A 107,478-nucleotide genomic window follows, 5' to 3' on the forward strand; every position below is an offset into this window, starting at 1 on the left:
GGGGGGAGGGCCCGTGAGACTGCCTGCCCCACCCACAGAGGCCAGGCCAAGCCACACAGATTGGCAGCAATCATGCAGGGGTCTTCCCAGAGTATGTTCATACCCTTATCCCAAAGATTTGAAATTTTATAGACTCCTCAGTAACTTAGAGGTAGGAGGAAACCAAGATGACTGTACATATCCAACTTCAAATAGAAGTCTTGGACAACTGCTTTCATCATCTCCCCAACCAGCTCCTCACAAGTCTTATCATGGTGTCCTCCAAAACATATTCTTGAAAAAATAAGCCGGGCATGGTGGCTCACGGCCACCCTGAGAATACATAGTGAATGCCAGGTCAGCCTGGGCTAGAGTGAGACCCTACCTTGAAAAACCAAATATATATGTGTGTGTGTATAAAATTTATATACTTATTACACACACAGATAGACAATTGATACACCAGGGCCTCGAGTCACTGCAAATAAACTCCAGATGCATGCATCATCATGTGCATCTGACTTAATTGGGTTCTGGGGAATCAAACTGAGGTCCTTAGGCTTTGCAGGCAAGTTCCTTAACTGCTGAGCCATTTCTCCAGCCCCTCCAAAGCATATTTCTGATTTGTTCTTGTCACTGGTATTGTTTCTTATCTGCATTGCCACAAAACAGCCTCAGGAGACCTGCTTCCTAGAAGCTTGGGCTTGTTCTTGCTCTGCCTTTTGCAGCAGCATGGATCTCTGTAGCCTGTTCCCTCTGGCAGTTGGTCACCGTAGGGGACCACTGGATGGTTTCTGCTGTGCTTACTCTCCTCTGGTTTAAGGAGCTCTTTAGCTTTGTAGATATGGTTCCAGTTCATCCTCATCCTTTAGCTGTAGTTACCCTCCGTGGTCCTCAGGGCGGAACATGGCCAGCCTGCCTGTGGTTTGTAGAACCATGTCTTCCTTGTCTTTAGTAGCTTAGCCAAAATACTTGTTACTTTCTCTCCCCTCCCAGGTAAAAGAGGAGGTTTGGTTTTGAGTCTCTTTTTGGAAGGCAGCCAACCCACAGGGGTCTAGGTCTGTGTCCAGACATACCAGCTCCAGAGAGGAGCCCCTGTGAGATCTAGAAACAAAGTAGTAAAACTGAGGTGGAAGTATGGAGGTCATTAAGAATGCAAGAAGGGAAAGATTCTTGGGGTATTTACTGATGAAGATAAGGGCACTTCAGAGATCATAAAGAGAAATTTGGAGGCAGCTGGGTGTGGTGGCACATGCCTTTAATCCCAGCACTCAGGAGGCAGAGGTAGGAGGATCACCGTGAGTTTCAGGCCAGCCTGAGACTCCATAGTGAATTTCTGGTCAGCCCCTGAGTTAGAGAGAGACCCTACCTCAAAGAAACCAAAAAGACAGAGAGAAAGTGAGACTTGGAGACTATAAACATAAACAGTGGTGGATTGAGCTCTAAGCTCAGAATCTGCAGATGAGGTGCATCATGCTCCTCAAACTCTTGGGCAGGCTTTGGCAGGAGGATGGATTTTTATCTTCTCTGACTGCTCTGCTAACAGGTTATGGTGGGCCTGGGTTAGGTCAGTTGAGTTCAGATTTTAAGGGAACCACCCATTTCTGCTTCCTGTTTCTTGAGACGGGTAGCCTTGGATCCCAGACCCACAGTGAGGCTGTGTCTGGCAGGTGCTCCAGCCAACATCCAGTGTTGGCTCCAGACCTGACCCAGACAGGAATTACATGATTCCAGCCCCTGAGTTTTTAATTTCCCCAGCTAAGACCCAGGCACCAGGGAAATGAGACAAGCCATCTTTTTTTTGTGTGTGCACATTTTCAAAATACTTGAGCATAATAAGATGGTGATTTACATTACCGAGTCTAGAGGGTTTTGTTGTGTTGCCATGGTACCTGGAACATACCCTGAAAGGCACATGAGTCCAGAAATTTTGTGATTTTTATTAATTTATTTGAAAGAAAGGAGAGAGAGAGAATGAATGGGCACACTAGGGCTTCCAGCCACTGCAAACAAACTCCAGATGCATGCACCACCTTGTACATCTGGCTTATGTGGGTCCTAAAGAATTGAACCTCAGTCCTTTGGCTTTGTAGACAAGTGCCTTAAGTGCTAAGCCATTTCTCCAGCCCCATATTTTGAGAATTTTAATCAGCTAACATTTTACTTATAAGCCAGCTATGATGTAATGTCTCAATCCCAGCACTGGTAAGGTTGAAGGAGGAAGACTACAAGTGTAAGGCCAGCCTGGGTTGCATACTGAGTTCAAGACTAGCCTGAGCTACATAGTGACATCCTGTTTGTTCTTTAAATTACCTTTAAGTTGCATCAATATGTTCTCATTTTGCATGATTATATGCATTTAAAATGTAATGGGTGTGGGCCAGAGAGATGGCTTAGTGGTTAAGGTGCTTGCCTGTGAAGCCTAAAGACCCATGTTCTACTCTCCAGATCCCATGTAAGCCAGATGCACAAGGTGACACAAACACACAAGGTCGTACGTGCCCACAAGATGATTCATGTGTCTGGAGTTCAGTTGTAGTGGCTGGAGGCCTTGGCACACCAATTCTCTCATTAAAAAAAAAGTGTAATGTAGCTGGGCGTGGTGGCGCACGCCTTTAATCCCAGCACTCAGGAGGCAGAGGTAAGAGGATCGCCATGAGTTCGAGGCTACCCTGAGCCTACATAGTGAATTCCAGGTCAGCCTGAGCCAGAGTGAGACCCTATCTTGAAAAAAACTGAATTCCAGGTCAGCCTGGGCTAGAGTGAGACCCTACCTTGGAAAACCAAAATAAATAATAAAAAGTGTACACCACCACACCTGGCTCAAACTATCTTTTAATCTGACAAAGTAAACATTTTATTTATTTATTTCTTTATTTTTAAATTTTTATTAGCATTTTCCATGATTATAAAAAAAAAATCCCATGGTAATTCCCTCCCTCCCCCCACCACACTTTCCCCTTTGAAATTCCATTCTCCATCATATTACCTCCCCATCACAATCATTGTACTTACATATATACAATATCAACCTATTAAGTACCCTCCTCCCTTCCTTTCTCTTCCCTTTATGTCTCCTTTTTTTTTTTTTTTATAAATTTTTTATTTATTTATTTGAGAGCGACAGACACAGAAAGACAGATAGAGGGAGAGAGAGAGAATGGGCGCGCCAGGGCTTCCAGCCTCTGCAAACGAACTCCAGACGCGTGCGCCCCCTTGTGCATCTGGCTAACGTGGGACCTGGGGAACTGAGCCTCGAACCGGGGTCCTTAGGCTTCACAGGCAAGCGCTTAACCGCTAAGCCGTCTCTCCAGCCCTATGTCTCCTTTTTAAAAGAAACATCTTAAAACATGGTTTTGAGCTGGGCGTGGTGGCGTACGCCTTTAATCCCAGCACTCGGGAGGCAGAAGTAGGAGGATTGCCATGAGTTCAAGGCCACCCTGAGACTACATAGTGAATTCCAAGTCAGCCTGAGCTAGAGTGAGACCCTATCTCAAAAAAACAAAAAACAAAACAAAACAAAAACCCATGGTTTTGCATATTCTGAAGTTCTATTTGAAAGCTGTTTGATACACGGTTTTAATAACTTCTATAACTGCAAAAAAGTGTTACAATATTTATCCAAACCAATTCTAAAAATATTTTTATTAACTTATTTGAGGGAGAGAGAGATTGAGTATGGGTGCATCAGAGCCTCCTACCACTGCAAATGAACTCCAGATACATGTACCACTTTGTGCATCTGACTTTATATGGGAACTGGGGAATTGAACCCAACCATCAGGCCTTGCAAGCAAGTGCCTTTAACTGCTGAACCATCTCTCCAGCCTTGCATTTATGCTTTAATAAAAGTTCAAAACCATTAAAAATTTCCAACTGAAGCCAGGCGTGGTGGTGCACACCTTTGATCCCAGCACTCAGGAGGCAAAGGTAGGAGGATCACTGTGAGTTTGAGGCCACCCTGAAACTACATAGTGAATTCCAGGTCAGGCTGAGCTAGAGCAAGACTGTACCTTGAAGAACTTAAAATAAATAAATGAATAAATCTCCAACTGAAAACTTAGTAGTAAGTCAGAAAATTGTTTCCATGTGCAAACAGTTGCAAATGGGACAGGTTCATTGGGATCTGAATGGGAGTACATTCTGTAACATGTATGTAAACCAATCTGTGGTAGAGCTGTGGATTTTGTTTGCTTTCTCTTCCCTCAGAAATGCTGGTCATAATTAGACATGAACTGTGGCAGTTGGGTCCCAGTGAGAACACCAGTCAAATAGCTTCTTTGCATTTTTAAAACTTAGAGATGGGGCTGGAGAGATGGCTTAGCAGTTAAGGCGCTTACCTGTGAAGTCTTAAGGACCCAGGTTCAACTCCCCAAGACCCATATAAGACAGATGCGCACAAGGTGGCATACATGTCTAGAGTGTAGTTGCAATGGCTGGAGGCCCTGGCATGCCAATTCTCTCTCTCATTTTCTGTTTCTCTCATAAATAACTAAATAAGTAGATTAGATAGATGATGATAATAATAGATAGATAGATGACAGATAGATATAGAGATTGATATATGACAGAGATAGATAGATAGATAGATAGATAGATAGATAGATAGATAGATAGATAGATAGACAGACAGACAGACAGACAGACAGACAAACTTACAGATGAGCTTCATTTCTCCTGCACGTCAGTGGATGTCTTGGATACCAATTGAGGTCTCACAACCCACCTTGACCACCTCAGCTCTGCCCCATGCTGGCTGATGCAGGGTATGGATGGGGACCCTTCAGTAGTAGCTCAGGCTTGCCAACCCAGGCCAGGTTGCCCAAGTTAAGACCAGCTCAGGAGATGGACTCTGCATGGATTCATGAGTAATACTAAACAGTTCTTGGCAGGAGGTTGGCAATTGCATTGTTAGATCAGTACTGAATAATTGTTTTTAAGTCATTTAAAGTAACTTTCAGAAAGTCTGGTGTATGGTTGTGGGACATGTGTACATGAGAATTACTAGGGATGGAACCCAGGACCTCCCACATGCTAGGTGAATGTTCTGCCACTGAGCTATATCTTGAGCCCTTTTATTTCATTTTTGAGAGAGTGTTGTGCACTTTGTAGCCCAGTCTGGCCTTGAACTTAAAATCCAGCTTCAGCCCCAAGTGCTGGGAGTACAGGTTTGTATCACCACTCAAATTTGTCTTCCTATAATGCAAAATGCATTTTGCTTATCCATAAGAGTCCCCCAAATATTAATAGTTATAACATTAAAAAGACTAAAATTCAAGCTCTCTTTAAAAAATTATATTTATTTATTTGACAGACAGAGAGAGAGAGGTAATGGGCACACCAGGGCCTCTAGCCGCTGCAAATGAACTCCAGGTACATGCACCACCATGTGCATCTGGCTTATGTGGGATCTGGGGAACTGAACCTGGGTCCTATAGGCAAGTACCTTAACCACTAAGCCATCTCTCCAGCCCCCTCAAGTTTTCTTTTAAGACCGAAGGAAATCCTACAACTGTGAGCAACTAAAATAAATAAGTTGCAAGGTGGATGTGATGGCACATACTTTTAATCCCAGCACTTGGGAGGCAGAAGTTGGAGGCTTGCCGTGAGTTTGAGGCCACCTTGAGACTACATAGTGAATTCAAGATCAGCCTGGGCTAGAGCAAGACCTTACCTCGAACAAAACAAAATAAAGAAATAAAATAAATAAGTTACATATTTCCAACATACAATGACACAGAATAAGCAGTCCCAAAAGGGGAGAGAATGAGTGTGTTCATAGCAAGGGAAGATCAGACAAAACTCTGAAAGGCAAACACCAGACCCTGCAGCTGCATGTTGGCATGTGAGGCTTGTGATGGTATCATTTATGTTCCAACAGACATGGGTAATACCCTTCTAACAGCTCTGTTAATTGGTAATTTTGGCTGCTTCTCTTGGACCAGCTCAACTTTCCTTGGCAAATGTCCCACATATCTGGAATTCCCAATATCCTGGGGTCTCCACTACAATTTGGGCTTCCCCTTTACAATTAAACCCTGCTACATGTTGCCTGGCCTCATTGGCTTTCTGGAACCTTGTTGAAAGCCTCAATGACCCAATAATTTGCATTGCATGCCTGCAAACCCAACATCATGTGGACAATGTCAAGTTCTGCTGTCAGATCAAGATGTAGCCTGGCCCTCATGTACCTGCGCCATGGAGGTCTCTGTGCATTTTAGGCTGAACCTGGAGAAATGCTCCCCTAGGTGGCCCTATGAAAAGCAGTAGGCTCTGGAGGCTTTCTTTTTTCCACATTCTTCCCAAAGAAAAGCTTTCCAAGTGAGATAGTATTATTGTACCCTGGAGCTCCCCAGAGTACCCACCTATAGTCCTAGTTCAAAGTGTGAAGTTTTCTACTTAATGGTGTCAACCCCCTTAATAGCTACAGCCACCTTTTCCAAAACATTTGCTTTGTCTGCTTTGTCCAATTTTAATGCAGTTCAAGCTCTTTCTTTGCTAGACTACACGTTTTTCATATCTTCCTGCTTTGAGCTGTATTTTACAAACCTTAATAAACTCTGCCATAACCTGCATGTTATGCTGTCTTGGCATTTCCCCTACCTGACAAGTTAGTCTATTACTTTTGGATTCTGCCTTACTCAAATATGTTTAAAAATAATTACTTGATATGCATATAATGTAACCATTTATTAAAGATGAAAGCAGGGCTGGAAAGACGGCTTAGCAGTGAAGGCACTTGTCTGTGAAGCCTAAGGACCCACGTGAGCCAGATGCACAAGGTGGTGCATGCACTTGTAATTTGTTTGCAGTGACTGGAGGTCCTGGCATGCCCATTCTATCTCCCCCCTGCCATCTGCAATAAATAAATAAAATATTTGAGGATCACAGTGAGTTTGAGGCCACCCTGAGACTGCATAGTGAATTCCAGGACAACTTTGGCCACAGAGAAACCCTACCTCAAAAAACAAACAAAAAAGTTGGAAGCAATCTGGGTATAGTTGCACACACCTTTGATCCCAGCACTCAGGAGGCAGGGGTAGGAGGATCACCGAGTCTTGAGGCCAGCCTGGGACTACATAGTGAATTCCAGGTCAGCCTGGGCTAGAGTGAGACCCTACCACAAACAATGAAAACAAAGCTGGGTGTGGTGGCGCATACCTTTAATCCCAGCACTCAGGAGGCAGAGGTAGGAGGATTGCTGTGAGTTCGAGGCCACCCTGAGATTACATAGTGAATTCCAGGTCAGCCCGGACTAGAGTGAGACCCTACCTCAAAAAGCCACAAAAAGAAAGAAAGAAAAGAAAACAAACAAACAAAAAACCCAAATAAAGCAAATTTGTACTATCATGTTTATTTCTACATTAAAATTATATCTTGGCTGAATATTTGATACAAAAGACTGAGAACATCTTCGACATTTTCAGAGTTGATAAATGTTTTGATTTTATAATTGTCAGTACTGAGAAGGCCACTTGACATTAAATATGTAGTACAAGATAGGACAAGTAAGCTTAGGACCATTTCAGAAGTTGTTGGAAATTCTGTCCTAATCCCAAACTAAAATTCACTGAATGATTTTCTTTTTACACGAAACTCAAGTCATCAACTATGATTGTTAATCTATGTCGTCACTTGGATCTAGAATCACACAGGAGACAAATCTTTGCGTATGTCTGAGCGGGGGTTTCTAGATGGGTTACCGGAGGTGGGAAGACCCACCCTAACTAGGAGCAATCCCATTGCACAGGCATAGGCGTCCTCGCCTGAAGAAAAGGGAGGTGAGCACTAAAACTCATCTCTCTTGGCTTCCAGACTGGATATAATGCTGCCTTCCACTGCCGCTGTGCCTTGCCTGCTGTGATGATCTGTGTCCCTTCTTACGTTGCAAGCCAAAACTTAAGCTGCCTCTTGTCAGATACTGTCACAGGAGGAGAAAAGCAGCCGATAGAGCAATTCTAGCACAGTGCAATCCAAAGACAGGCTAATGTGCTTGCGCACTGGGGGATGATGGGAGAAAAACATGCTGTGTTTTCCATACTTAAGCCATGAAATCGGAAAACTATAGCAAAGACACTGAAATTCACATATGTCCCAAATCCAAGCTGAGGCGTTTCAAGCCATCGGCAATGTGCGGTGTGATAGTACACACGGTGCAGAGTGTGCGTGGTGTGTGTTGAGAACCACAGGGCTTCTGAGAAGTCATGCGATGTGACACAGGCGAGCCCTGCTAGAAGTTCCCAGATTCAGTACGTGTGGGATTTTAAATTAATTTTTGAATCATTGCTCATTCAGAAATCCTATGCTGTTGCCACATGTTTTTCCTCAACCCTTACGTTCATATGGAGTCATAACCCGTGATTTTATTTTTATTTATTTATATGAGTTATTTGACAGAGAAAAAGAGAGGGAGAGAGAGAGAAAATGGGTGCACCAGGACCTCCAGCCACTGCAAACAAACTCCAGAAATGTGCACCCTCTTGTGCTTCTGGCTTATGTGGGTCCTGGGGAATTGAACCTGGGTCCTTTGGCTTTGCAGGCAAGCGCCTTAACCACGAAGCCATCCCTATAACCCATGATTTTAGAAGATGGGCCCTTGCAGATAGATCCACGTTCCTCCTGCACACTAGCTCCAATGCCTACAAACCACATGATAGACTAATAGGAGTAACAGCCTCACTTCCTGTAGCAATTTTCTGTATTAATTATTTTTATTGTTGCTGTGGTCAAAAACCTGACCAGAAGAAAAGAAAAACAGCAAATTAAGGGAGGCAAAATTTATTTTGGCTTGGAGTCGGAGGGGCTACAGTCCATCTCGGTAGGGACGGTGTGGTGGGGGTAGTTGGGACTGTGGTGACAACCAAAAGCAGAGCAAAGGGAACGCCTGTGCTCCTTGAGTAAATACTTTACTTATTCATGAAAGAGAGAGAGCATGGGCATGTCAGGGCCTATTACCACTGTCAGTGAGCTCCAGACACATGTGCCACTTTGTGGTCTGGCTTTACATGGGTACTGGGGAGTTGAACCTGGGCTGTCAAGCTTTGCGAGCATGGTGTCTAACTGCTCAGCTATCTCTCCAGCCCTCTCAAGGCTTATCTTTTTTTTTTTTTTTTTTTTTGAGGTAGGGTCTTCCTTGAGCCCAGGCTGACCTGGAATTCACTATGTAGTCTCAGGGTGTCCTCGAACTCACAGAAATCCTCCCACCTCTGCCTCCCAAGTGCTGAGATTAAAGGCGTGTGCCACCACGCCCAGCTCAAGGCTTATCTTTTACAGCTGGTGTTATTATCATAACCTCTTCAGAGGAGAGAATTGATACAACCCCCTGAATTCAAAATGAAGAGAGATTCTAATGGATTGCTGAGAAAACTGTGGGCTACTAGGTAAGTCACCCCATCTTTGAACTCCAGGATCCCCTGCCCAGAGTTGAGAGGGGAAAGGAGAGGAGAGGAGAGGAGAGGAGAGGAGAGGAGAGGAGAGGAGAGGAGAGGAGAGAACATATGTCTTGATGAAGTGAAGGATGGCAGTGGCCAAAGGGACATTTCTTTCTGTCCATAGAATTCTGAAGTCTGCCTTGGACTCTGTACATCCCCCTGTGCAGTTTGGAGGCACCATTGAGGTCTTAGAAGAATTCACAGAATGAGTCACTCTAGTGCAGACCCCTTGAGAATCCTGGGTTAGGTGCTGAGTCAGGATGGTGTGGACAGACAGCACTAAAGAAGGAGCAGAGAGGGCTGGAGGGATGGCTTAGCAGTTAAGGTGCTTGCCCGAAAAGCCAAAGGACCCAGGTTCGATTCCCCAGTACCCATGTAAGCCAGGTGCACATGGTGGCGCTAGCATCTGGAGTTTGTTTGCAGTGGCTGAAGGCCCTGATTCACCCATTCTTTCTCTTTTTCTCTCTCTCTCAGATAAACAATACTCTTCTTAAAGGATCAAAGAAATAATGAGGAGTGAAAAACTCATTAAACTAGAGACCTGCTCTTTCCAGCTAGGACCAAGCAATGGGCATCTCCAGACAACTGGCACTAACATTGCAAGACGAGGAGCAAGAGAAAGCCCTACCATAAGAAATGGAGGTACGAGGACTGGAGAGATGACTTAGCGGTCAAACACTTGCCTGTGAAGCTTAAGGACCCTGGTTCGAGGCTCGATTCCCCAGGACCCACGTTAGTCAGATGCACAAGGCAGCACATGCATCTGGAGTTCGTTTGCAGTGTCTGGAGGCCCTGGTGTGCCCATCCTCTCTCTCTCTGCCTCTTTCTCTCTCTGTCTGTCACTCTCAAATAAATAAGTAAAAATAAACAAAATAATTTTAAGAAATGGAAGTACGAGCTGGGCTGTCCTGCTTCATACACACAGTCACAGCTTGAGGAGGCAGTGAGAAGTTCCAGGCCCTGAAGCGAGGAAGCTCTGGGGTTGAGGGGTGCTCACAGAGTGACAACCACGGGTGCTGTGTACAGTGCTTCCAGTAATGAGCTGGTCCGCACCAAGCCCCACTGAAGACCTGCGTTGTGTGCACTAACAGCAACACTGGGCCCGCAGTGGTGTGCACCCCCGTGTACTGCCCTGGGACCCCAAGAAGGGGATGAAGCTGACTCCAGAAGAGGAAGAGATTTGTTTTTTAAATGTTTCCTAGCTGGGTGTGGTGGCACATACCTTTCTTTTTTTAAAAAATATTTTATTCATTTTTATTTATTTATTTGAGAGCAATATACAGAGAGAGAAAGAGAGAGAGAGAGAGAGAATGGGTGCGCCAGGGCCTCCAGATGCTGCAAACGAACTCCAGATGCGTGCGCCCCCTTGTGCATCTGGCTAATGTGGGACCTGGGGAACCGAGCCTCGAACCAGGGTCCTTAGGCTTCACAGGCAAGCGCTTAACCGCTAAGCCATCTCTCCAGCCCGAAGAAGAGATTTTTGAACAAAACAATGATCAAAGAAAAGTCAAACTAAATGTGATGAGAGGGGACAACGTGCCCACAACAGCAGTCCTGCGGAGAGCGGCGCCGGCAGCGCCAGCCTGCAGCCCTGAGCGCAAGACGCGCCAGGGCGCAGAGCAGGGCCTGTGTGCTGGAGGGCCAGGCGCCACGCTCCACCGAGGAGCGCCAAAGCCCAGGGAGGCAAATAAACCATCCTTATCCCCTGTAATATGGGTGCTTATTATTCTATACTGACAAACAAAAACAAAAACAAAAACAAAAACCCTACAGTGTGCAAGGGAGTCCAGAGCTCAGAGTGAACCTGAGTCCGATTAGAACCATAAAGGACCGAATGGGGTCTGCAGAAGGCAAACAGGTGTCCTGCGTCATCACAGTGACCTCTCTCAGGTCAGGTGGAGGCCACTTGGCTTAGTGATGGAGGGGTGAAGTTTGAGCCCCAGCTCTCCACTGTTGGGGCTCAGGACTGCTGTTTGTTGACATGACCTTTAAGTCATTTTTTTTTAAAAACATTTTATTGTTTTTATAGTTTTTGCTTTGCTTTGTTTTTCGAGGTAGGGTCTCACTGTAGCCCAAGGTGGCCTGGAATTCACCAGGTAGTCTCAGGCTGGTCTTGACCTCACTTGATCCTCCTACCTCTGCCTCCTGAGTGCGCTGCAAGTGCTGGAACTAAAGGCGTGCACCACCACGCCTGGCTGATTTTCTTTTTTTTGTTGTTGTTTAAAGATAGCATCTCACACTGTAGCCTGGGCTTACCTAGACCTCACTATATAGCCAAGGCTGGCCTCCAATGCACTGTAGAACTCCTGCCTCAGCCTCCCAAGTGCTAGGATTAACACACGTGAGCCACTCTCACAAGCCATTAAAAAAATAATAACTGGGGCTGGAGAGATGGCTTAGCAGTTAAGGTGCTTGCCTGCAAAGCCTAAGGACCCATGTTCAACTCTCCAGGTCCCATGTAAGCTAGATGCACAAAGTGACGCAAGCTCACAAGGTCATGCATGTGCACAAGAGGATATAGGCATCTGGAGTTTGATTGTAGTGGCTGGAGGCCCTGGTGTGCCAATTCTCTCTCACACTCATAAAAAAAAAAGTCAGTCTGTTGGGCTTGTCTCAAAAAACAAACAAACAAACAAACAAAAAAAAAACGGTCTGGAGTGGTGGTGCGTGCCTTTAACACTAGCACTCAGGAGGCTGTAGTAAGAGGATCAGAGTGAGTTTGAGGCCATCCTGGGACTATAGAGTGAGTTCCAGGTCAGTCTGGGCTAGAGTGAGACCCTACCTGAAACAAGCAAAACAGGGCTGGAGAGATGGCTTAGCAGTTAAGGCACTTGCCTGCAAAGCCAAAGGACTCAGGTTTGATTCCCCAGGACCCATGTAAAGCTAGATGCACAAGGTGGCGCATACACTTGATGTTAGTTTGCAGTGTCTAGAGGCCCTGGCATGCCTACATTCTCTCGCTCTCTCTCTCTCTCTGTCTTTCTCAAATAAATATTTTTTTTAAAAGAGCAAAAATGTAAGATTAACTGTGCAGCAGGGAGAATCAGGCAGCACAGCCTCGTTAATGTTGTGAGTTTGGGGAGAGGTTAAACTTTTTGTCAGAGTTCAAATATTGGCTTCGTTGGGTTTCAACCCTGAACAGTTGCCCTCAGAGTGGTGGGCAAGTGTGAGTTACCATGAACGTTAGCACATAGCATATGCCCGGCTGCTAACAGGAGACATAAACGTAGATAATAATAAGTGGCTGACACGCTTAAAACATACTTGTGAAAGTCAGCAGCTGCTTGTCTGACTCCACAAGCTCAGATGAACAGAAACATGACTGTTGTTTTCCTACTTCAAGCTCTTCTGCCCAGCTGGTGAAAAACTTAACTCCTGCGTCTTCCAGCTTACCCTCCTTTTTCCCTAAGGTTGTGCCAAGGCATGTGAGTGAGGTGACTCTGGGCTGCCACCCAAGCAACATGAGCCCTCCCTGCCCCAGTGCCAGGTCTGCTTGCAGGAATCTGCCTCCCCCGCCCCCACCAGAGGCCCATGAATCCCACTACCTCCCTGGCCCTCCCCTCCTCCAGTGAACCCCCAGCCTGTGCCTCTCTTCCCCACCTCGCCAAATGGGGTTCTGTGGAATAGCTCATCTCTGTTCCCTGGCTTCTCCCAAGTGTTTTATTGGAACCTCAAGTCCTCTAAGTTTCCTTAAAGAGGCTGGGCATTTGACCAACAAGCCAGAGAGCCTGGCCAACACTGTCCGCTTCCTTCCCGCCCAGTCACAGCTCTGCTGAAGCCACATGTCTGCCTCAGACACCTCTGCTCGGAAGGAAGAAAGGAAGACAAACTGGGAGAAACACACAATTGGCTATTATCTCAAACACACAGCCTAGGTCTTTATAGACATTTCACTTTCTCTGGAGCGACTGGCTCCTGGATCTTAGCAACTGAGGCTTATCAGAACCATCACCTGGGTGTCTGTCTGCACTGGGGCTGGCCGCCAGGCAGGAGGAGCAACGGCCGCCCAGGGCTGGGAAATGATGCTCATGCCTTCCCAGGGAGGCAGTGCTGAGGCTAAAACAGCCACACCTGAACTGGTGAGGTCAACATCCACTCCATCTGCCCGCTGTGGAACTGCACTGCCATGTCTTCCAAGCCACAAAATGGACCCAAAAGCCTTGAGGGAAGGGCTTCAAGGCAGGTGTCATATAGAAAAAATGCCCACCGACCTTCGTTGGGGGAGCCTGAGACACCGTGGGCAGCGTGTTTCCGTGACATTTATAGAATTCATCCCCCAATAACACTGGGAAGCAGTGGGGCCGATGGCCATCTGTGACCCCAGCATGGTGGAGGCTGAGGCCGGAGGACAGTGAGTTCAAGGCCAGCCTGAACTACAGAGACCTCATCTCAAAAGGGGGAGGCGGGCTGAGAGGCAGCTCAGTGGGTGAGGTGACTGCCGTGCAAGCGTGCGGCCTGAGTTCAGATCCCCGCACTGTGTGTCAGCATACCCCTGGGACCCCAGCTCTGGGGAGGCAGAGCCAGGCGGCCCCCAGCGCTTGCGGACTGGCTAGTTAAGTCAAATCGGTGGGCTTTGGGCTCAGTGACAGACCCTGTCTCAAAAAGTAAGATGGAGCCGGGTGTGGTGGCATACGCCTTTAATCCCAGCACTCGGGAGGCAGAGGTAGGAGGATCACCGTGAGTTCGAGGCCACCCTGAGACTACATAGTGAATCCAGGTCAGCCTGAGCTAGAGTGAGACCCTACCTCGAAAAACCAAATAAATAAATAAATAAAAAATGGCATTCGGCCCTGAGCTCCAGGCCCATGGCCGACAGGTGTGTGGCCAAGTCGCTGGCACTCCACATGCCCTGGAAACAGCTTCTGGTCTGCGGCCCCACGGGCGGGGCCCACGGCGGGGTGCAGGGGACCCCGCGGGGAGCCTGGGGGTCCGCGGGGCGCCAGTACAACGAAGAATTTTGGCAGTATCATACATTGCACCACCTATCAGATATACAAGGAGCGAGTGAAGACAGCCTGCGGAGACCACACTTCAGGACAAGAACGGAGCGGCTGAGACTGATTGACATGAAGTTTTGACAAGAACAGCCGACGAAATAGAATTCACTAAATTTGCAGAAACCTAAGGAAAAAGAGACTGTCCATACTTGACATTGTTTCTAGACCTGAAAAACAAGGAAAAGCTATTTTGACAATAAGTGACTATAGTTACTACAGAACTCCCAGTGGGGATTTATCAAGGATATGGTACAGTTATAGGTGAAATATTTTCTGTACATGTTTTTTAATGAAGGCGGTCTTGTTCGAGATCTAACTGTGGAGATGCCCTGGTCTTGCAGAAGGGAGTCTGCCAGTTGTAACAGGCTTGTAGTTGAAATAGCTGGGAAGCACACCCATCTTCCTCTGTCTAATCTTTGCATTGATAAAAAGTTTGTGGAATATGCAGTGAATGTCATTTTATAGAACTAGTATTAAAATATTTTCTAGTAACCTGCTGACTCATCTGAACAAATAGGTGACTTGAATATCTGCAAAATTACCATGTGGAGCCAAGCGTGGTGGCGCACGCCTTTAATCCCAGCACTCGGGAGGCAGAGGTAGGAGAATTGTTGTGAGTTCTAGGCCACCCTGAGACTACATAGTTAATTCCAGGACAGCCTGAGCTAGAGAGTGAAACCCTACCTCAAAAACAAAACAAAAGCCAGGTGTGGTGGCGCATGTCTTTAATCCCAGCACTCAGGAGGCAGAGGTAGGAGGATCGCTGTTAGTTTGAGGCCACCCTGAGACTACATTGTGCACTCCAGGTCAGCCTGAGCCAGAGTGAGACCCTACATCAAAAAACCAAAAAAACCAAAAAAACAAAACCAATCAAAACAAAAAAGTGAAAATAGGCTAGGTATGGCGGTGCATGCCTTAAAAAAAAAACAAAAAAAAGAAAACATGTGGGAGATACTTTCTGAAAGCTAATATTGTTCTAAAAGAACTTTGTAAATTGAACTCGTGAGAATTTCAATTTGGGAAGCATTTTAACTTTTGATATTTGATGTTTGTTAAACTGCTATGGCGATCAAAGCAATGGAAAGTGGGTGCCTGCCTCTCCCCCTTCTAAGGTAAAAGGAAAATAATTTATTTTATGATCAGTTTATTGACTTTAATTACTTTGAGAGCATTTTTGTTACTACTTTAGATCTGTAGTTTTCAACACAGACAGCACTTTAAAACTCTTTTCGTGAGCCCCATTAAAGACATTTCATTTAATCCTCTGGAAGTGGGCCTTACATGGTGAAACTTTATACACCAGTCCACCATTTCTCTAATGTGCACACAGGGTTGAGAACCACTAGACCCAAGATAATTTTTCCTACTTAAAGGTGATGACTAATTTGAGCTGATTAATGCCTGTTCATTAGTTTTGTCCTTGTTTTGCTCTGCTGATGGCTAAGTTACTTTGTTACTGTTACTATTTTGTTGTTAAAAATAAAGTAACAATTTGTGTTTGAGTTATACTTTTTTAAAAAATAAGCCAGGTGTGGTGGCACACGCCTTTAATCCCAACACTCGGGAGGCAGAGGTCGGAGGATCGCCGTGAGTTCCAGGCCACCCTGAGACTACAAAGTGAATTCCAGGTCAGCCTGGGCTAAAGTGAGACCCTACCTCGAAAAGCCAAAATAATAATGATAATAATAATAAGATGGAGGGCCGGAGAGATGTCTTAGCGGTTAAGTGCTTGCCTGTGAAGCCTAAGGACCCCGGTTAGAGGCTTGATTCCCCAGGACCCATGTTAGCCAGATGCACAAGAGGGCGCACGTGCCTGGAGTTCGCTTGCAGTGGCTGGAGGCCCTGGCGTGCCTATTCTCTCTTTCTCTCTCTGTCTATCACTCTCAAATAAATAAAAATAAACAACAATAAAAAAATTAAAAAAAAAAATAAGACGGAACCTACATTTTTGGGAACGGTTGCACCCAGAAGTCATACATTGTTACTAGAGAAATTTCAGGGCCAGGGGTAAGATACCTTCCAGTGAGTTGTTGGACAGGGAGGCCATTGCTGAGACTCTTGGTTATCTATTAGGACTGGATGGTCACTGCAGATGCCATAGCATCCTGACAAGTTTGTAGACAGCATTCTGTAAATGACCTGCCTGGGACAGCAACACTTGTGGGAGGAGACAGAATGTGGTGGAGGCCTCCCTGACATAACTGGTGGGTTAGATGCCTTTGTCACCTCCAACTTAACAAGCAGGTGTGATGGCCAGGTAGGAGGGCCAGGGAGGCTAGATAGGAAGCTCAGAAGACCAGGCTGCAGAAAGCCTTTGAGGCTTTGGCCTCTGGTGAAACAGCTGAGCCAGGGAGGGAGGGGGTGACCTGTGTATTGTATCTACTGGGGCTGCCTCAGTGAGGCCACGCGGTAAGGTAGACCAGCTGGCCATTTCTTCTTTACTGTCACTCTTCCAGATAGATGAGGACTTGAATGAGTATATGTGGTAAGGAAAAGTCAGTTGGTCAGGGTCATGATGAAGCCGCCAGGAAGTCCTTGATGGGTTATAAGGAAAAGAAGACAAGAAAACCTACACGTGACTGTACTGAGGGCCCAAGCCACTGGAACTTGGCGAACACGCACAGTGCAGAGGGAGGAAGGGCGGCTCAGCGTGGGGCGGGTGACCTTCTGTCCGTGGCTGTCGGGTGGACATGGAGTTGGAGTGCAGGAGTTAGGCTGCAGACTCAAGCGCTGGCTGGGCTCTTAGCTGGCTTCCCCGCTGGCTTTTCAGTGTGCAGGATCTTCCCCAGTTGCTCCATTCCCCATTCCCTTGTCCTTTTTTTTTTTTGTTTGTTTTTTGATTTTTCGAGGTAGGGTCTCACTCTAGCCCAGGCTGACCTGGAATTCACTATGGAGTCTCAGGGTGGCCTTGAACTCATGGTGATCCTCCTACCTCTGCCTCCCGAGTGCTGGGATTAAAGGCGTGCACCACCACGCCCAGCTCCCCTTGTCCTTTTTTAAACAATTTATTTACTTATTTATTTATGAGAGAGAGAGAGAATGAATGAACACACCAGGGCCTCCAGCCACTACAACCGAACTCCAGACGCATGCACCACCTAGTGCATCTGGTTTACGTGGGTCCTGGAAAATTGAACTGAGGTCCTTTGGCTTTTGTAGGCAAACACCTTAACCTCTAAGCCATCTCTTCAGCCCTCCCTTGTCCTTTTGCTGTGTGGGGCAGGGTGAGGTCAGAGCTGTGTCCCTGAGGAAAAGGCAGGCACCACCCCCATCTCACCCCCTTGAGGAAGGAGCTCAGCACCTCTGCAGCCTTTCTCACCCTGTCCCCAGCGCCGAGAGTGGAAGTGAGCCCTGTTTACTGTCACTTTTTTTTTTTTTTTTTTTTGTCACCCTCGGTTCACTACCTCCAAGACCTCAGAAAAGGAAATGGGGCTGGGCTGTGGGGAGCCACTGCACTAGATCAGCCTGCTGAAAATGTGAAAACTTCCTGCTGTGAGGACAGGAACACAGGGTGCCCTTGCAGCCCTCAAGGCCAGCGGCACGAGAGAGAGCCATGGCTGGGCTCTGGACCCTGGTCCTCCGCTGGGCACTGCTGAACTTCGGTGACTCCGTAGGTGAGTACACAGACCCGAGGAGGCAGGCAGTGTGGAGATCCAGCCACTGACCTTCCTGTCCCTACTCCTTAGGCAGCCCAGAGTTGTGGGTACGAGTCCAGACGGAGGCCACCGAGCTCCCATCCTTCTTGGTTCGCTGTGGGTTGCTGGGGTCTGGTCCCATCTCCCAGGTGACCATAAGCTGCGAAGGGCTTGATGGTGCTAAAAGGACCACACTGGCTGTGTTGCACCCAGACTTTGGTGTCCAGCAGTGGGCCCCTGCCCACCAGGCCCGCTGGGAAACTCAATGCAGCGTCTCCCTCACCGTCACTGTGGAGGAGTCCCAGACAAGAAGCCACATGACCAATGCCACCTTCTGCTGCGAGTTCACTGTCTTCCCTGACGGCTCCCACAGTGCCTGTGGGGATTCCCTGGCCAGCTCAGACCAAGGTGGGGCTAGAAGAAGCCAGGGGGGTGGGGGCGTCAGGGAAGACCCTGGCCCTGCCTGCCCGTCTGATGTCTTCCTCTGTGTACAGGGCTCCCTGGCCCGACTCCGGCCTCCACTCTTCGAGCAGACCTGGCTGGGATCTTGGGGGCGTCGGGGGTCCTCCTGTTTGGTTTCATCTTCATCACATATCTCCTGCGCCAGCGGAGGCATCGGTGAGAATGAGGCCTGTCTGGTCCCCACACCAGTGTGCTACGTGCTTTTAACTCGCCCTCTCTCTCCCCCAGGTCTGTCACTAAGCTTCGGCCACCCCTCGCCGGCACCCAGATGCAGGTGAGAGCTCAAGTGAGGCTTGGGAGATGGTCTGTACTGGGTATTAAGGGGTCCACAACTGGGTGGGAAGTTGGAGTCCCACCTCACTATCCTTCCTTTTCCCCACAGACCACCAGCCAAGCCCCCCTGGCTGCACCGCATCTCCCCTATACCACCCTCTGCCCAGCGGTTCTGGAAACAGGGGCTGTCCACCTGGACCAGCTCCTGCCCTGGTGTGTGCCACTCCCCACCCACCCAGCACACCGACCCCGGCCTGGGTCCCTGGCCTTCCCACCAGCCTCTGCGCACAGTGGGTTCATCTCCGTTGAGAACGCTCTGTATGATAAGGCGGGAGGAGAGAGTCTTCCCCACACTGGTCCCAACCTTCCCCTGACCCTCTGCAGCCTGCCAGAGGCCTGAAGGGACACTCAGGAGTTGGATGACAGACACGCCAGTCCCACGTGGCTCTCTGCCTCCCAGAGGGAGGCCTCTGGACCCTCCTGCTGCTTTCTGGTGTCTCCAGCCCGGGTGTGGGCCATCTCTGCACATCTTGTTTCATTTTTAGGGCTCTGGTGGGTGTCTGCACACACCCTGGCGGGGGGCCCACTTGCCGCGGGAGCATCACTGTGAACGTGGAGTGTGACAAAGGCCTATTCCAGGTCATGCCCGTGTTGCGCATGTCCCCACTTTCCAGGCGGTGGACGTCCCTGACAATGTTCATAAAATGGTCCCTCTGACTTGGACATTATCTGGGCTCTTTCTTCTTCGGGAGATTAATTAAGAAGTCAGGTGGCAGGAGCCAGGTGAGAGCTAGAGGGGACCAGAGGTGACCAGTGGGGCTAGGGTGGCTGTGCCTGGACTTGGCTGGACAGGCTGAGGGGCACCAAGAAGACACCCGGGACTGTGAAGATAGGATTAGGACCAGATGATGGTCCAACTTAAGGCCCACCCTACAGTCAGCTATTCTAACAGAGCAGCAGAGGCTCCCCAAGCTTCATCCCCTGTGGTCTGACCTGGCCTCACCATGCTGGCTTCCCTGGAAGGCTGGGGTAGGACTCTGGCACCCTCTTCCTCTTCCTCTTCCTCTTCCACTCAGGTGATGGTGAGAAAACAGAGGGGCTGGGGGCCTGGGAACCCTCCTCTACTCCCCACAGTTACTTCCTCCAGATCTTCCCGCCCCCGCTCCGTGACTAGGAAATAGGGCATGGCTTCCCACTGGCCTCACGAAGTAGGCAGAGAGACCCTCGTTGATGCAGGGACTGAACACAGGCTCACCCACTCACAGGCCAGCCCCTTTGGGAGTCAGGCTCCTTGGCAATGGCCCAGCAGCCTTGGCCCTCTCACTCCATCACCGGAGGAGACATGATGCACGAGCCACGTGAGATACTAGCCCACTGCCCTGGGAATGTGGCAGGGTCCCAGTGGCAAGAGTATAGTGTGGACCTGAACTTCTGTCAGCTCAGGGAAGCCTTCGCAAAGGCTCAGTCCGATCACCGCACCTTCTGTCACCAGTTCAGTCTCCAAACACACTCTGGTAAGACCTCCCCCCACCACGCACCAGGGCCCAGCCCCAGCCTGAGACCAGCTGCATGCTGGGTGAGGATGAGTTGGGCTGGTCAGGCTTGCCCTCCTCAGCTGCACTCGTCCCCCCCCCAGAAGCCCTCCACACTGGCCTGGTCAGCTCAAGAGAGAGGTAGAGAGGAGTGCTATAGAGGTCCCTAAGGAGAGATAGGTGGCATAAATGTCAGGAAGCGAGGAAGCTGATCTGGGAGGCACCCCAGGATATTATCTGGACCAGGACAGGGGTGTGGGGTAATGTGGATGCAGGGTCTCAGGAGGTGCCCCAGAAAGCTTCGCTGCCCTAGGAGGACAGGGACAAGCAGAGAGCTCCAAGGGCCCCTGCCCCGTCATGAAGTGGGGAGAGCCCCGTGGCCTGAGCCTGGAGTGCATCAACTCAGGAGCCTGGGCCTCAGGTTCCTTGAAAGCCAAACACCAGAACCCAGGAAGTCTCTCCCCGTAGCTGGCGCGTCCCACTGCTCAGCCCAAGAGCCAGGACTAGCGGCAGGTGGAAGGCCTCTTGAGCTGAGCTGTGTCCCGCAAGTGCCCCAGGATGCAGCTACAGCACAGGTTTGGGGCCGGCCATCTGCAGGGTCTCCCCCAACCAGAACTTTATCCACTCAATGTGTGTGGAAATTGAGGACTGAGAGAGGTGGCAAAACAGTTCTGAGGGGGCTGGAGAGATGGCTTAGCGGTTAAGCGCTTGCCTGTGAAGCCTAAGGACCCCGGTTCGAGGCTCGGTTCCCCAGGTCCCACGTTAGCCAGATGCACAAGGGGGGCGCACGCGTCTGGAGTTCGTTTGCAGAGGCTGGAAGCCCTGGCGCGCCCATTCTCTCTCTCTCCCTCTATCTGTCTTTCTCTCTGTGTCTGTCGCTCTCAAATAAATAAAAAAAAAAAAAAAAAACCAGTTCTGAGCCCCCACTCTCTTCCCCCCGTCTGTCCAGGATGTCCCCAGTGTTTCAGCTTGCCCTTGACTGGACGCGGGTCATTCCAGTTGGGTGACCTACATGGCTTGGCTAATCTAGGAGGCTCCCTTTTTGCACAGGGCTCCTAAGAAGGGGGAGGAGGCCTTTAGGGCATTAAGATCAGAAGCCAGGTGACTCCACATCCTGGGCTACTGATTGGACTGGCCTGTTCAGGCATAGTCACCCAAACGGATAGGCATTCTCAGGACATCCTTGAGCACTCGAGCTCTTCCTGAGGTCCAGAGCCACTAGAGAACCTGGCGGATTCAGAGCAGAGAGCCAGAGGGGCTTTCAGGCCAAGGAATGAGGTCACTCCTGAAGGGCAGAGGCCACCCTCTGCAGGCACCCGTGGGACCACAAGGTGGCGCTTCTGCCAGTAGTCCCCACGGGATGATAGCTGACCTTGTACTTAGGGGAGAAGCCTCGGAGTTGGTGTGATCACGTGAAGCTGAAGGTGGGGTGACCTGACCCCGCCCACCCCCCACCACTGCTTGGACTCCTCCCCCCAGACCGTCCCAGCCACCATCCAGGAGCTGTCATCATCTTTTCCTTTATTTATTTTTTTATTTTATTTACTTATTTGAAAGCCACAGACAGAGAGAAAGAGGCAGATAGAGAATGGGTGCGCCAGGGCCTCCAGCCACTGCAAACAAACTCCAGACGCACGCGCCCCCTTGTGCATCTGGCTAACGTGGGTCCTGGGCTCAAACCGGGGTCCTTAGGCTTCACAGGCAAGAGCTTAACGGCTCTCCAGCCCCAGCTTTTCCTTTCTCATCCACCCACATCAGTACATGCAGGAGCTGGTTCCCCAAGAACCCCTCACTCCTCAGAAGAGCCCCTAACACCCTTGGATTCACTTCCCTGATCCTGCAATGGGGTATGTCCCCAGTCTATAGCTTACTGGAGCCTCCCTTCCCTACCCTGGTCTGGCTGCCTGCTCCCCACAGCCCTGGGTGTTCTGCAGCCCTTCGCCCCCTGGCTGCCGTGTGCAGCCCTTCTAGCAGAGTGGCCTCTTCACTCCGGCCCCTCACCCGCCACTACCCTGAACTGGCCCCAAGGCAGTTCCCTAGCCAGCCCCAAGCCCACCTCCACTCCCAGCCTAGCCTAGAAGAGCCGGGAGACCAAGGGACACAGCAGCTGTGTGACCTCAGGCTGCCGGTCAGCCCCGGGGCCAGCAGCCAGTGGCCAGGTGCGCTGCTCTCAGAATTTCAACTCACCGCTCACAGGACGGGTGGGGTCGGGGGACTTCTTCCTGCTGGCAAGGGGGGGGGGGCTGGGCAAACCCAAGCAGATCTGAGGGCTCAGCCAGCAGGACCAAGAGAAGGTCCCTGGCCAGGTCAGGGTAGGATCGGAGAGGCCAGAGCAGAGCTGAGGAGGGGTGGGGGGCGCTTCTCCTCCCTCCTGTTCCCTGGACTCCCCCAGGCCCCATAGGGATATCACTCTCCAGAGAGAAACCACAGGCTGTGGCCATGTCCCCACATGCCACACAGTCATGGGGGACATTAGGTCTTTTTGAGGCAGCTATGGAGAGAGAGAGGAGAGAGCGAGAGAGAGCCCTCAGCCTCAGGTCCCAGCCGATTACTGCAGAACGGGGGCCAGTGGTAGGAGGAAACTCCATAGAAGGCCTTTAAACAGCTTCACTTTGACATATGTGAAGTGAGGCATCTCGTCCAGAAAGCGGGGCTAGAAGCAGGGGTTGAAGACACAGAGGCCAGGCCCTCTGATAAAGCAGGTCTTGTCTTGTCTTTTCCTTCCTTATTCTTTTTTTTTTTTTTTTTTTTTTTTTTTTTTGAGGTAGGTTTCACTCTAGCTCAGGCCAACCTGGAACTCGCTATGTAGTCTCAGGGTGGCCTCAAACTCATGGGAATCCTCCTAGTTCTGCCTTGAGAGTGATGGGATTAAAGGCATGTGCCACCATGCCTGGCTTGTTTTTCTTTTGTTTTTATGTTTATTTGTGTGTGTGTGTGTGTGTGTGTGTGTGTGTGTGTGTGCGAGAGAGAGAGAGAGAGAGAGAGAGAGAGAGAGAGAGAGAGAGAGGAGAGAGAGAGAATTGGTGTACCAGGGCCTCCAGCCACTGCAATCAAACTCCAGACGCATGTGTCACCTTGTGCTCATGTGCGACCTTGTGTGTTTGTGCCTCCTTGTGCATCTGGCTTCCGTGGGTCCTGGAGAATTGAACTGAGGTACTGTGGCTTTGCAGGCAAGCACCTTCACCGCTAAGCCATCTCGCCAGCCCCCTTCTTGTTTCTGCAGGGGTGGAGATAGACCCCAGGACCTCATGCCGGTTAAGACAAGTGCTCGATCATTGAGCCACGCCCCGCCCCTCACTGGTGGGTTCTAGACAAGAGCTATGCTCATGGTGGCGGGAGGGGGGAAGGGGTGGAATTCTAGGCAAAGTGGTCTACCACTGGCCCACATTTTAATATCAGCCCTTGAAAGGTGGAAACAGGATGATTAGAAGTTCAATGTCAGCATTGTCTACACAGCCTGGGAGAAATGAGACAGAGAGAACGAGGTTGCACACGTCATGGGGATGTGAATCAAGGCTTGAGGTGGACAAAGGGAGATTCATCTGGCCAAAGTCCGGGCCATGGCTCCCAGTGGAAGATGGGGGCTGGGCCCAAGGACAGGGCGGCCTTGTCAGTGACCACCAGGGAGCCTTTTCTGCAATGTGAGAAATAAGCCAGGATCATAAAGGAAGTTGGTGGCCACAGGAAGGTGGATGAGGAGTTCCCACCATCTAGGCCATTCTACTTGATCCCATCTCGACTCAGAAGTACCCACAGGACCCCTCCCCAGGGCTCCTCCTGCCCTGATGGCTCTGCTTCTCTTGTCCCCTAGTGGGGACATGACCATGGCTTGGGTCATGCTGCTACAGCTGCTGCTGCTGCTGCTGCTACCAGCGTCCCTATGAACTGGCGAGTGCTGGGGACCTCAAGAGCCGGGGACTCTGCCTTCCACAGAGGGGACCCTGGGCTGTAACAGTGGCTGGCCGTGTGGACAGGGCTGTGCTAGAGGAGACAGCCAGTCCTCATGGTGCCTCAGAGTGGGTCTGCTGTGACCCCTCATGCCCTTTCTTCCTCCACATCCAGAGAGAGGGTCAGCAGCCCGAGGGACAGTCCTGCTTCCTGTCACACACGGGCCTGTAGACTGAGGTGCAGGAAGGTCTGGGTTATCCCGTCTGTCCCCTGTGGTGACTTCAACATCTCTTCATCCTCCCCAGGTTTTGCAGACTGATCCACTAACGGACGGGGCCTGGGGGACACCCATCCAGAACACATCTCTGGTCTCCTGGGTGACTCCGTGGAAATCCGCTTCTCTTTCCACTACCCCTGGGAGTTATCCAGTGATCCCCGGATGATGATATGGTAGAGATGGATGCACTTCCATGGCCCATGTGCCTACAGCAGCACCCCACCTTTCATCCATGAGCAGTCCAAGAACAGACTCGTCCTGAACTGGACAGAGGGTCAGACGTCCGGCAGCCCCAGGATCCTGAACCTCAGGAAGGAGGACGAGAGTGCGTGTTTCTGTGGAGTGCGGCTGAACACACGACTGCAGACCGTGCTGCCCCGGCTTTCCTGTGATCTAAGTGTCACCTGAGGCCCCTTGTCGCTGATCCTTCTATGAGACTTTCCTCCCAGGCCCTGCCCCCTCCCCAGTCCTCTGCCGACGTAACCTTTTCTTTTTTTTTTGTGTGTGTTTTTATTTATTTACTGACTTATTATTTGCAAATACAGAGACAGAAGAAAGACAGAGAATATGGGTATGCTAGGGCCTCCAGTTGCTGCAAACAAACTTCAGATGCATGTGCCACATTGTGCATCTGACTGTACGTGGGTACTGGGGAGTTGAACCCTGGTCATTAGGCTTTACAGGCAAACATCTTACCCACTGAGCCATCTCTCCAGCCCTGACGTAACCTTTTCTCCTCTCCTCCATCACCCCCAAACCTTAGCTGCTTTCACTGGCCTTTTCCCCGAAGTTCCAGTGGCGTTCCCATCCCTAGGCCCCAGCTCCATCCTTGCCAGATGTTCCAGTTGCCCACTCGTTTCTCCAACTGGCACTGCTGCTCTGCCCACTCCCACTCTTGCATCACAGTGTCCCGGCGGATGCGAATTCCTCACGTTATAGCTGGCTTCTCTTGGCTGTGTGTCAGGACTCTGTTTGTCCCCAGTGTTGACACCGTGTTGCATGTCCCTTTTGCTCCAGGCTCAGCCTCAGACACACACTAGGCAGCCAATGCATGGCCTTGCTGCCTTCTGTTTCCTACTCTTCCTACTTCCTTCCCTCTAGCGCCTCACCTCTTTGCCCCAGGCTGTCTGTCCCTTCCTTCTCTCTCTTTTTTTTTTTTTTAATTTTATTTATTTATTTATTTTGAGAGGGACAGACACAGAGAGAAAGACAGATAGAGGGAGAGAGAGAGAATGGGCGCGCCAGGGCTTCCAGCCTCTGCAAACAAACTCCAGACGCGTGCACCCCCTTGTGCATCTGGCTAACGTGGGACCTGGGGAACCGAGCCTCGAACCGGGGTCCTTAGGCTTCACAGGCAAGCGCTTAACCGCTAAGCCACCTCTCCAGCCCCCTTCCTTCTCTTCTTTCCCACTTCCTCCTTCCTTGCCAACCCCCACCTCTACCACACAAGCCTGCCTGGAATGCAGGAGGCCCTGGGTCAATCCCCAGCACTGCACAGGGAGGGGAAGGGGAGAATGGAATGGCATACATACTACAATCCTAATAGTCAGGAGCATGAGGCAGGAGGATTGCTGTGAGTTTGAGGCCAGCCTGCGCTATAAAATGAAGCCTTGCTTCAAAATAAAAATTGGAAATAGGCTGGGCATGGTGGCGCACGCCTTTAATCCCAGCACTCAGGAGGTAGGGGTAGGAGGATCGCCATGAGTTCAAGGCCACCTTGAGACTACAGAGTGAATTCCAGGTCAGCCTGGGCTTGAGTGAAAAAAAAAAAAAGGAAATAGGGCTGGAGAGACGGCTTAATGGTTAAGGCGCATGTCTGCGAAGTCTAAGGACTCATGTTCAACTCTCCAGATCCCAGGTAAGCCAGATGCACAAAGGTGAGGCAAGCACAAGGTCGCACGTGCCCACTAGGTGGTGCAAGCGTCTGGAGTTCGATTGTGGTGGCTGAGGACCTGGTGCGCCAATTCTCTCTCTCTCTCTCTCTCTCTCCTCTAAACCTTCCCTTCTCCGCCCCTCCTTGGTAAATGTCCCTCACGGGTTGGCCTGCTCTGGGAGAGGGGATAGACTCCCTCCCTACCTCTTTCTCTCTCCTCTCATCTAAACCATACCTGGAGGTCAGACCACAGACTCCCCAGGCCATTTCTTGGCTCCCCGGGTCTTGAGAAAGACACACTCTTCACATCTTGGGACTCTCTCTCGGGCCCACTGGGCGCTAAGAGGCGCCTTTTGCCTGGGTGTGCCGGCTTTACGCGCTCCTCCCTCTCCTCCTCCCTCTCCCCAATGAGCTTCCTCCGCGCTCTCACCCCGAAGCCACATGTCCCTCCTCCCCCTTTCTCCTCCTCCTCCCCGCTGAGCTCACCGCCGCTTCACTGCCCCGTGCTGCCAACGGCATCACCTCTGAGCACCCAGCTGCCTTGGGCACGAGTGGCACTGACCCACTGTGACCGAGCTGCTCTGATCTGCATGCCAAAGGAAACAGCCTCGCCACCTTCTCCCACTCGTTGCTCCTCCTGAGAGCTCCTCCTGCCCGGCTAAGCGCTCAGTCCCTCGGGAGCACACCGGCCTTCTCTCCTCTCTCCTGATGTGCCCTCCACTGCCAGCTTCTCACTCCTTAGGAGCTCAGACACCGGCTGTCAGACCGTATGTGAGAGGCGAAGGCCCTGTTCACCCCACAGGCTAGGGGGTCATATTGGGTTTTTAAAAATGTTTTATTTATTTATTTATTTGAGAGCGACAGATACAGATAGAAAGACAGATAGAGGGAGAGAGAGAGAATGGGCGCGCCAGGGCTTCCAGCCACTGCAAACGAACTCCAGACGCGTGCGCCCCCTTGTGCATCTGGCTAACGTGGGACCTGGGGAACCGAGCCTCGAACCGGGGTCCTTAGGCTTCACAGACAAGCGCTTAACCGCTAAGCCATCTCTCCAGCCCATATTGTTTTTTTTTAAATGTTTTATTTATTTATTTATGAGAGAGAAAGAGAGAAAGAGAGAGAGAGAGAGCATGCCAGGGCCTCCAGCCGCTGCAATCAAATTTCAGACGCATGCGCCCCCTTGTGCATCTGGCTTACGTGGGTCCTGGAGAATCAAACTGGGATCGTTTGACTTTGCAGGCAAATGTCTTAATCGCTAAGCCATCTCTCCAGCCCTCATGTTGGTATTTCTTTTCCCCATGTAAACCTAGTTTGAGCTCTGCTTTGTTCTTCTTCTTCTCGTTTTTTCCCTTTCCTCCTTATGAGAGAGCCTCCTTCTTCATCCTCTTCTCACTGAAATGGGAAGTCAGACTTCCAAAACTGTCCCTATCATCCCCATAGCTTGTCTCCTTCAAAGCTTAAAGAAATTGGCGGCTGGAGAGATGGCTTAGCAGTTAAGAATTTTGCCTGTGAAGCCAAAGGACCCAGGTTCAACCCCGCAGGACCCACGTGAGCCAGATGCACAAAGGGCACGTACATCTGGAGGTCATTTGCAGTGGCTGGAGGTCCTGGTGCACCCGTTCTTTCTCTGTCTGTCTCTCTATCTCTCTCTACTTGCAAATAAATAAATAAAATAAAATAAAACTTAAAGAAATTAAGGCTCCAAGATGATATCAAACCTCACCATTTAATTTTTTGTGGGAGGGATTTTGAGGTAGGGTCTCACTCTAGCCCAGGCTGACCTGGATTTCAGCATGTAGTCTCAGGGTGGCCTCGAACTCATAGCGAGCCTCCTATCTCTGCTTCCTGAGTGCTGGGATTAAAGGTGTGTGCCACCACGCCTGGCTACCATTTAATTTTTTTTTTATTGCAACACAGCCTGGCCTCAATATAAATTGGATAATGGATCCATATGACCTGAAAACGATACTTTTGATTCCTAAATTCTTACTGATATAGATAAACTTCTGCCACTGCACTGGCAAATTTCCCCATATTCAATCATCTTGTGCTCTATCTACATGCCTGTCCTTTCTGCTCTGCTTGCCCAGCTCACCAGCTTCTGAGGTAAGGTTTCACTCTAGCTCAGGCTGACCTGAAATTCACTATGTAGTCTCAGGGTGGCCTTGAACTCACCGCGATCTTCCTCCTTCTGCCTCCCAAGTGCTGGGATTAAAGGTGTGCACCACCACACTAGGCTCAAAAATAACACTTCTAATCAAAGGAGAAGAATGGATAATTCAGAAAATTGTGAGGGAAATTGCTTGAAAATAATGTTATCTCCTACTTCCTAACTTTTACTAAAATTCATTCCAAGGAGGGGTTGAGAATGTAGCTCCATGGGAGGGCACTTGCCTGACGTGCAGCAGGCCCTGGATCTCCCCACTGCAGCACGCACACAAACATCAACAAACACCCGTAGATGGGCTGCAACGATGGCTTGGCTGTTAAGGCACTTACCTGTGAAGGCTAGGAGCCATGTTCAACTCTCCAGACGCACAGGGGTGGGATGGGCACAGGGTCGCACATGCTTATTGGGTGGAATTGGCATCTGGAGTTCGATTGCGGTGGCTGAGGCCCTGGTGTGCCAACTCTCTCTCTCTAAAATAAAAAAAATTCAAATACCCATAGAGGCCTAGAGAGGTTGCTCAGTGGTTAATTCTCTTGCCTGTATAACCTAACTACCTGGGTTTGATTCTCCACTACCTACATAAACCCAGACGCACAAAAGCAACACACGCATCTGGAGTTCATTTGCAGTAGCTGGAGGCCCTGGTGTGCCCATTCTCTCTGCCTATCTCTCTGCTTGCAAATAAATAAATAAAATAAATATATGTTTAAAATGCCCATAAAATTACATATTTAGGGGCTAGAGAAATGGCTCCGTGGTTAAAGGCACTTGCTTGCAAAGCCTGATAGCCTGAGTTCAATTCCCCAATTCTTATGTAAACCCAGATGCACAAGGTGGCACATATGTCTGGAGTTCCTTTGCAATGGCAAAGGCTCTGGTACTCCCATCCTCTCATTCTCTCTCAAGTAATATTTTTTTAATTTTATTAAAGATTTTTTTCTAGGGCTGGAGAGATGGCTTAGCGGTTAAGCACTTGCCTGTGAAGCCTAAGGACCCCGGTTCGAGGCTCGGTTCCCCAGGTCCCACGTTAGCCAGATGCACAAGGGGGCGCACGCGTCTGGAGTTCGTTTGCAGAGGCTGGAAGCCCTGGCGTGCCCATTCTCTCTCTCTCCCTCTATCTGTCTTTCTCTCTGTGTCTGTCGCTCTCAAATAAATAAATAAATAAATAAATAAATAATTTAAAAAAATGAACAAAAAAAGATTTTTTTCTAGGTAGGGTATTACTCTAGCCCTGAATGACCTTGCATTCACTATGTAGTTTCAGGTTGGCTTCAGACTCACAGTGATCCTCCTACCTCTGCCTCTCAAGTGCTGGGGTTAAAGGTGTGAGCCACTATACTCAGCGCGAAATTAAAGATTTAGATGCAGACAAATAATCCTAGTGCTTGAATAAGTAAGGATTCCTCTTATATTGAATGAATATAGCACCTCTAAGCAAATCTCTTAAGTCATGAATAGAAAGACTGATGAATTCACCAACACACACACACACACACACACACACACACACACACACACACACATCTTTAGGGCTGAAGAGAGTGCTCAGTAGTTAAACATGCTTATTTGCAAAGCCTGACAGCCTGGGTTTCACTCCCCAGTATCCATGTTAAGGCAGATGCACTGCATGGTACATGCATAGGGAGTTGTTTGCAGCGGCAGGAGGCCCTGGTGGGCCCATATTCACTTTTTTTTTTTTTGTCTGCCTTATTCTTTCTGCCTCTCTTTCTCTCAAATGAATATTCTTCATCTCTCTTTCTGGACTTCTTTCTTGAACTAAGGTACATGCTTTACTACATCACTGTCTGTGTTTCTGCCTCAGCTACCATCTACTTTCCTTTTATACTTTAAAAAATATTTTATTTTATTTTGTTTTTTTGAGGTAGGGTATCGCTGTAGCCCAGGCTGACCTGGAATTCACTGTGTATTGGTGTCAGGCTGGCCTTGGACTCACAGCAATCCTCCTACCTCTGTCTCCTAAGTGCTAGAATTACAGGCACGCACCACCACACCTGGCTTTTATATTTTGTTTTTTGTTTTTGTTTTTTTTTTTTTTTTTTACTTATTTGAGAGAGAAAAAGGCAGAGAGAGAATGAGAGAGAAAATGGGCCCACTAGGGCCTCTAACCACTGCAAATAAACTCTAGACATACATGCTGCCCTGGGCTTACGTGGGTCCTGGGGAATTGAACTGGGGTCCTTTGGCTTTGCCGGGAAGTACCTTAACTGCTAAGCCATCTCTCTTAATATTTATTTATTTACAAGGAGAGAGAGAGAGGAAAAAAAAAAATGGGTGTGCCAGGGATTCTAACTGCTGGAAACAAACTCCTGTGGGAAACAGAGACCAGAGAAACAGCAGGGCTCTAAGAGTCACAGCCCTGGGTTCAGGAGACTCCATCTCAAGGAAGTATGCAGACAAGTAGCAGTGAAAGGGTGATTGATGTTCTCTTCTCGCCTCCACATCCCTGCCAGCACATCTGCACACGCATGTGCTTTCATCACACACATACCCACACACGCGCCACCACCACCACACATACTACTAACCCCCCAAAAATCAGTACAATAATAAACAAAATTGACCAACTGAAAAGCTAAAAATGACATGATTACCCTAATTCATGCAGGAAAAAAACAGAACAAAGAAAATTCAACAAAATTTCATAGTAAAGCATTCAAGGGCCAAGAAAACTAATTCCATATAATACAAGGCTTCATGTCATCTTTCACACACTCTGAACCCCCAAACTCCAGGACCCTCTCTTCCAAAAAGCTGCCCAGGTCTGGTGGCAGTACCGTAGCCACAGGTGAACCCATGTCCCCGTCATTCCTAATGGGTCAAAACAGGGTGAGCAGTCCAAGAGACCGACTCCACAGTGTCCCCAAAAGAACCCCTGTCACAGCATGTACTTGGATCTCAGAGGACAGCAGGTGGCAGTAGTGAGGCCTGAGCCCAAGAGGCAGCAGGGGCTGCAGAAATCCCAGAGCCTGGGCCTCAAAGCTCTGTGGTCACCAACTCCTGTGGCAGCCCTGGGGGAGGGGAGGGAGCCCAGCCCCTTTGTGGCTGACTTGACCACAGGCTGACTTGCCACCCACAGCCCCCAGAGGTTGGGGCAGGCCTGGAAACTGGGAAGACATTCTCAAGACCTTGCTTGGACTGGAGATGCAGCTCAGATTGTAGATATTAGTCCTGGAGATTTTCCCTTCCACCTGTTCATGACTAGAATAGGTCTGGAATTGGAGGGGCACAACATCCTGTTATGATTAACTGAGGGTACATCTGGGATGAAGAACGGTAATGCCCCCTCCTGGAACCTTCTACCTCAGCACTTCATCCCACACCTCTCCTTTACAGGACACTTTCCCTCTTCTCCTTATAATTATTCTCTCTCTCTCTCCTCTCTCTCATTCTTGTTCTCCTGGGCCCTCTTGCTCTTTCTCTGATGTGTACCCCTCTCTAACTCTCTCCCTATGACTTTAGAGCCACCAATATCTCCTGTGGTTAAAATAAAGTCTGGAACTCAAGAAATGGCTTGTCTCTGTGTATCTATGAAGATGTTGTGTAAAATCACAATGGAATTCTATCCAGCAGTAAGTAAAAATAAAATAATGGTTATGTGCAGGAAGATAGGGGGACTTGGAAAACACCACCCTAAGCGATGTCACCCACTCTAAGAAAGTCAAGTGCCACCTGTTCTGTCTCATGTATGGCTCCTAAAATGCTTCAGCTGGAGAGGAGGACGAAAAGCAGTCAGCATGAGGCCAATGGGTGTATGACTAGAACAAGACCAGGAAAAAGTGAGAACAGAGAGGGGAGAGAAGAGGGGACGCCAGAAAACTAACAGAGGGAGAGAATATTGGGAGTGGGAGGAAGGGAGGGTGGAGGGGGAAACGACACAAAGCTGCAGACCAACGTAGTCAGCACACTAGGAAAGGCCTCTGGGAAAATCGTGTATAAGATACGACCTCAGTTACGCCAGGTGGATGCACCAGAACGGCGTGTCCCGTAGAAGGTAGAGGAAGCTTAATCCTAAAACCATAGACTCTGACTCTAACATACGTCACACACACACACACACACACACACACACACACACACACACGTATATACCCACATATACACATTAATATATGGGAAAAATATCTTGCAGCAGAGTGCTGTCTAGCATACATGAAGACCTGCGTTCCATCCCCAGCACCACAGGAATTGGACATGCCAGAGGGTGGAGGCAGGAGTTCAAGGGCATCCTAGGCTATGCAGCCTGTGATAAATGAGACCCTGTCTCAAAACACATAATAACAAAGACTGTTGTCAAAGGCAATGGGTCCCTGTTCTCTCCTGTGACCAGCTATCTACTGTGCCAACACACTCCGAAAGTCCTGTGCCCCAGCACCACACGGGCACAGTGGATATCACAGGTGCCCACCAGATAAGGAGGCGCGGAGAGGGGGCACGCGGTGGTCAGAGCCTGACTCAGGTCAGCGGTCCCAGAACCACGGGGGCTGAGAGGAGGGAGGGGAAGGCAGAGGAGGAGGGAGGGGACACCCGGGTCGCCGGCAGGGAAAGCCTGGACCAGGCGGTTGAGAGCAGAGAAGCTGAGGAAATGGGAAGTCGTCTTTGCATGTGTCCCTCTAGAAGCCCAGTGTCACTTCCTCTGGTGCAAGCTGTCCACCTGCCCCTCAGAGAGCTGACATGAAGAGGGCCCTGGGGCTGGGGACTGAGGGGTGTCTCCTCCACCATCGCCTTCCTCATCATCGTGAGCCGAGTCTGGGGTATGGCTGGATAGAGTCTCACATCCACCTTTCCTCTTCCTGAAAGAAGCTGTGCGGGTGTTGGCCGCCTCCCCCCTGATGACCGGGAGAGACTGAGACTCTCAAGAACCGCTGAGAAAGGAGACTGAGTGGGAAGAACAGAGACACTGAGCAAGATGAGGAGGGAAGGAATCGAGTGACCTAGACGGGCAGAGATGAGGACACAGAGAGGGTGCTGCACAAGACCCGTGAAGGACGGGGTGACACGGAAGGTTGAGGTGGGCTAGGAGAGACCCAGCCAGGCAAAGTCAAGGCCATAGTCCCCCAGCAGATGGGGGCTGGACACAAGGACAGGGCCTTCTGCTCAGTGACCACAGGAGCCTCCACTGCAATGTAGGAAGAAGAAGCCAGCATAGCAGAGGAAGTCAGTGGCCACAGGGAGGTGGACATGGGGACTTCCCTCTGTCCTCAGTCCTCCTGAAAGTAGGGCTCCTCTTGGCATCCAGATCTTTCTACTAGATCTTCTCTGGACCCAAGAGCAGCCCCAGCGCTCCACCCAGGGCTGCTCTCCTGCCCGCCCAGCTCTGCTTCTCTTGTCCCCTAGAAGGGAGCTCGTGGTGGCTATGGTCCTGCTGCTGCTGCTGCCACCGGCATCCCTGCAAGCTGGTGAGTGCTGGGACCTCCAGAGCCTGGGACTGTGCCTGCAACACCGTGGGGACCAAGGGCTCGGGACAGTGGTTGGGCGTGTGGACAGGGTCTGTGAGAGGAGACAGCCAGAGCTCGTGGTCTCTCAGAGTGCCTCCAACCCTGTGCCACACCCTCCCCCCTCCTCCTCCCTGAAGATGGGGACCCCAGCCAGAGGGACCGTCCTGCCTCCCTTCACAGAACTTGTTGAGACAGAAGCTCATAAAGATCTGGGGCAATACCCTCTGTCCCCTGCAGTGACGTCAAATTCCACCCATCCTTCCCAGGTAATGCTTCCCGATCCAGCCAAAGGAATGAGTACCGGATGGAACAACCCGCACACATGTCTGGTCGCCAGGGTGGCTCTGTGGAAATCCCCTTCTCCTTCTACCACCCCTGGGAGTTAGCCAGCGATCCCCGGATGAAGAAATGCTTGAGATGGAAGCACTTCCATGGACCATTTATCTACCACAGCACCCCGTCTTTCATCCATGAGCAGTTCAAGAACAGGCTCGTCCTGAACTGGACACAGGGTCGGATGTCCGGCAGCCTCAGGATTCTGAACCTCAGGAAGGAGGACGAGAGCACGTACTTTTGCAAAGTGCGGCTGAACACACGGACTGCAGGCCGGCAGGTGACACAGTCAGTCGATGGGACCAGACTCACCATCACCCACGGTGAGCCACTCCATCCAGACAATGCTGCCCTGGCTTCCTTGTCCCCTAATGTCACCTGAGCCCTATGTCTCTAATCCTTTCATAAGACTTCTCTCCCCAGACCTCTGCCAGCTTTATCTTTTCTCTTCCCCACGGTCACTCCAAATCTTAGCAGCTTTCCCTGCCCAAGCTACTCACGTTTCCATAGTTCCTGCCTTGCCCCAATCCCCAAGGCTTGGGCTCCTGCAAGATGCTCCAGTCGCCCCCTTGTGTCTCCATCTGGCACTGCCGCCATGCCCACTCCCACCTTTGCCCCATGATGGCCTTGTGGATTTGACTTCTTCAGCCTGTAGCTGCTGTCACGGGATCATATATCACGACATCCAGGCTGGACGCTGTATTGCATGACCCTCCAACTCTGAGCTCAGTCTAGGACACACAGTAGGTGGCCAATGGATGACCTCACTGCCCTCTGGTTTCCTCATAAACCACCACCCACCACCTGATTTCTATGCTCTGTCTCTAGCTCCTCTCCTCTCTCTGCCCCAGTCTCTGCTCCTTCCCCTCTTTCCCTCCTTTTTTTTTTTTTTTTGCCAAGCCCCACTTTCACAACTCAAGTCTGCCTTTATGCAAGAGGTGCCTTTATGCAAGAGGCACCGCATGGGGAAAGGGGAGAGGGGACAGACGGAGAGAGTGGCATATATACTGCAATCCTAATCCTCAGGAGTTTGGGACCATGGATTGCAGTGAGTTTGAGGCAAGGCTGGACTACACAGTGAGGCTCTTCTTCAATTCACATTGGAACCTGGGCATGGTGGTACTCACCTTTAATCTCAGAATTCTGGAGGCAGAGATAGGTATATCGCTGTGAGATCGAGACCAACCCTGAGACTCCTTAGTGAATGCCAGGTCAGCCTAAGCTAGTGTGAGCCAAAAATTTAAAAAAAAAAAAAAAAAGGATATAATAACTGAACAGAAGAAAAATTGAAAATAAAATCTAAAGAAAATTTTGTTTTAAGAAATCATTTCTGAGTGCTGGAGCAATGGCTTAGCAGTTCAGGTGCTTGCCTACAGAGCCAAAGTGCCCAGGTACAATTCCACAGGGCCCAAATATACCAGATACACAAGGTGGAGCAAGCATCTGGGTTTGCTTCAGTGGCTATAGGCCCTGGTGCACCCATTTTCTCTCTGTCTTTCCCTCTCTCCCTCCCTCTTTGTCTCTCTCTCTCTGTCCTTCAAATAAATAAAATAAAATAAAATTTTTTCTCAATTTTTATTAACATTTTCCATGATTATAAACAATATCCCATGTTAATACCCTTCCCCCCAATTTCCCCTTTGAAATTTCATTCTCCATCATATCCCCTCCCCATCTCAATCATTCCACTTACATATATACAATACTAACCTATTAAGTACCCTCCTCCCTTCCTTTCTCTTCTCTTTATACCTCCTTTTTAACTTACTGGCCTCTGCTATTGAGTTTTTTCCTACTCACACAGAAGCCCAATCATCTGCAGCTAGGATCCACATATGAGAGAGAACATGTGGTGCTTGGCTTTCTGGGCCTGGGTTACCTCACTTAGTATAATCCTTTCCAGATCCATCCATTTTTCTGCACATTTCATAACTTCATTTTTCTTTACCCCTGAGTAGAACTCCATTGTATAAATGTGCCACATCTTCATTATCCACTCATCAGTTGAGGGACATCTAGGCTGGTTCCATTTCCTAGCTATTACAAATCAGATATATAGCTGGCGAAGATTTTTTTCCCACTCTGTAGGTTGCCTCTTTGCTTTATTCACAGTGTCCTTTGAAGTACAAAATCTTTGTAATTTCATGAGGTCCCAGTGGTTAACCTGTGGTTTTACTGCCTGAGCAATTGGGGTTGTATTCAGAAAGTCTTTGCCAAGACCAATATGTTGAAGGGTTTCCCCTACTTTTTCCTGTAGCAGTTTTAGAGTTTCCAGTCTGATGTTAAGGTCTTTAATCCATTTGGACTTAATTCTTGTGCATGGAGAGAGAAAAGGATCTATTTTCATCCTTCTACAGATACATATCCAGTTTTCCCAACACAATTTGCTGAAGAGGCTGTCTTTTCTCCAATGAGTATTTTTGGCATTTTAATCGAATATCAGGTGGCTATAGCTACTTGGGCTTACATCTGGGTCCTCTATTCTGTTCCACTGATCTACATGTCTGTTTTTGTGCCAGTACAACGCTGTATTTGTTATTATGGCTTTGTAGTATAGGTTAAAATCAGGTATGGTGATACCACCAGCCTTATTTTTGTTGCTCAGTATTATTTTGGATATTTGACGCTTTTTGTGATTCCAAATGAAGTTTTGGATTATTTTTTCTATTTCCATGAATAATGCCTTTGGAATTTTGATGGGGATTGCATTAAATGTGTAGATTGCTTTAGGTAAGATTGCCATTTTCACAATATTGATTCCTCCAATCCAGGAACAAAGTATGTTTCTCCACTTTCTAGTGTCTTCTGCAATTTCTCACGTGAGTGTTTGAAAGTTCTCATTGTAGAGATTCTTTACTTCCTTCGTTAGGTTTATTCCAAGGTACTTTATTTATTTATTTATTTTTGATGCAATTGTGAATGGGAGTGATTTTGTGATTTCATCCTCTGTGTGTTTGTTGTTAGCATATATGAAGGCTACTGATTTCTGTGTATTTATTTTGTATCCTGTTACATGGCTGTAGGTTTTTTATCAGCTCTAACAGCTTGCTAGTAGAGTCTTTAGGGTCCTTTATTTATAGAATCATGTCATCTGCATATAATGATAACTTGATCTCTTCCTTTCCAATTTGTATCCCTTTTATGTATGTGTCTTGCCTTATTGCTATGGCTCAGACTTCCAAAACTATATTAAATAAAAGTGGGGACAGTGGACACCCTTGTCTTGTTCCTGATTTTAGTGGAAAAGCTTCCAGTTTTTCCCCATTTAGGAATATGTTGGCTGTAGGCTTGTCATAAATAGCTTTTATTACATTGAGAAATGTTCCTTCTATTCCCAGTCTCTGTAGGACTTTTATCATGAAGGGATGTTGGATTTTGTCAAATGCTTTCTCTGTGTCTAATGAGATGATCATGTGATTTTTGTCTTTCAACCCATTTATATAATGTATTACATTTATAGATTTGCATATATTGAACCATCCTTTCATCTCTGGGATAAAGCCTACTTGGTCAGGGTGAATGATCTTTTTGATATATTCTTGTATTCTGTTTGCCAATATTTTGTTTTTTAATTTTTTAAATTTTTATTTTTTTTTCTATTCTGCAAATACAGGCAGTTTAGTACCATTATTAGGCTCATCCGTGACCTACCCCCTCCCCAATGGCCCCTCCTTGTTGAGGTATATGGGTCGTGCATTGTGGAGTTAGCCCACAGTCATTGGTATGATAAATGTCTCTGCATATCATGACCCCACATGTGGCTCTGACATTCTTTCCGCCTCCTCTTCCACAACATTTCCCTGAGCCATGTTGGGTTCATTTTTGGTCTGCTTCAGTGCTGAGGTGTTGGGGGCCTCTGAGGCTCTGGCTCTCTGATTTGGTAGGAGTTGATTTTTCTCTGTGTTGGTCTCCTTCCCTCTTGTGCTGATATATGGTTCATCAGGAAAACAGCACCCTTGCTTGTTTTGCCAATTTTCCTTAGTTTCAGTCGGGGCCTTTTTGAGGTATGATGGGGTGGCTCTCTCCTTAGGATCTGCATCTACCTTTCTTTCCCAGGTATTTTGCAGGGCAGCTAGGCTGTCGCCATCTTGGCCGGAAGTGCCCCTGTTGCCAATATTTTGTTGAGAATTTTTGCATCTATGTTCGTGAGGGAGATTGGTCTATAATTTTCTTTTTTTGTTCTATCTTTGCCTGGTTTTGGTATCAGGGTGATGCTGGCTTCATAGAAGGAGTTTGGTAGAGTTTCTTCTTTTTCCATTTCCTGGAAAAGCTTAAGAAGCAATGGTGTTAGCTCTTCCTTGAAGGTCTGGTAAAATTCAGCAGTGAATCCATCTGGGCCTGAGCTTTTATTAGTTGGGAGATTTTTGATAACTGTTTGGATCTCCATGCTTGTTATAGGTCTATTTAAGTGATTAATCTCATCTTGATTTAATTTAGGTAGGTCATGTAAATCAAGGGAATCATCCATTTCTTTTAGATTTTTATACTTTGTGGAGTATATGTTTTTATAATATGTTCCTATGATTTTTTGAATTTCTCTGGAATCTGTTGTGATGTTACCTTGTTCATCTCTAATTTTATTAATTTGTGTCTCTTCTGTCTTTCTTTTGGTCAGATTTGCTAAGGGTTTATCAATCTTGTTTATCCTTTCATAGAACCAACTCTTTGTTTCATTAATTCTTTGGATTGTTTGTTTTGTTTCTATTTCATTAATTTCTGCACTAATCTTTATAATTTCTTCCCGTCTACTGATTTTTGGTTTGCCTTGTTCTTCTTTTTCCAAGGCTTTAAGGTGAAACATTAGGTCATTTACTTGTGACCTCTCTACTTTCTTAATATAGGCACCTGTTTCCCAATTTATGGGAAGTTTTCTTCTATGATTTTGTTGAAAACACCTACTATGCCTTTGGAGTGAAATTCTTCTCCTTCTACTATACCCTGAATTCTTATGTTTGATCTTTTCATAGTGTCCCAAATATCTTGAAATTCCCATTCATACTTTCCTATTAGTTTGTCTTTCTCTTTGTTGGACTGTTTTAGATCTGCCACCTGCTCTTCTAGCTTAGATTCTCTGTCCTCTCATTCGTCAGTTCTTCTGGTGAGAGTTTCTCCAGAGTTTTTTATTTCATTAACTGTGTTCTTCATTGCTAGTAATTCTGACTGGTTTTTCCTTATTATGTCTATTTCCTTATTTATGTCTGTATTGACCTCTTTATTCCATTAAATTGGTGTCCTATGTCTTTGATTCCTTTGATTTTCTCTTTCAGTCCTATGATTTCTTCTTTGACTTCTTTGAGCATATTTATAATCATTCTTTTGAAATCTTTCTCAGGCATTTTCCTGTAACTCATTCTCACTGGAGGTCATTCCTGATGCACTAATACTTTTTGGTGGATTTATATTGTCTTGAGTTTTGGTGTTTCCTGTGTTATAATGTCTATAATTTTGCATCTTGGATTAATTTAATGCTTGGATTTTGTAGTTAGCTGCTGTACTATGAGATGTGTGAATCAATCTGATGTTATATATCTTCAGGTTAGGAGCTTAAGGTTCTGTGCGGCTCTCAAGACTCTCCCAGAGTATCTACAGAAGTGACCCTACAGATTGGGTTTCCCTGCTATGAGACTATTCAAGTAGGCTGAGTGGAACAAAATACAGGCAGATTCTAAAGGTTAACTAAACAATATACACTTTCAATGAAAGACAGCACCCAGTATTTATGCAAGATTATGACAACCAGATTCTCTAACTGTCAAGATTTCTGGTCTGTTTAGGGTTCCAAGTGAGCTTGTGACCAAGTGAGACCCTTCCCTAATGTATGACAGAAGAGGAAACAAAAGAAGCAACAAATAACAAGTCCAAAATATAGCTTATTTAAGAATTGCAAATCTGACCATCCATCAGATTTAACATATAATTCATCCTGATATGGAAGGTGCAATTAGTTAACACTTCCAGTTCAGGCGTATGTACCAGGCTTATTTGGCGGGTACTGACCTGGTGTAATCCCAGTTACCTTTTGGGATGATTTTGGTCTCAGTTATGCTGCACTCCTGCTTGGGTCCCTCTTTGGTGCACGGTGGGTTCAAGCAGGCTGGCTGGGTCACTGGATCGTTGCTCTGGTTGCCAGTGCTGGGTGCAGTGACCTCTCTTTCCCTAGTCTCTGGTGCTTACTGGCTGTTGCACTGGCGGTGGGGAAAGGGAGGCTGTCGATGGTGGCTCTAGTTCTCTTGCTGGTCCACATGATCCTCTACCTTGTAATCTGCTCCTCCGTTGTTCAATGCAGTTCTCCACGTTACTTGAGTTTAGGAAGAGCTCTGGTGTGAGTGGAAAATCCCCTCACCTGGCTTTTCCTGCAGCTCAAGCCAAGCCTGGCAGCTATGGCCCCACGGACCTGGAGCCACAGCTGCTGGAGCTGCTTATGCCTGCCTATGTGAGCTCTGGGTGCTGTGGATCTCTCCTACTTCTCTGACGCTTTAATTTCTTATACACCTCACTTTTTAGTAGAGGAGTGCATTTTGCTTTTTTTTTTTTTCTTCTTTTTCTCCCCTAGGCTGCTTTGGTGTGGTTCCTATGCTGCCATCTTAACTGGGAGTCTCCCTTTTGTGCTTTCAAAATTGACTGATACCAAATAGGATGGGAGGGTGACCACCTTTCTCTGTATAATATGAGACTCACAGAACCTAATTTGACTATCTGAAGTCCACCCATTATTTTATCGCACTCTTCTCTGTTAAAGAATTTCTTGACTTATTTATTTTCTTATTTTCCTTCCTACCTATAGGACCCAACTTTGCCTGGACCCAAGCCAGCTAAAGTACAAACAAAAAGAACTAAGCCAAGAGGTAAGCTAGCCAGCTGGAAGTGGGACACAACCCACATTTCAGGCAGGGCAGAGGAAGGAGAAAAGGGTCGACAGGTAGCTACGCCTGGCTACATCTCAGCTTTAGGACCTGAGAAACCAGGCAAGGCTAGCTGAGTGTCAGGGAGGGTCAATGCCTCCTCATTTCTGTATTTTACAGACTCTTAGGTTAAGGACAGGAGGTTTTAAATTTATAACCAAAGGTATGGAGAGATGGCTTAGTGGTTAATTTGCTTGCCTGCAAAGCCTAAGGACCAATGTTTGACTCTCCAGATCCCATGTAAACCAGTTACACAAAGGTGAGGCAAGCGCAAGGTTGCACGTGCCCACTAGGTGGCACAAGTGTCTGGAGTTCAATTGCAGTGTCTGAGGCCCTGGTGCTCCAGTTCTCTCCTTCTCTCCTCCTCTCTCTCTCTCTCACTGCATCTAAAATAAAAAAATATATATATAGAAAAACTTATAACCAAGGTTGACTTCTTGGACAAGGCAGGCTCTAAAGAGAGCACCTAGGAGATTAAAAAAAATCCAGACGTTTGGGATCTGGAAGCAACTGAAGGAACTTGCTAGACTGAGAATAAGCCAAAGACATGGAGCAGACAGAGGCTAAATGTAACAATTATCTGGCCTCTTGGAGCTGTCATTCCTTCATGGTTGGGTATTGGGGTCATATAGGTATGACCGATGGACAAGGCAGGACTCTGAAAAGGAAGACAATTGGAAAAATGCCTGGGCAGTGAATCCACACCCTATCCTGCACCCATGGTGGGAGAAAAGGGAGGACAGAGGAATTCAGACCTGGATTGTCCAGGTTTTACTTTTTATGTTTTTAATACTTTTTAAATTTTTTATTTTTCGTTATTTGAGAGAGAGAGAGAGAGAGAGAGAGAAATAGGCAGGGAGAGATGTGGGGAGGGGAGGAGAGAGAAAGAGAGAGAATGGACATATCAGGGCCTCCAGCTGCTGCTGCAGCAAAGAAACCTCCAGGTGTGTATACCGCCTTGTGCATCGGGCTTACGTGGGTCCTGGGGAATTGAACCTGTTCCTTTGGCTTTGAGGCAAGTGAGTGCCTTAACCACTGAGCCATTTATCCAGCCCCCTTTTAAAAAATAGTTTTATTTATTTGTAAGGAGAGAGAGAGAGAGAAGGAAAGAGAGAGGTAGGGAGAGAGGTAGAGAGCAGAGTGACACAGAATGTGTGTGTGGCAGGGCCTCCAGCCACTGCAAACAAACTCCAGGTGCATGCACCGTTATGTGCATCTGGCTTTCTGTGGACACTGGGGAATTAAACCCACATTGCTAGGCTTTGTAGGCAAGTGCCTTAACTGCTGAGCCATCTCTCCAACTCACTTTGTTTTATTTTTTTATTGGGAATGCTAAGGATTGAATCCAGGCCAATTTTACTGGCTAGGCAAGCACTGTATCACTGAGCTACACCCCTAACCAGCTTTTCATTAGTTTTTAATGCTTTACTTTTCCTACCTCTGTCTTCCAAGTGCTGGGATTAAAGGTATGCATCACCACGCCCGGCTACAGGCCCATATTGTTTATGCTAAGCAAGGTAATTGGGCTTAGAGTTTAAGGTGGTTGCCTGCAAAGCCAAAGGACCAAGGTTCAATTCCCCAGTACACATGTGAGCCAGATGCACGAGGTGCCACATGTGTCTGGAGTTTGTTTGCAGTGGCTGGAGGCCCTGGCACATCCATTCTCTCCCTCACTCTCTCTCTGCCTCTTTCTGTCTGTCAAATAAATCAATAAAATATTTGAAGGGCTGGAGAGACGGCTTAGTGGTTAAGAACTTGCCTTTGAAGCCTAAGGACCCCGGTTCGAGGCTCAATTCCCCAGGACCCACGTTAGCAAGATGCACAAGGGGGTGCATGCATCTGGGGTTCGTTGGCAGTGGCTGGAGGCCCTGGCGTGCCCATTCTCTCTCTTTCTCTCCCTCTTTCTGTGTTTGTCGCTCTCAAATAAATAAATAAAAATAAACAAAAAATTAAAAATATTAAAGAACAAGAAAGGTAATCTTTTCCAGATTTTTTCCTTTTATTTCTTTTTAATTTTTAGTTTTGAAAATTTCATGCATGTATATAATATATATTGATTGTATTTACCTCTCTCTTATCCCCTCCAAAACCCTTATTCTTCCCAACTTAGATTTTTATTTTGGTTTTGGAAGTAGGGTCTCACTGTAGCTCAGGCTGATCTGTAATTCACTGTATAGTCTCAGGGTGGCCTTAAACTCACAGCAATCCTCCTAGCTCCGCCTCCCGAGTACTGGGATTAAAGGCTTGCACCTTCATGCCCTGCTCCAGATTTAATTATTATTATTATTATTATCATCATTATTATTATTATCATCATCATTATTTTCTTTTACATAGGACTTGTCAAAAGTTGGGATAGACTAACTTAATTTCCACCTTGTCCCTTTCCCACTTAGGCCCTAAGAAAAAATTCAAAGCTCCTGAAATGAAGGCCTCAGTCTGCAGTGCCTCTGAAGAAAAGGAAGACAGAATGGTGCCAGAGTACCTGACCCTAGCTGCTCACCATGGGCTCTCTCCCCTCGTAGAGAAAGAAGGGCCTAGCTTTAGAAAGGAGCCACCTAGCCCGGAGGCTTTACATTTCCCCTCTGAGTATGAAGCCTCTACTGACCTGGACCTTGAACAGTTTATGGAAGATATTGGAAGAGAAGAGTCAGAGAGGAGACAAGATCCTCAACACGGGGAGGACTCAGAGGACTTCCTGGCAGCCTTCTTTGAGTAGTGTGCCCCTGCCCTCCTGTGCGGTTGGTTTTCTGCAGCAATGGGAGCCTCAGCCTTCCTCCCAGGCAGCTATTAAGAATCCTCATTGTTGATCAGCTCAGGTTTAAGTCAGAGCTGTGCAGTCACATGTTAATAAAGCGGGTTTCTGGAATGCTTGGTTAGGCTTGTATCTAGATGTCTCCTTTCGGTTTCTTTCTCTCTACTGTGTGCTGCCGTACCTGGCGGGAGGTCTGAAGAGTGTGGGAACCTGGGAAGAGTGGAGACGTCAGTCCTGGGAGAACTTCCAGAAGAGCAGGTCTGCGGCCAAGTCCTGCTTCAGCTACTGCCAGGCGCTACACGGCCTTGGGAGATCACCCTAACCACCTGGCTCATTTTTGTTTTGTTTTGTTTTTGACACATATTAGCTGATTTTATTGGATTTTCTTATTTCCATAAGTTTTAGTCTGTACCAACAAACACCTAAAGCAATACAACATTATACTACACCAGAGGCAAATGGTATATGCATGATGGAATAGATTCCTGGGACACAAAACTATAATTTTAGTCAAAGCACAAGTACACAGATATGAAGCAAGACAGTGAGTTGATAAAAATGAATCCATTAGATTGGCGAGTAGCGAAATAAAAGTGAAACCAGTGCCATATATTATTATTATTTCAACGTGGGATCTCACTCTAGCCCAGACTGACCTGGAATTCACCATATAGTATCAGGCCGGCTTCGAACTCACAGTGATCCTCCTACCTTTGCCTCTCCAGGGCTGGGATTAAAGGGTGTGCCACCACACCCAGCAGTACCATATGTTCTTATTCACCAAAGTTCTCTTAGTACAGGTATCCGCAAGCACAGGACGAAAGAAAGCAGTCACTCATCCCAACGCATCAGCACAAGTTTCCTTGTTTTCTTTCATTGAATTCACCTTCCTCTCAGCTTTGTTTGTTTGTTTGTTTGTTTTCTTTTTGTTTTTGTTTTTCAGATAGGGTCTTGCTCTAGTCCTGGCTGACCTGGAATTCACTATGTAGTCTCAGGCTGGCCTTGAACTCACAGTGATCCTCCTGCCTCTGCCTCTCGAGTGCTGGGATTAGGTGTGTGCCACCATGCCCGGCCTCACTCTGGCTTTTAAAAATATATATTTATTAGTTTTATTTATTTATTAGAGAGAGGTGGAAAGAGGCAGGTAGAGAGAAAAAGAGAATGGGTGTGCCAGGCATTCAGCCATTGCAAATGAATTCCAGATAGGTGGGCCACCTTGTGCATCTGGCTTACATGGGCCCTGGGGAATAGAGCCTAGGTCTTTTGGTTTCGCAGACAAGAGCCTTAATCGCTAAGCCATCTCTTCAGCCCAACCATCTGGCTCTTGTTTCTGTGCTGTGCATGTGCACCTCATAGTTGATGATGTTCCAGTGAGGTGGAACATATGAAGTAGTCATTTTTTGTTGTTGTTGTTTCTTTTTACTTATTTATTTGAGAGTGATATACACAGAGAGAAAGATGCAGAGAGAGAGAGAGAGAGAATGGGCATTCCAGGGCCTCCAGCCACTGCAAACAAACTCTAGGCATGTGTGGCTCCTTGTGCATCTGGGGAATTGAGCCTCGAAGCGGGGTCCTCAGGCTTCACAGGCAAGCGCTTAACCACTAAGCCATCTCTCCAGCCCATTTTTGTGCTAGTTTTTATAATGAAGGAGAGATTATAGTTTAGATTGCACATGAATCTTGGGTCCTAGCTACCAGTGTTCAGGACTTTGTATTCATGGTCCAAGACAATCACTAAAAAATAAATTAAATTAAATTAAGATAAAAGCGATACAGGGAAAGTCTTCCATGTCAGTTACTGGGATAATTTTTGGTCAGATGTTGAAGGAGGCATCTGTTTCCTCAGATTCATCGAGGCAAATTTTGTGGTTTGGTTGCTTGTTTTGAGCACAGGATGGGAAGTTGTAAAGGGAACAAGTATTTTCTCTCAGGTTCCTTTGTGACCTTCAGAGTTGCTGACTTGTGAGCTGGCTGTCTCTGGCCTTGGAGGTTATGGGAAGTAGCAGAAAGGAACATGGATGACCCTAAGAGTGTCACTCAGTCCCACTCACTTGCCCTTTACCAGAGAGTATACAGTGTCTTCCTGGGGTGTCCCATGGGCAGGGGTGCTTGGAGGCTGTCCCGCTGAGCTTGACGTGGACAGGGCCAGAGAGGCATACACAACGCCATCATCCTGGGCAGAAGCAGGAGGAGGTGAGAGAGCAGAGGGGGACTGGCTGTCAAAGCAACATCCGGCAACCCCAGTGTCCCGCTCACACCTCCACCCCCACCCCCCATCTTACATTCTCCAGCCTCCCCTTAGTCTTCTGTTTTGAAAATATTTTTATTTATTTACTTGAGAGAGTGGGAAAGAGGCAAAGGGAGAGAATGGCCACTCCGGGGCCCCCAGCCACTGCAAACGAACTCCAGAGGCATGTTCCACCTTTGTGTATCTGGTCTGTGTGGGTCCTGGGGAATTGAACCTAGGTCCTTTGGTTTTGTAGGTAAGCGACTGAACTGCTAAGCCATCTCCCCAGCCCTCCCCTTAACTTTCCTCAGACATCTAGTCTTAACTGCTTACCTTGGGCTTGTGCTTGGGGTTCTGATCTTGTCCTGGAGGAAAAAAGAACAAGGGATGTTGGAGACGAGCCGTGAAAGGGAAGGGAAGGTAGATGGGCAGGGCTGCCTCCACTGAGCTTATTGGCCAGGTCCCAGCTCGGGTTACCCAGGAAGGGTGAGGTAAGGAATGGAAAAGGAACAAATGCTGAAGGGGTGTTTATGTTCTATGGAAGGACAAGAGTAGAAATGGGAAAGATACAGGAAGAACATACCTTTATGTCCAATATTATCATATTGCCCAGTGTTTCGGGAAAGTTCTCTGCATGGGACGAGAATGAGAGACATTAGAGGCTGGGCGGAAAAGATTGAAGAAATGGTGGAGGCTGGTTCTCTTTGAGGGGTATCTGTAATCTCCACCCCCAGCACACTCAGGATGAACATGGTGGTGTTGGCCCTAAGGCAGAGGCAGCCTGGAAAAGGAACTTGAAGCCCCTTGGTAGGGTGGCCCAGCAGAGACCCCTCAGCTCTCACTGCAGGTACATTATTCTAGGAGATCTGCTTATATTGGGAAAAGATTCAGAGAAGAGAAATGGGAAAGACCAGCCCTGCTCTCTGCTGGAACTGCCTTGGCCCAAACCAGAATTTTAGATCTCCTGGGTAGGTGCTCAGGGTAGCTTCTAGGAGGAGAAGGGACCTGGGAGCAGATTGGTGGAGGGACAGCTGGCCAAAGAGGCAAGAGAAGAAAGGAAGGAAGGAGGAGGAGGCCAAGGATGTGGCTGGGGTTGTGGACCATTTTCCTACCATGCACGAAATCCCAGGTTTTGCCCCTGGCATAAAACTGGGTGTAGTGGCATGCACATGTAATCCCAGCTCTCAGGAGATGGAGGCAAAAGCATAATAAATCTTTCTCTGGTCACATGGTAACTTCCAGCAGTGGGGGAGCTTTTCCCTTTACTGGGCCTGGGCTGGCTTGGCCCAGGCTCAGGCCCAGGCCTAGGCCCAGCTGGGAGGGTCCCCAGTCCTTTCTCTATAGGTTCTTTATCCTCTCAGCTCCCCCATGTGGCAGGAACTCCTTGAATTTTCTTTTCTCTTTTCTTTCATGCTTTTTACCCCAGATCTGTATCTGGTCACATGGACTCCTGAACTACACACGTGGCCCACATGGGCTTTTGGGCTCCATGTGGTGTGTACTTCTCCCTGGTTTATCTCCTTTGACCTCCCAGCCTTCTCCTTCCCACACTTCTTGGTAAAATCTGAATGAAATGTGGTATTTAAAAATAAAAAAAAGAGAATAATAAATTCAAGTTCATCTTTGGTTACATAAGTTCGAGGCCAGCCTGGACTACATGAGACTCCCTCTAAAAAATAAAAAAGGAGAGGACAGGGAGGGAGGAAAGCTTAGATCAGGGAAAGTATGGTCATTAGCACACAGGGCAGGAGAAAAGGAGAGGCAGGATGCGGACAGGATAAGGAAGGTGGAAGCTGTGGGGATAAAGGGGGTCAGGGGGCTGCGGAGCACTGATGAGGGAGAAGGACAGACTGGAGGGCTGGAAGAAAGAGGAAGAGAGATTGGAAAGCTAGATGCATCCAGGGAAAGGTTCAAGGCCAACAGGAAAACGAATACATGAGAGAAGCTTAGAAAGGAGGGAGGGAAAGAGGATCCAGAAGAAACGCTGGAGGAGAATTTTCTGAAAGGGACGATCTCTGAAACTGCTGGTTTCATATCTAGGGGGTTGAATTCATGGATGTGGGGAGCCTGGCCAACATCGGACAGAGGAGGAAGGTGACCACGAGAGTCTGGGTGAGAAAGGTGAGAAAGGTTGCATGTTCTTATTTTTAAGTTAGCCAGATAATATATTTTTTTTAATTTTTATTTATTTATTTATTTGAGAGCGACAGACACAGAGAGAAAGACAGACAGAGGGAGAGAGAGAGAATGGGCTCGCCAGGGCTTCCAGCCTCTGCAAACGAACTCCAGACGCGTGCACCCCCTTGTGCATCTGGCTAACGTGGGACCTGGGGAACCGAGCCTCGAACCGGGGTCCTTAGGCTTCACAGGCAAGTGCTTAACCGCTAAGCCATCTCTCCAGCCCCAGATAATATTTTTAAAAATACATTTTCATGTATTTGAGAGCGACAGAGAAAGAGGCAGAGAGAGAGAGAAAGGGCACGCCAGAGCTTCCAGCCACTGCAAACAAACTCCAGATGCATGTGGCACCTTGTGCATCTGGCTTAGGTGGGACCTGGGGAATTGAGCCTTGAACTGGGGTCCTTAGGCTTCACTGGCAAGCATTTAACCACTAAGCCATCTCTCCAGCTCCTAACCAAATATTTGAATGATAAATGTAACTCATTTTTTGAGGCAATCACACAGACTGGTCATTTTTTTTTAAATAAGAGAGAGAAAGATAGAGATAGATAGCTAGAGAGAGAGAGAGAAAGAGTATTGGTGTGCCACAGCCTCCAGCCACTTTAATCAAATTCCATACTTGTGAGTCACTTTGTGTGCATGTGCGACCTTCACACTTGTTTCACCGTGTGCATCTGGCTTACATGGGATTTGGGGAGTCAAACATGGGTCCTTAGGCTCTTCAGGCAAGCACCTTAACTGGTAAGCAATCTTTCTCCCCAGCCCTGCCTGTAATTCTTTTTGTTGTTGTCATTGTAGCCCAGGCTGGCCTTAAATTCTAGTCATGTTGCCTACTATCCTCTGCGGTGCTGGGATTATGTATGTATGTATGTCCTATGTATGTATGTATGTATGTATGTATGTATGTATGTATGTATGTAGTGCTGGGAATGGACTTTTTGCATGTTAGAATAGTGCTGTACCAACTAAGCTACATCTAGTCCTGACAAATGTAATTTCATAATCAGTATCTGCAGTGAATATACCAATCCACATGCATTTTACTCGAAGAAATAATTTAATTAAGTCCATAAGAAAAGTTATATATTAGCTGAGCACAGTGATACACACCTATCATCTTAGCCCTTGGGAGGCAGAAGCAGGAGGAAGAGTTTGAGGCCAGATTTGCTACATAGTGAGACCTTCTGTTTAAAAAAAAGTGTATTTGGGCTGGAGAGATGGCTCAGCTATTAAGGTGCTTGCCTACAAAACTTAACAACCGGAGTTCAATTCCCCAGTACCCACATGAATCCAGATACATAAAGCAGTGCATGCATCTTGACTTGCAGTGGCTAGAGGCTCTGGTGTGCCCGTTCTTTCTTTTCTCTCTCTCTGTCTCTGCTTGCAAATAAATAAATAAATAATATTTAGCCTGGGCTAGAGCAAGACCCTTCCTCAAAAAAATCAAAAGAAAAATTTAAGAAATGTATAAAAGTATCAAAAGTAAATGAAGGGGTAGAGAGATGGCTTAGTGGTTAAGACGCTTGTCTGAAAAGCGTAAGAACCCATGTTGGACCTCTCCAGATCCCATTACCCAGACACACAAAGGCGAGGCAAGCGCAAGGTCACACATGTTCACTAGGTGACGGAAGCATTAGGAGTTTGATTGTAGTGGCTGAAGTCCTGCTGCACCAATTCCCTCTCCCTCTCTCTATGTCTCTATTTCACTTTATTTAAAAAGAAAATAAATGGATGGTTGGATGGCTTAGTGGCTAAGGTGCTTGCCTGCAAAGCCAACCGGCCCAGGTTTGATTCTCCAGGACCCACGTAAGCCAGATGTACAAGGTGGTGCATGTGTCTGGAGTTCATTTGCAGTGGCTGGAGGCCCTGGTATTCCCATTCTCTCTCTCTTTCTCTGCCTCTTTCTGTTTGTCAAATAAATAAATTAAATTAATTGAAAAGTATATGAATGTAAAATAATTTTTATCTAGAATTCTTAAGATTTTACTTTTCTTATATAACATCTCTGAATGTAAGGCAAACGTTTGCCCTGCAGAGAGCCACTGGGAGATCTCCGTATGCCGAAAACAGGCAAAGAAAGAAAACCTTCCTGAGGAGATTTTGTCATTTAGATTGATGTCACTTATAGAAATCATTATTATTATCACTGCTATTCTTATTATTATTTGGCTTTTCGAGGCAGGGTCTCACTCTAGCCCAGGTTGACCTGGGAATTCACTATGTAGTCTCAAGGTGGCCTTAAACTCGGGCAAATCTCCCACCTTCGCTTCCCGAGTGCTGGGATTAAAAGTGTGTGCCGCCATGCCTGGCTGGAATTATTTTTTTATTTTTATTTTTTTGGTTTTTCTGAGGTAGGGTCTCACGCTAGCCAAGGCTGACCTGGAATTCACTATGTAGTCTCAGGGTGGCCTCGAACTCACAGCGATCCTCCTACCTCTGCCTCCCGAGTGCTGGGATTAAAGGCGTGCGCCACCACGCCCGGCTGGAATTATTTTTAATGTATGTCTATGTTTATAAATTTTGATTTTTTAATAAATAAATGTTATTTATTTATTTAGAAATGAGGAGAGAGAGAGAGAGAGAGAGAGAGAGAGCAAGCCATAGCCTTTAGGTGCTGCAAATGAACTCCAGACGCATGTGCCACCTTGTGCATCTAGCTTATGTGGGTCCTTTGCAGGCTAACACCTTAACTGCTAAGCCATCTCTCCAGCTCAAACCATGATTTTTTAAAAGCAGAATTCAAGTTTATTGTTGAGATTTTAAGATAGACTTAAGTACAGGCTTAATAGAAAGACAAGTGTTTAGGAAAAGGAAAGTGAACACGTAATTGAGTAGGATTGGGCTTCACTAAATTAAGTAAATATTTTAAAATATATCAAAGGCTCTTAGCTAAAGCATACGTCTATATAACACTCTTCTTAATATAATATATTGATTATACAAAGTAATCGGTTTCATGGTGCCATTTTCATAGTTGTTCTTACGAGAACATTGCAAGGGAGAAGTCTCAACCCAGTGTCCCGACCCCACCATGCTGCCTTGGGAGGACAAGTACTCACGCGGCTGGGGTGTCAGGTTTTGCTTGCCGGCCTGAAGGAGAAGAAACGGGGTGTCAGTGTGACATCAGTGGTGATCCTGGCTCCTTAGCGGTGCCCTGCATTCACACGATCCTTAGTGGAACAGGGCAGCCAAACTCGAGCATCATTTCTTAACTCACCTGTCTTTCATAAGCAATGCTCCTATCAGGCTGGGCATGGTGGCACACGCCTTTAATCCCAGCACTTGGGAGGCAGAGGTAGGAAGATCGGCATGAGTTCGAGGCCACCCTGATGCTCCATAGTGAATTCCAGATCAGCCTGGGCTAGAGTGAGACCCTACCTTGAAACACCCTCCGCCCCCCAAAAAAGAAAGAAGTACTCCTTTCTGGGGCTGGAGAGATGGCTTAGCAGTTAAGTGCTTGCCTGTGAAGCCTAAGGACCCTCGTTTGAAGCTCGACTCCCTTGGACCCATGTAAGCCAGGTTCAAAAGGTGGCACATGCATCTGAAGTTCGTATGTAGTGACTGTAGGCCCTGGTGTGCCCACTCTCTTTCTCTCTGCCTCTTTCTCTGTCTGTTGCTCTCAAATAAATAAATAAAAGCAAACAAAAAAATAAAAGAAACGCTCCTTTCTGGGCCTGGGAGGAATCTCTGGGTAGAGTGCTGCCAAGCACGCCCAGAGCCTAGATTCAACCCCCAGTACCTCGTAGACCAGGCATTGTGGTGGACACCTGTAACCCCAGCACCCAGGAAGTAGAAGCGGAGGAACCGAAATTCAAGTTTGTCCTTAGCCTAAGCCAAGTTTGAGAACAACCTGGGTTACCTGAGACCTTGCCCGTCTCCCCCGCCCCACAAAGTGCTGGAGAGATGGTTCAGTAGTTACAGGTGGATCTGGCAAAGGGGTACCAGGAATGGGCTCTATCGCCCCTCAGGCTCTGCTCCTAGAAGCAGTGGGCCCAGTTCTGGATAGGAAAGTTCCTGCTGATAGTCTTTGCTAAATCCAGTGCTGTGACCCCCACCCCGAAAGGACAGGGTTTCTGGCATGAACCGCTACGCCCAACTCATTGCACATTTATTGAAAGTAATTTCAAATCAGTTTTGGAGGATGTTGAGCTATAAACAATGTCTCTAACCTTGTGTTCTCTTTGGACTTAGAGATGTCAATTTCTAAGGGACAACTCCACGTAGACCTACAGAAGCACCTCATGTATAACATGTCCTGTGTTGGTGGCTTTTAACTCATTGCATTCTGTGTGCAGAACACTCTGTGGTCCTGCTGACACTCTGCTTTGAGAAGGACATCTGTGCTTGACCCCAGAATGCTGAGGACAGTGTTTCTGGTGTCCATTCTCCAGCGGTTAGGAAGCTCTAATATTCATCTGGAGCCTGAAGTTATCCAGGCTGTCTCCTGCTTCTGAGATAGGGAAGTTGCCCTCCACTTGGTTTTGTATAAGCTGTTATTTGCATAAATCCCGCATGAATCCCGTACACAGAGCTGTTCTAATATGAACTCTGTGACCTGCTGCCCCGGGCTCCTGTGCAGAAGAAATCGCCGGGAGTCCCCTGGTTCTGCTGACTCGCCCCAGTCTCAGTTCACCTCCTCGCCACCAGTCACTCAAGACCTGGGAAAGGATTCAGTTGGCAGCAAAAGGTGACGACAACAACAGGGTGGTGCCCAACATGGGGTTTTGAGCCAGACACGGACTGTGGAGGAAAACCGGAGACATATATGGTTCTGAAAAAGTGCACAAGGCTCCCACTCCGGGAGGCCAGGGTAAGCGTGGGTCAAGCCCAGAGTAGAAGGGAGGATTATATGTGTTTATTGCACAGTGTGCTAAAAAGCATCAGGAAAAACAAAAAAGCGAATCCTCCTCATAGCTGGTTGCTCTTCCCATAAAACTGCGTTTCCAGTAAGGCTTAGAGGTTAAGGTGCTTCTCTGTGAAGAATGAGGACCCAGGCTTGAATCCCCAGAACCCACATAAGCCAGATGCACAAGGCGACATACATGTCTGGAGTTTGGCTGCAGTGGCTAGATGCCCTGGCATGTCAATTCTCTCCCTCATAAATAAACAGGGCTTCCAGATGCATAAGGTGACACATGCATCTGATTGCAGTGGTTAGAGGTCCAGGTATGTCAATCCTCTCTCTCTCTTGCTCTTTCTTATCATTAATAACAAGTTCCAAAACAAACAACCAAAACACCTCATCACTCTTCCCGATGCACAAGGTGGCACATGCCTCTGGAGTTCATTAACAGTGGCTGAAGGCCCTGGAATGCGATTCTTGTTCTATCTGCTCCCCTTCAAATAAAACAAAATAAATAAAAAATAAAAGCAATGGGCTTCCTCCTATGCCATATATTACTTGGTGGCTTCGTCAGAGCCTAATTCACCCACATGAGAAACATGACTTTTCTGGCTCCCTTGCCACTGCATCAATCTATTCACTAAATATTAATGTTTTTGCCACAGATCTTTCCTGGCAGTGGCCAGATCCCTCCACACACAGTGGCACTGTGTGACACTGGCCCAGCCTGGTCCCTCCCGCCTGTCCTCCACATGCTGACATCCACGGTGACCGTGGGCATGGCTTACCATGTCCATCTCTCATCGCCTCCTCCTTCCCATGGTGCTACTTCAGGGTGGTTTCTCCTCCGTGGAAGGCAAGGGATTGTAACCTAACGTGACCCCCAACATTTTTCTCTGGCACAGGTTGAGACACAGTCTCATGGAACCCAGGCCAGCCTTGAACTCATTAAGTAGCCCTGGCTGGCCTTGAACTTCAGATTCTCGTGTCTCCACCTCCCAAGTGCTGGGATTACACGTGGTGCTGCTTAGTGTGGGTCTCATTCTCTTTATTTCTTTGGGATTTTTTCCCCCAGGTTTCTCTTTCTCTGAGAATACTTTTCTGACTCTGACCTTGTTAATTTCTACCACAACTCTTTGGAAATAAACACTGAGCTTGTGAAGCACCCACTCCCCTCCTGAGGCACTTGAGCACCACCCTGAGAACCAGGGTTTGTATCCCTGGAACCCTCATCAAAGCTGATCTCAAGAAACACATGCACAAGTAACTCCCGTGTGTCTACAGCAATGGAGAGGAGTCAGGAGATTCCCATGGGCCAGTGACTCCAGCATGCTCAGATTCAAAGACTAGGGGAGACCCTGTCTCGAGGTGGGAAGGTAAAGACTGACATCCTAAGGCTGTCCTATGACCTCCACGTATGTGTTGTGGAGTACTTGTGCCAACACACACAAACACACACACACACACACACACACACACACACACACACACACGCCAAACTGACAGCAAAGAGAAAACTCTCTCCCACATCATTCACAGAACCTGATTGAAAGGATTAGAGGGAGCCTGGCAGGGACCTGTAGCTTTTTGCATTTACGTATGTCTTCGTATTTGTGTGTGAAGGTGTGTGTGAGTGTCTGCACACGTCCATGCAGAGGTTAGGGGACAACTGTGATGTCATCGTCAGGAATGCCTCTACCTCATTAGAGACAAGGTCTCTCATGTGCCTGGAGAGCACGCATGAGGCTCGATTGGCCAGCGAGCTCCTGGGATCTGCCTGTTTCCATTTCCCGAGCTTTGCTAACACGTTTCCGTGGGTTTTAGGGAATCCAGCTCAGGCCTTGTGCTTGCAAGGCAGCCAGTTTACTGACCGGGCCAGCTCCTCAGGTCGGGAGCTGCAATTAACAAACACCTTCTGATGCCCGGAATTCCGAGAAGACACCCAAGAAAAGTGTGCCAAGAGGGCCAGCGCTGACCACTTACCTTTTTTTCTCTTCCACTTAAGCACGAGCAACAATGCCAAAATCCCTGTCACAAGCACAGCGACGGCCACTGCCACACCAGCTACGGCTCCCGGACTCAGGGGCCAAGGCCCCCCGCCCTCCTGGCCTTCTGTGGTCACCTCGCGGGCTGCCGTGGTGACTGAACAGGTTGGGGTCTGGGTGCTCTGCACGGTAGTTTTCTCATCTGAGAAGAGATGAGAAGTTTCATGGCGCTGACCTGGCGGGGATGAAGACATTCTAAAGAGGCACTCGAGGCCCTCCCTTTGACTATCAGACTATTGAAACGACAGACCCCAGAAGTTGGATTTTCCCTGGGATCGTGAGATGAGAGAAGAAACAGGCTGAACCCAGGTGCCCGCCAAAGGAAGACCCTTTCTCCCAGACAGAAATTTCAGGCAGCTCTGGGAAGTTGTCTGTAACCTCGCAGGAGAAACTAGCGTCCAGTGATGGGCAGACCACACTGTGACCAGGACTCCTTGGTCATGTAAATTTCTCGTCTTCTATTTTTAAAAAATATTTTGTTGTTTATTTGAGAAAGAAAGAGAGGCAGAGGAGAGATAGACTGAATGAGCATGCCAGGGCTTTCAGCACTGCAAATGGACTCCAGACGCATGCATTACCTTGTACATTTGGCTTACATGGGTTCTGGAGAATCAGACTTGGGTCCTTTGGCTTTGCAGGCAGTCGCCTTAAACACTAAGCCATCTGTCCAGCCCTTCTGTTTTTTTTGTTGTTGTTTGTTTTTTTTTTTGTTTTTTTTTTTGTTTTTGGTATTGGAGAGAGAGAGAGAGAGAGAGAGAGAGAGAGAGAGAGAGGGCATCTGCAAGAGAATTGGCTTTCCAGGGTCTCCAACCTCTGCAATCAAACTCCAGACGCATGCTCCATCTTGTCCTCACGGCAACCCTGCATGCTTGCGTCACCTCACGTGGGATCTGGAGTGTCAAACATGGGTCCTTAGGCTTCTTATCTGCTAAGCACTCTGTCCAGCCCTCTTGTTTTCTATTTAAACCTAAACCTCACGTTGGACGAGGAAGATGAACATAGGGAGCCACTGAACTTCGCTGTTCCTCTTTGCAGTGCGGTACATTGAGTTCTTCTTTCTTTGCTGTTCACTATTTCCTTGTCTGTTTAATTGGCCTGTTGAGGTTGAGTGGCTGAGCCTAGCTTGCTGGGCTTCCAGGGCCAGACTCTGACCCTAACAATTCTGGTATCAAAGAGATCCTTTCTGAGGTAGTGAGGGGATCAGCGTTCATGTCCTGTCTTAGTGTCTTGCTTAGAAATGTAAGGACTGGGAACAGCTCTCAGAAGCTCATAGAAGGAGGGAGTAAAGAGTGCTGAAAGCATAGAATTCAGATGACCCAGTTTAAATGCTGACTCTCCACCCTCACTGGGGATGCGTCCCTAGACCCTCATTTCATCACTTACAGATAAGGATCACTACCTCACAGGAATAAAAAAGTTTTTGTTTTTTTTTTGTTTTTGAGACAAGCTGGCCTTGAACTCACTATGTAGCTGAGGATGACCTTGAACTCCTGACTGTCCTGTGACTGTCCCAAGTGCTGAGGTGACAGATGTGTACCACTATACCCAAATTTATATGTCACATAAACTATCACTTTAATTTAATGAAAACATACACTTCAGTGGCCCTGAGTGCATTCATTTTGCTATGTGACTATTGCTACCATTCAATTCCACAACTTTTTTAAATTTTAAGTTTTTAAAATTTATTTGAGACAGACAGAGAAAGATGCAGAGAGGGAGACAGAGGAAGATAGAGAGAGAGGTGGGGGAAGAGCGGGAGATAATGGACACACCAGGTCATCTAGCTTCTGCAAACACCCCCCCCTCGTGAGCATCAGAGACCGTGCACATTCGCCTCACTTTGTGCATCTGGCTCACGTGGGACCCGGAGAGTCAGACATGGGTCCTTAGTCTTCACAGGGAAGTGCCTTAACCACACAGCCATTTCTCTAGCTCTTCTTTCTTTCTTTCTTCCTTTCTTTCTTTCTTCCTTCCTTCCTTCCTTTCCTTCCTTCCTTCCTTCCTTCCTTCCTTCCTTCCTTCTTTCTTTCTTTCTTTCTTTCTTTCTTTCTTTCTTTGGTTTCTAGAGATAGGGTCTCACTCTAGCTCAGGATAATCTGGAATTCACTATGTAGTCTCAGGGCAGCCTTGAACTCATGGCGATCCTCCTACATCTGCCTCCCAAGTGCTGGGATTAAAGGCGTGAGCCACTACGCCTGGCTACTTTTTATTATTATTATTATTATTTTAATTAATTTATTTATTTATTTATTTGAGAGCGACAGACACAGAGAGAAAGACAGATAGAGGGAGAGAGAGAGAATGGGCACGCCAGGGCTTCCAGCCTCTGCAAATGAACTCCAGACTCGTGCGCCCCCTTGTGCATCTGGCTAACATGGGTCCTGGGGAACCGAGCCTTGAACCGGGGTCCTTAGGCTTCACAGGCAAGCGCTTAACCGCTAAGCCATCTCTCCAGCCCTATTATTTTTTTTTTTATGAGAGAGAGAACATGTGCAAAAGAGAGAATTGGTGTGCTTGGGCCTCCAGCCACTGTGATCAAACTCCAGACATGTGTGCCACCTTGTGCACATGTGTGACCTTGTGCTTGGGTCACCTTGTGTGTTTGGCTTACAAGGGATCTGGAGAGTTGAACATGGATCCTTAGGCTTTGCAGATAAACACCTTAACTGCTAAACCATCTCTCCAGCCCTACAACTTTTTTTAATTATTAAAAGTATTTTTTTTCTGTTATCCTCTTACTGGATTTGGAGATGTAATGGAGGTAGATATGTACATATATATAATCTACCCTCTTTTCCAGATTTGACAATATATATATTTTGGTACAAAATTAGTTTAAATTAAAAATTGTGAGGTATCTTGCCTGGACTGCAAGGTAAATTATTATCTCAATAAAACAAAGGAAAATAACCAAAAATAAAGTTGTTGAGGAAAAAGCAACGATTGAGAAATGATGGAGACAGACATGGTCTGATGCCCGGGGACATGCCATGAAGTTACAGTCCCTGAAAGGGCGTGGCACAGGTGGCAGAAAAGATGCATTCACCAGACAGAATGGATTGACGGGCCAGAAACTGATGCTATTCTACAAGACAGTTAAAAAGCCCGGGCATGAATGACCTCACAGTGCCTGACTCTACCTACACAGACCATCATAATAGGAGGAAAAGATCATGACATCAAGATAAAAGAGAGACTGATTGAAAAACAAAAGCCTGGGCACGAGAGTAGCTCAGCACTGAGCTCTCCTGCCTGGCACGCAGATGGCCCTGGCTTCATCCTCAGCACCAAACACGCCAACGCACCTTTGGTCTCAAGGGAGCAGAGAGAAAACACTCAGTAAGTGAAGCTGAGATGATGACTCGGTGCTTGGCACAGAGATCAGGTGGAGGAGGCTGGAGATGGCTCAGCTGGTGACGTGCTCCCTGTGCAAGCATAAAGAGCCGAGTCGGAGTCCTCAGCACCCATGTGGAAGCGGGCATGAGAGACTGTGCCTCTGACCCCAGTGTTGGGAAGGCAGAGCCAGGAAGAGGCCTGGGCTTGCTGGGCAGCTCGTCTCGCCAAGTCAGCGACCTCCAGCCTCAATGATAAACTCTGTCGGGCGAGGTGGTGCACGCCTTGAATCCCAGCACTTGAGAGGCAGAGGTATTAGGATCACCGTGAGTCTGAGGCTACCCTGAGACTACATAGTGAATTCCAGGTCAGCCTCAGTTACATGCAATCTTGCACCTCTAAAACAAAATAAAATAAAATAATAAAAAGAAAAAAATAAAGTGGGGCTGGAGAGATGACTTAAAAGTTAGGGCGCTTGCCTATGAAGCCTAAGGATTCATGTTCGACTCCTCAGATCCCACATAAGCCTAACACACAAGATGATGCAAGCGTGCAAGGTTGCACATGCGCACAGGGTGGCTTACGTGTCTCAAGGTGATTGCAGTGGCTGGAAGCCCTGGTGCTCCAGTTTTCTCTCTCATAAAAAAAAATTACAAAATAAATAAATAAAGTGAAGAGAGCAACTGAGAAACACACATGGCATCCACATGCACATGCTCACTCACACACGTGTGAACATGGATGTATAACACACACACACACACATGCAAGAAAAGAAAAAACAAAACCCACAGTGCATGTGGTTGAAGCAATGAAAGACCAATCTGCTCTAAGCTGACGTTTATCTCAAGCACCTCACCCATTATCTCAAAGGTCAGGAGGAATTACAACAAAGAGGAAGAGGGGGCGGAGAAGAACCAACATTTCTTATCTTTCTTTTTCTTTTCTTTTTTTTTTTTTTTTTTGATGTAGGGTTTCATTCTAGTCCAGGCTGACCTGGAATTCACTATGGAGTCTCAGGGTGGCCTTGAACTCACGGCGATCCTCCTACCTCTGCCTCCCCAGTCCTGGGATTAAAGGTGTGCACCACCACGCTAGGCCAAGAACCAACATTTCTAAGAAAAGGCTGCAGACGGAAATACGTAGGAGGCACAGGAACACCAGCCTAAGGGCATCTTGCCAGTTCTGGCTGTGACCTCTCCATGTGCCAGACTCTGAGCCAACACAGGGTTAAGAGGGAGCAGTGGTTTGCCAGCAGGGGAGGCTTCTGTCAGTGGACCCATTCTGCAAGAGAGGCTGCACTTGCCAGTGACATCGTCTGAATTGTCACACAACTGACAAAAACAAAACAAACAAACAAAAAAAGCCACTTGATTTTTCATGTTCTCCCTGTCCTGAGTATTAATTTTCTAGTTTATTTTAAAGACAACACACCTTTTCTTGTGTCTGCATGAGGAACACGGCAACACTACTCTGGATGGAAAAACGAGGTTCCAGAGCTGGAGATGGCTTAGTGGTTAAGGCACTTGTCTGTGAAGCCTAAGGACCCAGGTTTGATTCCCCAGGACACACGGAAGCCAGGTGCACAAGGTGGTGCATGTGTCTGCAGTTTGTTGGCGGTGGCTGGAGACACTGGCACACCCATTCTGTTAATAGTGTGCATCCATTCTGACACTAAAATGTAGACAGACCATCACACCAACTCAGTCAGTCAGGTTGTATCTTCTGGCTAAGAGAGAAGACTTTGGGGTGTGGAGATGGCTCAGTGTAAACAGCTTGCTGCATCACCATGCCCGGATAACTTATTTTTTTTTAAGTTTAGTAATATCTTGAGGAAGTCAAATCCACAAAGACATTGTGATGCAAGATGGGAGTGGGCAGGGGAACAGTGCCAGCTGAAGAGAGAAGTGGCATCTGGTAAGAGCTGAGACCTGGGGATTGAGGCAAGGCTGGATCTACCACAGAGTGAGGGCCTTCGTCATTTAAAGAAGCTAAGGTCTGAGGGCGACCCAGGGGAAGATAAAAGGAAAAGTTGGCAGAGGTCTGGGGTGGGGGAAGGGCTAGGAGAAGATTCTTTCAGATCAGCAACAAGGGGCCCCTGGTGACATTTAGGGGACAAGGAAGCCAGGGCAGCACAGCCTGGCACAGGGAGGCTCACCGTGGGTGATGTTGAGTGTGGTCCCATCGATTGACTGCCACTTCTGCCAGCCTGCAGTCCGTGTGTACAGCTGCACTCTGCAAAAGTACGTGCTCTCGTCCTCCTTCCTGAGGTTCAGGATCCTGAGGCTGCCGGACGTCTGACCCTGTGTCCAGTTCAGGATGAGCCTGTTCTTGAACTGCTCATGGATGAAAGACAGGGTGCTGTTGTAGATAAATGGTCCATGGAAGTTCTTCCATCTCCACATTATCGTCATCCGGGGATCGCTGGCTAACCCCCAGCGGTGGTAGAAGGAGAAGGGGATTTCCACAGAGCCACCCTGGCAACCAGACACGTTTTTGGGTTGGTCCATCCAGTAGTCAATCCTTTGGCTGGATCGGGAATCACTACCTGGGAAGGATGGGGGGAATTTGACGTCACTGCAGGGGACAGAGGGTATCTCCCCAGACATTTATGCACTTTGGTCTAGAACAAGTTCTGTGACAGGAGGCAGGACGGTCCCTCTGGCTGGGTCCCCATCTTCAGGGAGGAGGAGGAGAGAGGTGAGGCACAGGGTTGGAGGCACTCTGAGGGACCACTAGCTCTGGCTGTCTCCTCTCACAGATCCTGTCCACACGCCCAACCACTGTCCCGAGCCATTGGTCCCCACGGTGTTGCAGGCAGAGTCCCAGGCTCTGGAGGTCCCAGCACTCACCAGCTTGCAGGGATGCCGGTGGCAGCAGCAGCAGCAGCAGCAGCAGCAGGACCATAGCCACCGCCAGCTCCCTTCTAGAGGACAAGAGAAGCAGAGCCGGGCGGGCAGGAGAGCAGCCCTGGGGAGGAACACTGAGGCTGCTCTTGGGTCCAGAGAAGATCGAGTGGATAGATCAGGATGCCCAGAGCCCGCCTCTTGGGAGGACTGAGGTCAGAGGGAAGTCCCCATGTCCGCCTCCATGTAGCCACCAACTTCCTCAGTTATGCTGGCTTCTTCTTTCTACATTGCAGAGGAGGCTCCTCTGGTCACTCAGCAGAAGGCCCGTCCTTGGGTGCAGCCCCCATCTGCTGGGGAGTGTGGTCTTGACTTTTCCTGGCTGGGTCTCCCTTAGTCCACCTCAACCTTCCGTGTCACCCCGTCCTTCCTGGGTCCTGTGCAGCACCCTTTCCTCATCTGTGTCCTCTCGGTCACTCACTCGATTCCTTCCCTCCTCATCTTGCTCAGTGTCTCTGTCCCTCTCACTCAGTCTCCTTTCTCAGCGGTTCTTGTGGTCATCAGGGGGGAGGCGGCCAGGACCCGCACAGCTTCTTTCAGGAAGAGCAAAGGTGGATATGAGACTCTATCCAGCCGTACCCCAGACTCGGTTCAAGATGATGAGGAAGGCGATGGTGGAGGAGACACCCCTCAGTCCCCAGCCCCAGGGGCCTCTGGTTGGCTCTTTGCCCCTTTTCTGTCTTCAGGGGCTCTACACTCCCCAGGAGGACATAAAGCCAGGTGAACCCTCTTGCCCATGGCCTGCTGACAAGTCCTCGACTTCCCTGAACTTTGGATTATTTTTTATTTAGACGGGGGTCTCACTTGAGCCCAGGCTGACCTGGAACTCACTTTGTAGTCTCAGGCTGGCCTCAAAGGTGAGGACCACCACGTTCAGCTTCACTGGACTTTGTATTTAACACTTCACTTGCCTGGTCAGTGACCCCAGAAGCTGTAGGTATTATTGCAAGGGCCTCTCTGTCCTCTGCCCTACAGAAGAGGAGGAGGCGCAGAGTCACTTTGGTCCAGGCCATGAAGTGGTCACATGGTGGGTATGACAGGTATCTGTTGAGTCCTTGTAGCCTTTCCCTTAACCCAGTCTTCTCCGTGGTTGCTTGGCACACTCTCCTAGCCCGATGTCGGGTGCTAAGGCTTGGGTGCTGGGGCACCAGAAAGCTGTTTGTATAAAGCTCCTTATGTAATTCTGTCAGCTATTACCATACCAGAACCTTCCTTGGACAGAGTGGGCAGAGCAGGCTCGCCACAGCAGCGTGTCACTATTACATACCTCCTGGCACTTCTCTGACAGTGGACAGTGCCATGCTGGGGCACTGGGGGTGGAGAAGTGAGAGTTGGCATGGGACAGAGAGCAGGTGACACACAGGGCTGGTTCTGTGGTGGACCTTCCTACCCGCTCCCCCCTCCATGAGAAGCTTCGTGTCAGCTCTCTGAGGGGCAGGTGGACAGCTTGCACCAGAGGAAGTGACATTGGGCTTCTTGAGGGACACATGCAAAGACGACTTCCCTTTTTCCTCAACTTCTCTGCTCTCAACCGCCTGGTCCAGGCTTCCCTTCCGGCGACCCGGGTGTCCCCTCCCTCCTCCTCTGCCTTCCCCTCCCTCCTCTCAGCCCCCGTGGTTCTGGGACCGCTGACCTGAGTCAGGCTCTGACCACCGCGTGCCCCCTCTCCACGCCTCCTTATCTGGTGGACATTTGTTACATCCATTGTACCCGTCTGGACGCTGGGGCACAGGACTTTTGGAATGGGTTGGCAAGGTTAGGTAGCTGGTCACAGGAGAGAACAGGGACCCACTGCCTTTGTCAAGTCTTTGTTTTGTTTGGAGGCAGGTCTCATTTATCCCAGGCTGTATAGCCTAGGATGGCTTGAACTCCTACCTCCACTCTGAGCGCTGTAATCACAGTTCTGGGCCACGATGAGCGAATGGGCCACGATGAGCGATTCCTGTAGTGCTTGGGATGAAACCCAGGTCTCCATGTATGCTAGACAGCACTCTGCTGCAAGATATTTTGTCCCATATAAAAATGTACATATGGGTTGGAGAGATGGCTGAGCAGTTCAGTGCTTGCCTGTGTAGCATAAAGACCCCGGTTCAAGGTTTCATTCACCAGGACCCATGCTAGCCAGATGCACAAGGGGGCACATGCGTCTGGAGTTTGTTTGCAGTGTCCGGAGGCCCTGGTGCACCCATTCGCTTTCTTTCTCTGCCTCTTTCTCTCTGTCTGCTACTATCAAATAAATAAATAAAAATATAAAAAAATAAATATAAAGATAAAGAAATATTTTTAAAGTATGTATGTAGATATATACATATATTTGTGTGTGTGTGTGTGTGTGTGTGTGTGTGTGTGTGTTACATAGGTAGAGTCTTGTTTTTGCTCATCTCTGTCCCCATTTTCTTTGTTAGTCCTTCTCAGTAGGTCTCTGGTGTTCACTGTGGGCTAGTTAGGGCTTCTGTTATTTCGGGGAGCAGTAGCTCAGGATATTTCTACGCGCCTCATGGCTCTTACAATCTTCCCATCCCCTCCTCTGCGATAATCGCTGAGCCGTGGGCTCGTGAACTGTTGGCTTTCCGTGCTGTGCTCTCGGGAGCCTGGGTCTCTGTGTTCGCGTCTTTCGGGTCACCTACACGCGGGGGCTCTTTCCTGGAGGCGCCTGTCCAGGACACATGCGGAGCCACACTCGTGTCGCTGCTGCTGCTTCTGGGTTTGCTCCCGGCCCGGGCAAATGTGGCTGAGGCGGCACTTCTCATGGTGGCCGTCTGCTGTCTTTTCTGATGGAGTTGGTGGACCTCGGATCTCCCCGCGACTCTGTGTCATCTGCACAATCAAACAGATTCTCCAAGCCAGGGTGAGAACAGCTTTGGTTAAGCGGACATGCATAGAAGTGGGGGAGGCATTTGGGTGAGGACCCCCACTCCACGTGTCCAGGGAACAGTGGGGGCTTCCCTCTGGAGTTGTGAGTTTCCTGAGCATGGGTCGCTGACCGGGCTCCCAGGACTCGACCCCACCTCTCTCCCTCTAAGCGGGCCTCATGTCCAATCAGGGACAGTTGGTTGCCCCCACGGGCTGTTTGCCACCATTGCCAAAGTGTGTGCTTCCTGTGCATCTGGGGGGTGGCAGAGGTGCAGGGTCTGCCGCCTATTCCTGCTCTGGGTGCCCATGGCCACATAGGAGCTCCCAGAGCACTTTCCAGCAGCACGAGGGTGTCCCAGGACAGGACTGGCTTTCCTCTGGGTCCTCCGTGGGCTCTTGGTGTCCTGGGATGGCAGCCTGTGGTGTCTACAACAATAGGGTCTTTCCATGGAGCTTAGTTGAGAAACCAAGTCCCTAGCAATGGCCTACATTGTTCTGGGGTCCTTCTGCTTCCTCCTAGCCAATTACTCACTGTGGCTGTACCCCAGTTCTGGTCCTGGGGCTCACAAGCCACAGCCTATGGTTTTAGGATTAAGCTTCCTCCACCTTCTACGGGACACGTCGTTCTGGTCCGTCCACCTCGCTCAACTGACCTCGTATCTCATATACTATTTTCCCAGAGGCCTTTCCTAGTGGGCTGACTACGTTGGTCTGCAGCTTTGTGTCGTTTCCCTCTCCACCCTCCCTCCCTCCCCCTCCCAATGTTCTTTCCCTGTGTTAGTTTTCTGGCGTCCCCTCCTCTCTCCCCTCTCTGTCCTCACTTTTTCCTGGTCTCCTAGTCATACACCCATTGGCCTCATGCTGACTGCTTTTCGATCTCCTCTTCAGCTGCAGTGTTACAGGAGCCATACATGAGACAGAACATGTGGCACTTGACTTTCTTAGACTGGGTGACTCGCTTAGGGTGGTGTTTTCCAAGTCCCTCTATATTTCTGCACATAACCATTATTTTATTTTTCCTTACTGCTGGATAGAATTCCATTGTGTTTTTGTACCATATCTTCATAGATACACAAGACAAGTTATTTCTTGAGTTCCAGATTTTATATTAACCCGGGAGATACTGCTGGGGCTAGTGTCATAGGGAGAGAGTTAGAGAGAAGTGGGGAAGAGAGAGGTGGTAGAGGGGTACACATCAGAGAAAGAGCAAGAGGACCCAAGAGAAAAAGAATGAAAGCAAGAGAGAGAGAGAAACGAGAGAGAGAGAGAGAGAGAGAGAGAGAGAGAGGGAGAGAGGGAGAGAAATGGATTATAAGAAGAAGAGGGGGGCCTGGAGATATGGCTTAGCGGTTAAGCACTTGCCTGTGAAGCCTAAGGACCCCAGTTCGAGGCTCGGTTCTCCAGGTCCCACGTTAGCCAGATGCACAAGGGGGCGCACGCGTCTGGAGTTCGTTTGCAGAGGCTGGAGGCCCTGGCGCGCCCATTCTCTCTCTCCCTCTATCTGTCTTTCTCTCTGTGTCTGTCGCTCTCAAATAAATAAATAATAATAAAAAAAAATAAAGGTGAGGGCCATCACCCCCAGGCTCAATAATTAAAAAAAAAAAAGAAGAAGAAGAGGGAAAGTGCCCTGTAAAGGAGAGGTGTGGGGTTATGTGCTGAGGTAGGAAGTTCCAGGAAGGAGGCATTCCTGTTCTTCATCTCTGAAGTGCCCTCACTAAATCATAACAGGATGTTGTGCCCCTCAAATCCCAGACCTATTCTAGTCATGAACAGGTGGAAGGGAAAATCTCCAGGACTAATATCTACAATCTGAGCTGCATCTCCAGTCCAAGCAAGGTCTTGAGAATGTCTTCCCAGTTTCCAGGCCTGCCCCAACCTCTGGGGACTGTGGGTGGCAAGTCAGCCTGTGGTCAAGTCAGCCACAAAGGGGCTGGGCTCCCTCCCCTCCCCCAGGGCTGCCACAGGAGTTGGTGACCACAGCGCTTTGAGGCCCAGGCTCTGGGAGTTTCTGCAGCCCCTGCTGCCTCTTGGGCTCAGGCCTCACTACTGCCACCTGCTGTCCTCTGAGATCCAAGTACATGCTGTGACAGGGGTGCTTTTGGGGACACTCTGGAGTCAGTCTCTTGGACTGCTCACCCTGTTTTGACCTATTAGGAATGACGGGGACATGGGTTCACCTGTGGTTACGGTACTGCCACCAGACCTGGGCGGCTTTTGGGAAGAGAGGGGCCTGGAGTTTGGAGGTTCAGAGTGTGTGAAAGACGACATAAAGCCCTTTGGTCTGGCAAAGGCCATAGAATCCATCAGACCAAGTGTGTCCAGGAGCAGGGACAAGAGGAAGGCCGGTGGCCATGGTTAGAGTGTGTAGCCACTACCTCAGTCTCCCTGAGGACTCTGGGCCCTGTGTGCTTTTGTCCCTGGCGCCATCTCTGCCGCAGCCCGTAGTCCTCCATGAACCCGTGCTGCTGGCTCAGTGATGGGGTCGCGCTCAGGTTCCACAATGAAGCCGCTTTCCATCACAGCCAGGCGCCTTTGTTCTCTCCTTCTCTGCTGCCTTGGTGAGATTCTGGTCACTGACATCTCACCTGGAATAAGCCCTCCGCTCCTAAGGGTGGAGGATCCGAACCTCTGACAATCAGTTGTCAGCTTCTACCTGCCATTGTTGAATACCTGACTCATAACCTCTGCTCTTCTCCTGGACTTCTTGTTCTGCGGCACGGGCAGTCGTTCTGGGTGGTTCAGCACTGGGCCAGGGAACCAGAAAGCTTTCGTAGTGAGTACTAAGCAGGCTTACTTCTGTGTATTGGAGTGCATTTTTATTATGTTTTTTTTTTCTCTTTGTTTTCTACGTTGGGTCTCCCTCTAGCCCAGGCTGACCTGGGACTCACTATGTAGTCTCAGGCTGCCCTCAAGCTCACAGCGATCCTCTTACCTCTGCCTCCGAGTGCTGGGATGAGAAGCATGCACCACCATGCCCCGTTTCTTTGTCTGTCTTTTAAAAATCATTTTTATTTATTTGCAAGAGGAGACAAAAAGAGAGATTGAGGTAGGGAGGAAGTGAATGTACAGACTTGCCAGAGCCTCTTGCCTCTTCATGTGAACTCTGGATTCATGTGCCACTCTGTCATCTTTCTTTATGTGGGTACTGGAGCATCAAACCCTGGCAGGTGGGCTTTTCAAGCAAGCTCCTTTAACTACTGCGCCTTCTCCCCAGCCCCCAGTCAGTGCGATTGCTGTAGATTTTCTGAACACAGGATATGTTGTAACCTTCATTCAGATAACAGCAGCCTGCACGTCAGATTAGCACACACTGGGAAATTGGTAACTCTCTTGGCTCTCACCCAAATGATGTTCCTCCAAAAGCATCAACCTTATGTTTATAACTCATTAGTAAGATATTGGATTTATTATTTCTCTTGTATCTTGTCTGTTCTTATTTACTTTTTTCCAATTTAAAAATTTTTTAGATACAGAGACAACCAGGGCCTCATCGATGCAATCAAATGACAGGTGCTTGCACCTCCTAGTGGACATGTGCAACCTCACGCTTGCTTCAACTGTGTGTGTCTGTCTTATGTGGGATCTGGAGAGTCGAACATGGGTCTTTAGACTTTGCAGGCAAGCACCTTAAGTGCTAAGCCATCCTGCCTGCACTGTCTGTTTCTTTTCAGCAGAGGAAGGATAAGACCATATTCTTTCCTATCGAAAGTCCCTGTTACTACTCAGGCCTCGTGCTACAATGAAGAAACGTCCCTGACAACACACTTCTGACGGTTCAGGACCTAAATAGCTGAACACTGGTGAAGAAAACCCCAGTGAGGCGCCGTCGCGTTTTACAGGTTTTGGCTTCTCATCTGCACCGAATCGTCCTCTGAGCTGTATTTCCTCAGTGACCATGTCCAAAATTTCCTTCAAGTTCCAGTTGTGTCTTCCTGTCAGGAAAGAAAAAAAAATATCGTTTATTTCTGTAACAAAAAATTAATTAGTTAACAAAATATTTTCTTTTATTTACTTGAAATAGAGATGGGTGAGGCACTCAGAAAGAGATTGAGTTCAGGCACTCCAGGCCCCCGTCACTGGGAACAAACTCAGCTGCATGCTCCACTCAGTACACCTGGCTTTACAGGAGTACTGGGGACCGAACGCAGGCTGTCAGGTTTGGTAATTAAGCATGATTAACCACTGATCAGTATCTCCAGCACTAAAGATTTATTTTTAAAAATTTTTTTTGAGTTAGGGTTTCACTCTAGCCCAGGCTGACCTGGAATTCACTCTGCAGTCTCATGATGGCCTCGAACTCATGGCGATCCTCCTACCTCTGCCTCCCGAGTGCTGGCATTAAAGGCATGCGCCGCCATGCCTGGCACAAGATTTATTTTTAATGCTGACGAATTTATTAATCTTTCTTTTCATGACTTTGGTTTTGGTTACGGATGCTATATTCATTTTGTGAAAAAGAGAACCTTTATTTATTCCTGCATTAGGATTATTTTTCTGCATTTCAATCTATATTTTCTTTTTTAAAACAGTTTATTTATTTATTAGCGAATGAGAGAAGAGGAAAAAGGGACAGCAGAGTCTCTTCCCACTGCATTTAGTTCTAGATGTATGTTCCACGTTGTGCATCTGGAGTTATCTGAGTGCTGGGGAACTGAACCGAGGCCTTTATGCTTTGAATGCAATTGCCTCTAACCAATTCACAATCTATCCAGCCCCTACATCATTAAATTGTATGATTTTTTTTTTTTTTTTTTTACTTTTTCAACATGTTTATGGATGTGTGTTAGAGTGTGCTGCTGGGGATAGATCCCAGGGCCTGGTGCATGTTAGGCAATTTCTCTTCCACAGATATTTTCAGTCCTCCATGGAATTCATTTGTGCAGAAGGTATGGAGTAGGAGATAACATTATTAACCTTGATCTTAGCCAAAAGGCCAAGAAGCGATAGGAGAAAACATAACTTACTTACTTGCAATTTTCCAAAACATTTTCTGAAATTTAATTTATCCATCCTTCTCCTTTGATTAGAAGCTGTACTTTTTCATCTGCTGTCTGGAGTTGGTTTGCAGTGGCTGAAAGCCCTGGCATACCTATTCTCTCTCTCTCTCTTCCTCTTTCCTGGTCCCAAATAAAGGAATAAATGAATTTTTTTTTAAAAAAAGACCTGTATTTAACCTAGCACTTTCTTTCTTTCTTCTCCTTATTCATGATGGGTAGCTAATTCTTTTTGTTTGTTTGTTTGTTTGTTTATTTACTCAGGAGTAACAGAGAGAGAGAGGGAGAGAGAGAAAGATACACAGACAGTTAATGGACGCAGCAGGGCCTCCAGCCACTGCAAATGATCTCCAGATGCATGCACCACCTTGTGCATCTGGCTTATGTGGGTCCTGGGGAATTGAGCCTTAAACAGGGGTCCTGAACTCACAGGCAGGTGCTTAACCACTAAGCCACCTCTCCGGCCATTGACCGAGCACTTTCACGGGCTCTGACGCAGGCGGGTCTAAGAACGCGCTCCGCAGAGAAGCAGGCTGGGGCCGGTCCTGGCCTACGCACCTGCGCGTCCGCCTGAGGAAGACCAGCGCTGCAGTGACCGGGGCGATGAGCGCAGCCTTGATGACAAGGACGGCCACTGCGGCCCCCAGAATCGGGGGCAGGTGCCCCTGGCTCCTCGTGCCCTCCACGTCTTCAAGGCCAGCTGTGGTGACTGCAGAGTCGGTGGTGGGGGCGTCTGGGGAGAGATGAGCAGTAAGTACCTCCTCCCTGAAGAGGGACGAGAAGGCCCCTCCCCCCTGCTCACATCGAGAAATATGGTGGGGGGTCACTCTCAGAAGCGCATATGGGAGGGGTGACAGGTGCTAGAGCCATAGAATCCAGATGACAACCTGTATTTGTTTTACTTTTGTATTTTTTTTTTGGTTTGCATTTTAATTATATTTTATTTATTGATTGATTGATTTTTAATTTTTATTAGCATTTTCCATGATTATTTTGAGTAGGGTCTCCTTCAACTCAGGCTGACCTGTCTCAGGCTGGCCTCGAACTCACAGTGGTCCTCTTACTCTGCCTCTCGCGCGCTAGGTTTAATGGCGTGCACCCCCAGGCCTAGCTGCAGGTGACAACGTTTCAATGCCGACCCCCACCCTCACTGGGTGCGTCCCTACAGCCTCATCCCGTCACTGCAGACAGGGATCACTGAGTCACAGGGGTATTTATAAAGTAATGGGTTCCACCGCCCACATGTAAGCGCACGCTTCAGACCACGGAGCGCGTGCATTGTACTGCGCACATCGCTAAGCTCACATTGCGGAACTCTCTCCAAGTGGAAACTCCTCCCAGAGACAGCTCCCTGCCTCGGCTCCATCAGTGCCTGGAAGCCGCCGCCTGACTTCACACCGGATGAATGTGGCACCTCAGAACTATTTTTGAAAATTTTTACAAATTCTTTTTTTATTTATTTGAGTGAGAATGAGAATGGGCAGGCCAGAGCCTCCAGCCACAGCAAGTGAACGCCAGATGCATTGCCACCCTGTGCATCTGGCTGTATGTGATTACTGGGGAATCGAGCCTGGTTTCTTACTCTTTGACAGCAAGCTCCTTAACCATCTTTCCAGCTGTTGTTTGAATTTTTTGTTTTGTTTTGGAGTTAAGGCTTCACTCTAGTCCAGGCTGACCTGGAATTCACTATGTAGTCTCAGAGTGGCCACAAACTCACGGTGATCCTCCTAACTCTGTCTCCTGAGCACTGGGAATAATGGGGTGCTTTGGCCCTAGCAGGCCAATCTTTCTATTTCCCTCTTTCTCCGTCAAATACATACAGAATAATAAATAGTTCAAAAAATAGCTTGCTTCAATTTGGCCATAAATTGGGGTCAGTGGTCTTTATTCTCTTTAATTTTGGGTTAACAATAGGCAGAGAGAGATGCACCGCTCTGTACATCTGGCTTTACGTGGCCACCCAGGTGGTCAGGCTTGGCTAGGAAGCACCTTCACCTCTGGGCCATCTCCCCAGCACCTTGACACTCAAACGACAGAAAGGTTCTGAGTGTGACCTTCCCAGGCTGGTTTTGGACAGACAAGAGCCACATCACAGCGCTTCAGTGAACAGAGAGCTGCGGGGAAGGTTTGTAGGAACTCACTGCTGAGAAAGTACAATGCAGAACCACAGCAGTCATTCCAGTCCCGAGTAGGACTGCAGATGTAGCCTAGTCTTACGTCATGGCACTAAGTGCTCTCGTCACACTGCATGGGAGACACCTTAAAATAAACGAAGCATTCCATTTCCAAATGGAAAAATAAAAACACATAGTGAGAGGATGTCATCCTGAGGAAACTCAGAGGCAGAAAGTAATACATATATAAATTTAATAAACATTAATAAAAAATAAATTTACCAATGACAGCAAATTGGGACAGAGGTTCACATGTATAATTCTTGTACCCAGGAGGGAGCGGCTGGAGGATTGCCGCAAGTTAAACTGTAGCTTGGACTTGTCTAGTGAGACTTTGAAAGAGACAAAACAAAACAAAAATCGTAAGAACAACAAAAAAAGAGACAAAGAGAATAAGAGAAAGTAGCAACAGAATAATAATAAAAGTTGGAATGGGTTGTCTCATGGCAACAAGAAATGAAAAAAGAGAAAGGCCAGGCTGTCTAACCAAAAGAAAAAGAATCTATTAATCTTATTAACAAATGCATGTTCAATTAACGGAAGGTTGGGGGCTGGAGAGTTGGCTTAGCAGTTAAGGCCGTTGCCTGGGAAACCTAAGGACCCAGGTTTGACTGTCCAGGACCACATAAGCCAGATGCACAAGGAGGCACATGCATCTGTGATTTGTTTGCAATAGCTGGAGGCCCTGGTGTGCCCATTTCCTCCTTCTGTCTCATAAATAAATAAATAAAACTGAAAATAAAATATTAAAGAAAGGTGATCAATGTAAATGCCCCACAAATGATTTTTTTGTTCTTTAAAAAAAATTTATTTTATATGTTTGAAAGACAGAGAGAGAGAGAAAGAGGGAGGAAGAGAGGGAAAGAGAGGGGGAGAATGGGTGTGCCAGGGCCTGTAGCCACTGCAAGCAAACCCAGACGATGCACCACCTTGTGCATCTGGTTTATTTGCCTCCGGAGAACTGAACCTGGGCGCTTTGGCTCCGCAGGTAAGCACCTTAGCTGCTAAGCCATCTCTCCAGCACTCAGAAATGAGTTTATAAAACAAAATTTTTCTTTCTTTCTTTGTTTTTTGAGGTAGGGTCTCACTGTAGCCCAGGTTGATCTGAATAAACAAAATTTTCTTTGGATTTTATTTTCAATTTTTGTTCTGTTTAGTTATTATTTCCTTTCCTTAATTTTTGACTTTATGATGTAGGCTCTCATTCTAAATGGAATTCACTATAGAGTTTCAGGGTTGGTCTCGAACTCACTGTGATATATCTATCTCTGCCTCCCAAATTCTGGGATTAAAGGTGTGTACCACCATGCCCAGATTCCAGTGTTATTTGAAGCAGAGCCTCATTGTGTAGTCCAGCCTTGCCTCAAACTCACAGCAATCCATTTGTCTCCAGCTCCTAAGTGTTAGGATTGCAGTATATATGTCACTCTCTCCGTCTGTCCCCTCTCCCCTTTCCCCATGCGGTGCCAGAGGATGACCCAGGGCCTCTTGCTTACCAGGCAGCTTGGGTGGTGAACGTGGGGCTTGGCAAGGAAGGAGGAGGAGGGAAAAGGGGAAGGAGCAGAGACTGGGGCAGAGAGAGGCGAGGAGCTAGAGACAGGGCATAGAAATCAGGTGGTGGGTGGTGGTTTGTGAGGGAACCAGAGGGCAGAGAGGTCATCCATTGGCCACCTACTGTGTGTCCTGGACTGAGCTCAGAGTTGGAGGGACATGCAATGCAGCGTCCAGCCTGGATGTCGTGATACATGACCCCGTGACAGCAGCTACATGCTGACGAAGTCAAATCCACAAGGCCATCATGGGGCAAAGGTGGGAGTGGGCATGGCGGCAGTGCCAGATGGAGACACAAGGGGGCGACTGGAGCATCTTGCAGGAGCCCAAGCCTTGGGGATTGGGGCAAGGCAGGAACTATGGGAACGTGAGGGGCTTGGGGAGCAAAAGCTGCTAATATTTGGAGTGACTGTGGAAAAGAGAAAAGATAAAGCTGGCAGAGGTCTGGGGAGAGAAGTCTTATGAAAGGATTAGAGACATAGGGCTCAGGTGACATTAGGGGACAAGGAAGCTGGGGCAGCCCAGCCTGGATGGAGTGGCTCACCGTGGATGACGGTGAGTCTGGTCCCATAGATTGACTGCCACATCTGCCGGCCTGCAGTCCGTGTGTTCAGCTGCACTCCGCAGAAATACGTGCTCTCGTCCTCCTTCCTGAGGTTCAGGATCCTGAGGCTGCCGGACGTCTGACCCTGTGTCCAGTTCAGGACGAGCCTGTTCTTGAACTGCTCATGGATGAAAGACGGGGTGCTGTTGTAGATAAATGGTCCATGGAAGTTCTTCCATCTCCACATTATCGTCATCCGGGGATCGCTGGCTAACTCCCAGGGGTGGTAGAAGGAGAAGGGGATTTTCACAGAGCCACCCTGGCGACCAAACACGTGTTTGGGTTGGTCCATCCAGTAGTCAATCCTTTGGCTGGATAGGGCTACCTTACCTGGGAAGGATAGGGAGAATTTGACGTCACTGCAGGGGACAGAGGGTATCGCCCCAGACCTTTCTGAGCTGTCTACAGCAAGTTGTGTGACAGGAGGCAGGACGGTCCCTCTGGCTGGGTCCCCATCTTCAGGGAGGAGGAGGAAAGAGGGCACTCTGAGGGACCACGAGCTCTGGCTGTCTCCTCTCACAGACCCTGTTCACACGCCCAACCACTGTCCCGAGCCCTTGGTCCCCACGGTGGTGCAGGCAGTGTCCCAGGCTCTGGAGGTCCCAGCACTCACCAGCTTGCATGGATGCTGGTGGCAGCAGCAGCAGCAGCAGCAGCAGGACCATAGCCACCGCCAGCTCCCTTCCAGGGGACAAGAGAAGCAGAGCCGGGCGGGCAGGAGAGGAGCCCTGGGGAGGAACACTGGGGCTGCTCCTGGGTCCAGAGAAGATCTAGTAGAATGATCTAGATGGCCAGAGCCCGCCCCTTGGGGAGATTGAGGACGGAAGGAAGTCCCCATTTTCAACTGTCTGTGGCCACCGACTTCCTCTGCTATGATGGCTTCTTTTTCCTACATGCAAAAGATGCTCCTGTGGTCACTGTGGTCCTGTGGTCAGAAGGCCCGTCCTTGGGTCCAGCCCCCATCTGCTGGGGGCTGTGGCCTCGACTTTGCCCGGCTGGATCTCCCCTGGTGCACATCAACCTTCTGTGTCACCCTGTCCTTCCCGGGTCCTGTGCAGCACCCTTTCCTCATCTGTGTCCTCTCAGTCACTCGATTCCTTCCCTCCTCATTTTGCTCAGTGTCTCTGTCACTGCCACTCGGTGTCGCTCTCAGCGGTTCTTGAGAGTCTCAGTCTCTCCTGGTCATCAGGCGGGAGGCGGCCAGGACCCACACAGCTTCTGTCAGGAAGAGCAAAGGTGGATGTGAGACTCTATCCAGCCGTACCCCAGACTCGGCTCACGATGATGAGGAAGGCGATGGTGGAGGAGACACCCATCAGTCCCCAGCCCCAGGGCCCTCTTCGTGTCAGCTCTCTGAGGGGCAGGTGGACAGCTTGCACCAGAGGAAGTGACATTGGGCTTCTTGAGGGACACATGCAAAGACGACTTCCCATTTCCTCAGCTTCTCTGCTCTCAACCGCCTGGTCCAGGCTTTCCCTGCCGGCGACCCGGGTGTCCCCTCCCTCCTCCTCTGCCTTCCCCTCCCTCCTCTCAGCTCCCGTGGTTCTCGGACCGCTGACCTGAGTCAGGCTCTGACCACCGCGTGCCCCCTCTCCGCGCCTCCTTATCTGGTGGGCACCTGTGATATCCACTGTGCCCGTGTGGTGCTGGGGCACAGGACTTTCGGAGTGTGTTGGCACAGTAGATAGCTGGTCACAGGAGAGAACAGCGACCCACTGCCTTTGTCAACAGTCTTTGTTATTGTGTGTTTTGAGGCAGGTCTCATTTATCCCAGGCTGCATAGGCGAGGATGCCCTTGAACTCCTGCCTCCACTCTGAGCGCTGCAGTCACAGGCATGGGCCGAAATGAGTGATTCCTGTGGTGCTGGGGATGAAACCCAGGTCTTCGTGTATGCTAGACAGCACTCTGCTGCAAGATAATTTTCCCATATATTAATGTATATATTTGGATAATATGTGTGTGTGTGTTTGTGTGAGACATAGGTTAGAGTCAGAGCCTATGGTTTTAGGATTAAGCTTCCTCCACCTTCTACGGGACACGTCGTTCTGGTCCGTCCACCTCGCTCAACTGAGGTCGTATCTCATATACTATTTTCCCAGAGGCCTTTCCTAGTGGGCTGACTACGTTGGTCTGCAGCTTTGTGTCGTTTCCCTCTCCACCCTCCCTCCCTCCCCCTCCCAATGTTCTCTCCCTCTGTTAGTTTTCTGGCGTCCCCTCCTCTCTCCCCTCTGTGTTCTCACTTTTTCCTGGTCTCCTTCTAGTCATACACCCATTGGCCTCATGCTGACTGCTTTTCACCCTCCTCTTCAGCTGCAGCGTTTTAGGAGCCATACATGAGAGAGAACAGGTGGCACTTGACTCTCTTAGACTGGGTGACGTCGCTTAGGATGGTGTTTTCCAAATTCCTCTACTTTCCTGCACATAACCATTATTTTATTTTTCTTTACTGCTAGTTAGAATTCCGTTGTGTTTTTGCACCACATCTTCATAGATACACAGAGACAAGCCATTTCTTGAGTTCCAGACTTTATTTTAACCTCAGGAGATACTGGTGGCTCTAAAGTCATAGGGAGAGAGTTAGAGAGGCCTGAGGTGGAGGGGTACACATCAGCGAAAGAGCTAGAGGGCCCAAGAGAACAAGAATGAGAGTGGGAGAAAGAGAGAGAGAGAGAGAGAGAGAGAGAGGGAGGGAGAGAGGGTGAGAGAGAGAGAGGAATTATAAGGAGAAGAGGGAAAGTGTCCTGTAAAGGAGAGGTGGGGTGACATGCTGAGGTAGGAGGTTCCAGGAAGGAGGCATTCCCATTCTTCATCCCTGAAGTACCCTCAGTTAATCATAACAGGATGTTGTGCCCCTCCAATTCCAGACCTATTCTAGTCATGAACAGGTGGAAGGGAAAATCTCCAGGACTAATATCTACAAACTGAGCTGCATCTCCAGTCCAAGCAAGGTCTTGAGAATGTCTTCCCAGTTTCCAGGCCTGCCCCAACCTCTGGGGGCTGTGGGTGGCAAGTCAGCCTGTGGTCAAGTCAGCCACAAAGGGGCTGGGCTCCCTCCCCTCCCCCAGGGCTGCCACAGGAGTTGGTGGCCACAGAGCTTTGAGGCCCAGGCTCTGGGATTTCTGCAGCCCCTGCTGCCTCTTGGGCTCAGGCCTCACTACTGCCACCTGCTATCCTCTGACATCCAAGTACATGCTGTGACAGGGGTTCTTTTGGGGACACTCTGGAGTCAGTCTCTGGAACTGCTCACCCTGTTTTGCCCCCATTAGGAATGACGGGGACATGGGTTCACCTGTGGCTACGGTACTGTCACCAGACCTGGGCGGCTTTTGGGAAGAGAGGGTCCTGGAGTTTTGGGGTTCAGAGTGTGTGAAAGACGACATGAAGCCCTTTGGCCTGGCAGGTGTCATAGAATCCATCAGACCAAGTGTGTCCAGGATCAGGGACAAGAGGAAGGCCGGTGGCCATGGTTAGAGTGTACAGCCACCACCTCAATCTCCCTGAGGACTCTAGGCCCCGTGTCCTTTTGTCCCTGGCGCCATCTCTGCCGCAGCCCGTAGTCCTCCATGAACCGGTGCTGCTGGCTCAGTGATGGGGTCGCGCTCAGGTTCCACAATGAAGCCGCTTTCCATCACAGCCTGGCGCCTTTGCTCTTTCCTTCTCTGCTGCCTTGGTGAGGTTCTGGCCACTGACATCTCACCTGAAATAAGACCTCCGCTCCTAAGGGTTAAGGATCCGAACCTACCAGTCATTGTTAAAGACCCGGCTCACAACCTCTGCATTCTCCTGGACTGCAATTTTGTTTATTTATTTGAGAGCCATAGACAGAGAGAAAAAGGCAACTAGAGAGATATTAGGCGAGCTAGGGCTTCCAAGCCTTCACTTCAAGCCCATCTCCTGGCCTTTTTGTTTTGTGAAGTGGACAGTCATTCTGGGTTGGTTCAGCACTGGGCCACTGTTTTTGTTGTTGTTGTTTTTGTTTTTGTTTTTTAGGTAGGGTCTCATTCTAGCCCAGGCTGACCTGGAATTCACTGTGGAGTCTCAGGGTGGCCTTGAACTCACGGTTATCCTTCTACCTCTGCCTCCCGAGTGCTGGGATTAAAGGCATAAAACACCACGCCCTGCTGCTACTATTTTTTAAATTTTAAATATTTTTAGAGACAGAGAGCCAGAGCCTCAGCCAATGCAATGGAATGCCAGATGCTTGCGCCACTTAGTGGGCATGTGCGACCTTGAGCTTGCCTCACCATTGTACATCTGGCTTACATAGGATCTGGAGAGTCGAACATGGGTCCTTAGGCTTTGCAGGCAAACGCCTTAGCTGCTAAGCCATCTCTTCAGTCCTATATTCTATTTATTTTTTTCATTTCATTTGATTTTTAGACATTAACCCCATTATCTTCAAACTTGTTGCTATAAAGCTTTTTCTTACTCCACCACTGTGTTTTGAGTTACTGAGTTTAATGTTTCCAGAAGATCCACACTTCTCACGGTGATACACCTTAGACCATGCACTTCTCACCAGATAACTAGCCTTACTTTACGACAGCTCCGTGTGGACCATTGAAATGTAAGTAAGTCACTAGCCAAATGCCTTTAGGGAGTGTTGTGTCTTTCTGATATGTCTGTGGGGACCATTGTGAGTCTGGTTGAGGTGTGATCTCAAGAGGCTGAGGTGTGATCTCGAGAGTGAACATAGGTTCTTAGGCTTCTCAGCCCAGTGACTTAACCACTAAGCAACCTCTCCAGCCCTATTCATTTATATATTTTGAGAAAGATTGATAGATAGATAGAGGCAGATAGAGAGAAGCAGGGAGAGAGAGAGAGAGAGAGAGAGAGAGAGAGAGAGAGAGAGAGAGAGAGGGAGAGAAACAATTAGCATTCCAGGGTCTCCAGCCACTGCAAATGAATTACACACGCATGCACCACCTTGTGCATCTGGTTTTTTGGTTTATGTAGCTGCTATGAAATTGAACCTGGCTTCTTAGTCTTTGCAGGCAAAGACGTTAACTGCTAAGCCATTTCTCCAGCCCCATTAGGTCTTCATGACAGAGTGCAGATCTTTTCCCTGGGAAGGGTGTGGACAAGGGTAAGGGTAGCAGAGTGGTGCTCCTGGCAAGATTTAGCTGGAGAGGCAGATGATGCTGCCTTCCTAGGAGACTAGAGTGCAGAGAGATGAGAGGCGTGACTGCCACTGTCTCACACGGCTGATGCCCACCTAAGCGTCCCGCCACACTTCGTCCTCCGACCTCCCGCCTCCCCTTCCCGACTTGCCTTTACTTCCTTCAGCTGCTTACCTTTGGGGTCCATTTGGGTCTGTGTATTGTCCCGGAGGAGGAACCATGAAAGAGAGGTGGAGAGATGCTCTGTGAGTGAAGTGCTAACTGGGCAAGCATGGGGACAGCAGTCTCGGACCCTGGCCCCATGCTATGTCAGGCAGGGGTGGTGGCCCGCCCGTGGTCCCATGCTCTGGAAGCAAAGATGGGATCCCTGCCCAGACCAGCTAGCTAGATCAGGAGCCCAGAAAGCTCTGGGCTCAGGTGAGGCAGCTTGTAAATAAAAGGGAGCGCCATGGAAGAGGACATCTGATGTCCACTTGTGGCCTCCACACTCACGTGCACACACTTGTGCCCACATACATAAGAACACACACACACACACCACGAAGTAAGAGGTGTGACACATGGGCAGGAGCATCAGGAATAAGGTTATCTTCTGGGTTGGGGCTCAGAGCACTGTCGTGGGGGTTATTCCAGGTTAACTGTGGCATGGGATGGTCCACTGGAGGAGGAGAAAGGGGTTGCCCTCTTCTCTGACTGCTGGCACTGCCCGGGTGTTGCAGTCCGGTTCACATTGCTGGTAGAAATGACCCAACCAAGAGCAGCTTCTGGGAAAAAGAGATTTATTTTGGCTTAAAGGCTCGAGGGGAAGCTCCACGATGGCAGGGGAAATCGATGGCATGAGCAGAGGGTGGACATCACCCCCTGGCCAACATAAGGTGGACTACAGCAAGAGGAGGGTGTGCCCAACATTGGCATGGGGAAACTGGCTATAAAGCCCTTAAGCCCACCCCCAACAATACACTCCCTCCACGAGGCACTAATTCCCAAATATCCATCAGCTGGGAAGCTAGCATTCAGAACACCTAAGTTTGTGGGGGACCCCTGAATCAAACCACCACACCGGGGAATACCAGCCACATAGGAGAATCAGAATGTCCGCGTGCTGCTCTGATTACCAGGGGCTGAGCTGTGGGAGGACAAAGGGGATGGGCACGGGGCACTGGCTGAGCACGGGCCAGCAGAGCCCCTGTTCGGGTGCCTCGTGCGTTCTTTTTTTTTTTATTTAAAAATTTTTTTACTTATTTATTATTTGAGAGAGAGGTAGAGCAAGCAAGCGAGAGAGAAAGAGAATGGGAGGACTAGGGCATCCATCCACTGCTAAGGAACACCAGATGCATGCGCCACCTTGTGCATCTGGTTTATGAGGGTCCTGGGGATTCAAACCTGGCTCCTTAGGCTGCAGACAAGAGCTTTACCACTAAGCTATCTATCCAGACCATTTACGTACCTTTTTTTATTTTTTATTCTGTGTGTGTGTGTGTGTGTGTGTGACTGTAGTAGCGTGTGTGCCACTGTGTGCATGTGGACATCAGAGGACAACACCGGGTGTCAGTGTTTGCCTTGTTTTGACAAAAAGTTGTTTTTAAATTTTTATTTATTTGAGAGATAGAAGGAAACTGGCAGATAGAGAGAGAGAGAAAGAGAGAGAGAGAGAGAATAGGTGAACCTGGGCCTCTAGCCATATCAAACAAACTCTGGTCACATGCGCCACCTTGTGCAGCCGGGTAACATGGGTAATGGGGACTCAAACCTTGGTCCTTAGGCTTCACAGGCAGGTGCCTAAACTGCTAAGCCATCTCTCCAGCCCAGAGCTTTCTCTTTTAAAATATCTGTGTCTTTAATTTATTTATTTATGTGAGTGAGAGAAAGAAGCAGAGAGAGAGAGGGAATAGTGTGACGCCAGGGCCTCCTGCCATGCAAATGAACTCCAGACACATGCCCCACCTTGTGCAACTGCCTTACGTGGATTCTGGAGAATAAAAGCTGGGTCCTTTGACTTTGCAGACAAACACCTTAACCTCTAAGCCATCCCTCCAGCCCCTGTTGCTTTTAAAAAAAATTTCCCTCATTTTTATTAACATTTTCCATGATTATAAAAAATATACCATGGTAATACCTTCTGCCTCCCCCCCACACACTTTCCCCTTTGAAATTCCATTCTCCATCATATACCATCCCAATCTGTCAGTCTCTTTTATTCTGATGTCATGATCTTTTCCTCCTCTTATGATGATCTTGTGTAGGTAGTGTCAGGCACTATGAGGTCATGGCTATCCAGGCCAGTTTATGTCCAGAGGGAGCAAGTTGTAAAGAGTCCTACCCTTCCTTTGGCTCTTACATTCTTTCCTTCACCTCTTTTGCATTAGACCCTGAGCCTTGGAAGGTGTGATCGAGATGTTACTCAGTACTCCAGCCACTTCTTTCCAGCACCATGATACCTTCTGAGTCATCCCAAGGTCACTGCCATCTGAAAAGAGAAGATTCTCTACCCAAAGTGAAAGTAGCATTAATATAAGGGTCTGAATATTAAGAAAAGTGCTTACTGGGCAGTTTGATCAGCATAGTCTATACATTTATCCAGACATCAGTAGGCGTTATACCCCTAGGACTCATAACTACCCCTATTTTAAGTTTTCAGTATCAGGGATGTATTCCCTCCCATGGAGCGGGCATCCACTCCAATTAGAGGACAGTTGGTTTCCACCATAACAGATGTGCCACTGTTGCACCCATTGGTTCATTTGGCCTGGCTGGCCAATTATAAGGCTTGCAGTGTCCACTGTTGAGTACCTTCACTGGTGATTTCTCTCATTCCCATTGAACTGCATGCATAATGGCTTCTTGCAGCTTTCTGTCAGCTGGTCTACATGGAGGAGGTTATCAGCTCAGTTCCAGCAGGATTTCTCAGTGGCCTTGCAGCCTAAATATGTGTAGTCTTCAGCAATAGGATCTTACCATCTATTCCTGGTGGGAAACCAAGGGCCTCGGCAATGGCCTATACTGTTTTGGGGGCATCAGGGACCCCCCTGGCCAACAACTCACTGGAAGGTATCCCATCCCTGGCACTGAAAATTTTCTAGCAACGATCTATGGCTCCTTAGTGTTCCATTGTCCAAAACCAGGGGATTCCATGTGATTTATTTGCATCCTCTTAGATTTTGATTAGCCTTCCCTCCACCTTTCCTTTACTCAATCTCTTCCCCTGACCTCACTTTGGGCCTTTTCACCCCCATTAATGTATTCTTCTACTTACATATATACAAATACCAACCTATTAAGTACGCTCCTCCCTTCCTTTCTCTTCCCTTTCTATCTCCTTTTTAATTTACTGGCCTCTGCTACTGAGTTTTTTCCTCCTCACACAGAAGCCCTTGTTGCTTTTTTTTAAAGAACATATTTTGTATGGATACACCATGTGTGGTACCATATTTTCCCTCCTCTTTGCCCAAATCCACAGGGCTCCCTCCTCAGTGAGATTGCTGATATTTTCTATGGGGTTGTGGGTTATGCTTTGTGGGAGCAGGAGTCAGTTATTGGGTAGAGGCAATGCCTCTGGGCACAATTACCAACATGTGGCTCTTACAATCATTCTGCCACCTCTTCCACAAAATTCCCTGAACTAAGGCGGGTGTGTTTTAAGTCTACTCCAGTGATAAGCTCTTTCCTAAGATCCGGAGCTCTGCTGAGGTAGGTGTTGAGTGTCCTCAGTGTCTGTCTCCTTCACCCTGGTGCTGATTGTCAGGTTCACCATGGAAGCAGAACTCTTGCTCATCTTTCCACTTCTGCTGTGGTTTTCAATTTATAGCTCTTTCACATTCTCTGTTAGTGTTACTCCATGTTGTTTGATTCTTTTGTGGCTGTTGAGAATGGAATGGCCTCACTGATTTCTTTCTCTGTGTATTTGTCCTTTGCATATAGAAACGCTACTAATTTTTATGTCTTGATATTGTATCCAGCCACTTTGCATAAGGAATTGGTCACCTTTACAAGTTTTGAAATAAGGACTCTTGGGTCACTGATGTGTAGTCATGTCATGTCATGTGAGGGAAAACTTGCAAGGGAGATAACAGAAGCAGCCAAAAAAGCTATGTGACCTCAGCCACATATTGGATGGCTACAGCAGCAGGGAGACTGTTCACTACCATATAAGGGTGTCTGGGGCAGCTGTCCACAAGGTCAGAATTGTGGGGGACACAAAACCTTAGACTACGGACTGCTCAGGTGCTTTAGGATGGGGGGAGGGCCTGCCAGTCCCATTTCCCCTGGGCCAAGATGAGGCACACTATGTGTTGGCGAGAACCCAGCCCAGCTCCGGCACCAGAGTGTATTCCCAACAAGAAGTCCGACTGCAGCCCTCAGAGCCCAAGGTCCCCGGCCATGTCCAAGAGCCTGGGCAGCTTTCTCACAGTCCCCGCCCATGTTTAGCAATGCCCGAGAGTGGGTTGCTTGATTTCTTATTGTTTAGTTCTGTGAGTTCTTTGTAGATTCTAGATATTAGGCCTCTGTCACGGGTATAACTGGTGAACATTTTCTTCCATTCTGAGGGTAATCTATTGGCTCTGCTTATGGGATGTTTGTCTGTGCAAAAGCTTTTTAGCTTCACAAGATCCCATTGGTTGAGAGACTATTTAATTTCCTGGGCTACTGGAGTACTGTTGAGGAAGTCCTTCCCCATTCTAATATTGTGGAGAGTTCCTCTTATTTTTTCTTCCAGTAGTTGAAGAGTTTCAGGACTTATGTAGAGGTTTTTGACCCATTTGGAGTTGAATTCCATGCATGGAGAGATGAGCAGTTCTAGTGTCATTTTTCTTTCTTTTTTTTTTTTTTCAAAAAAATGCAATTTATTAATTCTTAGCTTTCATTAAACTTATAAGTTACATTAAAATTAAGTCTTATGAAAATGCTTCAACATTAAGGTATTGTAGCCATTTTCAGGGACCTTAATGACCTCAACTGTCCTTAAGGCTCGTAACATGGCATCACTATTGCCAGCTCTCTACATTTCTGCAGAAACACATTTAGATAAGCAGATCAATTAGTTAGCTGGCTTAGTGTCATTTTTCTATATGTGGTTATCCAAGTTGTCCAGCACCATTTGGTGAAGAGGCTGTCTTTTCTCCAGTCTATGTTATTGGCACCTTTGTCAAAGATCATATTGCTGTAGCTACTTACCCTAAGGTTTGGGTCTTCAATTTTGACTCACTGTGGTTGTTTGAACAGGTGGCTCCCAATGTACTCAGCGTTTTCTTAGTTTGGAGTTTGCATCTGCAGCAATCTGGCTAGAGGTGGTGTCACTGGTGGATCTTAGGGTCCACCCTAAGATGTGGTGGTGGGTTTGAGATTCTAATCTTAAGATATGCAAAGTACCAAGTTACACCTGAGTTCTTGAAGTGTGCTGTGTGGTGTGGCTTTTGGCTTGTGTTTTTCTCTGTTTTTGCACCTGTGAAAGCGAGTCAGCTTCTTCCACCATTACGGAACTTCCTCTGTATGTGTAAGCTTAATGTAAGTCCTTTCCTTTCATAACTGTGCATGGTTTGGAAGTTCATCTCATCAAACCTAAAGCTGTCTGCTACACTCACCTTTAATTCATTTATATCTCTTTTGTATCATCTCTGGTTTTCTTCAATTTAGTTTAGCCTAATACCAAAAGCTGAGTGCTCCAAGAGATGATTCTGCTCAATTTCATTCATGTGATTTTTGTTGTTGGTGGTTTCTTGAGGTAGGGTTTCACTCTAGCTCAGGCCAACATGGAATTCAGCACGTCATCTCTGTGTGGTCTTCAACTCACAGTGATCCTTCTACCTCTGCGCCCTGAGTGCTGTGATTAAAGGTTTGTGCAACCACACCCAGGGATTGTTTTTTTGAAGGATTGCTTCCACTTCAACAATTCTTTTGATCAGGGTCACAAAGCTTGTTGCGTTTTAATTTTGGGATTCAATATCTGTTGTTTACTCTATGGTTCCATTGGTGGCTTCTATTGTGGAATGAGGCATCCTTGGTGGAGATCTCTCAATTTTCTGACATTTTTTGATTTTTAAAAAAAATTTAGTTGTGGTCTACCCATTTCAGAGAAAGGTCTTATTTTATTGAAGAGGAAGCACATATTTGGCCTTGTGGGATTTTCAGCTAGTTTTTTGGTTTATTTTATTGTTTATTTATTTGACAGAGAAAGAGAGAGAGAGATACTGGGTGCCATAGGGCCTCCAATCTGTGCAAACAAACTCCAGACGCCCCCTTGTGCATCTGGTTAATGTAAGTCATAGGGAATAGAACATGGGTCCTTTTTCTTTTTAGGCAAATGCCTTAACCACTAAACCATCACTCCACCCCAGTTTTGTTTTACATGTGAACCAGATGGTTGTATCATGCCTTCATATCTGCTAATGCACAGATAGTGGAGGCGCATGTGCGTCAAACGTACCTGGGCACCTGGGAGGGGGAGCTGGGCGCTCTGCCTACCCACTCTGCTTGTTCACATTCTTCAGCACACAGGAACCAGAAGACAGGGAACCAGGAGCGTGGAAGCTGGGGAGCCAGGGTGAAGAGGGCAGCTTGCCCAGAGTCCTGGTGAACCCTCGGGCACAGGGAATGGTCAATCAGGGAGCCAGATAAAGGCCTTCTTCTGCAGCACACACGCACGCTCCAGGCTGCCGCAAGCCAGCGTCAGAGGTACCAGGATGCGGAACTGGGAGGTAGGGAAGGAACTTGGGGTTCTGGGCTACCCTTGTACCTTTTAACCGAATCTGAAATCAAGAAGTTTGAGTCTGCCATGCTGGACCTTTTTTTTTTTTTTTTTTGCATCCTAGTGATATTTAGAATATAAATTATTATTTCAAAAAATACTAAGTGAGGTAATCCAGGCCCAGAAAGCCAAATATCGCATGTTCTCTCTCATATGTGGATCCTTGCTACAGATGATTGGATATCTGTTTGAGTAGGAAGAAAACTCAGCAACAGAGGCCAGGGAGGTAGAAAGGAGACATAAAGGGAGTAGAAAGGTATGTGGGAGGGACTTAAGAGGATGGTATTGTATATATGTAAGTCTAAGAACAGATTAATGTGAGTGAAAAGGCCTCATTGAGGTCAGGGGAAGAGATTGAGAAAGGAAAGGAGGAGGAGGACTAATCAAACTCTAAGAGGATATAAATAAGTCATATGGAAACCTACATTTTTGGACAAAGGAATACTCAGGAGCCATAGATTGTTCCTAGAAAATTTTCAGTGCTAGGGATGGGCCACCTTCCAGTGAGTTGTTGGTCAGGGAGGTCCCTGATGCCCCCAAAACATTATAGGCCATTGGCAAGGCCCTGTTTTTTCCCAGCAGGAATAGATAATAAGACCCTATTGGTGAAGACTCCACATACATGGGCTGCAAGGTCACTGAGAAATCCTGCTGGAGCTGACCTATAAACGTTCTCCATGTAGACCAGCTGACAGAAAGCTGGAAGATGTCATTCTGCATGCAAATCAATGGGAGAGAGAGAAGTCACCAGTGAAGATACTAAACATTGAGCACTACAAGCCTTAAAATTGTCCGGCCAGGCCAAATGAGCCAACAGGTACAATAGTGGCATGTCTTTACTGGAAAAGTCTTTAGCTGCTAAGCCACCACTGCAGCCTTTTAAATTTATTTTTGAGAGGGAGAAAGAGTTATACACACACACACATACATCTATAAAGAGAGAACAGGAGAGTGTGTGAGAGAGACAGAGAGAAAGAGGGAGAGAGAGAGAGAAAGAGAATGGACAGGCCAGGGCCTTTCAGCCACTGTGAATGAACTCTAGATTCATGTACCTTCTTGTGCACATGTGCAATATTGCATGTTTGCATTCTTTTTGTGACTGGCTATATATTGGACCTGTATGTTTGAACAAGCATTCTTAGGTGTTGCAGGCAAGCACCTTTACCGCTAAGCCATCTCTCCAACCTCTTTTTTTTTAAAAATTGTATTGTGAGCTTTATTGAGTGAGTATGATTGATAAGGTTGAACTGTGGAAGCTCATGAGTGCAGAACTACCCACCTGTCCAGAGGACCACAGTTGGGGATGAATTTGACCCCACAGCCATCAGGGAGGAGCCACTTCTCAGCTACCACATTTCCAAGTCAGTCAACATTGCGCTTGGTGAAGCCCCACTTCTTTGAGATGTGGATCTTTCGGGGGACAGAACACTTGAACACGGCTCTGCGCAGGGCCGCCGTCACACACTCTTTATTCTGAAGCACGGTGCAGGTGGACGTGACGACCAGGCCAGTGTGAACCAGGGCCATGGTGCCCTGGGGATTCCCAAAAGCACCCCGCATACCTGTCTGGACCCCAGGTAGGGAATAACATGAGATCAGAACTATGGACGTCCACCAGTAGATGGTCTCCAAGGTCCCATATGGCCACCTGTACAAGCAACAGGTAACAGTACTACCAAGGAGGCTGCTGTCTGTAGCCACTGCACAGAAGGCCACCAGGAAGAAAGGAACCCAGTCAGATTAAATGAACTCAGTTTCTTTCTTTTTTTCTTTATTCCTTCCTTCCTTCCTTCCTTCCTTCCTTCCTTCCTTCCTTCCTCCCTCCCTCCCTCCCTCCCTCCCTCCCTCCCTCTCTCTCTCTCTCTTTCTTTCTTTCTCTCTCTCTTTCTTTCTTTCTTTCTTTCCCCTTTCTTTATATTTTATTTTTCAGGGTGATATATATATACATGTTGAGAGAGAGAAAGAGAGAATTGGCTCACCAGGCCTCAGGCATAGCAATCGAACTCCAGACATTTGTGCCACCTAGTGGGAAGGTGTGACCTAACCTTTGCTCCAAGTTTCTGTATCTAGCTTATGTGGGATCTGCAGAGTTAAACATGGGTCTTTAGGTTTTGCAGGCAAGCGCCTTAAGTGCTAAGCCATCTATCCAGCCCTGTTTGTTTCTTTTCAGTAGAGGAAGGATAATACAATATTCTTTCTTATAGAAAGCCAATGTTACTTTTCAGCCCTAGTGACCAAAGAAGAAACTTCCCTGACAACACAGTTCTAAAATATAGAGGGACTTGGAAAACACCACCCTAAGCAACGTCACCCAGTCTAAGAAAGTCAAGTGCCACATGTTCTCTCTCATGCATGGCTCCTAAAAGGGTTCATCTGAAAAGGAGGGCAAAAAGCAGTCAGCATTAGGCCAATGGGTGTATGACTAGAATGAGACCAGGAAAAAGTGAGGACAGAGAGGGGAGAGAAGAGGGGATGCCAGAAAACTAACAGAGGGAAAGAACATTAGGAAGGGGAAGAAGGGAGGGTGGAGAGGGAAACGACACCAAACTGCAGACCAACGTAGTCAGCACACTAGGAAAGGCCTCTGGGAAAATCGTGTATAAGATACGACCTCAGTTACGTGAGGTGGACAGACCAGAATGATATGTCCCATAGAAGGTAGAGGAAGCTTAATCCTAAAACCAGAGGCTCTGACTCTAACATACATCACACACACACACATGCACACACACACACACACACACACACACACACACATATATCCACACATATACATTAATATGTGGGAAAATTATCTTGTAGCAGAGTGCTTTCTAGCATACATGAAGACCTGGGTTCCATCCCCAGCACCACAGGAATCACTCATTTCGGCCCATGCCCGTGACTGCAGCGCTCAGAGTGGAGGCAGGAGTTCAAGGGCAGCCTCGCCTATGCAGCCTGGGATAAATGAGACCGTGTTTCAAACACACAATAACAGACTGTTGACAAAGGCAGTGGGTCCCTTGTTCTCTCCTGTGACCAGCTATGTACCGTGCCAACACATTCCAAAAATCCTGTGTGCTCCAGCTTCACCACGGGTACAAAGGATAACACAGGGTGCCCACCAGATAAGGAGGCGCGGAGAGGGGGCACGCGGTGGTCAGAGCCTGACTCAGGTCAGCGGTCCGAGAACCACGGGGGCTGAGAGGAGGGAGGGGAAGGCAGAGGAGGAGGGAGGGGACACCGGGGTCGCCGGCAGGGAAAGCCTGGACCAGGCGGTTGAGAGCAGAGAAGCTGAGGAAAAAGGGAAGTCGTCTTTGCATGTGTCCCCTCAAGAAGCCCAATGTCACTTCCTCTGGTGCAAGCTGTCCAACTGCCACTCAGAGAGCTGACACGAAGAGGGCCCTGGGGCTGGGGACTGAGGGGTGTCTCCTCCACCATCGCCTTCCTCATCATCTCGAGACCAGTCTGGGGTACGGCTGGATAGAGTCTCACATCCACCTTTGCTCTTCCTGACAGAGGCTATGCGGGTCCTGGACGCCTCCCCCCTGATGACCGGGAGAGACTGAGACTCTCAAGAACCGCTGAGAAAGGAGACTGAGTGGGAAGAACAGAGACACTGAGCAAGATGAGGAGGGAAGGAATCAAGTGACAGAGAGGACACAGATGAGGAAAGGGTGCTGCACAGGACCCGGGAAGGACGGGGTGACATGGAAGGTTGAAGTGGCCTAGGGGAGACCCAGCCAGGCAAAGTCAAGGCCACACTCCCCAGCAGATGGGGGCTGCACCCAAGGATGGACCTTTCAGGTCAGTGACTACAGGAGCCTCCTCTGCAATGTAGGAAGAAGAAGCCAGCATGACAGAGGAAGTCAGAAGCCACAGGGAGTTGAAAATGGGGACTTCCCTCCATTCTCAATCCCCACAAGGGGCGGGCTCTGGGAATCCAGATCTTTCTACTTGATCTTTAGACCCAGGAGCAGCCTCAGTGTTCCTCCCCAGGGCTCCTCTCCTGCCTACCCGGCTCTGCTTCTCTTGTCCCCTAGAAGGGAGCTCGCAGTGGCTATGGTCCTGCTGCTGCTGCTGCTGCTGCTGCCACCAGCATCCATGCAAGCTGGTGAGTGCTGGGACCTCCAGAGCCTGGGACACTGCCTGCACCACCGTGGGGACCAAGGGCTCGGGACAGTGGTTGGGCGTGTTTACAGGGTCTGTGAGAGGAGACAGCCAGAGCTCGTGGTCCCTCAGAGTGCCTCCAACCCTGTGCTCACCTCTCTCCTCCTCCTCCCTGAAGATGGGGACCCAGCCAGAGGGACAGTCCTGCCTCCTGTCACACAACTTGTAGACAGAAGCTCAGGAAGGTCTGGGGAGATATCCTTTCTCCCCCGCATGACATCAAATTCCCCCCATTCTTCCCAGGTAAGGTAGCCCTATCCAGCCAAAGGAATGACTACGGGATGGACCAACCCGCACACATGTCTGGTCGCCAAGGTGGCTCTGTGGAAATCCCCTTCTCCTTCTACCACCCCTGGGAGTTAGCCAGCGATCCCTGGATGACGATAATGTGGAGATGGAAGCACTTCCATGGACCATTTATCTACAACAGCACCCCGCCTTTCATCCATGAGCAGTTCAAGAACAGGCTCGTCCTGAACTGGACACAGGGTCAGACGTCCGGCAGCCTCAGGATCCTGAACCTCAGGAAGGAGGACGAGAGCACGTACTTTTGCAGAGTGCGGCTGAACACATGGAGTGCACGCCGGCTTATATGGCAGTCAATGGATGGGACCAGACTCACCATCACCCACGGTGAGCCACTCCATCCAGGCTGGGCTGCCCTGGCTTCCTTGTCCCCTAATGTCACCTGAGCCCTATGTCTCTAATCCTTTCATAAGACTTCTCTCCCCAGACCTCTGCCAGCTTTATCTTTTCTCTTCCCCACGGTCACTCCAAATCTTAGCAGCTTTCCCTGCCCAAGCTACTCACGTTCCCATAGTTCCAGCCTTGCCCTGGTCCCCAAGGCTTGGGCTCCTGCAAGATGCTCCAGTCGCCCCCTTGTGTCTCCATCTGGCACTGCCGCCATGCCCACTCCCACCTTTGCCCCATGATGGCCTTGTGGATTTGACTTCGTCAGCATGTAGCTGCTGTCTCGGGGTCATGTATCACGACATCCAGGCTGGACGCTGCATTGCATGTCCCTCCAACTCTGAGCTCAGTCCAGGACACACAGTAGGTGGCCAATGGATGACCTCACTGCCCTCTGGTTTCCTCATAAACCACCACCCACCACCTGATTTCTATGCCCTGTTTCTAGCTCCTCTCCTCTCTCTGCCCCAGTCTCTGCTCCTTCCTCTCTTTCCCTCCTCCTCCTTCCTTGCCAAGCCCCACGTTCACCACCCAAGCTGCCTGGTAAGCAAGAGGCCCTGGGTCATCCTCTGGCACCGCATGGGGAAAGGGGAGAGGGGACAGACGGAGAGAGTGACATATATACTGCAATCCTAACACTCAGGAGCTGGAGACAAATGGATTGCTGTGAGTTTGAGGCAAGTCTGGACTACACAATGAGTCTCTGCTTCACATTACATTGGAACCTGGGCATGGTGGCGCACACCTTTAATCCCAGAATTCGGGAGGCAGAGATAGATATATCACTCTGAGTTCGAGACCAACCCTGAAACTCTGTAGTGAATTCCAGGTCAGACTAAGCTAGAATGAGAGCCTACACAATAAAGCCAAAAATTAAAAGAAGGAAATAATAACTAAATAGAATAAAAATTGGAAATAACATCTAAAGAAAATTTTGTTTTAAAAAATCATTTCTGAGTGCTGGAGAGATGGCTTAGCAGTTAAGGTGCTTGATCCAAAGCCAAAGCGCCAGGTTACATTCTCCAGGGTCCAAATAAACCACATGCACAAGGTGGTTCGAGCATCTGGGTTTGCTTGCAGTGGCTACAGGCCCTGGCACAACCATTCTCCCCCTCTCTTCCTCCTTCTTTCTCTCTCTGTCTTTCAAACAAATAAAAAAAAAAAACTTTAAAGAACAAAATATCATTTGTGAGGCATTTACATTGATCAAACTTTCTGTAATATTTTAATTTTATTTTTAGATTTATTTATTTATTTATTTATTTATTTATTTATGAGGCAGAAGGAGGAAATGGGCACTCCGGGGCCTCCAGCTATTGCAAACAAACTACAGACGCATGTGCCTCCTTGTGCATCTGGCTTATGTGGGTCCTGGAGAGTCAAACCTGGGTCCCTAGGTTTCCCAGGCAACGGCCTTAACTGCTAAGCCATCTCTCCAGCCCCCAACCTTCCTTTAATTGAATATGCATTTGTTAATGAGATTAATAGATTTTTTCTTTTGGTTAGACAGCCTGGCCTTTCTCCTTTTTCTTTTCTTATTGCCACGAGACAACCCATTTCTACTTTTTAAAATCATGTTTCTTTTTTTAAAATTTTTATTAGCATTTTCCACGATTATAAAAAAATATCCCACGGAAATTCCCTCCTTCCCCCCCCCCACACTTTCCCCTTTGAAATTCCATTCTCCATCATATTACCTCCCCATCTCAATCATTTTACTTACATATATACAATATCAACCTATTAAGTACCCTCCTCTCTTCCTTTCTCTTCCCTTTATGCCTCCTTTTTAACTTACTGGCCTCTGCTACTAAGTATTTTCATTCCCACACAGAAGCCCAGTCATCTGTAGCTAGGATCCACAGATGAGAGAGAACATGTGGCGCTTGGCTTTCTGGGCCTGGGTTACCTCACATAGTATAATCCTTTCCAGGTCCATCCATTTTTCTGCAAATTTCATCACTTCATTTTTCTTTACCGCTGAGTAGAACTCCATTGTATAAATGTGCCACATCTTCATTATCCACTCATCAGTTGAGGGACATCTAGGCTGGTTCCATTTCCCAGCTATTATAAATTGCGCAGCAATAAACATGGTTGAGCACGTACTGCTAAGGAAATGAGATGAGTCCTTCGGATATATGCCTAGGAGTGCTATAGCTGGGTCATATGGTAGATCAGTCTTTAGCTGTTTTAGGAACCTCCACACTGATTTCCACAATGGCTGGACCAGATTGCATTCCCACCAGCAGTGTAAAGGGGTTCCTCTTTTTCCACATCCCTGCCAACATTTATGATCATTTGTTTTCATTATGTTAGCCAATCTGACAGGAGTGAGATGGAATCTCAATGTAGTTTTAATCTGCATTTCCTTGATGACTAGTGACGTAGAACATTTTTTTAGATGCTTATATGCCATTCATATTTCTTCATTGAGAATGCTCTATTTAGCTCCATAGCCCATTTTTTGATTGGCTTGTTTGATTCCTTATTATTTAACTTTTTGAGTTCTTTGTATATCCTAGATATTAATCCTCTATCAGATATATAGCTGGTGAAGATTTTTTTCCCATTCTGTAGGTTGCCTCTTTGCTTTTTTCACTGTCTTTTGCAGTGCAAAATCTTTGTAATTTCATGAGGTCCCAGTGATTAATCTGTGATTTTATTGCCTGAGCAATTGGGGTTGTATTCAGAAAGTCTTTGCCAAGACCAATATGTTGAAGGGTTTCCCCTACTTTTTCCTCTAGCAGTTTCAGAGTTTCAGGTCTGTGGTTAAGGTCTTTAATCCATTTGGACTTAATTCTTGTGCATGGCGAGAGAGAAAAATCTATTTTCATCCTTCTGCAGATATGTATCCAGTTTTCTCAACATTTCTACTTTTATTATTATACTGTTGCTATCTTTCTCTTATTCTCTTTGTATCTCTTTTTTGTTGTTCTTAATGATTTTGCTTTGTTTTGTTTCTTTCAAAGTCTCACTATGCCGGGCGTGGTGGCGCACGCCTTTAATCCCAGCACTCGGGAGGCAGAGGTAGGAGGATCGCCGAGAGTTCGAGGCCACCCTGAGACTACATAGTGAATTCCAGGTCAGCCTGAGCCAGAGTGAGACCCTACCTCGAAAAAAAAAAAAAAAAAAAAAGTCTCACTAGACAAGTCCAAGCTACAGTTTAACTTGCGGCAATCCTCCAGCCGCTCCCTCCTGGGTACTAGAATTATACATGTGAACCTCTGTCCCAATTTGCTGTCCCTTCGTAAATTTAATTTTTTATTATCATTTATTAAATTTATATGTCTATTACTTTCTGCCTCTGAGTTTCCTTAGCATGGCTTCCTCTCAGTTTTTGAAATTTTATTTTTTTCCTATGGAAATGGAATGCTTCATTTATTTTAAAGTGTCTCCCATGCACCGTAACGAAAGCACTTACTGCCATGATGTAAGACTAGGCTACATCTCCAGTCATACTCAGGACTGGAATGACTGCTGTGGTTCTGCATTGTACTTTCTAAGCAGCAAGTTAGTACAAACCTTCCCGGCGTCTCTCTGTTCACTGAAGCACTGTGATGTGGCTCTTCTCTGTGCAAAACCAGCCTGGGAAGGTCACACTCAGAACCGTTCTGTTGTCTGAGTGGCAAGGTGCTAGGGAGATGGCCCAGAGGTGAAGGTGCTTCCTAGCCAAGCCTGACCACCTGGGTGGCCACGTAAAGCCAGATGCACAGAGTGGTGCATCTCTCTCTGCCTATTGTTAACCCAAAATTAAAGAGAATAAAGACCACTGACCCCAATTTATGGCCAAATTGAAGCAAGATATTTTTAAAAGTATTTATTATTCTTTATGTATTTGACAGAGAAAGAGGTAGAAAGAGAGAGAACGGCCTGCTAGGGCTATAGCTCCCCATTAATCCCAGTGCTCAGGAGGCAGTTAGGGGGATCACCATGAGTTTGTGGCCACTCTGAGACTACATAGTGAATTCCATGTCAGCCTGGACTAGAGTGAAACTTTACCTTGAAAACAAAACAAAAATTCAAAAAACAGCTGGAAAGGTGGTTAAGGTGCCTGCTGTCAAAGAGTAAGGACCCAGGTTCAATTCCCCAGTAATCACATACAGCCAGATGCACAAGGTGGCACATGCCTCTGGAGTTCATTTGCAGTGGCTGGAGGCCCTGGTGTGCCCATTCTCATTCTCTTTCTCTATCAAATAAATAAATAATATATTTTTTAAATTTTTTCAAAATCAATTCCTGAGTCTCCAGAGTTGCCACAATCATCCGGTGTGAAGTCAGGCGGCGGCTTCCAGGCACTGATGGAGCCAAGGCAGGGAGCTGTCTCTGGGAGGAGTTTCCACTTGGAGAGAGTTCCGCAATGTGAGCTTAGCGATGTGCGCAGTACAATGCACGCGCTCCGTGGTCTGAAGCGTACGCTTACGTGTGGGCGATGGAACCCATTACTTTATAAATACCCCTGTGACTCAGTGATCCCTGTCTGCAGTGACGGGATGAGGCTGTAGGGACGCACCCAGTGAGGGTGGGGGTCGGCATTGAAACGTTGTCACCTGCAGCTGGGCCTGGGGGTGCACGCCATTAAACCTAGCACTCGAGAGGCAGAGTAAGAGGACCACTGTGAGTTCAAGTCCAGCCTGAGACTGCATAGTGAATTCTAGGTCAGCCTGGGATGAATGAGACCCTACCTCAAAGAAATACAAAATAAAATGAATAGAATTTGTCAACTAGATTCTATGGCTCTAGCACCTGTCACCCCTTCCATATGAGCTCCTGAGAGTGGCCCCCACCATATTTCCCGATGTGAGCAGGGGGGACGGGCCTTCTCGTCCCTCTTCCAGGGAGGAGTTACTTACTGCTCATCTCTCCCCAGACGCCCCCACCACCGACTCTGCAGTCACCACAGCTGGCCTTGAAGACGTGGAGGGCACGAGGAGCCAGGGGCACCTGCCCCCGATTCTGGGGGCCGCAGTGGCCGTCCTTGTCATCAAGGCTGCGCTCATCGCCCCGGTCACTGCAGCGCTGGTCTTCCTCAGGCGGACGCGCAGGTGCGTAGGCCAGGACAGGCCCCAGCCTGCTTCTCTGCGGAGCGCGTTCTTAGACCCTCCTGCGTCAGAGCCCGTGAAAGTGCTCGGTCAATGGCCGGAGAGGTGGCTTAGTGGTTAAGCACCTGCCTGTGAAGATTAAGGAGCCTTGTTTAAGGACCATTCCCCAGAACCCACATAAGCCAGATGCACAAGGTGGTGCCTGCATCTGGAGATCATTTGCAGTGGCTGGAGGCCCTGGTGCACCCATTAACTCTCTCTGTGTGCATCTTTCTCCCTCTGTCGGTCGCTCCTGAGTAAATAATAATAAACAAACAAAAAAAATCGGATACTCCTCATGGATAAAAAGAAGAAAGAAAGAATGTGCTATGTTAAAAGCAGGTCTTTAAAAAAAAAAAGAATATTTTCAATTATTTCTTTATTTGAGACAGGGAAAGAGGAACAGAGAGAGAGAGAGAATGGGTACACCAGGGCTCCCAATCACTATAAACAATCTCCAGACAGCAGATGAAAAAGCAGAACTTCTAATCAAAGGAGAAGGATGGATAAATTAAATTTCAGAAAATGGTTTGGAAAACTGCTAGAAAGTAGTGTTTTCTCCTATCACTTCTTGGCCTTTTGGCTAAGATCAAGGGTAGTAATATAATCTCCTACTCCATAGCTGTTGCGAAAATGAATTCCATGGAGGACTGAAATTATCTGTGGAAGAGAAATTGCCTAACATGCACCAGGCCCTGGGATCTATCCCCAGCAGCACACTCTAACACACATCCATAAATATGTTGAAAAGTTTTTAAAAAAACATGCAAATTAACGATTTAGGGGCTGGATAGATCGCTCAGTGGTTAGAGGCAATTGCTTGCAAAGCTTAAAGGCCTCGGTTCAGTTCCCCAGCACTCAGATAACTCCAGATGCACAAGGTGGCACATACATCTAGAGTTAATTGCAGTGGGAAGAGACCCTGGTGCCCCCATTCTCCTTTTCAGTCGCTTGCTAATAAATAATTAAACTGTTAAAAAAAGGAAATTATAGATTTAAATGCAGAAAACTAATCCTACTGCTGGATTAAATAAAGGTTCCTCTTTTCACTAAATGAATATAGCATACCTAAGCAAAACCTTTAAGTCATAAAAAGAAAGTTTAAGGAATTCATCAACATTAAAAAAAATCTTTAGTGCTGGAGATACTGATCAGTGGTTAATCATGCTTACTTACCAAACCTGGCAGCCTGGGTTCAGTTCCCCAGTACCCATGTAAAGCCAGGTGCACTGAGTGGTGCATGCACCTGAGTTTGTTCACAGGGTCAGGGGCCCCCAGAGGACTGGAACTCAATCTCTTTCTGAATGCCTCTCCCATCTCTGTTTCAATTAAATAAGTGAAAATATTTTGTTAACTATTTAAATTTTTATTTTACAGAAACAAACAATAGGTTTTTCTTTATTTCCTCACAGGAAGACACAACTGGAATTTGAAGGAAATTTTGGACATGATCACTGAGGAAATACAGCTCAGAGGACGATTCGGCGCAGATGAGAAGCCAAAACCTGTAAAACGCGACGGCGCCTCACTGGGGTTTTCTTCACCAGTGTTCAGCTATTTAGGTCCTGAACCGTCAGAACTGTGTTGTCAGGGACGTTTCTTCATTGTAGCACGAGGGCTGAGTAGTAACGGGGACTTTCTATAGGAAAGAATATGGTCTTATCCTTCCTCTGCTGAAAAGAAACAAACAGGGATGGAGAGATGGCTTAGCACTTAAGGTGCTTGCCTGAAAAGTCTAAAGACCCATATTTGACTCTCCAGATCCCACATAAACCAGACCCACAAAGTTGAAGCAAGCGCAAGGTCACAACTACCCACTAGGTGGCACAAGTGTCTGGAGTTCGATTGCTGTGCTTGAGACTTGGTGTGCCAATTCTATCTTTCTCTCTCAATATCTCTCCCTCTCAAATATAAAATTTAAAGAAAGGAAGAAAGAAAGAAACTGAATTCATTTAGTCCCACTGGGTTCCTTTCCTCCTGGTGGCCATCTGTGCAGTGGCTACAGACAGCAGCCTCCTTGGTAGTACAGTAACCTGTTGCTTGTACAGGTGGCCATATGGGACCTTGGAGACTGTCTACTGGTGGATTTCATGGTTCTGATCTCATGTTATTCCCTGCCTGTGGTCCAGACACGTATGTGGGATGCTTTTGGGAATCCCCAGGGCACAGTGGCCCTGGTTCACACTGGCCAGGTCGTCACGTCCACCCGCACCGTGCTGCAGAATAAAGAGTGTGTGACGGCATCCCTGTGCAGAGCCGTGTTCAAGTGCTCTGTCCCCCGAAATATCCACATCTCAAAGAATTGGGGCTTCACCAAGCGCAATGCTGACTGACTTGGAAATGTGGTAGCTGAGAAGTGGCTCCTCCCTGATGGCTGTGGGGTCAAATACATCCCCAATTGTGGTCCTCTGGACAGGTGGGTAGTTCTGCACTCATGAGCTTCCACAGTTCAACCTTACCAATCATGCTCACTCAATAAAGCTCACAATACAATAAAAAATAAAAAGGGTTGGAGAGATGGTTTAGCGGTAAAGGTGCTTGCCTATGAAACCTAAGAATGCTTGTTAGAACCTCTGGGTCCCATATACAGCCAGTCACAAAAAGAATGCAAGCATGCAATATTGCACATGTGCACAAGGAGGCACACGAATCTGGAGTTCATTCACAGTGGCTGAAAGGCCCTAGGCTGACATATCCACCCCCACCTCTGTCTCTCTCTCTCTCTCTTTCTCTCTCTCTCACTTTCTCTCTTTTTCTCTGTGTATGTGTGTGTAACTCTTTCTCCCTCTCAAAAATTGAAAAAAAGCCATGTATGGTGGCACATGCCTTTAATCTCAGCACCAGGGGGCAGAGGTAGGAGGATTGCTGAGAGTTTGAGGAAACCCTGAGACTCCATAGTTAATTCCGGGTCAGCCTGGACCAGATTGAGACCATACCTCGAAAAACTAAAACAATAAATAACTAAATAAAGTGAAAAATGGCTGCAGGAATGGCTTAGCAGTTAAGGTATTTGCCTATAAAGCCCAAGGATCCAAGTTCAATTCCCCAGGACCCACATAAGCCAGCTGCACGAGGGGATGCACGGGTCTGGAGTTCGTTTGCAGTGACTACAGGCCCTGGCTTGCCCATTCTGGCTCTTTACTCTTTTGCTGTTTCAAATAAATAAATACAAATCTTTTTTCTTTTTAAGTGGAAAAAAAAAAAGACACAAAGGCAGACAGCAAAGACCACTTTTCGTGCGTGTGAGGCTCCTCTTTCTCCTCCAACTTCCATGATCCTCTTCCATCTTGAAGATGACTCATGGTTTGATACGGCTGCCTGAACTTTATCCATTAATTCTGGGTTGCAGGGCAGAAACAGAGCTAAGAGAAGACAAAAATATAGCCCACCAACTATTGCTTCTAACCCTCGTAGAGGGCCTTCTCAATGTGGTCAAAGGGCCAGTACCATGTGACAATGTCAGAAGATTCAAAGCTTTCTCCAACATTAGAATAAAGCAAGATGATCATACTCCCTACTTCTATTTAATATAGCATTGTAAATTCAAGCCAAAGTAAGTAGGCAAGAAAAAAATGCGATCAAAGGGGCTGGGAAGGTGACTAAATGCAACTATAGATTTTTTGCAATTGGAAACCCTCGCATGACCATTTTCAGTCTGCCCTACCTCTCTCTCTGAAATAAAAACATTAAAAAGAAACATCCAGGGGGGTTGGGGAGATGACTTAGTGGTAAAGGTACTTGCCTGGGATGCCTAGGGCCCATTTTGGACTCTCTAGATCCCCACTTAAGCCAGATGCACAAAGTGAGGCAAGCACAAGGTCGCAAATGCCCACTAGGTGGCACAAGCTTATGGAGTTCAATTGCAGTGGCTGAGGCCCTGGCACACCAATTCTATCTGTTTCTCTCTCTTACTCTTACTCTGTCTCACTAAAATTTAAAAAAAAAATTAATTGAAAAAATTCATCCAGGAATGATGGGTCACTTCCTTAATCCCAGCATTTGGGAGTCAGAGGTAGAAGGATCGCCATAAGCTCAAGGCTACCCTGAGACTATGTAGTAAAATCCAGGTCATCCTGGGCTAGAGTGTAACCCTGCCTTAAAAACAACAACAAAGGGCTGGGGAAATGGCTTAGGTTTTAATCCCTTGCCTATAAAGCCTAAGGACCCCAGTTCGAGGATGGATTCCCCCGAAACCAACGTTAGCCAGATGTACAAGGGGGCACATGTGTCTGGAGTTTGTTTGCAGTGGCTGGAGGCCCTGGCACGCCCATTCTCTCTCTCTCTCTCTATCTGCCTCTTTCTCTCTCTATCTGGTGCTCTCAAATAAGTAAATAAAAATAAACAAAAAAATTAAAACAACAACAACAACAAAATATATTAAAGCAAATCCAGATTGATGAGGAAGAATTAAAGTCTAGTTGTGTGCTTCATGGAATAGTTAAGGTCTTATTGCTGTGACCAAATACCAGTTATTTCAGCTTAGACTTTCAGGTGACAAGCCATCACTGTGGGGAAGGCATGGTGACAGAGCTTAGGCAGCTGGTCACATTCAGTCCACTGCTGGGAAGCAGAGAACAGTGCGTGTCCTGAGCTGGTCAGTCTGTCCATTTTATTCCTTCCAGGACCCGAGCCTGCAGAATGGTGCTGCCCAGTTAGGAGGAAACCGGTACAAAGGACATGAAAAACTTGTGTGCCAAAAACTCAGTACCCGATGTTGCTGGGGGGAACAAAGAGGCTGGGGCGATGGCTCAGGGCAAAACCAGTTGCCAGGCAAGCATGAGGCTAGACTTTGGATCCCCAGTGCCCCAGTAAGTGCCAGAGGGCAGAGACGAGGGATTCCATCCCTGGGGCAGGTAGGCAAGGTAGTCTCATCAAATCAACAAGTTGCAAATGTGAGTTCCTGTCCTATTAAAACAAAGTGGAGTGCAATGGAGGAAACTTCCAGAGGCAAACCCTGGCTTCCTCACACACTGGCACCTACACACACATGTCCCCACTGGCATAAACAGAAAAGAAATATTATTTACAACTTCCATGATTGTAAGCCATATCCCATGGTAGTGCCCTCCCTCCCCCCCCCCACTTTCCCCTTTGAAACTCCACTCTCCAGCATAACTCCTCCCAATTTCAATCAGTCTCTCTTTTACTTTGATGTCATGATCTTTTCTTCCTATTATGATGGTCTTGTGTAGGTAGTGTCAGGCACTGTGAGGTCATGGATATCCAGGCCATTTTGTGTCTGGAGTAGCACATTGTAAGGAGTCCTACCCTTCCTTTGGCTCTTACATTCTTTCTGCCACCTCTTCCACAATGGACCCAGAGCCTTGGTAGGTGATAGAGATCTTTCAGTGCTGAGCACTCCTCTGTCACTGCTTCTCAGCACCAAGGTGCCTTCTGAGTCATCCCAAGATCACTGCCATCTGAAAAGAGAAGATTCTCTACCAACAGTGAGAGTAGCATTAATGTATGGGTATGAACATTAAAAGAAGTGCTTACTGGGCAGTTTGATGAGCATAGTATATACATTTAGCCAGACAGCAGCCGCCTTTACACCCCTAGGGCTCATGACAACCCCTGTTGAAGGTGTTCAGTATCAGGGATGTATTTCCTTTCATGGAGTGGGTCTCCAATTATATTTGAGGGTTGTTTTTCCCCCATAACACACGTGCCACTAATGTACCCATTGTCTCATTTGGCATGGCTTGCTAAATATAAGGCTTGCAGTGTCCACTGTTGAATATCTTCACTGGCGATTTCTCTCTCTCCCATTGAACTGCTTGTAGAATGGCTTTTTCCAGCTTTCTGTCAGCTGGTCTACATGGAGGAGGTGATCAGCTCAGTTCCAGCAGGATTTCTCAGTGACCTTGCAGCCCAAGTGTGTGGACTCTTCAGCAATAAAGTGTGATTATCTACTCCTGGTGGGAAACCCAGGGCCTTGTCAATAACCTGTAATGTTTTGGGGTCACCAGGAACCTCCCTGGACAACAACTCACTGGAAGGTATCCCATCCCTGGCACTGAACATTTTCTAGGAACTATCTATGGCTCCTGAGTGTTCCATTGTCCAAAAATGTAGGTTTCCATATGATTTATTTATATCCTCTTAGATTTTGATTAGCCCTCCCTCACCTTTCCTTCCTCAAGGGTCCTGTGAAGGCAGCACCATCTGAGCCTCCCTGCCCCTCCAGCTAAACCTGGCCAGGAGCCCCACTCTGCTACCTTGTCCACACCCTTCCCAGGGAAAAGATCTGCACGCTGTCATGAAGACCTAACGGGGCTGGAGAAATGGCTTAGCAGTTAACGTCTTTGCCTGCAAAGACTAAAAACCCAGGCTCAATTTCCCAGTAGCTACATAAACAAACAAACAAACAAAAAAAACAGATGCACAAGGTGGTACCTGCGTCTGTAGTTCATTCCCAGTGGCTGGTGACCCTGGAATGCTAATTCTCTATCTCTCTGCCTCTCTTTATCTCCCTGTATCTATCTATCTATCTCTCTTTCTTTCTTTCTCCAAATATATAAATAAATAGGGCTGGAGAGGTTGCTTAGCGGTTAAGGCACCAGCCTGCAAAGCCTACGAACCTATGTTTACTCTCTAGATCACACCTCAGCCAGACTCACAAAGGTCCCCCGAGGCAGATCAGAAAGACACAACTCTCCCTAAAGGCATTTGGCTAGTGCTTTACTTACATTTCAAATGTCAACGGGCCACATGGAGCTGTCGTAAGTTGAAGCTGCTACCTGGTGAGAAGTGCATGGTCTGAGGTGTGTCACCATGAGAAGTATGGGTTTTCTGAGAACATTAAACTAAGTTACTCAAAACACAGTGGTGGAGTAAGAAAAAGCTTTATAGCAACAGCTTTGAAGATAATGAGATTAATGTCCCAAAACAAAACAAAATGAACAAAATAAATAGAATAGAGGACACGAGAGATGGCTTAGCAGCTAAAGCATTTGCCTGCAAAGACTAAGGACCCATGTTCGACTCTCCAGATCCCATGTAAGCCAGATGCACAAGGTGATGCAAGCTCATGGTTGCACATGCCCAGTAGGTGGCAAAAACGTCTGGAGTTCGATTGCATTGGCTGAGGTTCTGGCTCTCTGTCTCTAAAAATATTAAAAATTTTAAAAATAATAGTAGCCGGTCAGGGTGTTACATACCTTTAATTCCAGCACTCGGGAGGCAGAGGTAGAAGGACCACGGTGTGTTCAAAGCCACCCTGAGACTCCATAGTGAATTCCAGGTCAGCCTGGGCTAGAGTGAGACCCAACCTCAAAAACAAAAAACAAAAATCAAGAAAAACCACACTGGCCCAGTGCTGAACCAACCTAGAATGACTGCCTACTTCACAGAACAAAAAGCCCAGGAGATGGGCTTGGAGTGATGGCTTAGTGGTTAAGCGCTTACCTGTGAAGCCTAAGGACCCGGGTTTGAAGCTCGATTCCTCAGGACCCACGTTAGTCAGATGGATAAGTTGGAACATGCATCAAGAGTTCCTTTGCAGTTGCTGGAGGCCATGGAACACCAATTTTCTCACTACCTGACTCGTTTTCTCTCTGTCTATGGCTCTCATATGAATAAATAAAAAATAAGCAAAAAAGAAGTACAGGAAAAGTGCAGAAGTTATGAGCCAGGTCTTTAACAATGGCTGATAGGTTCGGATACTCTACCATTGGGTGGGGAAGTCTATTTTCCAGGTGAGATGTCAGTAGCCAGAACCTCACCACGGCAGCAAGAAGGAGAGAACAAAGGCGCCTGGCTGTGATGGAAAGCGGCTTCACTGTGGAACCTGAGCGCGACCCCATCACTGAGCCAGCAGCACGGGTTCATGGAGGACTACGGGCTGCGGCAGAGATGGCGCCAGGGACAAAAGGACACGGGGGCCCCGAGTCCTCAGGGAGATTGAGGTAGTGGCTATACACTCTAATCACGGCCACCGGCCTTCCTCTTGTTCCTGCCCCTGGACACACTTGGTCTGATGGATTCTATGGCCTTTGCCAGGCCAAAGGGCTTCATGTCGCCTTTCGCACATTCTGAACCCCAAAACTCCAGGCCCCTCTCTTCCCAAAAGCCACCCAGGTCTGGTGGCAGTACCGTAGCCACAGGTGAACCCATGTCCCCGTCATTCCTAATAGGTCAAAACAGGGTGAGCAGTTCCAGAGACTGACTCCAGAGTGTCCCCCAAAGAACCCCTGTCACAGCATGTAGTTGGATGTCAGAGGACAGCAGGTGGCAGTAGTGAGGCCTGAGCCCAAGAGGCAGCAGGGGCTGCAGAAATCCCAGAGCCTGGGCCTCAAAGCTCTGTGGTCACCAACTCCTGTGGCAGCCCTGGGGGAGGGGAGGGAGCCCAGCCCCTTTGTGGCTGACTTGACCACAGGCTGACTTGCCACCCACAGCCCCCAGAGGTTGGGGCAGGCCTGGAAACTGGGAAGACATTCTCAAGACCTTGCTTGGACTGGAGATGATGCTCAGTTTGTAGATATTACTCCTGGAGATTTTCCTTTTCACCTGTTCTTGACTAGAATAGGTCTGGGATTTGAGGGGCACAACATCCTGTTATGATTTAGTGAGGGCACTTCAGAGATGAAGAACAAGAATGCCTCCTTCCTGGAACTTCCTGCCTCAGCACATGACCCCACACCTCTCCTTTACAGGGCACTTTCCCTCTTCTTTTTTTTTTTTTTTAAATTATTGAGCCTGGGGGTGATGGCCCACACCTTTATTTATTTATTTTTATTATTTATTTATTTGAGAGCGACAGACACAGAAAGACAGATAGAGGGAGAGAGAGAATGGGTGCACCAGGGCTTCCAGCCTCTGCAAATGAACTCCAGACACGTGCCCCACTTGTGCATGTGGCTAACGTGGGACCTGGGGAACCGAGCCTCGAATCAGGGACCTTAGGCTTCACAGGCAAGCGCTTAACCACTAAGCCATCTCTCCAGCCCCCCCTTCTTCTTATAATCCATTTCTCTCTCTCTCTCTCTTTCTCTGTCTCTTTCTCTCTCTCTCTCTCGTTTCTCTCTATATATGGTTTTCATTCTTTTTCTCTTGGGTCTTCTTGCTCTTTCTCTGATGTGTACCCCTCTACCACCTCTCTCTTCCCCACTTCTCTCTAACTCTCTCCCTATGACACTAGCCCCAGCAGTTAATATAAAATCTGGAACTCAAGAAATGACTTGTCTTGTGTATCTATGAAGATATGGTACAAAAACACAATGGAATTCTATTCAGCAGTAAGGAAAAAAAATAATGGTTATGTGCAGGAAGATAGGGGGACTTGGAAAACACCACCCTAAGCGACGTCACCCAGTCTAAGAAAGTCAAGTGCCACATGTTCTCTCTCATGTATGGCTCCTAAAACGCTGCAGCTGAAGAGGAGGATGAAAAGCAGTCAGCATGAGGCCAATGGGTGTATGACTAGAAGGAGACCAGGAAAAAGTGAGGACAGAGAGGGGAGAGAGGAGGGGACGCCAGAAAACTAACACAGGGAAAGAACATTGGGAGGGGGAGGGAGGGAGGGTGGAGAGGGAAACGACACAAAGCTGCAGACCAACGTAGTCAGCCCACTAGGAAAGGCCTCTGGGAAAATAGTATATGAGATACGACCTCAGTTGAGCGAGGTGGACGGACCAGAACGACGTGTCCCGTAGAAGGTGGAGGAAGCTTAATCCTAAAACCATAGGCTCTGGCTTGTGAGCCCCAGGACCAGAACTGGGATACAGCCACAGTGAGTAATTGGCTAGGAAGAGGCAGAAGGACCCCAGAACAATGTAGGCCATTGCTAGGGACTTGGTTACTCAACTAAGCTCCATGGAAAGACCCTATTGTTGAAGACACCACACAGGCTGCCATCCCAGGACACCAAGAGCCCACGGAGGACCCAGAGGAAAGCCAGTCCTGTCCTGGGACACCCTCGTGCTGCTGGAAAGTGCTCTGGGAGCTCCTATGTGGCCATGGGCACCCAGAGCAGGAATAGGCGGCAGACCCTGCACCTCTGCCACCCCCCAGATGCACAGGAAGCACACACTTTGGCAATGGTGGCAAACAGCCCGTGGGGGCAACCAACTGTCCCCTGATTGGACATGAGGCCCGCTTAGAGGGAGAGAGGTGGGGTCGAGTCCTGGGAGCCCGGTCAGCGACCCATGCTCAGGAAACTCACAACTCCAGAGGGAAGCCCCCACTGTTCCCTGGACACGTGGAGTGGGGGTCCTCACCCAAAGGCCTCCCCCACTTCTATGCATATCTGCTTAACCAAAGCTGTTCTCACCCTGGCTTGGAGAATCTGTTTGATTGTGCAGATGACACAGAGTCGCGGGGAGATCCGAGGTCCACCAACTCCATCAGAAAAGACAGCAGACGGCCACCATGAGAAGTGCCGCCTCAGCCACATTTGCCCGGGCCGGGAGCAAACCCAGAAGCAGCAGCAGCGACACGAGTGTGGCTCCGCATGTGTCCTGGACAGGCGCCTCCAGGAAAGAGCCCCCGCGTGCAGGAGACCCGAAAGACGCGAACACAGAGACCCAGGCTCCTGAGAGCACAGCACGGAAAGCCAACAGTTCACAAGCCCACGGCTCAGCGATTATCGCAGAGGAGGGGATGGGAAGATTGTAAGAGCCATGAGGCGCGTAGAAATATCCTGAGCTACTGCTCCCCGAAATAACAGAAGCCCTAACTACCCCACAGTGAACACCAGAGACCTACTGAGAAGGGCCAACAAGGAAAGTGGGGGCAGAGATGAGCAAAAACAAGACTCTACCTATGTAACAAATACACACATGTAAATATATATATCTCCATACATACATTTGTTAAAATTTTTTGTTTATCGTTTTTATTTATTTATTTGAGAGCAGCATAGAGAGAACCAGACAGGGAGAGATAGAAAATTGGGGCGCCAGGGCCTCCAGACTCTGCTAATGATCTCCAGACGCATGCACCCCATTGTGCATCTAGCTAACATGGAGCCTCAAACCAGGGTCTTTAGGCTACACAGGCAAGCATTTAACTGTTCAGCCATCTCTCCAGCCCATACTTACATTTTTATATGGGAAAATTATCTTGCAGCAGAGTGCTGTCTAGCATACAAGAAGACCTGGGTTTCTTCCCCAGCACCACAGGAATCGCTCGTGGTGGCCCAGGACTGTGATTACAGCGCTCAGCGTGGAGGCAGGAGTTCAAGCCATCCTAGGCTATACAGCCTGGGATAAATGAGACCTGCCTCCAAACAAAACAAACACTTGACAAAGGCAGTGGGTCCCTGTTCTCTCCTGTGACCAGCTATCTAACCTTGCCAACCCATTCCAAAAGTCCTGTGCCCCAGCGTCCAGACGGGTACAATGGATGTAACAAATGTCCACCAGATAAGGAGGCGCGGAGAGGGGGCACGCGGTGGTCAGAGCCTGACTCAGGTCAGCGGTCCGAGAACCACGGGAGCTGAGAGGAGGGAGGGGAAGGCAGAGGAGGAGGGAGGGGACACCCGGGTCGCCGGCAGGGAAAGCCTGGACCAGGCGGTTGAGAGCAGAGAAGCTGAGGAAATGGGAAGTCGTCTTTGCATGTGTCCCTCAAGAAGCCCAGTGTCACTTCCTCTGGTGCAAGCTGTCCACCTGCCCCTCAGAGAGCTGACACGAAGCTTCTCATGGAGGGGGGGGGCGGGTAGGAAGGTCCACCACAGAACCAGCCCTGTGTGTCCCCTGCCCCTCTGTCCCATGCCAACTCTCACTTCTCCACCCCCAGTGCCCCAGCATGGCACTGTCCACTGTCAGAGAAGTGCCAGGAGGTATGTAATAGTGACACGCTGCTGTGGCGAGCCTGCTCTGCCCACTCTGTCCAGGGAAGGTTCTGGTATGGTAATAGCTGACAGAATTACATAAGGAGCTTTATGCAAACAGCTTTCTGGTGCCCCAGCACCCAAGCCTTAGCACCCGACATCGGGCTAGGAGAGTGTGCCAAGCAACCACGGAGAAGACTGGGTTAAGGAAAAGGCTACAAGGACTCAACAGACACCTGTCATACCCA

At 48.0% G+C, this 107,478-nt stretch overlaps 3 protein-coding genes and 3 non-coding genes across 7 annotated transcripts; 3 read left to right on the forward strand and 3 right to left on the reverse strand.

The window, feature by feature from the left end:
* Positions 1 to 17,905: 17,905 nt before the first annotated feature.
* Positions 17,906 to 19,645, forward strand: Pvrig (PVR related immunoglobulin domain containing). 2 transcript variants are annotated; one of them, XM_012950593.2, is made up of 5 exons: positions 17,906 to 18,021; positions 18,094 to 18,450; positions 18,537 to 18,660; positions 18,733 to 18,778; positions 18,887 to 19,645. In XM_012950593.2, exons 1-5 carry the CDS (start codon positions 17,961 to 17,963, stop codon positions 19,175 to 19,177), a joined length of 879 nt encoding a protein of 292 aa, XP_012806047.2. In that variant the 5' UTR covers positions 17,906 to 17,960; the 3' UTR covers positions 19,178 to 19,645. The 2 variants fall into 2 exon arrangements, with proteins under 2 accessions (XP_012806047.2, XP_045000396.1); XM_045144461.1 differs by having other exon boundaries at positions 17,910 to 18,021; positions 18,256 to 18,450.
* A 25,869-nt stretch (positions 19,646 to 45,514) lies between these two features.
* On the reverse strand, positions 45,515 to 63,476 carry LOC123458583 (paired immunoglobulin-like type 2 receptor alpha). Its single transcript, XM_045142836.1, has 8 exons — positions 63,377 to 63,476; positions 61,448 to 61,521; positions 60,754 to 60,931; positions 55,198 to 55,401; positions 51,431 to 51,461; positions 46,774 to 46,820; positions 46,524 to 46,555; positions 45,515 to 46,136 (listed from the first exon to the last, which is right to left on the reverse strand). The coding sequence occupies exons 1-8, from the start codon at positions 63,474 to 63,476 to the stop codon at positions 46,011 to 46,013; spliced, it is 792 nt and encodes a 263-aa protein (XP_044998771.1). The 3' UTR covers positions 45,515 to 46,010.
* A 20,239-nt stretch (positions 63,477 to 83,715) lies between these two features.
* LOC123459142 lies at positions 83,716 to 83,848 on the reverse strand. Its single transcript, XR_006636050.1, has one exon. It is a non-coding gene; the product is annotated as a small nucleolar RNA SNORA33 (small nucleolar RNA).
* Positions 83,849 to 87,160: 3,312 nt separating this feature from the next.
* Positions 87,161 to 87,294, reverse strand: LOC123459116. The gene has a single exon (XR_006636030.1). It is a non-coding gene; the product is annotated as a small nucleolar RNA SNORA70 (small nucleolar RNA).
* A 1,797-nt stretch (positions 87,295 to 89,091) lies between these two features.
* Positions 89,092 to 97,228, forward strand: LOC101594838 (paired immunoglobulin-like type 2 receptor beta-2). The gene is made up of 4 exons (XM_045144283.1): positions 89,092 to 89,633; positions 89,933 to 90,322; positions 95,250 to 95,424; positions 96,873 to 97,228. The coding sequence occupies exons 1-4, from the start codon at positions 89,582 to 89,584 to the stop codon at positions 96,916 to 96,918; spliced, it is 663 nt and encodes a 220-aa protein (XP_045000218.1). The 5' UTR covers positions 89,092 to 89,581; the 3' UTR covers positions 96,919 to 97,228.
* A 174-nt stretch (positions 97,229 to 97,402) lies between these two features.
* On the forward strand, positions 97,403 to 97,536 carry LOC123459118. Its single transcript, XR_006636031.1, has one exon. It is a non-coding gene; the product is annotated as a small nucleolar RNA SNORA70 (small nucleolar RNA).
* Positions 97,537 to 107,478: the final 9,942 nt, after the last annotated feature.

This window comes from Jaculus jaculus, chromosome 2 (genome assembly GCF_020740685.1).
Source record: "Jaculus jaculus isolate mJacJac1 chromosome 2, mJacJac1.mat.Y.cur, whole genome shotgun sequence".
In the NCBI taxonomy this organism is placed as follows: domain Eukaryota; kingdom Metazoa; phylum Chordata; class Mammalia; order Rodentia; family Dipodidae; genus Jaculus; species Jaculus jaculus.

What these genes read in the sequence shown, in the direction of transcription:
- Pvrig (XM_012950593.2), top strand. Translation starts at nt 17,961, where the DNA reads ATGGCTGGGCTCTGGACCCTGGTCCTCCGCTGGGCACTGCTGAACTTC. An exon ending in GAACTTCGGTGACTCCGTAG is followed by an intron (nt 18,022 to 18,093) that starts GTGAGTACACAG and finishes CCTACTCCTTAG; the next exon opens with GCAGCCCAGAGTTGTGGGTA. An exon ending in CTGCGCCAGCGGAGGCATCG is followed by an intron (nt 18,661 to 18,732) that starts GTGAGAATGAGG and finishes TCTCTCCCCCAG; the next exon opens with GTCTGTCACTAAGCTTCGGC.
- LOC123458583 (XM_045142836.1), bottom strand. Translation starts at nt 63,476, where the DNA reads ATGGAGACCTGGGTTTCATCCCAAGCACTACAGGAATCGCTCATCGTG. An exon ending in ACCGGCATCCCTGCAAGCTG is followed by an intron (nt 60,932 to 61,447) that starts GTGAGTGCTGGG and finishes ATCCATGAGCAG; the next exon opens with TTCAAGAACAGGCTCATCCT. An exon ending in CACACTCAACATCACCCACG is followed by an intron (nt 55,402 to 60,753) that starts GTGAGCCTCCCT and finishes ATCTCTTCTCAG; the next exon opens with ATGAGAAAACTACCGTGCAG.
- LOC101594838 (XM_045144283.1), top strand. Translation starts at nt 89,582, where the DNA reads ATGGTCCTGCTGCTGCTGCTGCTGCTGCTGCCACCAGCATCCATGCAA. An exon ending in ACCAGCATCCATGCAAGCTG is followed by an intron (nt 89,634 to 89,932) that starts GTGAGTGCTGGG and finishes CATTCTTCCCAG; the next exon opens with GTAAGGTAGCCCTATCCAGC. An exon ending in TTCCTCAGGCGGACGCGCAG is followed by an intron (nt 95,425 to 96,872) that starts GTGCGTAGGCCA and finishes ATTTCCTCACAG; the next exon opens with GAAGACACAACTGGAATTTG.